The sequence below is a fragment of the Chaetodon trifascialis genome, chromosome 18 (genome assembly GCF_039877785.1).
Source record: "Chaetodon trifascialis isolate fChaTrf1 chromosome 18, fChaTrf1.hap1, whole genome shotgun sequence".
Lineage (NCBI taxonomy): Eukaryota > Metazoa > Chordata > Actinopteri > Chaetodontiformes > Chaetodontidae > Chaetodon > Chaetodon trifascialis.
In genome coordinates, this window is record NC_092073.1 from 300,170 (window position 1) to 422,065 (window position 121,896).

Sequence of the window (121,896 nt, forward strand, 5' to 3'; positions counted from 1 at the left end):
ATTTTTCTCGCTCTGAAGCGTCAATTTTGACGGTCTAATGCAGCGAAAGTCACGATTTAAGATTCAGCTGTAGTGATGTGTCAAACTATGTTAGAATAACAATTCCACTTTAGACACATTCAATTGTGCATAGTTTTGAAGGACAACATAGTTTATTTTGATTCCGTATGCATTTACCGTGAGAAAAAGAACATGTGTTCATATTGCTCTTTATGTGCATTTCTCCCCTTGAAAGCGTCAATTTTGACGGTCTAATGCAGCGAAAGTCACTATTTAAGATTCAGCTGTAGTGATGTATCAAGTTATGGCAGAATGACAATTCCACTTTAGAAACATTCAATTGTGCATAGTGTTGAAGGACAACATAGTTTATTTTGATTCCGTATGCATTTACTGTGAAAAAAGGAACATGTGTTCATATTACTGTTTATGTGCATTTCTCCCCCTGAAAGCGTCAATTTTGACGGTCTAATGTAACGAATGTCATTATTTAAGATTCAGCTGTAGTGATGTGTCAAACTATGTTAGAATAACAATTCCACTTTAGAAACATTCAATTGTGCATAGTGTTGAAGGACAACATAGTTTATTTTGATTCCGTATGCATTTACTGTGAAAAAAGGAACATGTGTTCATATTACTGTTTATGTGCTTTTCTTGCTCTGTAGCGTCAATTTTGAGGGTCTAATGCAGCGAAAGTCACTATTTAAGATTCAGCTGTAGTGATGTATCAAATTATGGCAGAATGACAATTCCACTTTAGAAACATTCAATTGTGCATAGTGTTGAAGGACAACATAGTTTATTTTGATTCCGTATGCATTTACTGTGAAAAAAGGAACATGTGTTCATATTATCTTATTATGTATTTTTCTCGCTCTGAAGCGTCAATTTTGACGGTCTAATGCAGCGAAAGTCACGATTTAAGATTCAGCTGTAGTGATGTGTCAAACTATGTTAGAATAACAATTCCAGTTTAGACACATTCAATTGTGCATAGTGTTGAAGGACAACATAGTTTATTTTGATTCCGTATGCATTTACTGTGAAAAAAGGAACATGTGTTCATATTATCTTATTATGTGTTTTTCTCGCTCTGAAGCGTCAATTTTGACGGTCTAATGCAGCGAAAGTCACGATTTAAGATTCAGCTGTAGTGATGTGTCAAACTATGTTAGAATAACAATTCCACTTTAGACACATTCAATTGTGCATAGTGTTGAAGGACAACATAGTTTATTTTGATTCCGAATGCATTTACTGTGAAAAAAGGAACATGTGTTCATATTACTGTTTATGTGCATTTCTCCCCCTGAAAGCGTCAATTTTGACGGTCTAATGTAACGAATGTCATTATTTAAGATTCAGCTGTAGTGATGTATCAAATTGTGGCAGAATGACAATTCCACTTTAGAAACATTCAATTGTGCATAGTGTTGAAGGACAACATGATTTATTTTGATTCCGTATGCATTTACTTTGAAAAAAGGAACATGTGTTCATATTATATTATTATGTGTTTTTCTCGCTCTGAAGCGTCAATTTTGACGGTCTAATGCAGCGAAAGTCACTATTTAAGATTCAGCTGTAGTGATGTATCAAACGATGTCAGAATGACAATTCCACTTTAGAAAAATTCAATTGTGCATAGTGTTGAAGGACAACATAATTTATTTTGATTCCGTATGCATTTACTGTGAAAAAAGGAACATGTGTTCATATTACTGTTTATGTGCTTTTCTCGCTCTGTAGCGTCAATTTTGACGGTCTAATGCAGCGAAAGTCACTATTTAAGATTCAGCTGTAGTGATGTATCAAACGATGTCAGAATGACAATTCCACTTTATAAACATTCAATTTTGCATAGTGTTGAAGGACAACAGAGTTTATTTTGATTCCGTATGCATTTACCGTGAAAAAAAGAACATGTGTTCATATTGCTCTTTATGTGCATTTCTCCCCTTGAAAGCGTCAATTTTGACGGTCTAATGCAGCGAAAGTCACTATTTAAGATTCAGCTGTAGTGATGTATCAAACGATGTCAGAATGACAATTCCACTTTAGAAACATTCATTTATGCATATTTTTGAAGGACAACATGATTTATTTTGATTCCGTATGCATTTACTGTGAAAAAAGGAACATGTGTTCATATTATCTTATTATGTATTTTTCTCGCTCTGAAGCGTCAATTTTGACGGTCTAATGCAGCGAAAGTCACGATTTAAGATTCAGCTGTAGTGATGTGTCAAACTATGTTAGAATAACAATTCCAGTTTAGACACATTCAATTGTGCATAGTGTTGAAGGACAACATAGTTTATTTTGATTCCGTATGCATTTACTGTGAAAAAAGGAACATGTGTTCATATTGCTCTTTATGTGCTTTTTTCGCGCTGTAGCGTCAATTTTGACGGTCTAATGCAGCGAAAGTCACTATTTAAGATTCAGCTGTAGTGATGTATCAAACTATGGCAGAATGACAATTCCACTTTAGAAACATTCAATTGTGCATAGTGTTGAAGGACAACATAGTTTATTGTGATTCCGTATGCATTTACTGTGAAAAAAGGAACATGTGTTCATATTATCTTATTATGTGTTTTTCTCGCTCTGAAGCGTCAATTTTGACGGTCTAATGCAGCGAAAGTCGCGACTTAAGATTCAGCTGTAGTGATGTATCAAACTATGTTAGAATGACAATTCCACTTTAGACACATTCAATTGTGCATAGTGTTGAAGGACAACATAGTTTATTTTGATTCCGTATGCATTTACTGTGAAAAAAGGAACATGTGTTCATATTGCTCTTTATGTGCTTTTTTCGCTCTGTAGCGTCAATTTTGACGGTCTAATGCAGCGAAAGTCACTATTTAAGATTCAGCTGTAGTGATGTGTCAAACTATGTTAGAATAACAATTCCACTTTAGACACATTCAATTGTGCATAGTGTTGAAGGACAACATAGTTTATTTTGATTCCGTATGCATTTACTGTGAAAAAAGGAACATGTGTTCATATTACTGTTTATGTGCTTTTCTTGCTCTGTAGCGTCAATTTTGACGGTCTAATGCAGCGAAAGTCACGATTTAAGATTCAGCTGTAGTGATGTGTCAAACTATGTTAGAATAACAATTCCAGTTTAGACACATTCAATTGTGCATAGTGTTGAAGGACAACATAGTTTATTTTGATTCCGTATGCATTTACTGTGAAAAAAGGAACATGTGTTCATATTGCTCTTTATGTGCTTTTTTCGCGCTGTAGCGTCAATTTTGACGGTCTAATGCAGCGAAAGTCACTATTTAAGATTCAGCTGTAGTGATGTATCAAACTATGTCAGAATGACAATTCCACTTTAGAAACATTCAATTGTGCATAGTGTTGAAGGACAACATAGTTTATTTTGATTCCGTATGCATTTACTGTGAAAAAAGGAACATGTGTTCATATTATCTTATTATGTGTTTTTCTCGCTCTGAAGCGTCAATTTTGACGGTCTAATGCAGCGAAAGTCACGACTTAAGATTCAGCTGTAGTGATGTATCAAACTATGTTAGAATGACAATTCCACTTTTGAAACATTCAATTGTGCATAGTGTTGAAGGACAACATAGTTTATTTTGATTCCGAATGCATTTACTGTGAAAAAAGGAACATGTGTTCATATTACTGTTTATGTGCATTTCTCCCCCTGAAAGCGTCAATTTTGACGGTGTAATGTAACGAATGTCATTATTTAAGATTCAGCTGTAGTGATGTGTCAAACTATGTTAGAATAACAATTCCACTTTAGAAACATTCAATTGTGCATATTTTTGAAGGACAACATAGTTTATTTTGATTCCGTATGCATTTACTGTGAAAAAAGGAACATGTGTTCATATTGCTCTTTATGTGCATTTCTTCTCCTGAAAGCGTCAATTTTGACGGTCTAATGTAACGAATGTCATTATTTAAGATTCAGCTGTAGTGATGTGTCAAACTATGTTAGAATAACAATTCCACTTTAGAAACATTCAATTGTGCATAGTGTTGAAGGACAACATAGTTTATTTTGATTCCGTATGCATTTACTGTGAAAAAAGGAACATGTGTTCATATTACTGTTTATGTGCTTTTCTTGCTCTGTAGCGTCAATTTTGAGGGTCTAATGCAGCGAAAGTCACTATTTAAGATTCAGCTGTAGTGATGTATCAAATTATGGCAGAATGACAATTCCACTTTAGAAACATTCAATTGTGCATAGTGTTGAAGGACAACATAGTTTATTTTGATTCCGTATGCATTTACTGTGAAAAAAGGAACATGTGTTCATATTATCTTATTATGTATTTTTCTCGCTCTGAAGCGTCAATTTTGACGGTCTAATGCAGCGAAAGTCACGATTTAAGATTCAGCTGTAGTGATGTGTCAAACTATGTTAGAATAACAATTCCAGTTTAGACACATTCAATTGTGCATAGTGTTGAAGGACAACATAGTTCATTTTGATTCCGTATGCATTTACTGTGAAAAAAGGAACATGTGTTCATATTACTGTTTATGTGTTTTTCTCGCTCTGAAGCGTCAATTTTGACGGTCTAATGCAGCGAAAGTCACGATTTAAGATTCAGCTGTAGTGATGTGTCAAACTATGTTAGAATAACAATTCCACTTTAGACACATTCAATTGTGCATAGTGTTGAAGGACAACATAGTTTATTTTGATTCCGAATGCATTTACTGTGAAAAAAGGAACATGTGTTCATATTACTGTTTATGTGCATTTCTCCCCCTGAAAGCGTCAATTTTGACGGTCTAATGTAACGAATGTCATTATTTAAGATTCAGCTGTAGTGATGTATCAAATTGTGGCAGAATGACAATTCCACTTTAGAAACATTCAATTGTGCATAGTGTTGAAGGACAACATGATTTATTTTGATTCCGTATGCATTTACTGTGAAAAAAGGAACATGTGTTCATATTATATTATTATGTGTTTTTCTCGCTCTGAAGCGTCAATTTTGACGGTCTAATGCAGCGAAAGTCACTATTTAAGATTCAGCTGTAGTGATGTATCAAACGATGTCAGAATGACAATTCCACTTTAGAAACATTCAATTGTGCATAGTGTTGAAGGACAACATGATTTATTTTGATTCCGTATGCATTTACTTTGAAAAAAGGAACATGTGTTCATATTATATTATTATGTGTTTTTCTCGCTCTGAAGCGTCAATTTTGACGGTCTAATGCAGCGAAAGTCACTATTTAAGATTCAGCTGTAGTGATGTATCAAACGATGTCAGAATGACAATTCCACTTTAGAAAAATTCAATTGTGCATAGTGTTGAAGGACAACATAATTTATTTTGATTCCGTATGCATTTACTGTGAAAAAAGGAACATGTGTTCATATTACTGTTTATGTGCTTTTCTCGCTCTGTAGCGTCAATTTTGACGGTCTAATGCAGCGAAAGTCACTATTTAAGATTCAGCTGTAGTGATGTATCAAACGATGTCAGAATGACAATTCCACTTTATAAACATTCAATTTTGCATAGTGTTGAAGGACAACAGAGTTTATTTTGATTCCGTATGCATTTACCGTGAAAAAAAGAACATGTGTTCATATTATCTTATTATGTGTTTTTCTCCCCCTGAAAGCGTCAATTTTGACGGTCTAATGTAACGAATGTCATTATTTAAGATTCAGCTGTAGTGATGTGTCAACCTATGTTAGAATGACAATTCCACTTTAGAAACATTCAATTGTGCATAGTGTTGAAGGACAAGATAGTTTATTTTGATTCCGAATGCATTTACTGTGAAAAAAGGAACATGTGTTCATATTGTCTCATTATGTGTTTTTCTGGCTCTCAAAGCGTCAATTTTGACGGTCTAATGCAGCGAATGTCACTATTTAAGATTCAGCTGTAGTGATGTATCAAACGATGTCAAAATGACAATTCCACTTTAGAAACATTCATTTATGCATATTTTTGAAGGACAACATAGTTTATTTTGATTCCGTATGCATTTACTGTGAAAAAAGGAACATGTGTTCATATTGTCTCATCATGTGCATTTCTCCCTCTGAAGGCGTCAATTTTGACGGTCTAATGCAGCGAATGTCACTATTTAAGATTCAGCTGTAGTGATGTATCAAACTATGGCAGAATGACAATTCCACTTTAGAAACATTCAATTGTGCATAGTGTTGAAGGACAACATAGTTTATTGTGATTCCGTATGCATTTACTGTGAAAAAAGGAACATGTGTTCATATTATCTTATTATGTGTTTTTCTCGCTCTGAAGCGTCAATTTTGACGGTCTAATGCAGCGAAAGTCACGACTTAAGATTCAGCTGTAGTGATGTATCAAACTATGTTAGAATGACAATTCCACTTTTGAAACATTCAATTGTGCATAGTGTTGAAGGACAACATAGTTTATTTTGATTCCGTATGCATTTACTGTGAAAAAAGGAACATGTGTTCATATTGCTCTTTATGTGCTTTTTTCGCTCTGTAGCGTCAATTTTGACGGTCTAATGCAGCGAAAGTCACTATTTAAGATTCAGCTGTAGTGATGTGTCAAACTATGTTAGAATAACAATTCCAGTTTAGACACATTCAATTGTGCATAGTGTTGAAGGACAACATAGTTTATTTTGATTCCGTATGCATTTACTGTGAAAAAAGGAACATGTGTTCATATTACTGTTTATGTGTTTTTCTCGCTCTGAAGCGTCAATTTTGACGGTCTAATGCAGCGAAAGTCACGATTTAAGATTCAGCTGTAGTGATGTGTCAAACTATGTTAGAATAACAATTCCACTTTAGACACATTCAATTGTGCATAGTGTTGAAGGACAACATAGTTTATTTTGATTCCGAATGCATTTACTGTGAAAAAAGGAACATGTGTTCATATTACTGTTTATGTGCATTTCTCCCCCTGAAAGCGTCAATTTTGACGGTCTAATGTAACGAATGTCATTATTTAAGATTCAGCTGTAGTGATGTATCAAATTGTGGCAGAATGACAATTCCACTTTAGAAACATTCAATTGTGCATAGTGTTGAAGGACAACATGATTTATTTTGATTCCGTATGCATTTACTGTGAAAAAAGGAACATGTGTTCATATTATATTATTATGTGTTTTTCTCGCTCTGAAGCGTCAATTTTGACGGTCTAATGCAGCGAAAGTCACTATTTAAGATTCAGCTGTAGTGATGTATCAAACGATGTCAGAATGACAATTCCACTTTAGAAACATTCAATTGTGCATAGTGTTGAAGGACAACATGATTTATTTTGATTCCGTATGCATTTACTTTGAAAAAAGGAACATGTGTTCATATTATATTATTATGTGTTTTTCTCGCTCTGAAGCGTCAATTTTGACGGTCTAATGCAGCGAAAGTCACTATTTAAGATTCAGCTGTAGTGATGTATCAAACGATGTCAGAATGACAATTCCACTTTAGAAAAATTCAATTGTGCATAGTGTTGAAGGACAACATAATTTATTTTGATTCCGTATGCATTTACTGTGAAAAAAGGAACATGTGTTCATATTACTGTTTATGTGCTTTTCTCGCTCTGTAGCGTCAATTTTGACGGTCTAATGCAGCGAAAGTCACTATTTAAGATTCAGCTGTAGTGATGTATCAAACGATGTCAGAATGACAATTCCACTTTATAAACATTCAATTTTGCATAGTGTTGAAGGACAACAGAGTTTATTTTGATTCCGTATGCATTTACCGTGAAAAAAAGAACATGTGTTCATATTGCTCTTTATGTGCATTTCTCCCCTTGAAAGCGTCAATTTTGACGGTCTAATGCAGCGAAAGTCACTATTTAAGATTCAGCTGTAGTGATGTATCAAACGATGTCAGAATGACAATTCCACTTTAGAAACATTCATTTATGCATATTTTTGAAGGACAACATGATTTATTTTGATTCCGTATGCATTTACTGTGAAAAAAGGAACATGTGTTCATATTATCTTATTATGTGTTTTTCTCCCCCTGAAAGCGTCAATTTTGACGGTCTAATGTAACGAATGTCATTATTTAAGATTCAGCTGTAGTGATGTGTCAACCTATGTTAGAATGACAATTCCACTTTAGAAACATTCAATTGTGCATAGTGTTGAAGGACAAGATAGTTTATTTTGATTCCGAATGCATTTACTGTGAAAAAAGGAACATGTGTTCATATTGTCTCATTATGTGTTTTTCTGGCTCTCAAAGCGTCAATTTTGACGGTCTAATGCAGCGAATGTCACTATTTAAGATTCAGCTGTAGTGATGTATCAAACGATGTCAAAATGACAATTCCACTTTAGAAACATTCATTTATGCATATTTTTGAAGGACAACATAGTTTATTTTGATTCCGTATGCATTTACTGTGAAAAAAGGAACATGTGTTCATATTGTCTCATCATGTGCATTTCTCCCTCTGAAGGCGTCAATTTTGACGGTCTAATGCAGCGAATGTCACTATTTAAGATTCAGCTGTAGTGATGTATCAAACTATGGCAGAATGACAATTCCACTTTAGAAACATTCAATTGTGCATAGTGTTGAAGGACAACATAGTTTATTGTGATTCCGTATGCATTTACTGTGAAAAAAGGAACATGTGTTCATATTATCTTATTATGTGTTTTTCTCGCTCTGAAGCGTCAATTTTGACGGTCTAATGCAGCGAAAGTCACGACTTAAGATTCAGCTGTAGTGATGTATCAAACTATGTTAGAATGACAATTCCACTTTTGAAACATTCAATTGTGCATAGTGTTGAAGGACAACATAGTTTATTTTGATTCCGTATGCATTTACTGTGAAAAAAGGAACATGTGTTCATATTGCTCTTTATGTGCTTTTTTCGCTCTGTAGCGTCAATTTTGACGGTCTAATGCAGCGAAAGTCACTATTTAAGATTCAGCTGTAGTGATGTGTCAAACTATGTTAGAATAACAATTCCACTTTAGACACATTCAATTGTGCATAGTGTTGAAGGACAACATAGTTTATTTTGATTCCGTATGCATTTACTGTGAAAAAAGGAACATGTGTTCATATTACTGTTTATGTGCTTTTCTTGCTCTGTAGCGTCAATTTTGACGGTCTAATGCAGCGAAAGTCACGATTTAAGATTCAGCTGTAGTGATGTGTCAAACTATGTTAGAATAACAATTCCAGTTTAGACACATTCAATTGTGCATAGTGTTGAAGGACAACATAGTTTATTTTGATTCCGTATGCATTTACTGTGAAAAAAGGAACATGTGTTCATATTGCTCTTTATGTGCTTTTTTCGCGCTGTAGCGTCAATTTTGACGGTCTAATGCAGCGAAAGTCACTATTTAAGATTCAGCTGTAGTGATGTATCAAACTATGTCAGAATGACAATTCCACTTTAGAAACATTCAATTGTGCATAGTGTTGAAGGACAACATAGTTTATTTTGATTCCGTATGCATTTACTGTGAAAAAAGGAACATGTGTTCATATTATCTTATTATGTGTTTTTCTCGCTCTGAAGCGTCAATTTTGACGGTCTAATGCAGCGAAAGTCACGACTTAAGATTCAGCTGTAGTGATGTATCAAACTATGTTAGAATGACAATTCCACTTTTGAAACATTCAATTGTGCATAGTGTTGAAGGACAACATAGTTTATTTTGATTCCGAATGCATTTACTGTGAAAAAAGGAACATGTGTTCATATTACTGTTTATGTGCATTTCTCCCCCTGAAAGCGTCAATTTTGACGGTGTAATGTAACGAATGTCATTATTTAAGATTCAGCTGTAGTGATGTATCAAATTGTGGCAGAATGACAATTCCACTTTAGAAACATTCAATTGTGCATAGTGTTGAAGGACAACATGATTTATTTTGATTCCGTATGCATTTACTGTGAAAAAAGGAACATGTGTTCTATTACTGTTTATGTGCTTTTCTCGCTCTGTAGCGTCAATTTTGACGGTCTAATGCAGCGAAAGTCACTATTTAAGATTCAGCTGTAGTGATGTATCAAACGATGTCAGAATGACAATTCCACTTTAGAAACATTCATTTATGCATATTTTTGAAGGACAACATGATTTATTTTGATTCCGTATGCATTTACTGTGAAAAAAGGAACATGTGTTCATATTACTGTTTATGTGCATTTCTCCCCCTGAAAGCGTCAATTTTGACGGTCTAATGTAAAGAATGTCATTATTTAAGATTCAGCTGTAGTGATGTGTCAAACTATGTTAGAATAACAATTCCACTTTAGAAACATTCAATTGTGCATAGTGTTGAAGGACAACATAGTTTATTTTGATTCCGTATGCATTTACTGTGAAAAAAGGAACATGTGTTCATATTACTGTTTATGTGCTTTTCTTGCTCTGTAGCGTCAATTTTGAGGGTCTAATGCAGCGAAAGTCACTATTTAAGATTCAGCTGTAGTGATGTATCAAATTATGGCAGAATGACAATTCCACTTTAGAAACATTCAATTGTGCATAGTGTTGAAGGACAACATAGTTTATTTTGATTCCGTATGCATTTACTGTGAAAAAAGGAACATGTGTTCATATTATCTTATTATGTATTTTTCTCGCTCTGAAGCGTCAATTTTGACGGTCTAATGCAGCGAAAGTCACGATTTAAGATTCAGCTGTGGTGATGTGTCAAACTATGTTAGAATAACAATTCCACTTTAGACACATTCAATTGTGCATAGTGTTGAAGGACAACATAGTTTATTTTGATTCCGAATGCATTTACTGTGAAAAAAGGAACATGTGTTCATATTACTGTTTATGTGCATTTCTCCCCCTGAAAGCGTCAATTTTGACGGTCTAATGTAACGAATGTCATTATTTAAGATTCAGCTGTAGTGATGTGTCAAACTATGTTAGAATGACAATTCCACTTTAGAAACATTCAATTGTGCATAGTGTTGAAGGACAACATGATTTATTTTGATTCCGTATGCATTTACTGTGAAAAAAGGAACATGTGTTCATATTATATTATTATGTGTTTTTCTCGCTCTGAAGCGTCAATTTTGACGGTCTAATGCAGCGAAAGTCACTATTTAAGATTCAGCTGTAGTGATGTATCAAACGATGTCAGAATGACAATTCCACTTTATAAACATTCAATTTTGCATAGTGTTGAAGGACAACAGAGTTTATTTTGATTCCGTATGCATTTACCGTGAAAAAAAGAACATGTGTTCATATTGCTCTTTATGTGCATTTCTCCCCTTGAAAGCGTCAATTTTGACGGTCTAATGCAGCGAAAGTCACTATTTAAGATTCAGCTGTAGTGATGTATCAAACGATGTCAGAATGACAATTCCACTTTAGAAACATTCATTTATGCATATTTTTGAAGGACAACATGATTTATTTTGATTCCGTATGCATTTACTGTGAAAAAAGGAACATGTGTTCATATTATCTTATTATGTGTTTTTCTCCCCCTGAAAGCGTCAATTTTGACGGTCTAATGTAACGAATGTCATTATTTAAGATTCAGCTGTAATGATGTGTCAACCTATGTTAGAATGACAATTCCACTTTAGAAACATTCAATTGTGCATAGTGTTGAAGGACAAGATAGTTTATTTTGATTCCGAATGCATTTACTGTGAAAAAAGGAACATGTGTTCATATTGTCTCATTATGTGTTTTTCTGGCTCTCAAAGCGTCAATTTTGACGGTCTAATGCAGCGAATGTCACTATTTAAGATTCAGCTGTAGTGATGTATCAAACGATGTCAAAATGACAATTCCACTTTAGAAACATTCATTTATGCATATTTTTGAAGGACAACATAGTTTATTTTGATTCCGTATGCATTTACTGTGAAAAAAGGAACATGTGTTCATATTGTCTCATCATGTGCATTTCTCCCTCTGAAGGCGTCAATTTTGACGGTCTAATGCAGCGAATGTCACTATTTAAGATTCAGCTGTAGTGATGTATCAAACTATGGCAGAATGACAATTCCACTTTAGAAACATTCAATTGTGCATAGTGTTGAAGGACAACATAGTTTATTGTGATTCCGTATGCATTTACTGTGAAAAAAGGAACATGTGTTCATATTATCTTATTATGTGTTTTTCTCGCTCTGAAGCGTCAATTTTGACGTTCTAATGCAGCGAAAGTCACGACTTAAGATTCAGCTGTAGTGATGTATCAAACTATGTTAGAATGACAATTCCACTTTTGAAACATTCAATTGTGCATAGTGTTGAAGGACAACATAGTTTATTTTGATTCCGTATGCATTTACTGTGAAAAAAGGAACATGTGTTCATATTGCTCTTTATGTGCTTTTTTCGCTCTGTAGCGTCAATTTTGACGGTCTAATGCAGCGAAAGTCACTATTTAAGATTCAGCTGTAGTGATGTGTCAAACTATGTTAGAATAACAATTCCACTTTAGACACATTCAATTGTGCATAGTGTTGAAGGACAACATAGTTTATTTTGATTCCGTATGCATTTACTGTGAAAAAAGGAACATGTGTTCATATTACTGTTTATGTGCTTTTCTTGCTCTGTAGCGTCAATTTTGACGGTCTAATGCAGCGAAAGTCACGATTTAAGATTCAGCTGTAGTGATGTGTCAAACTATGTTAGAATAACAATTCCAGTTTAGACACATTCAATTGTGCATAGTGTTGAAGGACAACATAGTTTATTTTGATTCCGTATGCATTTACTGTGAAAAAAGGAACATGTGTTCATATTGCTCTTTATGTGCTTTTTTCGCGCTGTAGCGTCAATTTTGACGGTCTAATGCAGCGAAAGTCACTATTTAAGATTCAGCTGTAGTGATGTATCAAACTATGGCAGAATGACAATTCCACTTTAGAAACATTCAATTGTGCATAGTGTTGAAGGACAACATAGTTTATTGTGATTCCGTATGCATTTACTGTGAAAAAAGGAACATGTGTTCATATTATCTTATTATGTGTTTTTCTCGCTCTGAAGCGTCAATTTTGACGGTCTAATGCAGCGAAAGTCACGACTTAAGATTCAGCTGTAGTGATGTATCAAACTATGTTAGAATGACAATTCCACTTTTGAAACATTCAATTGTGCATAGTGTTGAAGGACAACATAGTTTATTTTGATTCCGTATGCATTTACTGTGAAAAAAGGAACATGTGTTCATATTGCTCTTTATGTGCTTTTTTCGCTCTGTAGCGTCAATTTTGACGGTCTAATGCAGCGAAAGTCACTATTTAAGATTCAGCTGTAGTGATGTGTCAAACTATGTTAGAATAACAATTCCACTTTAGACACATTCAATTGTGCATAGTGTTGAAGGACAACATAGTTTATTTTGATTCCGTATGCATTTACTGTGAAAAAAGGAACATGTGTTCATATTACTGTTTATGTGCTTTTCTTGCTCTGTAGCGTCAATTTTGACGGTCTAATGCAGCGAAAGTCACGATTTAAGATTCAGCTGTAGTGATGTGTCAAACTATGTTAGAATAACAATTCCAGTTTAGACACATTCAATTGTGCATAGTGTTGAAGGACAACATAGTTTATTTTGATTCCGTATGCATTTACTGTGAAAAAAGGAACATGTGTTCATATTGCTCTTTATGTGCTTTTTTCGCGCTGTAGCGTCAATTTTGACGGTCTAATGCAGCGAAAGTCACTATTTAAGATTCAGCTGTAGTGATGTATCAAACTATGTCAGAATGACAATTCCACTTTAGAAACATTCAATTGTGCATAGTGTTGAAGGACAACATAGTTTATTTTGATTCCGTATGCATTTACTGTGAAAAAAGGAACATGTGTTCATATTATCTTATTATGTGTTTTTCTCGCTCTGAAGCGTCAATTTTGACGGTCTAATGCAGCGAAAGTCACGACTTAAGATTCAGCTGTAGTGATGTATCAAACTATGTTAGAATGACAATTCCACTTTTGAAACATTCAATTGTGCATAGTGTTGAAGGACAACATAGTTTATTTTGATTCCGAATGCATTTACTGTGAAAAAAGGAACATGTGTTCATATTACTGTTTATGTGCATTTCTCCCCCTGAAAGCGTCAATTTTGACGGTGTAATGTAACGAATGTCATTATTTAAGATTCAGCTGTAGTGATGTGTCAAACTATGTTAGAATAACAATTCCACTTTAGAAACATTCAATTGTGCATATTTTTGAAGGACAACATAGTTTATTTTGATTCCGTATGCATTTACTGTGAAAAAAGGAACATGTGTTCATATTGCTCTTTATGTGCATTTCTTCTCCTGAAAGCGTCAATTTTGACGGTCTAATGTAACGAATGTCATTATTTAAGATTCAGCTGTAGTGATGTGTCAAACTATGTTAGAATAACAATTCCACTTTAGAAACATTCAATTGTGCATAGTGTTGAAGGACAACATAGTTTATTTTGATTCCGTATGCATTTACTGTGAAAAAAGGAACATGTGTTCATATTACTGTTTATGTGCTTTTCTTGCTCTGTAGCGTCAATTTTGAGGGTCTAATGCAGCGAAAGTCACTATTTAAGATTCAGCTGTAGTGATGTATCAAATTATGGCAGAATGACAATTCCACTTTAGAAACATTCATTTATGCATATTTTTGAAGGACAACATAGTTTATTTTGATTCCGTATGCATTTACTGTGAAAAAAGGAACATGTGTTCATATTGTCTCATCATGTGCATTTCTCCCTCTGAAGGCGTCAATTTTGACGGTCTAATGCAGCGAATGTCACTATTTAAGATTCAGCTGTAGTGATGTATCAAACTATGGCAGAATGACAATTCCACTTTAGAAACATTCAATTGTGCATAGTGTTGAAGGACAACATAGTTTATTGTGATTCCGTATGCATTTACTGTGAAAAAAGGAACATGTGTTCATATTATCTTATTATGTGTTTTTCTCGCTCTGAAGCGTCAATTTTGACGGTCTAATGCAGCGAAAGTCACGACTTAAGATTCAGCTGTAGTGATGTATCAAACTATGTTAGAATGACAATTCCACTTTTGAAACATTCAATTGTGCATAGTGTTGAAGGACAACATAGTTTATTTTGATTCCGTATGCATTTACTGTGAAAAAAGGAACATGTGTTCATATTGCTCTTTATGTGCTTTTTTCGCTCTGTAGCGTCAATTTTGACGGTCTAATGCAGCGAAAGTCACTATTTAAGATTCAGCTGTAGTGATGTGTCAAACTATGTTAGAATAACAATTCCACTTTAGACACATTCAATTGTGCATAGTGTTGAAGGACAACATAGTTTATTTTGATTCCGTATGCATTTACTGTGAAAAAAGGAACATGTGTTCATATTACTGTTTATGTGCTTTTCTTGCTCTGTAGCGTCAATTTTGACGGTCTAATGCAGCGAAAGTCACGATTTAAGATTCAGCTGTAGTGATGTATCAAACTATGTTAGAATGACAATTCCACTTTTGAAACATTCAATTGTGCATAGTGTTGAAGGACAACATAGTTTATTTTGATTCCGTATGCATTTACTGTGAAAAAAGGAACATGTGTTCATATTGCTCTTTATGTGCTTTTTTCGCTCTGTAGCGTCAATTTTGACGGTCTAATGCAGCGAAAGTCACTATTTAAGATTCAGCTGTAGTGATGTGTCAAACTATGTTAGAATAACAATTCCACTTTAGACACATTCAATTGTGCATAGTGTTGAAGGACAACATAGTTTATTTTGATTCCGTATGCATTTACTGTGAAAAAAGGAACATGTGTTCATATTACTGTTTATGTGCTTTTCTTGCTCTGTAGCGTCAATTTTGACGGTCTAATGCAGCGAAAGTCACGATTTAAGATTCAGCTGTAGTGATGTGTCAAACTATGTTAGAATAACAATTCCAGTTTAGACACATTCAATTGTGCATAGTGTTGAAGGACAACATAGTTTATTTTGATTCCGTATGCATTTACTGTGAAAAAAGGAACATGTGTTCATATTGCTCTTTATGTGCTTTTTTCGCGCTGTAGCGTCAATTTTGACGGTCTAATGCAGCGAAAGTCACTATTTAAGATTCAGCTGTAGTGATGTATCAAACTATGGCAGAATGACAATTCCACTTTAGAAACATTCAATTGTGCATAGTGTTGAAGGACAACATAGTTTATTGTGATTCCGTATGCATTTACTGTGAAAAAAGGAACATGTGTTCATATTATCTTATTATGTGTTTTTCTCGCTCTGAAGCGTCAATTTTGACGGTCTAATGCAGCGAAAGTCACGACTTAAGATTCAGCTGTAGTGATGTATCAAACTATGTTAGAATGACAATTCCACTTTTGAAACATTCAATTGTGCATAGTGTTGAAGGACAACATAGTTTATTTTGATTCCGTATGCATTTACTGTGAAAAAAGGAACATGTGTTCATATTGCTCTTTATGTGCTTTTTTCGCTCTGTAGCGTCAATTTTGACGGTCTAATGCAGCGAAAGTCACTATTTAAGATTCAGCTGTAGTGATGTGTCAAACTATGTTAGAATAACAATTCCACTTTAGACACATTCAATTGTGCATAGTGTTGAAGGACAACATAGTTTATTTTGATTCCGTATGCATTTACTGTGAAAAAAGGAACATGTGTTCATATTACTGTTTATGTGCTTTTCTTGCTCTGTAGCGTCAATTTTGACGGTCTAATGCAGCGAAAGTCACGATTTAAGATTCAGCTGTAGTGATGTGTCAAACTATGTTAGAATAACAATTCCAGTTTAGACACATTCAATTGTGCATAGTGTTGAAGGACAACATAGTTTATTTTGATTCCGTATGCATTTACTGTGAAAAAAGGAACATGTGTTCATATTGCTCTTTATGTGCTTTTTTCGCGCTGTAGCGTCAATTTTGACGGTCTAATGCAGCGAAAGTCACTATTTAAGATTCAGCTGTAGTGATGTATCAAACTATGTCAGAATGACAATTCCACTTTAGAAACATTCAATTGTGCATAGTGTTGAAGGACAACATAGTTTATTTTGATTCCGTATGCATTTACTGTGAAAAAAGGAACATGTGTTCATATTATCTTATTATGTGTTTTTCTCGCTCTGAAGCGTCAATTTTGACGGTCTAATGCAGCGAAAGTCACGACTTAAGATTCAGCTGTAGTGATGTATCAAACTATGTTAGAATGACAATTCCACTTTTGAAACATTCAATTGTGCATAGTGTTGAAGGACAACATAGTTTATTTTGATTCCGAATGCATTTACTGTGAAAAAAGGAACATGTGTTCATATTACTGTTTATGTGCATTTCTCCCCCTGAAAGCGTCAATTTTGACGGTGTAATGTAACGAATGTCATTATTTAAGATTCAGCTGTAGTGATGTGTCAAACTATGTTAGAATAACAATTCCACTTTAGAAACATTCAATTGTGCATATTTTTGAAGGACAACATAGTTTATTTTGATTCCGTATGCATTTACTGTGAAAAAAGGAACATGTGTTCATATTGCTCTTTATGTGCATTTCTTCTCCTGAAAGCGTCAATTTTGACGGTCTAATGTAACGAATGTCATTATTTAAGATTCAGCTGTAGTGATGTGTCAAACTATGTTAGAATAACAATTCCACTTTAGAAACATTCAATTGTGCATAGTGTTGAAGGACAACATAGTTTATTTTGATTCCGTATGCATTTACTGTGAAAAAAGGAACATGTGTTCATATTACTGTTTATGTGCTTTTCTTGCTCTGTAGCGTCAATTTTGAGGGTCTAATGCAGCGAAAGTCACTATTTAAGATTCAGCTGTAGTGATGTATCAAATTATGGCAGAATGACAATTCCACTTTAGAAACATTCATTTATGCATATTTTTGAAGGACAACATAGTTTATTTTGATTCCGTATGCATTTACTGTGAAAAAAGGAACATGTGTTCATATTGTCTCATCATGTGCATTTCTCCCTCTGAAGGCGTCAATTTTGACGGTCTAATGCAGCGAATGTCACTATTTAAGATTCAGCTGTAGTGATGTATCAAACTATGTTAGAATGACAATTCCACTTTAGAAACATTCAATTGTGCATAGTGTTGAAGGACAACATAGTTTATTGTGATTCCGTATGCATTTACTGTGAAAAAAGGAACATGTGTTCATATTGCTCTTTATGTGCTTTTTTCGCTCTGTAGCGTCAATTTTGACGGTCTAATGCAGCGAAAGTCACTATTTAAGATTCAGCTGTAGTGATGTGTCAAACTATGTTAGAATAACAATTCCACTTTAGACACATTCAATTGTGCATAGTGTTGAAGGACAACATAGTTTATTTTGATTCCGTATGCATTTACTGTGAAAAAAGGAACATGTGTTCATATTACTGTTTATGTGCTTTTCTTGCTCTGTAGCGTCAATTTTGACGGTCTAATGCAGCGAAAGTCACGATTTAAGATTCAGCTGTAGTGATGTGTCAAACTATGTTAGAATAACAATTCCAGTTTAGACACATTCAATTGTGCATAGTGTTGAAGGACAACATAGTTTATTTTGATTCCGTATGCATTTACTGTGAAAAAAGGAACATGTGTTCATATTGCTCTTTATGTGCTTTTTTCGCGCTGTAGCGTCAATTTTGACGGTCTAATGCAGCGAAAGTCACTATTTAAGATTCAGCTGTAGTGATGTATCAAACTATGGCAGAATGACAATTCCACTTTAGAAACATTCAATTGTGCATAGTGTTGAAGGACAACATAGTTTATTGTGATTCCGTATGCATTTACTGTGAAAAAAGGAACATGTGTTCATATTATCTTATTATGTGTTTTTCTCGCTCTGAAGCGTCAATTTTGACGGTCTAATGCAGCGAAAGTCACGACTTAAGATTCAGCTGTAGTGATGTATCAAACTATGTTAGAATGACAATTCCACTTTTGAAACATTCAATTGTGCATAGTGTTGAAGGACAACATAGTTTATTTTGATTCCGTATGCATTTACTGTGAAAAAAGGAACATGTGTTCATATTGCTCTTTATGTGCTTTTTTCGCTCTGTAGCGTCAATTTTGACGGTCTAATGCAGCGAAAGTCACTATTTAAGATTCAGCTGTAGTGATGTGTCAAACTATGTTAGAATAACAATTCCACTTTAGACACATTCAATTGTGCATAGTGTTGAAGGACAACATAGTTTATTTTGATTCCGTATGCATTTACTGTGAAAAAAGGAACATGTGTTCATATTACTGTTTATGTGCTTTTCTTGCTCTGTAGCGTCAATTTTGACGGTCTAATGCAGCGAAAGTCACGATTTAAGATTCAGCTGTAGTGATGTGTCAAACTATGTTAGAATAACAATTCCAGTTTAGACACATTCAATTGTGCATAGTGTTGAAGGACAACATAGTTTATTTTGATTCCGTATGCATTTACTGTGAAAAAAGGAACATGTGTTCATATTGCTCTTTATGTGCTTTTTTCGCGCTGTAGCGTCAATTTTGACGGTCTAATGCAGCGAAAGTCACTATTTAAGATTCAGCTGTAGTGATGTATCAAACTATGTCAGAATGACAATTCCACTTTAGAAACATTCAATTGTGCATAGTGTTGAAGGACAACATAGTTTATTTTGATTCCGTATGCATTTACTGTGAAAAAAGGAACATGTGTTCATATTATCTTATTATGTGTTTTTCTCGCTCTGAAGCGTCAATTTTGACGGTCTAATGCAGCGAAAGTCACGACTTAAGATTCAGCTGTAGTGATGTATCAAACTATGTTAGAATGACAATTCCACTTTTGAAACATTCAATTGTGCATAGTGTTGAAGGACAACATAGTTTATTTTGATTCCGAATGCATTTACTGTGAAAAAAGGAACATGTGTTCATATTACTGTTTATGTGCATTTCTCCCCCTGAAAGCGTCAATTTTGACGGTGTAATGTAACGAATGTCATTATTTAAGATTCAGCTGTAGTGATGTGTCAAACTATGTTAGAATAACAATTCCACTTTAGAAACATTCAATTGTGCATATTTTTGAAGGACAACATAGTTTATTTTGATTCCGTATGCATTTACTGTGAAAAAAGGAACATGTGTTCATATTGCTCTTTATGTGCATTTCTTCTCCTGAAAGCGTCAATTTTGACGGTCTAATGTAACGAATGTCATTATTTAAGATTCAGCTGTAGTGATGTGTCAAACTATGTTAGAATAACAATTCCACTTTAGAAACATTCAATTGTGCATAGTGTTGAAGGACAACATAGTTTATTTTGATTCCGTATGCATTTACTGTGAAAAAAGGAACATGTGTTCATATTACTGTTTATGTGCTTTTCTTGCTCTGTAGCGTCAATTTTGAGGGTCTAATGCAGCGAAAGTCACTATTTAAGATTCAGCTGTAGTGATGTATCAAATTATGGCAGAATGACAATTCCACTTTAGAAACATTCAATTGTGCATAGTGTTGAAGGACAACATAGTTTATTTTGATTCCGTATGCATTTACTGTGAAAAAAGGAACATGTGTTCATATTATCTTATTATGTATTTTTCTCGCTCTGAAGCGTCAATTTTGACGGTCTAATGCAGCGAAAGTCACGATTTAAGATTCAGCTGTAGTGATGTATCAAACTATGTTAGAATAACAATTCCAGTTTAGACACATTCAATTGTGCATAGTGTTGAAGGACAACATAGTTTATTTTGATTCCGTATGCATTTACCGTGAGAAAAAGAACATGTGTTCATATTGCTCTTTATGTGCATTTCTCCCCTTGAAAGCGTCAATTTTGACGGTCTAATGCAGCGAAAGTCACTATTTAAGATTCAGCTGTAGTGATGTATCAAACGATGTCAGAATGACAATTCCACTTTAGAAACATTCATTTATGCATATTTTTGAAGGACAACATGATTTATTTTGATTCCGTATGCATTTACTGTGAAAAAAGGAACATGTGTTCATATTATCTTATTGTGTTTTTCTCCCCCTGAAAGCGTCAATTTTGACGGTCTAATGTAACGAATGTCATTATTTAAGATTCAGCTGTAGTGATGTGTCAACCTATGTTAGAATGACAATTCCACTTTAGAAACATTCAATTGTGCATAGTGTTGAAGGACAAGATAGTTTATTTTGATTCCGAATGCATTTACTGTGAAAAAAGGAACATGTGTTCATATTATCTTATTATGTGTTTTTCTCGCTCTGAAGCGTCAATTTTGACGGTCTAATGCAGCGAAAGTCACGACTTAAGATTCAGCTGTAGTGATGTATCAAACTATGTTAGAATGACAATTCCACTTTTGAAACATTCAATTGTGCATAGTGTTGAAGGACAAGATAGTTTATTTTGATTCCGAATGCATTTACTGTGAAAAAAGGAACATGTGTTCATATTACTGTTTATGTGCATTTCTCCCCCTGAAAGCGTCAATTTTGACGGTCTAATGTAACGAATGTCATTATTTAAGATTCAGCTGTAGTGATGTGTCAAACTATGTTAGAATAACAATTCCACTTTAGACACATTCAATTGTGCATAGTGTTGAAGGACAACATAGTTTATTTTGATTCCGTATGCATTTACTGTGAAAAAAGGAACATGTGTTCATATTGCTCTTTATGTGCTTTTTTCGCTCTGTAGCGTCAATTTTGACGGTCTAATGCAGCGAAAGTCACTATTTAAGATTCAGCTGTAGTGATGTGTCAAACTATGTTAGAATAACAATTCCACTTTAGACACATTCAATTGTGCATAGTGTTGAAGGACAACATAGTTTATTTTGATTCCGTATGCATTTACTGTGAAAAAAGGAACATGTGTTCATATTACTGTTTATGTGTTTTTCTCGCTCTGAAGCGTCAATTTTGACGGTCTAATGCAGCGAAAGTCACGATTTAAGATTCAGCTGTAGTGATGTGTCAAACTATGTTAGAATAACAATTCCACTTTAGACACATTCAATTGTGCATAGTGTTGAAGGACAACATAGTTTATTTTGATTCCGAATGCATTTACTGTGAAAAAAGGAACATGTGTTCATATTACTGTTTATGTGCATTTCTCCCCCTGAAAGCGTCAATTTTGACGGTCTAATGTAACGAATGTCATTATTTAAGATTCAGCTGTAGTGATGTATCAAATTGTGGCAGAATGACAATTCCACTTTAGAAACATTCAATTGTGCATAGTGTTGAAGGACAACATGATTTATTTTGATTCCGTATGCATTTACTGTGAAAAAAGGAACATGTGTTCATATTATATTATTATGTGTTTTTCTCGCTCTGAAGCGTCAATTTTGACGGTCTAATGCAGCGAAAGTCACTATTTAAGATTCAGCTGTAGTGATGTATCAAACGATGTCAGAATGACAATTCCACTTTAGAAAAATTCAATTGTGCATAGTGTTGAAGGACAACATAATTTATTTTGATTCCGTATGCATTTACTGTGAAAAAAGGAACATGTGTTCATATTACTGTTTATGTGCTTTTCTCGCTCTGTAGCGTCAATTTTGACGGTCTAATGCAGCGAAAGTCACTATTTAAGATTCAGCTGTAGTGATGTATCAAACGATGTCAGAATGACAATTCCACTTTATAAACATTCAATTTTGCATAGTGTTGAAGGACAACAGAGTTTATTTTGATTCCGTATGCATTTACCGTGAAAAAAAGAACATGTGTTCATATTGCTCTTTATGTGCATTTCTCCCCTTGAAAGCGTCAATTTTGACGGTCTAATGCAGCGAAAGTCACTATTTAAGATTCAGCTGTAGTGATGTATCAAACGATGTCAGAATGACAATTCCACTTTAGAAACATTCATTTATGCATATTTTTGAAGGACAACATGATTTATTTTGATTCCGTATGCATTTACTGTGAAAAAAGGAACATGTGTTCATATTATCTTATTATGTGTTTTTCTCCCCCTGAAAGCGTCAATTTTGACGGTCTAATGTAACGAATGTCATTATTTAAGATTCAGCTGTAGTGATGTGTCAACCTATGTTAGAATGACAATTCCACTTTAGAAACATTCAATTGTGCATAGTGTTGAAGGACAAGATAGTTTATTTTGATTCCGAATGCATTTACTGTGAAAAAAGGAACATGTGTTCATATTGTCTCATTATGTGTTTTTCTGGCTCTCAAAGCGTCAATTTTGACGGTCTAATGCAGCGAATGTCACTATTTAAGATTCAGCTGTAGTGATGTATCAAACGATGTCAAAATGACAATTCCACTTTAGAAACACGCAAATGTTAATGCTTTTGAAGGACAACATAGTTTCATTTGACTTCTTTTTCAGTTACTGTGAAATATATGTGTTCATCATGGGCTCTTGTTAGAAACATTTCAATGTTAATGTTTATAAAGGACAACATGTTTTAATTTGAAATCCTTCAAAGTTACTGTAAAGTAAGTGAAAAAGTGTTGATGTTGTGCTTGTCTCGCTCAAAGAATGTGATTTTGAAAGTAAAATCAGATGAATGTCACTATTGAAGATTCAGCACTTGTTACATGCCAAACTGTTACAGAATGACGATTTCGCTTTGGAAACATTCAATTGTGCATGTTTTTGAAGGACAACATGGTTTATTTTGATTCCGTATGCAGTTACTGTGAAAAAAGCAACAAGTGTTCATATTGTCTCAGATGCTTTTCACGCTCGGAAAGTGTCATATTGACAGTGGAATGCAGCGAATGTCACTATTTAAGATTCAGCTGTATTTATGTATCAAAATATGTTAGAATGACACTTCCACTTTAGAAACATTCACTTTTGCTTGAAGGACAACATAGTTTATTTTGATTCCGCATGTAGTTACTGTGGCAACAGCAATAAATGTTCATATTGTCTCATTATGTGCTTTTCTCGTTTAGAAAGTGTCATTTTGACAGTCAGAAGCAGTGAATGTCACTATTTAAGATTCAGCTGTATTTATATATCAAAATATGTTAGAATGACACTTCCAGTTTAGAAACATTCAATTGTGCATGTTTTTGAAGGACAACATGGTTTATTTTGATTACGTAAGCTGTTACTGTGAAAAAAGCAACAAGTATTCATATTGTCTCATTATGTGCTTTTCTCTCTCCGAAAGTCAATTCTACTTTAGAATCAATCAACTGTGAATATTTTTAAAGGACAACATGCCTTAATTTAATTTCTTTTCAATGATTGTGAGAAATACAAGTGTTGATGTTGTGCTTGTCTTCTTCATGTATTGTGATTTTGACAGTGAAACCAAAAGAGCATCCCCATTTAAGATTCGTTTGTTTTATTGTGTCAAACTGTCTTAGAATGACAATTCCACTGTAGAAACATTCATATGTGCATGTTTATGAAGGACAACATGTTTTAATTTGACTTCTTTTTCAATTATTTTGAGAAATTCAAGTGTTGATGTTGTGCTTGTCTCGTTCACACACTGTGATTTTGACAGTGTAATCAAATGGATGTCACTATTTAAGATTCATGTGTTTGTCTGTTTCGAACAGTCTTAGAATGATAATTCTACTTTAGAAACAATCAATTGTGAATGTTTTTAAAGGACAACATGCCTTAATTTGATTTCTTTTCAATGATTTTGAAAAATACAAGTGTTGATGTTGTGCTTGTCTTGCTCATATAATGTGATTTTGACAGTGAAACCAAATGAGCGTCACCATTTAACATTCATTTGTTTTATATGCCCAAGTGTCTCAGAATGACAATTCCATTTGAGACACACAAGTGTGAATGGTTTTGAAAGACAACATGTTTTGATTCTACTTCCCTCACAGTGACTGTGAAATATACAAGTGCTCATTTTGTGCTCCTGTCTCTCATGTGTCGTGATTTTGAGAGTGAAACCAAATGAGCATCATCATTCAAGATTAATTTGGTTTTTTTTGTCAAAATGTCTTAAAATGACAATTCCACTTCAGAAACATTCATCTGTGCATGTTTATGAAGGACAACATGTTTTAATTTGCCATCCTTCACAGTTGCTGTGAAAAATACAAGTGTTGATGTTGTGTTTGTCTCATTAATACACTGTGATTTTGACAGCAAAAAATTTAAATGAATGTCATCATTTAAGACTCACATGTTTTTACGTGACCAACTGTCTTAGAATGACAATTCCCATTTAGAAACATTCGTCTGTGCATGTTTATGAAGGATAGCATATTTTAATTTGACCTAATGAGCATCACGTTGTCAAGTGTTGTTCTTGTCTTTGTCTTGCTTTGTTGCTTTTCTCAAAGGAACTGCATATGGAATCAAAATAAACCATGTTGTCCTTCACAAACAAGCACAATTGAATGTTTCTAAAGTGGAATTGACATTCAATGACGTTTTGATACATAAATACAGCTGAATCTTAAATAGTGACATTTGCTGTTTTTGACTGTCAAAATCACACTTTCTGAGCAAGAAAAACACATAATGAGACAATATGAACACTTGTTGCTTTTTTACATAATACATAATGAGACAATGTGAACACTTGTTGCTTTTTTCACAGTAACTGCATACGGAATCAAAATAAACCATATTGTCCTTGACAAACATGCACAATTGAATGTTTCTCACAATTGAATGAGACAATATGAACACTTGTTGCTTTTTCCAAAGTAACTGCATACGGACTCAAACCATATTGTCCTTCACAAACATGCACAATTGAATGTTTCTAAGGTGGAATTGTCATTCTAACATATTTTGTTACATAAATACAGATGAATCTTTAATAGTGACATTCACTGCTTTTGACTATCAAAATCACACTTTCTGAGCGAGAGAAGCACATAATGAGACAATATGAACACTTGATGCTTTTTTCACAGTAACAGCATACGGAATCAAAATAAACTATGTTGTCCTTCAAAAATATGCACAATTGAATGTTTCTATTCAATTCAATTTTCAACTTTTTTTGTATAGTGCCAAATCACAACAGAAGTTGTCTCAGGACACTTTCCATATAGAGCTGGTACAAACCAAGCTCTTTTATCTACAGAAAACCAACAACAATTCCCCCATGAGCAAGCACTTGGCGACAGTGGTGAGGAAAAACTTCCTTTTAACAGGCAGAAACCTCGGGCAGAACCAGACTCTGGGTGGGTGGCCATCTGCCTCGACCGGTTGGGTGAGAGAGGGAGAGCAAGAGAGGGAGAGTGAGACAGACAGACAGACAGACAGACAGACAGACAGACAGACAGACAGACAGACAGACAGACAGACAGACAGACAGACAGACAGACAGAAATGCAGTCAGAGAGAGAGAGGGAGAGAGAGAGAGAGAGAGAGAGAGAGAGAGAGAGAGAGACAGAGAGAGACAGAGAGACAGAGAGACAGACATGCAATCACAGTAACAGTGACAGTGGATGTAATAATAGCAGTGGCAGTTGCAGTGGATGTCAGGCAGGGCCAAGGCGGGAAACGCAGCTGAAATCCACAATCTAGATTCAGCCACTGTGTAACCTGCAAGACGACAAAGCACAGAGACTCCGGGGAAGGAACTAAGTTAGTAACACGCTGTGGTAGGACATGAAAGCGTGCAGATGGAGAGGGACAGAAGGACAGAGGAGCTCGGTGTATCTTTGGAGGTCCCCCGACAGTCTAATCCTATAGCAGCATAATTAGGGGCTGGTCCAGGACCAGGCTGAGCCAGCCCTAACTATAAGCTTTATCAAAAAGGAAAGTTTTAAGCCTACTCTTAAATGTAGAGACAGTGTCTGCCTCCCGGACAAAGACTGGAAGATGGTTCCACAGGAGAGGAGCTTGATAGCTAAATGCTCTGACTCCTGTTTCTAAAGTGGAATTGTCATTCTAACATAGTTTGATACATCAATACAGCTGAATCTTAAATAGTGACATTTGCTGCATTTGACTGTCAATATGATGCTTTCAAAGCGAGAGAAGCACATAATGAGACAATATGAATATGTGTTGCTGTTTTCACAGTTACTGCATATGGAATCAAAATAAAATATGTTGTCCTTCAAAAATATGCACAATTGAATGTTTCTAAAGTGGAATTGTCATTCTAACATATTTTGAAACATAAATACAGCTGAATCTTAAATAGTGACATTCACTGCATTTGACTGTCAATATGACACTTTCAAAGCGATAAAAGCACATAATGAGACAATATGAATACGTGTTGCTGTTTTCACAGTAACTGCATACGGAATCAAAATAAACTATGTTGTCCTTCAAAAATATGCACAATTGAATGTTTCTAAAATGGAATTGTCATTCTAACATATTTTGAAACATAAATACAGCTGAATTTTAAATAGTGACATTCGCTGCATTTGACTGTCAATATGACACTTTCAAAGCGATAAAAGCACATAATGAGACAATATGAATACGTGTTGCTGTTTTCACAGTAACTGCATACGGAATCAATATAAACTATGTTGTCCTTCAAAAATATGCACAATTGAATGTTTCTAAAGTGGAATTGTCATTCAATGATGTTTTGATTCATCAATACAGCTAAATCTTAAATAATGACATTCGCTGAATTTGACTGTCAAAAATGACGCTTTCAGAGTGATAAAAGCACTTAATGAGACACAGGGGCGGACTGGGACAAGAAATCGGCCCTGGCATTTTGGACCAGACTGGCCGACCACATTTGATAACGTGCACCTTTTCGGTCTTTTGGGTCTCTTGAATGTGTATATCAACTGTGCAACTCTTTAAAACCACGTACCTTAAGCCATGCAATGAGTTAATGGAAATCAGTGGACAGTGGACACATTAAATATTTCCAAAAAGTCTTATTTATTAACACTACAAAAAAAAGTATACTCCACACTCCATCACAGTAACAGATGGAGAAGAATGCAGAATTCATCCTATTGGGTGTACCTTTGTGTTTCAAGGAGGAAGAAAAAAAGAAAGAATAGAGATGAGAAATGATGGATCACATGCTAACTCTTCCAAGAGTAGTACTCAATGAACTGTTAAGTGACCCAGACCAAAAGGATGAATGTAGCTGAACTCCTGAATGAACTTTGAACTCTGTGTGTGTATGTTTGAGAGAGAAAGAGAGAGAGAGATTTAATTATTGGTCAATCTTCAAGATAAAAATAGCAGTGTAGAAACTGAAAACTTAAGAGGGATGATAACACATGAATGAGGGAGAGGGCTACATACACAATGTCTTAAAAATACCTGCGTATACAGGTATTTCAAACTAACTAGAATACAAACTAACCTGGCCATAGAACATTAGCCAAAATATGTTATTGATGTTTTGTCATTGTCAGATTACCAAGGGGTTGGGTTGCTTTACTCAGTACAAGTGTTCTGAAAGCAGTCCAGCTTACCGCAGGTTTTACTGCATGTCCCTGTGCAATGTCGCCACCACATCACTGTCATGAGCCATGGGAGCTGATGAAGGCCCTGCTGTTGAAAACATAGCAGAATTTTTTGCGCATCTGCAGCGTTGGCTTGAAGAGCCAACTTCTTGTCTTGCAGTTTCTCTGCACCTCCTTTTCGTTTTCTCTTCATTCTCGCAGATCCTAACACATTACATTACCGACGAAAAAGAGGGGAAGTGTTTCATGATATGATTGGGCGAGATGAGTCCTGTCACGTGTCAGTGAAGAAAATAACCTATTGGCCGTAGAACTGCGTGTGTCGAGGGCCAGTCGGTGTTTACAAACAAACTCTTGTGCTGACTTTTTTTTTTTTTTTTTGGCTGTTGCATCATCAATATAAGAATCCAATGTCCACACATTGAACTTACGTTTCTGGTCTTTACTGAACCATTATTAAGCATGTTACATGTGCGTCAGACACTTCTTCAGCGTGCACGACAGAATTGACCTTCACAGCTCTAACACTCTCAGTCTGCCCTCTGCTAGACTCTTAGGACTGCAACCTAATGTACGTGGCTGTCAATTCAACTTATTAACATCCAAGGACTAATAATTACCAGAGCAGGGAGCATTGACTATAACCAGAATAAATGTATGTCCAATGCCGACTCCAATGCCGCAACGCCCATCCTGGCGCACCTCTGTACGCCTCGGTCTACCAAAATACCAAATGCACCGTGCGCCTGCCTGCACCGCTCGAAAAATACCACTGCGCCGGCAGCGCAGTCAAAAATAGACCCCTCTGGCTTTAACTTTGAAAAAGTTATGCGATTTAATGTGGCGAGTAAAAGTAGACAAAACTTATTACAATAATGCACCAATAGGTGGGAAAAAGACAAACAATAAAAGAAACATGAAGTTACACTCACTATGATCAATCACAGATAAATGATTCATTTTCAATCACACTTCAACATTGTTTACAGGATGTATGTTGGCACAAATATACATACATCCGGCACATTGATTAACGGCAGCATTCTTCAATACTAAAGCCAACCTATTTGATAACTAATGGTATAACTAACTAATAGAACAAAGAAACAAAGAAAGGCAGATTATATTTGGTGAACTAAGCAGTACTAATTATAACTGTGTCATGTCAGGTATCTAAAACCTAACCGCTACTACCTGGACAAAAATGCTTATGAGAATTAAGATCATAGTGTTACGGCCAGACAATGGAGAAGCAGGACCCAGGAGCAGAGTGTCAAAAGGAAACAGTTTATTCACAAAGTAACAACAAAAAATCAGTTCAGCAGAACGATGCAAAAACAAAGTAACAACTGAGATTATCACTAGAAAAGTAACAACTAAAACTCCAACACAAAATCACCAATAATTGGGAAAAAGCCGAGATACAAAGTACAACAAAATAATACTTAATCACACTGGAACTCGAGAACTGGAAAGCGAACAACTCGTGACGAGAGGCAGAAGAACTCGGGAGACGCTCCCTGTGCGGATCTGAGAGAATTCTCCGGCACTGGAGATTACCAGAGGGCAGCTTAAGAAGCCAGGTGAATTAGGCAGAACGAGCTGCAGGTGTGATGGGAGAGCAGCGCTCCAGGAGATCGCTCCGCCCCTCGTCACTTGCACTACCAGAGAGGGAGAGAGAAGGTCAGTGGAAGGAAAACAAAGAAAAACAGAAAACACAAAATCAGGACCACAACAGTACCCCCCCCTCAAGGGACGCCACCTGGCGTCCTACCTGGTTTACCCGGGAACCTGTGATAAAAAGTGGCGAACCGCACTGGGGTTAATGATTTCTTCCACTGGATATGGTCCGATGTACCTCGGGGAGAGTTTTCGGGATTCCGTCTGGAGGGGGAGGTCCCGGGAGGAAAGCCACACCTGCTGCCCCACTCGGTAACTGGGTGCGGGAACCCGGTGTCGGTCTGCAAGCCGTCAGTTCCGCTCCGCAGTCCTCCCTAGCGCCGCTCTGGTCTCACGCCACACCTGTCGCACCCGGCGAAACTGAGCTTGGACGGAAGGAACTGCAGCGTCGGACTCCTGGCTGGGGAACAAGGGGGGCTGGAAACCGTTATTAATCATGAATGGCGACAAACCGGTGGCTGAGCTGATGAGCGTGTTATGGGCGTATTCCACCCAAGGTAGGTGCGTGGCCCAGGAGGATGGGAGACAGGATGCCACGCAGCGCAGGGAAGACTCCAGGCTCTGATTGGCTCGCTCGGTCTGCCCGTTGGACTGTGGGTGCTATCCAGACGAGAGGCTGGAGGAGGTTCCGAGGGCTCGGCAGAAAGCCTTCCATACTTGTGAAGTGAATTGGGGTCCGCGATCTGAGACAATGTCCTGAGGAATTCCGTGTAGCCTGAAAACATGGGTGACTAACAGGTTAGCAGTTTCCAAGGCGGTAGGGAGTTTGGGGAGGGGAACAAAATGAACCACCTTGGAAAAGCGATCAACAACAGTCAGTATGGTATTATTACCTTCGGAGGGGGGCAGACCAGTAACAAAATCCACCGCTATGTGTGACCATGGGCGTGACGGGATGGGCAAAGGCTGCAGGAGACCAGCCGGGGGACGGTGTGAGGATTTGCTGCGCGCGCACACCGTACATGCTGCGATGAAAGTCCAAACGTCCGAAGACATGGATGGCCACCAGAAGCGCTGCCGAGTGCTTGCTCATGGGGGAATTGTTGGTTTCTTTGTAGATAAAAGAGCTTGGTCTGTACCAGCTCTGTATGGAAAGTGTCCTGAGACAACTTCTGTTGTGATTTGGCGCTATACAAATAAAATTGAATTGAATTGGATGAGATCGAGAGTGCGGTGAACCCCCGGATGGCAGGCTATTCTGGACGCATGGCCCCAAGACAACACTGATGACCTGGTGGACTGTGGAACAAACAAGCTGCCCGGTGGACATCCGTCTGGAATGGTTTCTCCCTGAAGAGCCTCTTCCACCTCCCGCTCCACTCGCCAGTGGACTGCTCCCAGGACACACTCGGGGTCCAAGATGGTACCATTGGAGGACTCCCCTCCCTCCAGGGCGAACTGACGGGAGAGCGCGTCCGGCTTGATGTTGCAAGACCCGGGGCGGTAAGTGATGGCAAACTGGAATCGGCCCAAGAACAGCGCCCAGCGGGCCTGCCGTGAGTTCATGCAGTGGGCGGAGCGGAGGTAAGCCAAATTCTTGTGGTCCGTCCAAACGATGAATGGATGAGCCGCCCCCTCCAGCCAGTGTCTCCACTCTTGCAGGGCCTGAACCACCGCCAGAAGTTCCCGGTTCCCCACATCGTAGTTGCGTTCAGCAGGGGTGAGGCGACGTGAGTAGAAAGCGCAGGGGTGGAGTTTGTTATCTGAGGACTGCCGCTGGGAGAGCCCGGAGTCCGAGGCGTCAACCTCGACCACGAACTGCTGCTCAGGATCTGGGTGTACAAGGACAGGAGCGTTAACAAACATGTTTTTTATCTTATCAAAAGCAGCCTGCTCAACAGGAGACCAGACAAAAGTTACTTTGGTGGATGTGAGGCGAGTGAGGGGTGCCGCCAGGCGGCTATAGTTTCTTACGAATCTCCTGTAGAAATTGGCGAACCCTAAGAAACGCTGTAACTGTTTTCGAGTGGTGGGGGCCGGCCAACTCTTCACAGCCTCCACCTTGGAGGGGTCCGCTCGCAGTTGTCCTTTTTCTACTATGAAACCTAGGAAACTCCCAGTAGACACGTGGAATTCACATTTTTCTGCTTTTACAAACAGTTTGTTCTCGAGAAGTCTTCTCAATACATCACGCACATGAGTCACATGTTCCTCTAGAGAACTAGAGAAAATCAAAATATCATCTAAGTAAACAAAAACAGTTTTGTCCAACAGGTCTCGTAACACATCATTAATCAAACATTGAAAAACGGCAGGAGCATTTGTAAGTCCGAATGGCATAACCAAATATTCAAAATGTCCTAAGTGGGTGTTGAACGCTGTCTTCCATTCGTCTCCGTCTTTGATTCTGATGAGGTGGTAGGCATTTCTGAGATCAAGTTTTGAGAAAACACAGGTGGAGTGTAGCGGGCTGAAGGCCGAGTCGATCAGGGGGAGTGGATACTTATTTTTCACCGTGATTTCGTTTAGTCCGGTGTAGTCTATGCAGGGTCGTAGTGTTTTGTCTTTTTTCTCTACGAAAAAGAAACCAGCTCCTACTGGAGAAGAGGAGGGACGGATGAGACCAGCCGCAACCGACTCGGTGATATATTTTTCCATAGCCTCTCGCTCAGGTCTGGACAGATTGAACAGTCGTTTAGTGGGGAGAGGAGCACTGGGAAGCAAATCAATGGCACAATCATAGGGTCTATGTGGAGGCAAGGAGGAGGCAGAAGTCTTACTGAACACTTGTTGTAGATCGTGATAGTCAGGGGGCACATTAGACAAGTCGATTACCTCTGGTGCGTGTGGCTGATCTGCTGGTCTGGCTGGCAGAGCGGAGCGGAGGCAGTGGGCGTGACAATGGTGACTCCAGTTACGTATAGTACCGGTGGACCAATCTATGTGCAGGTTATGGAATTCCTAGAATGACTGAATGAAGAGGTGATGAGATGACAAAAAGTTCAAGATACTCATGATGGTTGCTTGAAAGAACTAGTTTCTGTGGTTCAGTTTTATGAGTTATCAGTTCCAGTAGTTTCCCATCTATGGCGAGTACTTCCTTGGGTGAAGACAATTCATACGTGGGTATGTTATGTTTTTTCACAAAATCAATGTCTATGAAATTGTCGTCTGCCCCGGAGTCCACCAAGACCTGGACGGGAATCGAGTGTTCAAGTCTATGAATCGTACCTGGAATCTGTATTCTCGAGGCGGAGGCGGAGGAGATACGGCTCACCAAAGTCCTCCCTCCTATTGGCGAGCCCGGTCTTTTGGCGTATCGGGACAGTTGGAGAGAAAGTGACCTCCCTGGCCGCAGTAGAGGCATAACTTGTCTCGCATGCGCCGCTGTCTTTCCGCTGGGGTGAGGCGGGCCCGTCCCAGCTGCATGGGTTAGTCGGCAGGTGGAGGTCAAGACTCGTGAGCGTAGTCAGGAAAAGCCGGGGTGGATTCTGGAGAACTGGGTTGGATGTTGGGTAGAGGTGGTCTTCTTTTTGCCTCCTGTCGTTCCCTAAATCTTTCTCTCAATCTATTGTAAAGGCGAATGGCTAGTTCAATCAGGGAGTTTAGTGAGTTACACTCCTCCCGTACCGACAACTCGTCTTTAACATCCCCTGCCAACCCCTTAAGAAAAATGGCCTGGAGAGCCAAATCGTCCCACCCACTCTCAGCCGCTAGAATGCGGAAGTTCACCGTATATTGCGACACGGAGAGGCGACCCTGCTGCAAGTCAAGCAGGCGGCTCACTGCCTGTCTACCCCTAACAGGATGATCGAAAACCCGTCTCATTTCCTCGGTAAACTTGAGATAGTCCTGAATAAGTTCCTGCTGTTGGGAGGAAATGGCTAGGGACCAAGCTGCAGCCTGTCCGGAGAGTAAACTCATTATAAAAGCGACCTTAGATGGAGGGGTGGCATATGTGTGGGGTTGCTGGTGGAAAACCAAGCTGCACTGGTGTAAAAACTGAGAACATGTGCCTAAGTCTCTAGAATAACGAGCTGGTATGGGGATGTAGGGCTCACATGCTTGAGGCGCTGGGCTGGTCAGCTGGTCGTCCGCATGGTGGTGAGCAACGGGAACGGCAGGTGGAGTGAGCCGGTCTTTCAGAGCCGCCATCTGACCGCCCAGTTGAGCGACGCTGGCGGTAAGCTGCTGCAGGTGATCCATGACCTGCATCAGGGAAGACTCATGCTGGTTGACTTGGGCAGCTTGTGAGGAGAGTGCTCTTTTGAAACTCTCCGACTCTGCTGGGTCCATTCTGGCCGGAGAATTCTGTTACGGCCAGACAATGGAGAAGCAGGACCCAGGAGCAGAGTGTCAAAAGGAAACAGTTTATTCACAAAGTAACAACAAAAAATCAGTTCAGCAGAACGATGCAAAAACAAAGTAACAACTGAGATTATCACTAGAAAAGTAACAACTAAAACTCCAACACAAAATCACCAATAATTGGGAAAAAGCCAAGATACAAAGTACAACAAAATAATACTTAATCAAACTGGAACTCGAGAACTGGAAAGCGAACAACTCGTGACGAGAGGCAGAAGAACTCGGGAGACGCTCCCCGTGCGGATCTGAGAGAATTCTCCGGCACTGGAGATTACCAGAGGGCGGCTTAAGAAGCCAGGTGAATTAGGCAGAACGAGCTGCAGGTGTGCCGGGAGAGCAGCGCTCCAGGAGATCGCTCTGCCCCTCATCACTTGCGCTACCAGAGAGGGAGAGAGAAGGTCAGTGAAAGCAAAACAAAGAAAAACAGAAAACACAAAATCAGGACCACAGTTGAATCCAACATATGGTTTGCATTATCTTGATGTGGTAGAAAAGAAGGCACACAGACACACAAAACAGTTTGCTACAGGAATGTCTGATGTACAACTTGTCAGTGTTATCTGGTTTTTAATGTCATAGTCATTAATTGATTTCTGAAGAAATGCACAGACTCCACCAGTGAACATGCAGGTCAAAGTCAGGTCCGCTGCGCTGATGGGGCGTGGCGGCGCAGACTTTGGTATTTTCGTGAGCTGCGCTTTCTCATTTCAGTCCCACCCAGCGGCGCAACTCGGAAAAAGGGAGGGGAGAAGGCGTGGAGTGGGTTTGGCACAGCCGAGTCAAATCTTCACCAATCACAGCAGCTCCTCGCCTCACCTTTAAGAACGCCGCTGGCAAGGCGCATGGCAAGTTTCCAGGAGACTGACGTCACTCATGTCTCCTGACATCCCTTTGTATTACTTTGCACAACCGTTTGTATATGCTGTTTAATTTTTCTCAGTATATATACACACATACTCAATATAAATATTTTGTTTTTATATTTGCTTTTTATATATATAGTTCTCTCTCTTTTCTTTCTTCTCTAATTTTTTCTAATTCTATTCTTGTAAGGAGCACTGCAACAAAAACAATTTCCCCTCTGAGATAAACGAAGGATTTCTGATTCTGATGTCTAAATATGAGGTCCTTAGATGGTAAATCCTCGGTCTCCTCTTCATTCTCCTCAAAGCAATGATGTACTCCATCTTTGTAGATAACGTTAAGCATTACAATGATAACATTTGTATTTGGAATGAAATGACGTGGGTAATAGCGGACAACGATCATCACTTACGTTTTTTCCATGTGTCTGTCTCTCTGTGTCTCTCGAGTGCTCTGAGATAGATGCAGTATATATGCTCTGAAGGATGCCACGGCTGTTTCTGGTTGGCACAGCAACGTTAACCGATTAGTTCTCATCCCTGTTTCACCTGTGTACATTCAGTCAGGGTGAGTGACCATTACGCGTGCCGAACGCGCTTGCAATGTCGTCAGATGAGATACTGATCAAAATATATAAATTTAGGTCTGACTGTATGTGCTGACTCAGATAGCTGCATTGAATCGTGGCTGTTGCTAATTATTGATCGCAGTGTGCGTTCGATGACTGACTGAGCACTGCTGAAAACACCGTTAAAACCACGCTGCCGTCTTATTGACGGTGTGATATATGGCGTCATCACGTTTTCAATGGATAGCCGTTATCACCTAGCAGCCACACATCCAGAGGGGTGTCCCCCTGAAAGACTGTAGGGATGCTAGAATTCGCCGGATGAACGAGTCATATGCCGACCCGGGGAAAGTGGCATATACGTTTGTCACCAGACAATTTGAGTCACAGATCACCAGACATCTCTGTTTCACCTGTGTACATTCAGTCAGGTTGAGTGACCATTACGCGAGCCGAACGCGCTTTCGATGTGGTCATGTGAGATACTGATCAAAATATATAAATTTATGTCTGACTGTATGTGCTGACTCAGATAGTTGCATTGAATTGCGGCTGTTGCTAATTATTGATTGCAGTGAAATGCCAGACACTGTGGAAACCTGACTGTGAGGTGAGCGCACGACTCCGCCGGTTTACGAAAATCCACTTGCGCCGCTGGCGCACAGAATTGACCAGGTCTGAGGTGGCGAGCTTTCAGCGCACTTTTACGCCGCCGGCGCAGACCGAAATGGTCGAAAATTCCAATGCGCCGACTCATTATGCCGACACCTCCCCCCTACTGCGCCGCAACGCCCAACCCTGGCGCACCTCTGTACGCCTCGGTCTACCAAAATACCAAATGCGCCGTGCGCCTGCCTGCGCCGCTCGAAAAAGCCTGCGCCGCGCCACCGGCGGAGTCGAAAATAGAGCCCATGGATTTGGTGTATGGAGAATACTGCCTCTGGTCCACTGGGGGCAGATATGATCTGTTCTTAAGAAAACGAAGGGGAAGAAGAAATGGCGTGGGTATCCGTGTCGACTGACGGTAGGGGAACGTGGAGAGTTTGGCCCAATCCCAAACCAGTCCCTATCACCTAACCCTATCCACTACCCCTCCGTTTGCGCGTTCACGCGCAGTTCCGCCATATTAAGGGCCGTCCCAAACCAATTATCACCGAGTGGAAGTGGCTTGTCAAGCCCTTAAATAGCGAGTCTGCACAGGTGCATGCTCCCCGGTGTGTGCAGCGGAAATCACGTCCGGAAAATGGAAGAAACAACATTCAAATATAAGTTCCGTCTACTTCTTCCAAGTATTTTAGATCAAACACGCACATTTATCTCCTTGACACTGACTTTAGGCTACATCTCAAACTAAATAGAACATGTGAAAGATCACCAACAAATAACAGAAATTAAAAGGAGATTTGTCGTTTGATTAGTCTTTATTTCGAACATATTAAAAAGATGATCACATTATCCCTAAAGCCGCATGTAGCAAACGCACAAATGCCTGCGTGCATAAATAAACGTCATCTATCTCATATTTAATGTTTTGAAATATTATGTGTTTACAGGGACAGTGGAGCACAGGCAACGCGTCTGTCCATCTCCACGACAACTGTTCTTTCCTGTTTCCAGTAAGGTAGCGAGGGCATCCCACTCGTTTGGCTTCAATTTATACCCTCCCCCTCAATCAGGAGTGCCCTCTGCAGCTGCAAGTGTCACTCCATTCGAAGTGACACTCGGTAGTGAAGGGGCAGTGAGTAGGGACTGGTTTGGGATTGGGCCTTTGAGTTGGAGATCGATTGTGAGAGTTGGATGAGCGGAAGCAGGAAGTGTGGAGAGCAGCAGGCAGAGGAGATGGCGGCGGCGTCAGCCGGGCATGGACGGGGTAAAAATAATTGGGAGAGTGTAGGAAACCCCAGTCGAGATGAAAATAATTCCCTGGCGGTTGAGCACAACTGTTCCGTGAATGGATCAGAAGTAGGCAGTTGGGCAGATATGGATGAGGAGGAAGGGGGAGATTGGGAGTTTGAAAGGGGAATGAGTGGATGGAGTAATGGGAGGAATAAACGGAACAAGAACGGCAATGATGACAGTTATAGCAGTGAGGAGGAGGGAGCTGAGCATAATGAGAAGGAGAAACCTGAGAATTGTTTTGTCATCATACAATTCAATGAAAAGACACAAGAAAACACGAAGAAGCTTAACCCCCTTGTGCTAACAACAATTCTAGCAAATAAAATAGGAGAGATACAGTTTGCAAAGGTCCTGAGTGATGGCAATTTATTGGTAAAATGTGCTAATAAAGAGCAAGTTGAGAAGGCACTCACGCTGAAAGAGTTGGGGAAAAACAAGGTCGCAAGCACAGGGAGGGTGGGAACACGAAATGGTGGTGGATGTAAAGGAGTGATTACAGGGGTGTCACTGAGTGTGACTTTGGAGCAACTTAAGAGGAATATCAGAGGAGGAAAAATAATGAGTGTGCAAAGAATGAAGACAACAAAAGAAGGAGTGAAAAAAGATAATGAAACTGTATTGATTGAGTTTGAAGGAGAGTGTGTGCCTAAGAAAGTTTTCCTGGGTTTTATGAGCTACCCAGTGAGAGTTTATGTTCCAAAACCATTAAGGTGCTTTAACTGTCAAAGGTTTGGACACATAGCCAAGAACTGCAAGAAGAAGAGGAGATGTATGAGGTGTGGGGGAGACCATGAGTATGGAGAGTGTGGAACAGGGGTGCAACCAAAATGTTGTAACCGTGGAGGAGCCCATAACGCAGCATATGGAGGATGTGAGGTTATGAAAAGGGAGAACAATATCCAAAAAGTAAGATTGGAAAGAAAGATATCATATGCTGAAGCTGTAGGAGTGTCAAGGAGGTAGAATAATCGAACTATTGATCAAGGAGTAATGGGAAGTTGAGAGGGGCAACAAAGAACAAATGACAGGATGTATGTGGATAAAAAGGATTTGGTAACATTTATTGCAGGGGTGGTCAACAGCACGGCTGAAGTGAAATCAAAAAGTGAAAAAATCCAACTGATTGTTAAAGCAGCAGTGCATCATTTGGGATTAGTAGGACTGACATGGGAAGAAGTGTGGAACAACCTCACTAATCAGTCAAGTCAGGAAACACCATGGGTTGGTTAATACTAATTATGGTAATAATCCTACAGTGGAATGCCAGGAGCTTACTGGCTAATGGCCAGGAATTAAAGCATTTCATTAAAGAGGTGGGTGAAAAACCAGATGTAATGTGTGTGCAGGAAACGTGGTTAAAACCAAATCTAGACTTTGTGATACATGGGTATACAGTGAAAAGGAAAGACAGAAACCGAGGGGGAGGAGGGGGTTGCGCTACATTTATCAAACACGACATTCCATATAGGATACTGGAAAAGGGAGTGGACCAGGAATATGTCGTGGTGGAAGTATGGGAAAGAGGGGAGAAAGTGGTTATAATTAACTACTATAATCCAAGTAAGAGGTTGATTTTGGATAGCCTATTAAGGATAAAAGGACAAGACAGAAATAAGGTAATTTGGTGTGCAGATTTCAATGCTCACAACACAATGTGGGAGGGTTACAGACAGATACGAATGGACAGGTCATTGAAGATTTGATGGATGAAAGGGATTTGGTGTGTGTGAACGATGGCAGAGGAACAAGGGTAAACATAACAGCAGGTACTGAATCAGCACTGGATATAACTTTAGTGTCTAACACATTGGCTGGAATCAGTAGCTGGGAAGTTTGGACAGCATCAACAATAGGAAGTGATCATTACCCAGTCTTATGCATGGTGGGGGAGAGAGTAGAAGTGAGAAAAAGTGAGGGAATCGGAAAATGGGTATTTCAAAAAGCAGAGTGGGATGAGTTTCAGAGATTGAGTGAGGAATCAATGAACAGGATAGATATGCTTGGAGACATTGATGAGATAAATAAACAGGTAACCTCAGCAATTATAAGGGCAGCAGATGGCGCTATACCCAAGAGTGAAGGCAAGAGGAACAGGAAGATGGCACCATGGTGGACAGAAGAATGTCATCAGGCTATAAGAAATAGGAACAGAGCATTCAGACAATATGTAGCACTGATAAGGTCTCTGATTGATTATGGCAGTGTGGCTTATGGGTCAGCAGCTAAGTCTCTTTTAAACAAATTGGATGTGATTCAAGCACGGGCTCTGAGAGTGTGTAGTGGGGCAATAAAGACTTCACCAGTTCCTGCCCTACAGGTAGAACTGGGTGAAATGCCTCTAGAAATCAGAAGAAGGCAATTGATGACAAACTACTGGGCTAATTTGAAGGGGCACAATGATTCTCATCCCACAAAGGGAGTCTTAAAGGAGTGCTGGGAGGATGGGAGGAGCCAGAGACAAAACTTTGCTAGAGAAGCGAATGATATTGCAAAAGAATTTGGAGATGGTGGCAGTGCTGGTTGCGCTACGGTGGGTGGAGAAAGCTGGTCTGGATAAGGCATTGGTATGTTCAGATTCATCTTCAGTGCTAGCAATCTTAAGGTCATTTCATTTAAACAGCCGTCAAGACATACTGTATTCCGTCCTTCAGTCAGTTACAAGAATAGCTCATCAGGGAGGTCAGGTAAAGTTTCTGTGGGTTCCAGCGCATGTAGGGGTGAGGGGGAATGAGAGGGCAGATGAGTTGGCTAAGAGAGCTTTAATGAAAGGAAATGTAAATATGCAGCTCAGTATCAGCAAAGCAGAAGTTAAAAGTGTAGTCTGGGAAAAGACCAATGTAATGTGGCAAGAAAGGTGGGATGGAGAGGAGAAAGGGAGGCATCTTTATCAAAATCAAAAGAGTGTTAGAGGTGGGAGGATGAGTAGTGGATACAGAAGAGAGGAGATTGTGTTGACAAGGTTAAGGTTGGGGCATAGCGCACTAAATAAAACACTGAAACTGATAGGGAAGCACCAGACAGGCCTGTGTGAGGGGTGTCAGGAGGAGGAGGAGTCAGTGGAGCATGTAGTTCTGATGTGTAGGAGGTATGAGGTGGAGAGAGAGGAGATGATGAAGGACTTAGGGATACAGGAATTCACACTGAAAGGATTGCTAAGTATGGGAGAGCGGGCACAGATTAGGGCACTGATAGAATTCTTAAGGGGGACAGGGGTTTATGATAGAATTTGATGGATGAGCAGGTATGAAAGAATAGGGGGTTGTAGATGACATGGGTATGGAGAGTTTAAAGTAAGGTTTTTATTTATTTATTTTCCATATTATGTGTATAATATGGCTTTTGATTTAGTTAGATAAAGGTGTAAGACTGTAAGTCTACTGTTTGGTCCACACTCCGGAACAGATGGTGGCGGTAATGCAACAATAAGCTGGATGCCAACCGCCGTTAGACCAGAAGAAGAAGAAGAAGAAGAAGAAGAAGAAGAAGAAGAAGAAGAAGAAATGGCGTGATACTCCCAGAATGCAACTGGTGCAGTGAAGCAAACTGGAGCAAACCACACCGAACGTTGTGTAAGGGACATGGCGGCTCTCAGTAAATACTTGACGGCAAAAAACTCCTCTGTAGCAGGTGCCATTTTGTTGGTTTTGTACCTGCTGAAACACAGAGGACGGACGCCCAAACAGGACGGGTAAGTAGGCGGTAGTATGGAACGTTGAAGTTTACTTTTAGGTGCAGAAAACACGGCTTTCAGGTGAGTTTGCGACAGCTGTCCGGATGCTAATTAGCAGATGCTAGCTCCCCATTTGTGCAAGTGACAGCGACCTGGTGCTTGGACACTCCTGGACTTTTCGTTAGCAGGCAGTTTATTACTCTGCGTATCTGCTTACAGATCGGACCAGCTCAAATTCCAGTTAAGTCAAAAAGTAAAGAAAAGATTGCTTCATACACACCACTGAATGGCCGATTTATGTAACTTTGCCTAATCGTGTTGAGGTCTGTGTCAATTCGTGACTGTTTAATCTTACATTGGTCCAAGAAACGATTCTCTTGTTTGGAAATAAGAGAGGATATATAGTCCAAATATATTTAAAATGCCAGTTAAAGTGTATCTTTGTTGTCAGTAAAAACTCATATTACTTTAAAAATGCCATTCAGTCATTCACAATTCTTAAAAGTCACTCGTAAATTTGGTGTCGTGCCAAAAGTGATCCTCTACCAAAAACGTATGTATTTACAATGTAATTACTTTGCTTGGGAATATAGTTGGATAAGTAATGTGATTTACACTTAGGATGCTTGTGAAATGATCAGTAGACATAACAGAATGAAGAGTGGAACTTATTTAAAATTGAGTGAAAGCTCATTTCGAAAGGAGCTATAATTTTTTTTCTCAAGGCCTTGAAGCCTACCAGCCAAATGGTTCACAAAAAGGTTCATTTCTCGAGGCTTCATGTGCACACAAAACCCCCTGCTGGTCAAAGACTGTTAAACAGCCAGATATACAGTATTATAGGCAATTCATTCATATTAAAAAATTATTTTATTGTTTAGTGTATTATGTGTATGTAACATGACAATACAATGGAATCTAATAAAACTTGTCAACTGTTAATTAATTAATAATTCCATCGACATTTGAATAACTCATAATGACAGGGGAACAATTGTTTTCAAACTGTTGCAGTGTTTTAACAAGGTAAGGGGCAGTGGGCGTGCTCGTGAACATGAAGAGGACAGTGAATTTGATTGCGCAACTAAAGGACTCCATTTATTAATTTTTATTCATAAACGAAATACGGGCTTGGTCGCGCCAGATTCCCCTCATTATTTTCATGTAAAGCATGAAAATGCTTCAGCATGGATGATGTGTTGTACCCCAGTTCTTTTGCACACAACAAACACTTCACCTTGCATTAAAAGAAAAGCCCATGAAAAATATAGTGCATTGCATAACAAATATGAAACATATGTAATAATGTTACTGAAAGTGTACTGATTGGGAGAGATCAGATCAAAACCTTTCTCTCTCACACAGGCACCATCAAAATAAGCAGCAGTATAACAAAATGCACCTCTATGTCACACACAAACCAACAATTCCTCAACACTAAGCCACCTAGTGTGAGCTGTTCCATGGCGGCATATGTTCATAAATCGTGCCAATATTCGAACCACTTCTTGGACCGCGAGGCTTCGAACGTCATCAGTGATGTCACTCGCCCTCAACGACACAAGCGTCGATATGCGCTTCACTAAACACTTCTGGGATTTCTCGACACATGCTCTGAAGCGTCAGCACAGTATGTCCCATCACTAGTTTTTTGACAAAATCCTGTGTACTTGTGGATTAGGCTTCAGAGTGACCCTGTGGTCCTGGATGAAGACTGGAAACCCGCCTTATATTAAGTTCCTTCACTGCTGTATCATAATATAAAAGTCAGTGTTGACATTCGTGAAAATGAACCATGACTTAATCAGTTTCCAGCCTAAACTAAACTGCACAGCACTTACTTAAAGGGGCAATACTTATGATTTCAGTTGTCATTGATTTGATGACATTTGCAGTTACTGGTGGAAACAGTAAGTGTGGTTTAATACTACAGGGTTCAGGACAGCAAAACAAATTATTGTCATGTTTATAAAGAAGTCAGGCAGTAATTGGCCCTTTTCTATCATTCTGTGAGCAACTCTGATATTATGCTGTACATAGTGTGAGTCTGCAAACAGCAGGGCAGAGTAGTTAGTTACCTGGCTAAGAAGTTGGTGGTTTGAAGCACCATCTAAAAGCTAATTGTGGCTGCTCTTGTTCCATTACTTCTAGCAATATTTGAACTGATCTACTTACAATGACTGTCTTGTTTTTTAGACACATGTTGGATGAACAACAGTGGCCAGCGCTAATGTCACTGAGCAGCACACTGCATTTACCGTAAATACTTCATATTGAAAGTCAACTCTTGCTTCGCCAGTTAAATGGTTTTCATGTGAGTGATTAGCAGTAACTTAATACAGCACTTTTTCAGGGAATGTCGGCACCAACACTCAGTTGATAATAAAAAGTGTGAAGCTGAAACATGAAAATGTAATATAGCCTCTTGAAAACTTTGCAATTTGCAGTGTTAAACATTTGTCAAGTTTACTTAGTTCAGTTTTTCTTTGATTGTTGCTGCCTTTCATGGCAATTATTTAATAAATAACCAGGCAGGAATTTATGTTTGAAAATCAAACATCAAACACAAATCTAGGAACTTTATCACATTGATTCAAAAATCATGTTCACTGATTTTCAACATTGCAATCTTCCAATGCAGCCAGAGATATTAAAGGGAGAGCTCCCACATTCTAAAATTTTATCATGTTATCCCTGATTGATAAAGACTTAAAGATGATCAAGTATGATATTAAACTATTGAACTTACACAATTTCTCAAAGTTGCTATTTTATGAAAATGAACAAGTGTCTATTTAATAATGATAATAATAATCAGAAAATCGGTGGTTTGATACCCTGTCTCCTCCAGTCCATGTTTCTAAGTGTCCCTGGCCTATTGAACCCAAATGGCACTTGATGCTGCTTCATCGTGTGTAAGTGTGTGTGTGAATGGGTGAATGTGGAATATAAAATGCCTTGAATAGTCAGAGTAGACTAGAAAATATATATACTGTATATAAATGCAGTCTATTCACGTGAAAGAACAGATGATCTGGTGTATTAACTTCCTCACAGTCTGATGTCTTTAAAGCAATATAATCTGTCTAATTTAAGAATTGTTCTTTCTTTGCAGTAGAAAAGGAGGCTCAGATCTAGTGCTGAACACTGAGGTACGTCAGTCTTTCATGTTTGAGTCTCTGAAGCCTGTAAAGTTTTCATAGTTAGCTGTAGTTGTATTATGATACCTTTGTTACACCTCTTCATATAGAAAGATGCCAGGAAAGACCGTGCAGCAGTGGACAAGGTTTTCTTCTTCCGAATCCTCAGAATTGTGCGGATCATGGTGCCTCAATTTTTCTGCAAGGAGGTATGACATCAAACTGCTGTTAGACTGGTATTGTCTGTACCATGTTGTTTGTATTTCCAGCAGTCATCCAAAAGTTTAAAACAGTTCTTCAAAGGTAGGCAAACTGGAGAGATCTCAGGGCCACTAAAACATTTTGTATTGTTCCAGCATTTTTACGCACCATCAATAGTATATTTGCTTGCCAGCTGGCTAAGTAAATAGCTAAAGTCCCCATGTTATAAAAATAAGCTTGGGGTAATGTTTAAGTGCACATAGTGTGCATTACGCAAGTTGTTAAGTGGCCTGTTTAGACAGCTAGACTGATTAAAAAATGGTAGCCTATCTTTTCTGTCAGACACACAAGAAAAAGGAAAAACATGGCTGAGATGTCTCCTGTGTAGACATGCCATTAGTTTGCACAGCTCCAAATGAAAACTATGTCCATCATTTGCAGTGTTTTGTTTCCAAGTGTGCTTTGCCCTAGTGTATATATGTGTATAATATTGTGTAATAATAATATAATATTAACCCAGTCAGTGTATCGTGCTGCTTAAGATACAGTGGGGTTCTCATTTTGATAATGTAGAATAGTACCACACAGAGCCCTTTGACACAGATACATCAGCTCCATAAGCCAAGGTCACAGCCACATGGCTCCTCTGGTTCCATTGAGTCTTATCAGATCAGTTCAGTAGATATGAGCAGAGTGAGGGGCAGGACCATAAAGGACTATGATCTACAGTGTTTTACAACCTCTCCTAACTAACCTTTGTGGTTGTTGTCTTCAACATAGACTGGGTACCTTATCTTAATAGCTGCCATGTTGGTGGCCAGGACCTACTGTGACGTATGGATGATCCAGAATGGCACCATGATTGAAAGGTCAGAGTTTGGCTTCATGCTTGGATTATTATTTAAAGTTTGAAATAAAAAGTGTCTGTGTCACTTTAAAAATAATATTGTGGGTTTCATGTTGTCACCATGTAGCTGCTTTTACAACCCTATCATTCCTTATTGTCCACACTTCAGTAAATCTGGAAATAACTGACAAGAGAGCTACAGTATACTGTATACAATACAATGCAATGCAGTCCGTGAATATTACAACAGTGACATCTTTGTTGTTGTTGTTTTGGCTTGATACTCCAGCATGTTGGATTTTAAAGTATGAGTTGAGCCCCCAAAAAACCCTCACAAAACCAGTGGTTTGTAGCCATGCAAATACTGCTTTTGTGTGCAGTTTTTGAATTTTCCACCTCTGAAAGTTGTGACCCCTCTGTAATACGATGGAATTGAGTAGATTTTTCGGTGCAAAAATGACAGCTCACTGCCAACTGTTTTCATTGCAAAAACACACCATTTGTCTGGTCATTCCAGGCCTATACTAAACAAAAGACGTTCCATCAACAGCAGGTCAGACAGACACATTTTTGTAAGAAAAATGTTGCAATCAGTCCTGAAACTCACAGGAAGCAGATGCAAAGATCTTAGAGCAGGTGTAATATGATCAAATGGGTTCTTGTTAGGTCTCTGGAGGTGTTACTTTGTATTAGCTGTGACCTAGTCTTTTTAGATAAATGAGAAGGACATTGCAATAATTTACCCGACAGGAGATAAATGCTTGTTCAGGTTTTTCTGCATAACCCTTAGTCAGCAAGCCTCTTGCTCTGGCTATATTTCCATGATAATAAAAGGCAGTTTTTGTTGTATTGGTTATTTACATCTCGAATATGAAATGTTTATGTGGTAGTAAAGTTTCTCCAATGAAAATGTTCCAAATCCCATATTGGTAATGTTTTATTGCCCAGCCCAATGTCATTCATTGCTGTTTGATTTTTTTCCAGGAACTGATGACTTTGTTTTGATTCTCCACAGTGGTATTATAAGCAGAGACATCAGTCTATTCAAGAGGCACTTTTATTCCTACATATCAGTCATACCAGGGGTAACTGTCAAAGACATGGCTGTCATAGAAATGGAAACCAAGCTTTAAATCACTAACACAGCTCTGCACATCTTGCTTTGTAATAGTGTTGTGTTAGTGTGTTAGTGTGCTTTTTCATCACTTACTGTCTGAGGTATGCATTTCCTCCCAAGCCATAACTAACCTGTGGATTTTTTCCAGGTGGTAAAATTACTATTGTCCTACATTAACTGGAAAACATTTTCACATGGACTTCAATATATATCTTCATGATTTCACTGAAATTTCTGCTACTGTAACAACAAAATTCCTGTTGATGTTAGTGAGATACCTGTTTCGTGAATGACCATTTTGCTAGCTTCAGGGCATTCAATCAATCACAACTGGACTTGTCAGTTTGTCTTGGAAGACGTTTCGCCTCTCATCCGAGCAGGCTTCATCAGTTCATGCGCACCGGACTAGATAGGACAGCTCTAGTCCAATGAAATGGTGTTAGGTTCAAGTATTTATCCTCTGAGTGAGGCCAACCCCCCAAACCAAGGATGGTATCAGGAGTGTGCTTCCTCCTTGAGATGCAGGTAAATACCCGCATCTCCTGCAGGTAAATACCTGCATCTCAGGTAAACAGCTGAAGCACACTCCTTTGAGGATAAAAATGTGCATATTCTGGACAGAGAAGGCAGATGGTTTGAAAGAGGAGTGAGAGAAGCCATCCATGTCAAGGTTGAAAAACCATCTCTGAACAGAAGGGGAGGCCTGAGACACCACCTGTCTCCCACATACAATGCTGTCCTTTCATCTCTTCCAAAGAGATTCAAAAACTTAGCCTCTGAAAATAAACAACAAAGCCATTCACACATGGCTCAAGGAGCCTCCCAATGACAAGAATGGGACACTAACGAGGCAGACGACTGTCGTTGACACCCTACCCCGCCTTAATGGGGGATCGTTTGCCTCACAATAGAGTGATACCATCCTTGGTTTTGGGGGTTGGCCTCACTCAGAGGATAAATACTTGAACCTAACACCATTTCATTGGACTAGAGCTGTCCTGTCTAGTCCGGTGCGCATGAACTGATGAAGCCTGCTCGGATGAGAGGCGAAACGTCTTCCAAGACAAACTGACAAGTCCAGTTGCGATCGATTGAACGCCCTGAAGCTTACAATGACCTGGATGAATGAGAATATTCACAGGCACGACCATTTTGTTGTGTTGTTTTGAGTGGTTGGTAAGACTAGAAAAGTTATTTAAGTACAGCCCAATTACCATTTACCAGTGTCACTATTTAATAGAATACACATAAAACAGCTTGAAATAAACTTACATGATGCTTGAAAGGTGCTGGAAACCCATATACTCTCCGTCAGTGAAAGGTTTAAATCATGTATGCTGGTTTAATTTTGTCAAGAGGATAATGTTTTATACTTGCCACCTTGTGAGAAAAGTGCGTGTAGACACCTGGAAAAAATGGCATTTGGTAGGTTGAACTTTTCAGAAATTCAGAGTCAAGTAAAGAAGGTTGGAAAGAGATGGAATCCAAAGTTTGCTCTGAACTGAGCCCATACTCTCATGGTGTGCTTAAATGTCTATGAGAAAGGGTAAGCTTCAGCTTGTATATAATCAACACAGATCACGAAAATGATGTTATCAGATGTGTTTCTACTTGAAATGGACATACTGTAAAGACAGAGTCTGAGAACACAACCTCTTCAACACAAAGTGTCTGCCACTACAATGTGGTAAATTGTAAAGTTGTAAAGTAAAAGTAAAGCACCCAGTGTAAATTAATCTTGAAATTAAGTTATATATGAAGCATTTTCATCAGTACACACTCAGTACTTTGTTGCTCTGAGTTTATCTTTGAAATGTAATAGAAAAGCTGCTCTCGCTCACTGATGAATTCAGACGGTTGTGCATTGCAGTTTCATTCTCTCTTAAGCTGCTGTTAATGAAACTCATCACCTCCTGCAGAAGTTTCACAGTAAAGGTCTCAGGTATCAGCAAATGGTCAGGTAAATTTGAGCAGGTGAGAGAACGGAGAGGATTCTTCATAAAATACTAGAAAACAGACCTTTGAAACAACTGAAATTAAAAGTAAAGACCTGTCACCCATACCTAGATGAGAGGTTGTGGTAAATGAAGGCCTGGTCCCTACCACTGTATCAGAAACAATATTCGAAGGCACAATCCTGTATGATATCATTATATCATATAAATATCATTATACACAATGAAAATTACATGGTAATACAAAAATTGAAAGGTATTATGTGCGTATCAGGACTTCACTGTCTGTTTTATGTCAGTGAAATGCAATTCATACTTTCTTCAAGTTCAAGCTGAAGCTGTACTTTTAGTAGTTAAGCAAAGCTGCATTGGTTCCACAGCAAAAGGAAATTATGTTTCATCAACCTCAGTATTTGTCCCTCTGACTCTCTTGGCAATGTTTGCTCATCTTTGTACATATTGTGGTTTGCAGTGCAATTATCGGTCGCTCAACAAAAGATTTCAAGACCGTCTTGTTCAGCTTTATCAAATTCATGCCACTTGTAAGTGTATTTATTTGTTAACTTTTTATTGTGTCACACTGATTGGTGATGTTAATTATCTGCTATTTCTATTATGATGTAACTCGTTCAGTGTCAGTTCAGTCAGTTCAGTTTCATTTTCTGAAAAGTGCACAGAGGAGACCTGATTTGAAAAACACTGATATTTCTGTTTTCTGTTGTCAATTACTAATTTCATTGAATCCTTTAATGAACTAATAAACAAACTACCATTTAACATGATCATTCTTTTGAGCTAAGATAAGTGGTCTGCCTGTCACCTCAATGTGCCTTTGCATTCCTCAATGTTATATAAGAGGGCTGGCAATATTCTTTTTTTTACTGTCAACAAATCCCATATAGGTCTTAAAGTTATTTGTAAATGCTTATTAATTTTGGAAAACACCATAAACAAATGTTTCTCACACATGAGAGTTCTCTTGGGGACTATATTCAGCAGCAGATTAATCCACATTTAGTATTTAAATAAACTAGTGTGTGTGATCATGCTCATAAAAGAACATGTAACCCAGTGCTACAGTGTGGCTCAGATATATACACACTAGGATACTTTCATTGTTGTTTTGTTGACAGTAAGAAACCATTGATTATCTCGAGCCTCATTCTTGAAGTTGTGAGTTTGATACTAACTATTCTGTTTTGCATGTTTTCTTCTTTTCATAGTTTATGCTTTTAATTAAGCAAAATGAACAAAAGTCAATAAGCTTGAATACTATAAGGATTCTAAAACTCTGTCAGGTGTACAAAGATAATGAAGCAAAGAGCTCACAGTGAAAGATGGATACATATATTTTATCTGTGACTGGTTTATTCCAGATAGCTTTGGTGAACAACTTTCTGAAGTTGGGTCTAAACGAGCTGAAGCTGAGGTTCCGTGTGAGGCTCACAAAGAACTTGTACGACCAGTACCTGCAGTAAGTACTACAGCAGCACGAAAGCTTCTTTCCCATAATATGGGGTTTTCTGATTAACATTTAATCTTTTACACCATTTATCAAACAAAACTACTGAATATTATGTGGATCCAGCTTTTCAAATGTAATGAATTGTTCCTTTTCTCAGTTTTATATCAGTGAATTGAGTATTTTTGGTTGGACCAAATGAGACAGTTAAAAGACATGACCTTGGGTTCTGGGAAAAAATGGTTTTTTTAACCTACTTTATGATTAAATCATTTTAAGTGTAATTCAAATAATCATCAGTTACAGCTAGACTTACAGTTGGGGTCAACTGACAGAAAAGAGGGGTGGCAGTAATGCACAACATAAAATGTACAGTGACACACAAACAGGACATAAAAAACAAAACTTTGAAACATCTAAAGTGAATCTGCCAATAAAATTCAGAACAGATCAGGGTTACAGAAAATGTATTTTGACGGCAGTATTTAACTCATTGTAACCTTGTGGATATTATACAGGCTGTTTTTTTCTTTAGCACTGGTAGAGAAATCATATCCATGCTGAATCATAATCTTTCAGGTTCACTGTGTTAGTTCAAGTAGTCACCATGGACATCTATGTTCTCTTAGGAGTTGACAATATAATATGACCTCTTTTATGAAGCCTACACGATTTTTTTGTCTTTCATGATGATCACTGTGTCGGATTTAACGATCGTACTGCCAGAAACTCTTGCAATGTCTTGGTTTAGTGACTGGCAAGACCCCAATCGATCACAGCATGTCTTATTCTATGATCATGCTTGAGTTCAGATGGCATTGGAGAGGTGGGGGAACCCACAGTCAAAGTGACAAGCATTGTGTGTGATGCTGGTGATCTTGAAATAGTTTTTTCTTACAGGTGCTCTTTACAAGAATAAGATTAGAAGAGAAAAAATATTACATCTAAAAACAAAATATATATACCGAGAACTATAAGTATACACCTAGACAAAAGCAAAAAGAGATATTAAGAGTATACATAGTAAAGGAAGAGTATGTACAGTAAAGAATGTACTTTGTTTTGAACAATAGTAACATGATTATTGTATCAAGTCAACAGTGAACTGCAGTATGAATATGAATGATCTGACAGGGAGTGAAAAAGTCCAAGGGCCATTCAGAGGGAGAAGTTGTACAATTTGATGGCCATAGGCAGGAATGATTTCCTGTGACGTTCAGTTATGCATTTTGGTGGGATGAGTCTCTCACTGAAAGTACCCTTGTGCCTGACCAGCACATCATGAAGTAAATGTGAGACGTTGTTCAAGATAGTCTGGAGCTTAGTCAGCATCCTCCTCTCTGACACCACCATCAGAGAGTCACACTCCATTCCCACAACGTCACTGGCCTTGTGGATCAGTTTGTTGAGTCTGTTGGCATCGACCATCTTCAGCCTGCTGCCCCAGCACGCAACAGTATAGAGAATAGCACTAGCCACCACAGACTCATAGAAAATCTTGAGCATAGTCTGGCAGATGTTGAAGGACTTCAGTTGCCTTAGAAAATAGAGACGACTCTGGCCCACCTGTAGAGAGTGTCACTGTTCTGTGCCCAGTCCAGTTTATTGTCAAAATGTACCCCCAGGTACTTGTAATCCTCTGCAATGTCCACACTGACCCCCTGGATGCGAACAGGGGTCACCGGTGCCATGGTTCTCCTCAGGTCCACTACCAGTTCCTTAGTCTTTGCCATGTTTAGTTGCAGATGGTTCTGCTCATACCATATGACAAAGTTGTCCACAGCAGCTTTGTACTCATCCTCATCGCCCTTACTGATACATCCATCTACCACAGCGTCATCAGAAAACTTATGAAGATGCCAGGCCTCTGTGCAATAGTTGAAGTCTGTGGTGTAAAGGGTGAAGAGGAAGGAAGAGAGGACAGTCCCCTGCGTGGCCCCAGTGTTGCTGACCACTCTGTCTGACACACAGTGTTGCAGGCACACATACTGTGGTCTGCCAGTCAGGTAGTCCATAATCCAGGACACTAGGGGGGTGTCCACCTGCATTGCTGTCAGTTTTTCACCCAGTAGAGCTGGACGAATGGTGTTAAATGCACTGGATGCCCGCTGGCTTGTCCAGATGGGCGTAGACACGGTTGAGCAGGTAGATGATGGTGTCCTCAACTCCAAGTTGGGGCTGATAGGCGAACTGGAGGGTGTCAACAAGTGGGGTGGGGGGGGGTTGATAGTGGTCGTCCAGGACAGACAGCAGAGGAGTCAGATGGGGGATGAGCCAGGCCTACAGTGTCAAATCTATCAAAAAGAAGATTCAGTTCTTTGGCCCTGTCAATGCTGCCTTCAACTCCTCTGTTGTTGGTCGTTCTGAAGCCAGTGATGGTCCTCATTCCACTCCAGACCTCTCAAGTTGTTCTGCTGGAGTTTCTCCTCCTGTATTTCTCCTTACCCTCCTTGATTTTCATCTTCAGTTCCCCCTGTATTGTTCTCACCTCCTCCCTGTTAACAGCTCTGAAAGCCCTCTTCTTCTCATTGAGGATGACTTTGATGTCCTTTGTTACCCACGGCTTGTTATTTGGATAACAATGGGCAGTCCTGGCTGGGGCAGTGGAGTCCACACAGAAAGTGATATAGTCCGTGATGCACACTGTCCCTGTCAGTGTCCTCCCCATTTGGCTCACAAAGAGCCTGCCAGTCTGTTAGCTCAAAACAGCCCTGCAGTCTCTCATATGTCCCCTCTGACCATCTCCTCACTCTTCTTGTAGTGGTAGCAGGCTGACTCTTCACCAGAGGCACATAACAGGAATTGAGGTGCACAAGGTTATGGTCTGACCTACCCGGAGGGGGAAGGGGAGAGCAGCTGTATGCATCCTTAGCTTTAGCATACAGCAAGTCCAGGGCTCTCTCCTCTCTTGTAGGACAGCTCACATACTGAGTGAAGCTGGGCAGTGTTGTTGCCATGGTTATGTGGTTGAAGTCACTCGAGATAGTGTTGAATGCACTCGGGTGTTGAGTTTGCAGACGGGCTACAGTGGAGTGAATGCTGTCACATGCCGACATTGGGTTGGCAGAGGGAGCAGTGTAAACAGCTGCAATAATGGCATGTGAAAACTCCCTGGGCAAATAATATGGCCTGAACCCAACAGCCAACAGTTCAGTGTCTGGGCAACAGATGCATTCCTTGATGGTAACGTGACCAGGATTTAACCATCGGTTGTTGACTAGAACGGCAAGCCCCCCCCCCCAGTAGTAGGCGCATGTGCTTTAATTTTTTTTTATCATTATCATCCCTCCTCCTCCACTCTACCATGGTTATGTGTTTGCACTGTGGAGAGTGCACCTGATTGGTCAACGCTCAGTAACATGTCGGGGGAAATGCCTTTCTAGATGAGTCAAGACAAAATTTCTGGCACGCTAATCTATGCGTTGTGGTGTTGTGGGGCGTCCCAGACACTGCATGACAGGTCCGATTGTTGTTCACGACAGCAATGCCGGTAATTTGTTGGCCATGACAAAATTGTCTCAAAGTCAGGCTAGAATCATGTACTCTGTAGTCAGACATTAGATGCACTTTAACAATTTGTTACCACTACACTTTGATGACCTTAGTGATATAACATCAAAGGTCATGTTTAGAGGAAATTCCAAATTGCAGTGTTAGCTACAAAAATCTGCTAAGTACGACACCATTAATCCCAGATTTCAACCCAGGGACCAAAACCTCAGTGTTCCATTGTCCAATGCAATTTAGCAGCAGATTACAACAAAATGACCTAGTCTGTGGGTGGGAAAAGAAGGAACAAGTAGTCATTCTAAGAAATATTGACCTCATGTTTTTGACCTATTCAGAACCTGTGATACACACCTGGAGATAATCTGATTCTCTTGCTCTTCAGTGACAAGTAGAAGCATTATTTGTGTTCCTGGTCTCTTTGGGTCTTCACCTTGTGTTCTGGCTCTTCAGAGGTTTCACCTACTACAAAATGGGAAACCTGGATAACCGGATAGCCAATGCAGACCAGCTGCTGACACAGGATGTGGAAAAATTCTGCAACAGTGTGGTGGACCTTTACTCCAACCTCAGCAAGGTACTAAACTTTGTTGGCGCTCATCTGAGTAATGTTGTATCTTCTAGCATACAAAATGAATGAGAAATTTAGGATTGATAAACTTGAATGCTGCATGGCTGCAGGCCCACTGTACAGAGCAGATAAAAAAACTTTATATACCCTACTTACACAGTGCAGTCTCAGAGTGTGTTATATTTGAACATTGGATATGTACACATCCTCACTTGAATCAAAGGTTACATGGGCCAATCACTGCACATACATCATGATGATCTAAGTGCTTGTGTCTCTTGTTGCTTTGGGATAGTTGCAGTGCAGCCATATTGAGTGCAGAGCAAAGCAAAATCTTCCTTTTAAAAAAAACTTTGTTTGAACCTTATGAATATCAAGTTTTGCACATTATGTCCATAAGAGGGCAGACCACTACACTGACAGACATACAGCTTGTTCTAGGTATATATATTCCAAAATCAAGATTTAAAATATCTACATACCTGCATTGTAAAATTGTCCGCTTGTTTCAATTTGACCTGAATTACATTTCCAATCAATGAAAGTGGCATTGTGTGCAGATTTTCCAATTGAACCATGTGTCCTATTTTTAAGTCTTCCTGTCCTCTGTCTGTCTTACAGCCTCTGTTGGATATTGGTCTGTACATCTTCAAGCTGACAAGTGCCATTGGTGCTCAGGTAAGAAAGTTATCTTCTGTGTGTTTTTTTTTCAGTCTGTGGAACTACATTGCTCTATCAAATGAAAACTATCTGTCCACACAGTTACATTTTCCATATGTATGGGGACTGACCCCATTGGTGCAGTTTTCATGGATTCTCTTTAAGACACACCACTACATGGCCCATGCTTCAGTTTAAAAGGCCCAGGAATGCATGAATTCATTAAGTCACTGAGGGGGAACTAAAATTAGACGTGAAAAGTTGGCAGGGAAGATTGGCTTACCGGTATGTCAGAGAGGTGGTCTCTGGCTCCCTCTTAGGTTAGAGTGTTTGCCTTTCTTCATCTGTGGTAGAAGACTTGAGTGGTACTGTGCAGTGTATTGCATGATTAGCTCTGCCAAGGTATAGCCCACTATCGAAGCTGGCCTTGTTGGGAGGGGTGGTGTGATGTCCCTCTCTGCTCGGGGGAGCATGGGAGTGTTGCACGGTGAATTGCTGGGATCGTCTGTCTTATACAGTCATGGAAAAAATTATTAGACCACCCTTGTTTTCTTCAATTTCTTGTTCATTTCAATGCCTGATACCACTAAAGTTATATTACCTGAAGAATACAATGAACACAACAAAAACGGCAACTCCATAATACTTTATGTCCTATTTGACATGCTTAAGCTTAATTGTATTCCCAGGGTATATAAAAGGCCATTTCACGTCATAAGCAGCACTGCACATGCAAAGGCCTAGAGTGGTTTCCTGCTTACATTCAAGCTGTAGCATAACTCAGAAGTTGTCAGCTCTCACAAAATGCCTAAAACAAAAGAATTATGTGAAGCCACAAAGGCAGCCATCTTGGCGCTACTGGAAATTGGCATGAGTTAGAGACAGGCAGCCAAAAAACTGAAGGTCTCCAAGACAGCTGTTCATTACACCAAGAAAAAGCAAGCGAAACATGGTACTACCAAAGTGCTAGCTAGTCGAGGCAGGAAACGTCTTTCTACCCCACAAGAGGACTGTGCACTCATCCGTTCCTGTGTCAGGAATCGTCTTCAGACCTCCAGGGACCTTAAAAATGAATGGGCACTGTCATGAAATGGAACTTGTTTAGCAAGGACAGTCGAAACCGACTTCTTGAAGCTGGTCTGAAGTCACACGGGGCATGGAAGAAGCCCTTCATCAATGAAAGGCATAGGAAGGCCCGGTTACTCTTTGCTAGGGATCACAAGGATTGGACTGTTGATGATTGGGCTAAGGTTCTCTTCAGTGATGAATCCAATTTTGAGTTGATCCCCACTCCAGCCAACTTACTGGTTGGCCTACAAACCAGACTTTCTTGCCCCTACAGTAACACATGGAGGTGGATCGGTGATGATCTGAGGTTTTTTCAGTATGGGTGGAACAGGGCAAATGCATATGTGTGAAGGGCGAATGAACCAGGTCATGTACAGGGCTACTCTTGAAAACAGTCTTCTTCCATCAGCTGATAAACTCTTTCCTGCCTCAAATGACTGGATTTTCCAACAAGACAATGCCCCTTGCCACACAGGAACGTCAGTTAAAGCCTGGATGGAGAACCAGAACATTCAAACCATGCCTTGGCCTGCTCAATCACCAGATCTAAATCCAATTGAAAACCTGGGGAACATCATCAAACTCCAAATGGAGAACCACAAGCCCAAAAACAAAGCAAATTTGTTTGAATTTTTGCAACAGGAATGGGCTGCTGTGACAGCAAAACAATGTCAGAAGCTGGTGGAGAGCATGCCAAGATGCATGGCTGCAGTCATCAAAAACAATGCTTATGCAATCAAGTACTAACTCCTGTGTGTATCATGTGACTAACAGACAGAAAAGAAAACATTGAATGTCTAAAATACAATGAACACAACAAAAACTGCAACTCCATATATTAGCCACAACTGCTGTAAACATAAGCATGGCATGTAAGCTCACTTTCTGCTCATGTGGGTGACTACAGTATTGGAAACCGTAAGGGACCTCCCTGCATGGGCTGTGGTGTAAAAATGTCTGTGGAAAATATACATGATTATAACATGCTCATTTTGGGATTGAGCATGCATTGTCACCTAGGGGTAACCCATCTTCATGCATGAGTTGTTTCTGCATGTCAGCAAGACAAAGAAACCTGTTGCCAGTTCTTTATTAAATGGCCACCCCCTCCTGCTCAAGGAGTGCAATCGGCCAAGTGCCCCATAATGTGACATACCACCCACCACTATTGTAATAAACTCCATGGGGGATAAATGATTTGTATCTGGGCTTCATGCAACTACTAGTAGGCCTCCTGCTTCTGGGCGGAGTAATGTAAGCAGCACTCACCTCTCCATCAAGAGATTGTTAGTGACGTGGCTGCAGCTTTGAATATTTTTCTGCCATCATGGCACAGTGGAACAAGTGGTAACACTGTCGCCTCACAGCTAGAAGGTCCTGGTTCAAATCCCGCTGTGGGCGCTGGTGGTGTGTCCTCCACCATGCCTTCAGTGCCTGCTGCTCGAGGAAAAATGGCCTTTCTGTGTGGAGTTTGCATGTTCTACCTGTGTTCACCTGGGGTATTCTTCATTAAAAAAATTACCCCCCACTAAAACATGCAGGAAGATCACCACCTGACCAATGGTGACAAAAGAACTGGGTCCCTGGGCGCCACTGTCGGCAGGCAGCCCACCGCTCCTGGTCTGCCGTGGTCTGCATGCTTCCAGGTGCCTCTTTCTGACTTCTGATCTGGGCTCTGTAGTACAGGCTGTGGACCAGGCTTTAGCAGCCTTGGTGTTTCCAAAATTATGGATTCTTTCACTAGAATGCATGATGCTATGGTGGTCCAGACCCAGCTGGCTAACACAGGGGCCATATTGTTTTTTTTTTTTAACAATGCCATCTGATTCAGCAGCTGAAGGAGGAATGTGGTATAGAACTACTAACAGTTGCCACAGATCTCCTTATTTCTGTCTTTAAGAGAACAGGCAGCTGCAGCTGGCAGGGCTATGTCAGGGCTTAAGTCGGCACCATCAGTGGCTGTCCATGCTGCAGCCACCTAAAAGGGTGTTTGTACTGTAGAACCATCTGCCATGTTTGGGCCTGGTGCTACTGATATGCCTCAGCAGGCACAGGAAGCTTGTTGATTTGCTTGTAAGGGGTCAGATACTCTAAAGTAGAGCTGGGAATGATGCTGGCCTCAGCTAGCCATCTGCCCAAGAGCCCACAGCCTACCTGCAGTCAGGGGGAATTGAGGGGCCAACTGAATGCATCATGTTAGGGCAAGTCTAAATGTGGTAGATGAGGCAACAGTAGCCAGAGACCTCTCCAGTCCTCGCTCAGTCCTCATACAACATCACCCTAAGCCTGCCCCTGCCCTCTGGAGTTTTGTGCATCATGGGAAGCCCTGAGGGCAGAACCTGTGTGATAAGGTTGTCTGCATTTTCCATCATTGAAGACCTGCAACACAAAGAAGCTTTGTGTTTGGAGATGGAGATGGGGTGAGAAAATTGGCTAGCCAGGTTTTATTCTTGATATTTCCAAATGTGAAGACACTCACAGGCCAGGTTTAGACCTCTGGACTAAACAGGTTCCTCAGGCTTCAGGCTGAAAATGTTGACCCTTCCAATGGTGGAGCAGGCTATCTTTGTTGGCAGCTGGCTTGCTGGTCCCCTGCGGCAGCAGGATCTCAGGATATTGAACTACTTCGACAATAGGTTGAAATGTGCTCAGGCAGAGGATCAGTGTCATTGTCATGTATTGGTGTTGTGGGCACATATCCGCAGTCTGGCACTGAAACCTCAAACTTAAAAAAGTGCTGACTGCAGCCTGCACAGTTGCATACCACCCAGTTTCTAGGCATGTGCTTGGGTGTCAGGGCTGTTAACATTGAGGATAACATTGATAACATACAGGAGAGATTCTCAGTTTAGGCAAGGAACCAAGGTTACTTGGAGGCTTTGTTTAAGCCTCTTGGGCCTTATGGCAGCATCAGTACTAGTGCCATTGGCTCTTCTTCTCGGCACATCAATGGCCTCAGGGGTTGTTGCATGCTTTTCCTTCATTCAGTCTTCTTTCCACCCTGCTGCAGAGAGTCTGAGAAGAGGAAGGGGGGAGGCAGTTCCTGGTGGCCCCAAACTGGTCTCAGAGATGTGGCTCTTAGGGGTAACACATGTCTCGGACGGGAGGCTATTGGAACTTCTGGTTCACTAGGACCAGGAGGCCTTGTTCTATCCCTTTCCTCAGGGGCTCAAACTCTGGTCCTGGTCCCTGAGAGGGCCAGTGTGTTAAGAATGGGGCTTGCACAATCAATGGTTCAGACCATGCAGAGTGCTCGGCACCATCAACTAGAGCGGTATACTCATATTGCAGAACGAACTAAGTTGTTTAAATTTCGTGACATGCGCATATAATTTCTTGGGGTATGAATCATGTTTCGTGTGGGTGGCAATGCTTGGTAGAGGCTTTTAGCTGAAGGCTCTTCCAACACATGAGAGCTGCTGTTGATTCCTCTCACATGATGCAGGAGTAATTTGTTTTAGAATTTGGCATTCCTGCCAAAGGAACTTTCATCTAAATAAATCAGTGGAGTTGCGAGTTGCCTCTGTCTGACACGTGCAGAAGGTGACATGGATCAGGAAAGGTTATGCCCAGTCAGTGCCCTGAAGGCCTATATCCATTGAACATAGGAATTTAGTATTGTAGGCCGGTCAGTTGTTTGTTTTAAGTCCCAGTGCCTGGACCAGCCAGCCCTTGGCTTGTGGAAACAATTCAGATGAACTGGTGCTCCAGCACTCAATGGGAGTGAGTCCTCTTGGGGTTTGTTCCTCATAGGTTTTGTTGCATGAAAGTGGCTGTGAGTACCTCCTTTGGGTTAGGGGTTTCACCTGGGGCTATGACCACCGTCCCAGGGTTATTGTGCAATAGATGCATATTCACTGTGCTCTGGTCTTGGTCCAGCCAGGGAGATAGACGCCAATTATTTAGTACTTTTCTAGTATTCATCTATCTTTTGCAAGGCTAATCTAGGATTACCAGCACTCACCAATAACACAGCCATTGGTAGCTATTTGGAGTTAATTATCTTGCCCTCTTGCACCAAACCACCGACTTTTTGATCTACCGCGGGAGCCACAGCTGCCTCAATGTCCTTTGAGATTCAAAAAATGAGTGCTTCAGAAAATAAAATATGGGCTGTGCATTTTCAGAATAGGTGTGGTGCAAATCCAACCAGATTCCACCAAAATGTGGCCTAACTGAATGAGTATGTACATGGTCATATCTAATTCTTGTCTGACAAATCATGCCTGTGCGCTCTGAAATCTTGACTTGCAGACTGTATAGTGCTCAACAGTATAGTAGTTTTCAACTGTATACCACCATGTGCATGCACCCCAAAAACTGTGACTTCTTGGGATTGTCAAGCACAAGTACAGTGCGCATGTGCTAGCAAAGTAAAGTGGGCCCTTGTTTTGTGCACTCAATGTACTATATGCCCCATCCTAGTCTTGATAAGTGCTTGCGCACATTGTTAATAAAATTGAATGCTCTGTCTATACATAGTGAATTATGTCTTTTTTAAAAAATAGGATTTATTGGTTTACTCAGTAAAAACAAACCAAATATTACATGCATCTCTCATATTGATACAGAGAGTAGAGCAGAGTTGTGCTCTAAGAAATCTGATATGTGCACACTCTCGTAGCACAACTAGCTGCGTCGAACTGGATCACATCATATCAAAACGAATCTCTTTGTAAGCAAGTCATATCGTTATCAAATCATTTTTTAATCGCATCGTATCATGAACAGGAGCGAATCGCATCGCATTGCATCGCATCGACAGAGGCTTCAGTGTGCTGCGTATTGAGATGCATATCGAATCGGCCTCAGTGGTGGAGATATACATCCCTAATCTGCTCACGCAGACCCCCGATTGTAATATGTATAGAAGCACGTATGCATCTGCTTGCAAGTCTCCAACTGTGTGGTACTGACTTAGACTGATCCCAATTTGGGAAATTCTTTTGTGGCAGCAGCAGGTTAAACATACACAAACATAAAATATATACCATAGAGAAGAAAAAGAATGAGAATAAAACTAAAAGAAAAAGAACGTTCTCAGCAATTCTTAAAACATAATATATTCAGTATAACTAAATATATAGTGATCGAATCTGTTATATATTATAATATGTCTTATAATATATTCTACAGTTTCTAATAATATAATAAAAATACTAGTGCTAGTTTAATCGCGATTGATCTCATGAATGTCATAGTTAACTCGCGATTAATCGCAAATTAATCGCACATCTTTATCTATTCTAAATGTCCCATTAATTATTATTTTAATGCTCTTATCAACATGGAAAAGTGGATGGGCTTGCCGTTTTTTATTGAAAACAACAGCCTGTAGTGATATATTTCACACAAACATTCTCACTTTGAGCAGTCCTTCACATTTGAATGAATCAAATCTCAGACAATTTAACACTGTCAATAAACAGATGACAAAAAAATAAATACTTGGTTACAAAAAACCCCCTTCAACAACCCTTTCTAAGGGATCAAACCAGGGTGATCCAAAATAAAGTTACAAAGTGCATATCATTGTAAACTAGGACTCAGGCTATAGTGCAGTTAAACCATGGCTTAAACTTTCCTTTCTTAAGTTTCCTTTGAAAATACAAGCAGTCAGACTATAATGCTCTTCTATTTAGTCACCAGAGGCTTATCAACCCAGCCTCTTATTTCTCTCCAGAAAGAATGAACATTATTTGTCTATGGCTGCAGTAAGCTTGTTCTTAGTTGCGGTATCCATATGCCTCTGTCAAAAACCATCCATTGTAGCCTGGTTTTGACAAGGAGGCGGTGGAGAATTCGCATTCGCCGTGTGTTTGGCCATCAAGTGGTATTTCAGACTGGATGTGCTACGGTGATAACTCAGTTCACACCAACAATACACACAGATAACTTTGGTCTTGTCAGTAAACCCATCTGGCAACTTTTTGAAACTAAACTTTCCATTCGGAATCTTGTTTGCATCCATTTCGGCGTTTTGCGCTTGACATCCACACAAACCGGTAGCCTACTTAGCCTTTACAGCTAGCGAGCAGGCAAGACCAAACACGTGTGCGGGGTGTGCCTATTGTTATGTTTCCGGTTTACAAACAGATCCTGTAGTTTTTGTAACGTTACTAGCAGTGGCCACAGTTTCTAAAAACTACAAGATCACTAGGTCGCAAAGAGCGTTAATCTCGCGATAAAAAAAATGACACCGTTAAAATTGATTTGCGTTAACGTTTTAATAACACAATATTTTTGACAGCACTAAAAAATACATTATATTTAAGTACATAAACAAGTATTAACAGCAGTTTGAGAGAGAGAGAGAGAGAGAGAGAGAGAGAGAGAGAGAGAGAGAGAGAGAGAGAGAGAGAGAGAGAGAGAGAGAGAGAGAGAGAGAGAGAGAGAGAGAGAGAGAGAGACTATTTACCAGAAAAATATATGCAAGCTGCAGATGATAAATAAATGTTAACAATAAACAGTATTGTGCAGTGTTGCAGTAGTGCAAATAATATGTAACATTGAAGTATTGGGGTTTGTGAGGTTGGTAGAGATGACAAAGGTGTTTAATTTACAGCTAATAAGGGAGCCGGCCTTCCTGATCAATTTGTTCAGTCTGTTGGTGTCACTGGCTCTGATGCTGCTCCCACTGGCAACAACAGACTGTTAGAAGATCAGCATCTTGCTGCACACATTGAATGATATGAGCCTCCTCAGGGAATAGAGTCTAGTCATCCCCTTCTTGTAAACAGCGTTGATGATAGTTTTCCAGTTCAGTCTGTTGTCGAGGTGCACTCCGAGGTATTTGTAGTCCTCCACCACAGTGACATTCTCCCCCAGAATACACAGTGGTCGAGTCGTCGTCCTCTTCCTTCTGAAATCAACCATCATCTCCTTGGTCTTGGCCACGCTAAGCAGCAGGTGATTTCAACCAGACCATTCTACAAAATCGTCCACCACTGCTCTGCATTCCTCCTCTCATCCATCCTTAATACACCCCACCACCATTGAGTCGTCTGAGAACTTCTGTGGGTGGCACAATGAGAAGTTGTACTGGAAGTCTGAGGTGTACAAGGTGAAGAGAAAAGTAGACAAAACATTCCCCTGTGTTGCTCCTGTACTGCTTTTCACTGTCTCGCACAGAACATTGCCCAGTTGAACAAACTGTGGTCTGTTTGTTAAGTAGTTGGTGAACCAGGAGATAGTGGGCGCATCGACCTGAGTCCACCTCCTTACTGTCCTTGTGGACACAGGCCGCCTCTGGACAAGAGGGACATACTGAGGTGTTAACCACACCAGGCTGCGATCAGCTCTGCCTAGTGAGGGAAGGGCTGTGGCACTGTATGCATCCTCTGCGTTAGCATACAGCAGGTGCAGTGTGGTGTTGTCTCTGGTGGAGCAGTTAATAAATTGGTAGAATGTTGGCAGAGTTTTCCCAAAGTGTTGTGTTTAAAGTCTCCAGTAATGACTACAAATGCATTTGGCTGCTGCGTTTGCAGCTCAGCCACAGTGGAGTTGATGACATTACGTGCTGCTTCCCTGTCAGCCTTCGGAGGGATGTAAACAGTCATCACGATGGTGGACATGAACTCCCAAGGCAAGTAATAAAGCCGCATCCCCACAACTAGCAGCTCAATGTCCGGGCTACAGAAACCTTCCTTAACGGTAACATGTCTGGGATTACCACTTCTCATTCACAAACAGCACAATCCCTTCTCTCTTCTTCTTACCGCTCCAAGCCATGTCTCTGTCCGCCTGCACACAGCCTGAGTGAAGCCACGACTCAGTAAAGGCCATTAGGCTGCATCGTTGGTTTTCCCACTGAGCCCTGATTAGTGCGAATAGCTTGTCCGTCTTATTTGCCAAGGACTTCACGTTCCCCGTGATGATCACCGGAACACATGGTCTCTATCTCTGTGCCGTGGATCTGGCTCTGCAGCCCCGATGTCGCCTCTTCAGCCCATACAGGACTACAATTCTCTGGCAGCAGCGTGGGTTTACACAACGCAATCAGCTGCTCGCGTGTGCCCCCACTCCTCTCTATACGGCCCTGCGTTACAAAGACTACTAAAAGTAACTGGGCCACCAATTTGCTAAAGTTGACATTCTTGCTTCTTTGTTTTGCCTGTAAAGGTTTAAAATTTGTTATTCAACTTTGGCGGGGAGAAATTGCTTCAAATGTATATTGGGTATGGTTAAGAGAATTGGATAATAATGAATGGAACACTGGGATCAAAACAATGAATAGGAGCCCAGTTGTTTGTGAGTCAATCACTTGCTCAATACTAGCTAACAGTACTTTTTATTTTGCTAGCTTTGTCTCTTCAAATGCAGTGCTGCACTGGAAGGTAAAATGGACCATAACATGGTGCAAAATGTTTAACTTTTGTAGTGGTTGCTCACAATGATTGTGATTAGCCCCAGCCTCAACTTAATATTACTAGTATAGGGGCTAAAGTATGATGTGATAAACTGATGAGTCGGTTGATAATCCTACCAAACTCATCTTAACTTTGAATTATATGTAGATTGAGCTCATTGTAGATTTGTCTGTTGGTAAAATTATAGGCTACTGTTTGTGTTGTTGGTGTTCAGGCTATTCCCAGGTGTACCCAGGTGGCAATGGTTAATATAATAATACAAATGAATTTAATAAAACAAGAAAAAGGGGATTCGTGTTATGAATTAAGAATGATGGTAAAGATACATTTTATTTATGTAGCACTTGCCAAGCATAGAGCACAAAGGGTTTTCCAAATAAATACACTATACTATAAAAAATAAAATAATATTAAAACAAAACCAGAAATAAAAATAAATAAAAACCCAACAGTAAGAGGAGATGGTAATAAAAGTAGTGTCATGAAAATAGATCTAGTGGGAAACCTGATTTTCCTGATGGTGATAGGTACAGTTTGGTTACAGCATAAACAGCTCTTCCAGTTGATGTTTTAACAGTCAACAGTTCAGAGCCAAAACATTGATTGAACCTTCAAGATAAACTGTATCTTCTAGAAGGATGACCAAATATATATTTGGTATAACAAGGTTCTTCCAATTAAAAAAAAAAACAGTAGTTTTAAGTGTCGCTGTGGTCTCTACCCATACATCCTATAGTATGAGTGCGAAACAGTGACTTCATTGTGTCCTATGGAACTGAGATCTGAACATCTCTCATCTCCCCTAAAAAGATCTTCTGACTTAAAGACTGGAGATACTGTGTTAATCTGCGAGGATAAGCTGCCTAAGTATCTTTGGAAAACTGGTCGCATCATAGAAGTTTACTTGGGAAGGGATGGAAAAGTTCGCAATGCTCTGAGAAGACCTGTACAACTGCTTTACCCTCTTGAACTTGATTAGTGATGAGCTGACTGGAGTCACTCTCATCGGCTGGGAGTGTGGTGCAGCTATTCAGGTGCACAAATCTAATACAATACATTGTATTGGGGGGGGGGGGGGGGGGGGGGGGGGGGGGGGGGGCATGGTGTGGTGTGGTTATCTTACAAATGTTTGTTCATTGATTTTTTTGTGTGTGATTTAACAGAATATAAAAGAAATGCAGCAGCCAGAACTCAACTCTCTATCTTCCTTAAAAATGAATAACGTCATGCAACAACCTCCCCTCCCTTCCCCTTTTCTCCCCTTCCCTCCTCTACCCAGGGCCCAGCCATCATGATGGCTTACCTGCTGATCTCAGGTCTCTTCCTGACCAGGCTGAGGAGGCCCATTAGTAAGATGACAGTCACCGAGCAGCGCTACGAGGGAGAGTACCGCTACATCAATTCTCGTCTCATCACTAATAGGTTAACACACCAGCAACTCCTCCAACCCTATTTTTGTACAGCTGTTTATTACAACACTACACTAACATTTTTTCTTTCTCTTTAGTGAGGAGATTGCCTTCTACAATGGGAACATGAGGGAAAAGCAGACCATTCATGCCACATTCAAGAAACTGGTGTGTAAAACTTTAGTACTGTGGACAAAGGAACTGCAATATTGTGTTAAGTCGAATGACTAGGTCCTGTGTCACCTCTAATGGCAACTAGCATCCCTTATTGGAGTGGTTGGGTGGGATCAGTCAATGTGCACAACTTTGAAAACAGCAGAAAACATTATGTTGTCCAGTAGTTCTGGCTACATCAGCTGCATGAGAAAAGACAGCAGTGTGTTGTACTGCGAAAACACAACTTTTTCTTTTTGAAAGGAACAGATTTATGGGCTCAGATATAATCGGAAGAGTTGGCCAAATTCATGCTACACAGGGGAAAAAAAGTTTTACGCAGAACCTCATTAGTGTGTGCTTTCCCAACTTCAAAAAGTGAACATATTTATTTTGTTTTTCAGGTGGACCACTTGCATAACTTCATCTTCTTTCGCTTTTCAATGGGATTTGTGGACAGCATAATTGCCAAGTGTAAGTGAATATATTACTTTAATAGACAATATTTTGACCATATTTATTTGACGTGCTGTACAGTGTTAATGGTAAGAAAAAACCGAGCAAAAAGAGACTACAGAAATGCAATATGAGAGCATGAAGCGATTATACAACTTTTTTATTAATGCTAATAAAATACCATTGTTGAATGACCTCTATGTTGGTATTAGGGAGGGCTTACTATACAATGAACAGTAGATGGCAGTATGGTCACATGGTAGACTATACAAAAAGAGTCTGCAAATCAGGCCTAGTACGTGTAATAAAGATGCATATAATTTTCCCTTTAATAAGATCCTTGGCGTGGTATTACCTTTTGTTGCAGAGAAAGGAAAACTGTCTTAATTACAACGTGTATTGATAGGTTAGTTACTAGTTTTCAAGTAGCAAGATTCAGAGTGTGAATGTCTGTAATGAGTCTGAGAGAATGAGTTCACACCTTGGTGAGACTTCCAGTTCTTTTGATGCTACCTTCTCTCAGGAAGCAAACAGTCAGAATCAATCAAATGCATGGTTTTATTGCTCTCCCATTGTAGCATGAAACTAATTTTCACTCTGGCGAGTTTTTGATTACCATGTGCCATGCTCCCTTTTGGGCCCTGTTAATTCCACCAGTACTCTGTTGTAAATCTCTGTCTTGCTAAAAGCTGGTCGGTCTGGGGAATGGATGACCCCTTCGTTCCAGTGTGATAGTTTTGTTGTAAGGGGGTTGAAAGAGATTCTTGAGTCCATAAGAAGAAAAAAAAAAAATAAAAATTAACATAGCCACCATGACCTCCTCAGCGGCATGCCAACGATGCTGAGTGGTGTATGCTACACTGTTCATGTGATAGGGGGAATTCTGTGGAATTTGTATAAATGCAAACAGTAGAATGTTTGTGTGAACCGTATCAATGAAATGAGGTCCACTCAAAAACACTTTATTTTGTATGCTTATTCTCCTCCTTTTATGTCCACATGCTGTTCCTTGGCAGACTTTGCCACTGTGGTGGGCTACCTGGTTGTTAGCCGGCCATTCCTAAACCTGTCCCACCCCCGGCACCTGTATAGTTCACACTCTGAGTTGCTGGAGGTCAGTGAACACAAACACACACAAACACAAACCCCATTTACACTGGTATCAAAATGCAATCTGTATCCAGATATGTTTTCCGCATAATAAACAATCTGATCTTGCCTCTAAGTTTAGATCTGGTATTTTTAATCCGTTCTTGTTGTTTTTATTAGATCAGATATCTGTCCTTCAGATCCAGATACCGTAAAAATCTGAGATTTGTGAGTTGTTGAGTAATGGCAAACCTAATAAACTTTAAGAAATGCTGTCAACAAAAAATCTTAATTATTTGTCCCCTCTTGTAAATTTGCCAAATTTAATACATTAAGGTTTTCTTTTCTTCAGATCAAAAGTATCGTGTCAATTCGTACCATTGTGTGGGCTACTCTGTAACTAGATTAATTATATACCTTATTAACTGCAGATCAGCTGCACAGATCAGTGCAATGTGTCGCACGCAGCTATTTTTTTTCATATTTATCATATAACAGCAGTTCTGTTGAATAGTGCTTTTGATACTTTCATGGCCATGAATAGACCTATAATCAGTAATTAGAGGCCACCCTGCTTCCTTGCTCTCTAAATTTGAACAACAACCTATATTTTGTAGGGTTACAACAATACAGGCCTCACTTGACCACGCAGATGGCTGGCATGGCCTACATTGAAATCCACTTGTGAAGCTTCTGTCTCTTGGTACAGAGCTGGTATCACTGTGTGACTAAAGTGTGAGCTTGGTGGAATTGTACACTTTTGACTCTGACGCGGTTACTAACCTCCAAAAATCCATTGTTGTCAACTATAGAAAATGGCCTTAAGTCTTTGGCTATATATTCACCAGTGCATCGTTATTTCTTCAGCTCTTGGACTGTTACGGGGAAGCAGCGCTCCAAATGCTTCTTTCACGCTCCTTTGGCCTGGCTGAAGTATTGTTGTTGTTGTTATTTGAGCTTTTCTAGATGGCGATGTGCCAACTGGCTTCTCATGTTTGATGTGTTTCCTGAAGTGTAGTTGACCGTCGTCCAGCAGTACTTGCAAGTTGCTCTGAGTTCAGTTACTTTTTTGCCATTGTTAATTCTTGAAATGGGAAAACCAACATATTACAACATATCAGCTCTAAAAGTCAATGGGAACAGCTTAAATCTTTTTCATTATCAGCACGTTCATCCATAATTTCTTGTTGGGTCAATTTTTAGCAGTGCTTGGCTTGCGCACAAAGGATTACAGGAGTCTTCCAGTATTTTTGACTGCTATGATTGTGGCCTCTGCTGTGCAGACAAAGACAATACAGTTTTTGACAAGATAACCATGTAACGTCACTGTAGATGGCACCACAGTCCCATGACAGCATCGATATTGCGAGATTCGACATATTGTTACATCCCTAATATTTTGTCTTGACTAAAAACAAGTATCTGCATGTTGTGTAGTCTAAGGATGTCAGCAAATTGTAAGGACTCCATGTACAGCTACTGAAGATCCAAACACAATGCAAGCCAGACTATCTTCAGATGTGGTCAGGCAGATGCAATCATATTGTGATCACGATGCATTTACACCTTGCATTACATGCAGTTACCCTCATCTGGATAACGTGTCCAGATACAGATTGCATTTTAGGACTGGTTTAAATGGGGCCATAGAGCTTGTTCACCCAAGTAAAATAGATTCACTTTCTTTGTCACGTGGTTATTGGTGGCAAATTACAACTTGAAACTTAAATAGAAATACAATGATAATATTATAATAATTTGTGGAGAACATTACAGTTTTGTCCCTTTGGAGTTTTAAAAGAGACAGAGACAAGTTGATTTTCATACTGTATAAAAATGAATATATGAAATGAAATGTATGGAAACCTGAGCACACACCAACAAGGTTATTTTGACAATAATAACTGTAGCTTATTCCAGTGACGCCACCTTAAAATGATTAGACCTGTGTGGCCTGCAGGATTACTACCAGAGTGGAAGGATGCTCCTGAGAATGTCCCAGGCCCTGGGCAGGATTGTACTAGCTGGCCGAGAGATGGCCCGCCTCTCTGGGTGAGTGTTACAGAATATTACAAACTGATGAACATATTAAAAAACTGGAAAAAGAATGTGTTAGTCCAGAGTCTGAATGTCCTGATGGCATTCAGTGGCCACTTCAGTGGGGATCAATAATTTATTTATTTTACCTCTATTTGAAGCTTTTTACAAAGGTTTTGGTGGGTCACTTCCTTCAGTGAGCAAAGATGCCTCCAAAAGTTTTAACGTCTTTTTTGACCATTCAAAAGAAATCTACTGAGGAACCAGAGTAAGTTTTTGCAACGTCCTATATAAACATCCTGTTAATGTTCACTATTGATGTCATTTGGTTGTCAGAAGTGAAGGTTAAGGTGTTCCTAAACATCTATTTTAAAACAACTTTTAAATCTTCACAATTGAAATCCAAGTGTAGTATCCTTACAGGGTTCAAAATGAATTTTTTTACATCATTTCAGGCATCTTTTCAAGGTTAATTACAAACATCTATGAACAGTTTTGTATAGTTCAAAATAAAAGTTTTAATGACATCTTTCTTTGACCAACTTCAGACATCTCATTTCAGATGTCTGTCAAACCTTCATTGGATTGGCTATTGTTCTAAGGTTGGGTGACCCAAACATGTTATTCAATAAAACAGATTCTAGCGAAGGCAGTGTGCAGGACTGCCACTTTAAAATTGTTAATAAAAAATGTATACCCACCTCCCTCAAATGCCAAGACAGGTGTACCAAGACCTTTTAGTAGTCTTATTTACAGTTTGAATTGCATGGCATCTGATCTATTAAAAATAACACATTGTTTGAAATGACCAGATAATATTTTTCATCTTTTATGAGGTTTTCTGCAAAATATTAACATTTTTAAAAAAAATAACAAAATTATTTTAACTGCCAAGTGAAAAAAGATGCAACCATGGAAAAACTAGAATATTTGGTTTGAATTGTAGGGATGAGTCCGCTAAAGGCCCCTGCACTGGAAATACTCAACACAAACATTCAAGTTGTACAGGGTTCATGCAAAAGTACTTAATTACTCCCCCCCCCCATACCCTCCACCTCCATTTTCTGGATGTTTAAGATATTCTGCTGAATGATGCTTGTCACTTGTGTCGTGTCTTTATCCCATTTCATGATTGCCGCTGCATGAGTTGAACAAAACAGTTGTAACAATTGTGCAATATTTTAGGACATAAAAGTCTGTAAATACTATTCCCGGTACACCCTTTTGTATATACTTTGTGTTAACTGCATGCACTTTGTCTTTTAATATTCTATTCTGTTATTGATGCTGCTGTGAAATTCGGAATTTCCCCTCGAGGGACGAATAAAGGAATATTGAATTGAATTGAAGGATCTGCGATAGCGTTCCTTCGCACACTTTGGGTGAAGCAGTCGGTCGCTGAAGGAGCTCTCCAGTGCTGTTAAAGTGTCCTGCAGAGGGTGGGAGTCATTCTCAATCATGGATGACAGCTTAGCCATCATCCTCCTCTCTCCTACCACCTCCACTGAGTCCAGGGGGCATCCCAGGACAGAGCTGGCCTTCTTGATCAGTTTGTCAAGTCTCTTCCTGTCAGCTGTCGAGATGCTGCTCCCCCAGCAGACCACTCCATAGAAGATGGCTGATGCCACCACAGTGTCATAAAAGGTCTTCAGGAGTGCCCCCTGCACTCCAAATGACCTCAGCCTCCTGAGCAGATAAAGTCTCCTCTGGCCTTTCTTGTAAAGTGCAGAGTGGAGGACAGAGAGGCATGATTAAAATCCCCAGAGATCAGTAAGAGGGCCTGTGGTTTCTGAGTCTGCAGCCTGCTGATTGAGTTGATGACATCACAGGCTGCTTCGGCGTTAGCGGAGGCAGGAATATACACAGCCACCACTATGGCGTGTGAGAACTCCCGCGGCAGATAATATGGCCTCAGACTAACAGCCAACAGCTCAATGTCCAGGCAGCAGTGCTGCTCTTTGATAGTGATGTGCCTTGAGTTACACCATCTATCGTTCACAAACACTGCCAGCCCTCCTCCTTTCCTCTTACCGCTCTTCTCTGTCCGGTCCGCCCGTACGAGTGAAAATCCATCCAGCGCTAGAGTCGAGTCTGTGTGCTGCGTTTCCAGCCAAGTCTCTGTGAACAGTAGCAAACTGCACCGTCGGTAATCCTGTTCATGTCGTGTCAGCGCTGCCAGCTCATTCATCTTGTTGGGGAGAGATCTTACGTTCACCATGATGATGTCCACCCCTGGTGCTTTGCCACTGAGGAGCTTGCGAACTACCTCAGTGACTTCAGCCCCGGTGATGGATGAATCGACCTCCAAGTCTGTCCCGCTTCCTCCCCTGCCAGCGAATCCAACTCACCACCAGGTGGTGATCAGTTGACAGCTCAGCCCCTCTCTTTACCCGAGTGTCCAAGACATACCGCCGAAGGTCAGATGATACGACTACAAAGTCGATCATTGACCTCCGGCCTAGGGTGTCCTGGTGCCACGTGCACTGATGGACACCCTTATGCTTGAACATGGTGTTTGTTATGGACAAACTGTGACTAGCACAGAAATCCAATAACAGAACACCACTCGGGTTCAGATCGGGGAGGCCGTTCCTCCCAACCCACGTGAGCATTGAAGTCCCCCAGCAGAACAATGGAGTCCCCGGTTGTCCAGGGTGGGGCCCCGGTGACGCCAATCCGGGCAACATACGCTTGCACCTTGTCCAATAGTTGCCCATTCTCACATATTTGTGACCAGCCACGAGAAAAACAGCAACAAGTCTCCCAAGTAGTTTGAACAATGGTTATCAAATGGAAATGGAAATTCTTTTGTTACAAAAAGCCCCTGAATAAAGATGAAAAACGAGAAAGGTAATATACTTAAGAGTTAGAAGGAGCAAATGTAGATTATTTCTAATATTAAATAAAATTCTGTCACTCTGTGGTGCAGTGGGATGGATCAGTCTGCTCCTGAATGAGCTCCTGTGACTGATCAGCACATTGATATCTTACTCTCCAGCTCCTCTGCTGCGAGGCTGAGGGATTCTCAAGGCAAGTCAAGTCAACTTAATTGTCAATGCTGCTATATGTACAGGCAGTGGCGAACCATGGCCCCAGCCACTGGGCCTTCAGTAGGACCATGGGACCACATGTGGCAATAAACAATCAAACAAAGAAATAAAAACAATAGCCAGAATCATGTGACATGGAAGTTCAGTATATTGATAGTTTTGCAGGATTACAAATTTATCATGTGCCTGAACACTGCAATACTAACATAACTTCAAACAATTAAAAAAAAAATTAAGATATAAAATTGAAAAAAATCAACTTAAAATCAGTCACTATGCTCACAATGAGACCAACAAAGTCAACACCAGCAACTTGTGCCCATGAAGCAGTTAACAAAGACAATTCTGTTTCCTCATCATGGCAGGTGAAGCAAAGATGTAGAGCAGGAGTGGCCAACCAGTCAGAGACAAAGAGCCACAGTTTTTACTGTGTTACTGCAAAGAGCCACATCATACATATAGGCACACATGAACTGGCCCATTTCTTCCTCTCTCTCTCTCTCTCTCTCTCTCTCTCTCTCTCTCTCTCTCTCTCTCTCTCTCTCTCTCTCTCTCTCTCTCTCTCACACACACAGACCTCTACTCAGCCAGATACTGTAAATGTCACAAATCAACATGATAATGACAAAAACTGACTTGACTCCTACAGTACACAGGCCATTCATTTTAAACAGTGAACATTGTGTGTACTGTCTTATGAACACAAACTCTCAGTTCAACCAAGCCTACAAACAAAAAAATAAATATTTGTGTCTTTATTCTGAGGGAGTAACGTCAGATTTTGAGCACAGAAAAATATATTTTGCAAGCACATAAATGATATTTTGAAAAGAAATTAAACTCAAGCCAAAAATAAATTAATTTTGGGCTCAATAAATGTGTTTGCATGTTTGCTATTATACATATTAACGTGCAATAATAACTGCTTTCATCTCACAAACTGATGCTCGGTGCGCCAGCAGACCGCTGCGCTCTCTCCCTCTCTCTCTCCTCCCCCTCTCTCTCAGCCTCTGCACTCTTGCTAGCTTGCACTAATCCTGGCAAACTGGGTGATGGTCGACCTTTTTGGATAATTTCAAGTTTTTCTTGAAAAGACAGCCTTGAAAACGGAGTTTCAATTAATCCAGCAACCACACAGTCTTCTCCATTAATTTCCGCCATTTCTCTTCACATTCTACCAACTCGATCTTCTCTTTTCTCCTCACTCACTCACAACTACAACTAGGCGCTTATCCATTAAGTATTCGTGAATCCCCGGAAGATGATAGGAAATTATCCCGCCCACAACTTAACAAAATATGATTGGCTAAGACAGCTGTCATTGTCAAATTGTGTCCACATTCGCTTGAGGTACACAGGCATTTGTTGCAGTTACTGAAGGCCCTGCCTGCCAGAAGGTGTCACTGATTTACCCAGATACCATTGAAAGGAAAATTGTGATTGGTCCATTGCTATGATTTCAGTGAGTAAAATAAATAAATAAAAATAAAATAAAATAAAATAAAATAAAATAAAATAAAATAAAATAAAATAAAATAAAATAAAATAATTATTTAGGAGTACAAAAATTCTTTCAATATTTTTTATTAGGCCTTCACTGAATACCTTGAAGGCCCAGAGGGTTCCCCTCTGTGTACAGGACATTAACAGAGGCCAGCACTTGATGATCATAAACTCCATGAGGGGTGAACAGTGTCTACAAATGACCACAGCACCGCGGGTCTTATCTCCCTCAATGAGGGCTCTGTCTGCTTGGTAGCATGTTAGCCAGTCCAGCTGGATGGCAGAGTCCGGTATGCTGTTTTTGAGCCATGTTTCCGTAAAGACGAAAACACAGCACTCTCTCACGGTCTGCTGGGTCGATCTCAGAAGGTGTATATAGTCTGGTTTGTTGTCCAAGGAATGTACATTACCAAGTACGATAGATGATATAGCCGGCTTGTGTTGATTCGCCGCTAGCCTGTCCCGGATACCCCTGCGCTTTCCCCGCTTCTGCCTCCTCTCGCACCGCCTGCGGCACTTCCTTTGAGGGTGCGCTGCTGTAGTTGGGGTCAGTGTTGACGACGAAAACCTAAAATCACTCAAACGCACCGACAAAGACAAACACATAGACATCACATTACCGGCATGGAGTGGCTTCTTCATGATTTCAACTTACATATTCTGCAAAAAAACGAAAATCAGAAATTAAAAAAAAAACAAAAAACGTTTTTTCGTTGTTTAGTCAACTTGCACTGGGCCGACTTGTTGCTGGTTTTATCGTGGTGGGTCACATTTGATGCTGTGTTTCAGTTTGCTTTTCAAGCTGAGGGCAATTCTCTCAGTGACCAGAGCTAATAGATGAAGAAGTTTTAAAAGTAAAAAAAAAACAAACAAAAAAAAAAAACGTGGCGGTATCCTTCTGTGTCTTTCTTAAATTAAGGTCCCAGTGATTTATAAGTTTTCAGGATCCACTTTTTGTAGCACAAAAAACAGTATCATTAAAAGTCATAGTTAAATATAATTTTTAGAATATTGATTTTTGATCATTTTAGCTTTTTCAATACAGAATAAAATAGCAATCAATACTGTTCTCTGAGCTTTTCCTGTTTTTCCTCTACTGTTTTGTTTCTTATTTAAGAAGGTGACCAGGTAAATAAAGTGTATAGCCAAGGTATAGTTATGTCACATCCTGTCTGTAACAGGAAGCCTAACACTAACGTGAGGATGAGTGTCGTGGGAGTCAGACATCTGCTGGAGCCCTACTGTTGAGAGACACAGAAACAGCTAAATCAAAGTGCATTTTAAGGAATAAAATCGAACTACTGGATCACAGCCATGGGATGTGATTTGATCTTTTGGTATAAATGCGCACGCACACACACACACACACACACAGTCATGGAAACAATTGTTAGACCATCCTTGTTTTCTTCAATTTCTTCATTTTAATGCCTGGTACAACTAAAGGTACATTTGTTTGGGCAAATATAATGATAACAACAAAAATAGCTCATAAGAGTTTAATTAAGAGCTGATATCTAGCCATTTTCCATGGTTTTCTTGATAATAACCAAAATCACTTAAGTTCTTACATCAATAGCTATAGCTAGCCAAAAACAGTGCTTTTAGGCATTCCATGTTTTCCTTTCTGTCTGTTAGTCACATGATACACACAGGAGTTAGTACTTGATTGCATAACCATTGTTTTTGATAACTGCAGCCATGCGTCTTCAGTGTAGTGCCTGAATGCGTTCATTGAACGATAGTTCTTGAACTTATTCATATTTTGGGCAAAAGTGAACTGAACGTACTGTATTACTTGCCTGATGAACGTTACTGTGAACTTGTTCATTCTGGTGTCTGTGAACGGCATGCTCTCTCAGTTTAAACTTTGTTTAATAGGGTGCCAGATTTCTATAGAAATCCGAAAACCTGGCTAAAACACACCGTAAACGGGCCTTAATATGTAGTGGAAAAAAACACCCAATCTGGCAACACCAGCCACCAGTGTTGTACCGCTGCATGCGTCATCAAAACAAAAAGCAGCATGGAGGTGACAAAGCAGCAAGGAGGCATCGTAGAATCATTTAAACGAGTGTTATGACAAGGTCGGTGAGGATGGGAAAAATCTTACATTTCTTTGCAAACTTTGCCCGTCGGCTTTTAAAAAGAAAATCCGCACTTCAGTCACATGGGGTGGAAGCTGCAGCTGCTACCAGTGTGGACTGAATGGACAGCAACAAAGTGTTAAAGCAACAATGGGGAAATGCTGTCCCCTCAATGCTAATGTAAACCATGGTTGGATAAGATTGATGATTCCGATAAAGATTATTCAACATTGGATATGAAGATGAACTCTGACGCATAGTTACAGTGTTAAAACTAATAAAATAATTGCTGTTTGTGGTTCTATATGGGATGTGGCAATAATTTTGAAAAATAATAGCTCGTAGCAGCATATGGAAAAAAGAACTATGAACTAGCTCATTTTTGGAACGGGGAACTTAGTTCAGAATTTTGAGTCATGAACTATGAACTGAAATAGTTCATTTTAAAATTTGTGAATTGAACTTTGAACTAGTTCATGTAGAAAGTGAACTTTCCCAACACTGTGCGTCTTGGCATGCTCTCCACCCATCCATGCATTGTCTTGTTGGAAAATCCAGTCATTCGAGGCAGGAAAGAGTTTAACAGCTGATGGAAGAAGACTTTTTTCAAGAGTACCCCTGTATGTGACCTGGTTCATTCGCCCTTCACACAATTGAATTTGCCCTGTTCCACCCATACTGAAACAACCTCAGGTCATCACGGATCCACCACCAACTGTAGAGGCAAAACAGTCTGGTTTGTAGGTTTCTCCAGGCTTCCTCCTAACCAGTACGTTGGCTGGAGTGGGCATCAACTCAAAATTAGATTCATTACCAAAGAGAACCTTAGCCCAATCATCAACAGTCCAATCCTTGTGATCCCTAGCAAGAGTAACTGGGCCTTCCTCTGCCTTTCGTTGATGAAGTGCAGGGGCCTTCCAGCAGCATTTCCTAAAACTCACTCAAATGAATAAATAAACAAAAATAGCACTCACTGAATTTTTGAAACAAAATAAACTGAACTGTTCTGAAATTTGGGTCTGAGTTAGTACTCCCAATTCAGTAGCAGGAGACATGCCAGGACCACAGTTTTCATATCTTCTAGCTTGGAAAAACGTTTCATTACACACGTGAGTTGTAGATGCGACAGTAAATTTATTGATTGAAAATAAAACACACTGAGAATAATCTCCTCGACGTGTGCTCTCTGCCTGACTCATATCCCTGGACTTTACAAGTAACAGGCAAAAAGACTCTGAGGGAGAGGCGAGTAAACAAACAAGGACACGTTAGCGTGCAGTACTTTTACCCTGCGTTCCCACCAAAAGCCATGAAAATTATTTAATCGCGCCTCAAATGAAATCGCATCGCACCAGACGCTCCAGTTTTGCCGCTGGTACAAAAACCCCTTGACGCGGCATCGCGTCGTGTGTCGAGCCCGTCCAACAGCAACATTTCTTTCTCTCGTCGACCGGAATGTGGTTTGAAGATTATTTTATGTGAGAAAGTGGATGTTAAAACTTAAAATCTGTGGTCGATTCATCACGATAGCGCGTAATTAAAATTTGCTCCAAAGTTTTCGGAGATGTGTCGTCCTGCTAACGGACAAGCTGAGGTGGTGACGTCATCAAGTACGCTGCCATCCCAATTGCATGCAATGACAGTCCTGCGCTCTCCCGTCCTGGAGAGACTGTACTCCCAAGTCAAACTTGCTCAGTCCGAACTGCAAAGTTCGTAAGTCCGAACTTGGTGTACTTGGTATTGAGAAATGGCTCATGGCTGAAATAACCACCATCACTGCACTGTACCTGTACTGTACAAAGTAGTGCAGCTATTGTTGAATGAACCAGACAAGTATGCTAGTAAAGCAAGCTATGCTAACTGGGGCTATGCTACGCTGAACTGTCATAAAGCTCTGGGTGAACGGTGACAGCAACGATGAGCGGCTCCTCCACTGTTTCTGGCAGTTTCATTTTGCGAGGGAACACCAAGACGTCCGTACGTCAGCATGTCGATGACGATCTCAACGCTGATAGGCTGTCGCGGCGCGTCTTCACGCGAATCCGCCGCAAAAGTTCATTTATTTCAACTTGAGCGATGAAGCGATGATGCGATGGGGCGCGATTTTTGCGGCCAACGCGTCCATCGCCCCGCGCAATCACGTCCATCGCGTCGCCCGGCAAAATGACGCTTCAAATCGCGTCTTTGCATTGACTTTGTATGTAATCTTGCAGTGCGATCTTGTGTCATCGCGTTTGGTGGGAACACAGCCTTAAACTTATAGGCTAGAATCACCTCCGCTGTTGTTTATTGACAAACCAAGAGCCGCCCCACGAGCTGAGACACATTAGGAGATTTATTATTCCCACAAAGTAACGGTAACCCAAAGGGCCTATATTATTATTGTGCATCTGGCCACAGCTATAAAGTGGTTGCGGCAGGTATAATGTAGTGGTGGGTCATCATGAAATGTGCCTTGTTGAAGTTGTGAACAGTTTTATCTCCAGAGCCAAACAGCGGAATTCCGCAGGTTTTCCTCCCTTATACTTGCCATAGTCTACCTACTGGTATGTTGTTATGTCTTTTTTTTATTAAGTAAGGAACTTCAGGTCATGTTCACTTGGTTACGTTTTTTTTTTTTTTTTGTCTTCTTTTCGTCGTATGCTTGATGTGAGTAGGTCGTTGAAATTTCAACTCTTGGCTTGCATGTTGTCACTGAAATTGACCCTCTGCATAAACTGACAGAGATGGGAGTAGGCTCACACCTGGTGGTCTGGATTGCAGACTATCTGACAGGCAGACCTCAGTATGTGAGACTGAGGGATGCAGGTCTGACACCATGGTTTGCAGCACAGCACACTTTTAATCCTATTTGCACTGGACATGGACATTAATGGGGTTTCCTATTTTTTTCACATGATCTATCTATCTATCTATCTATCTATCTATCTATCTATCTATCTATCTATCTATCTATCTATCTATCTATCTATCTATCTATCTATCTATCTATCTGATAGATACATATACACAAAAGATCCATTTCTCTCAAATATTGTTCACGAATCTGTCTAAATCTGTGTTAGTGAGCACTTCTCCTTTGCCGAGATAGTCCATCTAAAACAATATAAACAGATCCTCAGAAAAAAGAAATTCCACTACACTGACCAAACGCTTCAGGACATTGAAAACACAGTAGACCAGGGTCAGTTCTGGGACATGCTGAACAGTTTAAAAACTGCAAACCACAACAGTTAGCAATGCAAGATGGAGACATCTGGAGAAATTATTTTAATGACCTCTATAAAAATATCCCACCTGAAGATCTAAACCTAAATCAAACTGAAATTAAAACAAAGTTAGACAACTTTGAATCAGCCATCAAGAATAACCAAAACCCATTAGATTACGCAGTAACACAAAAATAGTTAACAAACTGAAAACTCATTCATTCAAAAAAAAAGTCTGTGGCATGGATTGCATCAAAAATGAAAGGCAGAAGAACAGTACCCCTGAGCTACAAACTGCGATTGTTAAACTTTTCAACATGGTGCTGAATACTGGCTGCTTTCCTGATATCTGGTACCAGGGGTCTAATCACCCCTATCTACAAAAATGGAAATAAACTTGATCCTAACAACTACAGAGGGGTCTGCATCTGCAGCAACTTTGGAAAAATATTCTGCAGTATCCTCAATTCCAGAATACTAACTTTTATTCAAGAAAAAAACGTTCTTAGTAAATGTCAAATGGCACAAACACCCAATAGAGGCCCTCCATACTGAATTCTGACAAAAGAACTCTAAACGTCCAAAGGAAAACAGCAAATAACTCCTGGCGAGCAGAACTGGGGCGTTTCCCATTACTGCTAAATATACAAAAACGGGCAATCACAGTAACAGTGACAGTGGATGTAATAATAGCAGTAGCAGTTGCAGTGGATGTCAGGCAGGGCCAAGGCAGGAGACGCAGCTGAAATCCACAATCCAGATTCAGCCACTGTGTAACCTGCAAGACGACCAAGCACAGAGACTCCGGGGAAGGAGCTAAGTTATTAACACGCCGTGGAAGGACATGAAAGCATGCGGATGGAGAGGGACAGAAGGACAGAGGAGCTCATTGTATCTTTGGAGGTCCCCCGACAGTCTAATCCTATAGCAGCATAGCTAGGGGCTGGTCCAGGACAAGCCTGAGCCAGCCCCAACTATAAGCTTTATCAAAAAGGAAAGTTTTAAGCCTACTCTTAAATGTGGAGACAGTGTCTGCTTCCCGGACAAAGACTGGAAGATGGTTCCACAGGAGAGGAGCTTGATAGCTAGATGCTCTGACTCATGTTCTGCTTTTTGAGACTTTAGGAACCATAAGTAGACCTGCATTCTGGGAACGCAGTGTTCGAGTGGGGCAATAAGGTACTATGAGCTCTTTAAGATAAGAAGGTGCCTGGCCATTTATGGCTTTGTAAGTAAGGAGGAGGATTTTAAACTCTATTCTAAACTTTAAAAGTACAAATCTTATCTTAATCTTTACAGGGAGTCAGTGCAGAGTGGCTAGTATTGGAGAAATATGATCTCTCTTCCTGGTTTTTGTCAGAACACGTGCTGCAGCGTTCTGGAGCAACTGGAGAATATTCAGCAACGAATTTGGGCAGCCTGATAGTAAAGAATTGCAATAATCCAGCCTGGAAGTTATGAATGCATGGACTAGTTTTTCTGCATCATTTTGAGACAAAATATGCATGATTTTTGCGATATTACATAGGTGAAAAAAGGCAGTCCTTGAAATTTGTTTTACATGGGAGTGAAAGGACATGTCGTGGTCAAAAATGACTCCCAGATTCTTTACAGTGGTGCTGGAGGCCAGCGCAATGCCATCCATAGCTGCTATGTCATCAGAAAGTGACTTTCTAAGATGTTTAGGGCCTACTACTATAACTTCAGTTTTGTCTGAGTTTAGCACCAGAAAATTGCAGGTCATCCAGGTCTTTATGTCATAAAGATATGCTTGTAGTCTAGTTAACTGACTGGTTTCTTCCGGCTTCATTGATAAATATAGCTGGGTATCCTCTGCATAGCAATGAAAATTTATTGAGTGTTTCCTGATAATCTTACCTAAAGGAAGCATATATAAGGTGAATAGAATTGGTCCAAGCACAGAACCCTGCGGAACTCCATAGCTGACTTTAGTAGCTGAAGTGTTCCAGTGTCTGCAATAGGATGCCATGGTCAATGGTGTCAAATGCAGCACTAAGATCCAATAAGACTAGTACAGAGACAAATCCTTTATCAGATGCAATTAGAAGGTCATTTGTAACTTGAACCAGTGCTGTCTCTGTGCTATGATGTACTCTAAATCCTGACTGGAAATCCTCAAATAAACTATTATTGTTTAGAAAGTCGCACAGCTGATTGGCAACTGCTTTCTCAAGAGTTTTTGAGAGAAAGGGAAGGTTGGATATCGGTCTATAGTTGGCTAAAATCCCTGGATCAAGAGTAGGCTTTTTAAGTAGCGGTTTTATCACAGCTACTTTGTCTGTCTGTCTGTCTGTCTGTCTGTCTGTCTGTCTGTCTGTCTGTCTGTCTGTCTATCTATCTATCTATCTATCTATCTATCTATCTATCTATCTATCTATCTATCTATCTATCTATCTATCTATCTATCTATCTATCTATCTATCTATCTCTACGTCTATCTACGTACGTACGTACGTGTGTGTGTGTGTGTGTGTGTGTGTGTATGTGTATACACTAGATGCCTTTGAGGAATACTAATTAAACTCAGTGGAGACATCCTGTGCACAACACACAGAGTTTTGTTTAAACTTTGAATGCACAATTATTGAAACACTGCAGGCTTTATGATGATGAAAGTGTGTGATTGGGCTCACTATGATTAGCAACACGCTTGTTGCTAATCATGGCTTTCATTTTAGCCCATTGACCTGCTCCTTTTGTTGAATGCAAAAATCGCTCAAACTTGGAATTGCCGCTTGAAGCCATATTTCTAGTGGGTTATTTCTTATTTCATTCTGTTAATTCAGCTTAGTTCTTCACATTTTTCTTGTGTTTTTTAACAAAGTGCTTTAATCTACTAACTTTGTTTTCCCCCACTCCAGTAAAGTTTATGTGTGCGAGATGCACAGCACCAAATCAACATGTGGCGGGCAATGCTCATTTTGTAACGTGCTACCACAAAAATTGAATATATCTGAAACCCTGCAGTGGCCTCAAGTATATTTTGATACCAGTATGTGTCACGTTTGCGTGTATCTGGAATCTTGTCACCATAATTTGTTCATACTTTGATTTTCATTTATTTATATGTCTGTTCTGTTGGATGTGTGTCTGTCCAGGTAGAGGGATCCCTCCTCTATTTCCTCTTCCCCACTAAAGGGGGTTTTGAGTAGTTTTTCCTTGTCCAAATTGAGAGGCTAAGGACAGAGGGTGTCGTATGCTGTACAGATTGTAAAGCCCCTTGAGGCAAATTACTTTTTTTTACTGTATTGGACTATATAATTAAAATTGTTTTCACTCAGAAGCTGGAGAATGCCTGCTGGTTTAACATGGTTTTTATTAGCTGTGGTCATGGTTCATTTTTTATCAGTTTTTAGAATACTGATCAGCATTTTTTTTTAACATGTCTCCAGTGGAACTAGTGACAAGGAACTGAGAGCAAACATTTGTATTAACTCAAAACTACTAAAAAAGAAATTGTAACTTTCCAGCCCATAAAAGAAATACAGTAAAGTGAAATAACACTGGAAAATAATGTGTTGTGCATCCCCCACTGTGAATTTCACCGATCAATAATTCAATAGTGTCTCTGATTTTGAAATGAATGTGTATGTCCCTCACAGATTCACAGCTCGCATCACAGAACTGATGAAAGTCCTAAAGGAGCTGAATTCTGGCAAATATGAACGCACAATGGTCTCCCACCAGGAGAAGGGTAAGCATGACTTCAAATCACCAAAGATATGTCACAGACATGAGTTTTCATCTCAGATTTTGGAGCTGTGCATCTTAACAGCTTAACTGATTTTTGGTTTATTCCATTCATCTTAGAATCATATGCTGCAGAGAAACTCATATTGGTGCCTGGAAGTGGTCAAATTATAAACAGAGATAACATCATCAAGTAGGTCTCTTATTCTGCACTTGAAAATACACAGTATATTTTTTTTGTTTTTCCTGTTCTTTGCATGAGCTCAGCTTTAAATCAATAATTTGTTTTTTGCAGATTTGACCATACCCCACTAGCAACACCTAATGGAGACATCTTGATCAGTGACCTTACATTTGAGGTAAAGTCTTTCATTGCCATATCTCAGCCAGACAGGCAAACTATTATTGGCCGAATTAATGATTGGAGTGAATAGGTTTCTGTTTAGATTTCTTTTTACCATATGGACATGTGCTTGATTTTGAAAATGAATTGCATTTATATAGAGTTGTTCTAGTATATCACTCAAAGCATTTTACAGCGCATGCCAGCATTCATCCATTCATGTATTCATTATATGTTCAAGATGGCGCCGCTTGAGTTGCACCTTGTTGCACCTTGTTGCACCGTGTTGCACCGTGTTGCACCTTGTTGCACCTTGTTGCAGCAGCTTTGCCAGCTCTGGCCTTTTTTCTTAGTGTGTGTTTGTGTCTTCCTCGTGTTTTTTCAATCACAAGTCTCAGTCGATCGTGTATATGCATGGATGTACAACTGATAAGACTAGTGATTTGTGTTTTTTCTACTGTGTGGATTACTTTCATTGACTTGAGATCACCAAGGAAATAAGGAGGAGGAGAAGGGGATGCAGAGTTGAGGAGAAGTGCTGGGACAAGAAAATACAGTACAAACCACCCACACGATCTCTTACTCTGGGAAATGTGAAATTTCTCTTAGCTAACGACGCTAACTGCAGAGGGAGTACCGGTAGTGTAGCCTCATGTGTTTCACTGAAACTTTGCTAATGGAGATCACACTGGACTGTTATGCTGGACAATTTTCAACTGCTGAGAACGGACAGGAGAGCAAAGGAGACCAGAAGGGGAAAGCGACGGTTGTAAACAACAGATGGTGTAACTAAGGGCGCATCAGGGTAAAAAAGCAGCACTGCACCAAAGACATTGAGCTGTTAGCTGTTAACATTCGGCCATATAACCTCCCAAGGGAGTTCTTACATGTTATTGTTAGCCCGGTTCTTTTATTAGAAGCCCAAGAATAGACCGAAGAAATCTTCGGTTCACAGCCAAAGTATTTATTGAGGTCACAGGTGAAGTATAGCATCGTGGGCTCGGAATGACAGAGTTCTCATAAGATCTCCGTCAGTGACTGAGCCCAGATCTCTGAAAAAAGTTCACATGTATCTTCTCGGGCTGAGCCAGCCCCATACAGAAGTTGGACTTACGTGACCGAATGTAATTAGCCAGTTACCAAGACATGGACACATCAACCACTGTCCACACCTTATCCTTGTGAGTGTTGTTATGGAGTGTATCTAATGCAACTGACAGAAAAGAGAAGCATCATCTGCCTCGTTATCAAAACTGGCTTTCACCAGTCATGCTATTTCACAGCTCTGAACAGTACAAAGACCTTCATTAGATTACACAAGTGCAGTAAGAAAGTACAGAATACGAACGCATAATATCACTAGACAGAGCCAATTGTAACTAGGACACTTTCCAGATAGAGCTGGTACAGACCAAACTGTGACACTGCTACAGTGGCGAGGAAAAGCTTCCTTTTAACAGGCAGAACCAGGCTCTGGGTGGGGTCACAAGTCACAGTAGCAACAGCCAGGGGGGACCTGAATGTGGAGACTGGGAATTGGCAAATGAACTGAACCTGCTATTCAACAGATTTGATTCTACCCCCCTTCCTTCCCCCCACCTGAAGCCGCTGCTACTCCACACCCCCTCCCTCCCCCTGGCAGCACCCCTGACACCAGCCGCACCCTCTTCACACCACTTAACCCCCTACCTAGTTGTCTCAACTGTGCAATAACACTATTTATTATCCATAATGACAACAGTACTTTTCTAAACTGTGCATATACATAGACTTAGTATTTCTCAAGTGCAATACAACATGTCATTAGTTGTTTTCTCATAAGAATATTGGCAGTAATATTTTTCTACGGCAGTAGGATTTTTATAGCATTTACTTTTTTTTATAATCTGTACAAATGTACATATACATAGTTATTTTTCTATTCTGTACCCTGTACACTTTTTATTTTGACATCTTTATGCCAATGTGCTTGCTCTTTTTAATCCTTGCTGTAGCAACTAGATTTCCCCGGTGTGGGATCAATAAAATTTTATTGTGTACAGTCAAACACCAATGGCAGAGGATGTCATGCAAGGTGTCAACCTGCTCATCAGGAGCTATATAAAGCCTTTTCTCTAAGGCACTTTACAAAATTTTCCAATGCTGACTCATCCATTCACACACACACACACACACACACACACACACACACACACACACACACACACACACACACACACACACATTCACATTAATGTACATACAATTAGAACCTTGGCCAAGGATGCTTCAGCATGCAGACTGGAGGGGCCAGGGATCAAACCATCGACCTGATTCGCTGTTGACCTGTATACCTTCTCAGCTACAGTCATCCAAATGAATGAAGAATGAGACAAGTGTTTCTTGTATTCCAACATCTCATTGTTTCTGTCTTCTGAAGGTGAGGTCTGGCACTAATGTTCTTGTGTGTGGACCAAATGGCTGTGGAAAGAGTTCTCTTTTCAGAGTGCTTGGAGAGGTGAGAAACTTTTCTCTGGGTAAATGGAATGCACAGTTAATCAATTTGGTCTGTCAAGTAATGTAAATATCTTCCAAGTTTTTTCCTGTGGTATGTAAAGCAATTATACATGTTTTTTAAGCTGTGGCCTCTGTTTGGTGGACACTTGACAAAACCTGAGAGAGGGAAGCTCTTCTATGTTCCACAGGTAAAAATCCTCTGAAGGTGATGTTTTCTGTTCTACCACTAAAAACAAAAAAAAAAAAACTCCCGCAACACCAGCTATGTTCCAGTTGTAACTTTTAGCAGCAGCTTAGTTTACACCAAGGCAAATTTAACTACACAAAGCCAATTTTGTCCTGTGCAGAGTGATCCAGGAGTTATAAAGCCTAGACAGATGTCAGCTTTTGAGGTTTAGGCATCAATATACCGAATCAATAATAAGTTGACAAAGAACACTTACTCATAGATTGTAAACAAAATTTTTAGTGTTGAATTTTTCAGGGTGACACTATCAAAATTGTGTTCAATGACTTCAAACAAAATTAAAAAACAATATTAAAATTGGAGGAATTCATGCAATTCTGTTGTGGCTGTCCAGAGACCATACATGACTCTGGGTTCTCTGAGGGACCAAGTCATTTACCCTGACACCCATGATGAACAGAGGAGGAAAGGCATCTCTGATCAGGTGGGACAAAACACACACCAACACACTTCCCTTTCACTTCCATTCTCTTTATGTGTATCTAATTATACTGTGTGCTATACCTTATCTTGTCTTGCTGTGCCTTTTTCCAGGTGCTGAAGGAATATCTGGACAATGTTCAGCTTGGTCACATCCTAGACAGGGAGGGCAGCTGGGACTCAGTCCAGGACTGGATGGATGTCCTCAGTGGAGGAGAAAAGCAGAGAATGGCTGTAAGGACTCACTCCCTGTGAACAGGCTGTACAGAAAACTTGACTCAATGATGGATTTATATAGCTGAAAACACAAGACAGATCATCCATTCATCCATTTTGTAAACTGACTGTCCTGTTCTGGGTGGTAGGGGCATATCCCAGGTCATTGTTGGTCCACAGTTGAGAGGACCCCGGATGCCTGCAAAAACACTCAAAAGCTCTCTATCTCAGCTCTATCTATGCTCATCTATTTTCTCTGATCTTTTCTAGCTCTTTAGACTTTAGACTGCTTCTTTATTGATCCCAATTTGGGAAATTATTTTGTTGCAGTAGCAATTAAACATTAAGGCAAACACAGGATGTATACACAATTATTTAGAAAAAAGTAACAAAAAATATAAACAGGACTAAAAATAAAATGTTAACTAAGTAAAACTAAATATATAGTTATATAATATGTATTATAATGTTTAATACATATATAATATGTGTAAGAGTTTGTGAGGTTGGTAGTTCAGCTGTTGAAGTTACTGTTGTACAGTGTGGCACACGTCGAATTATCTGAGCCTCCTCAGGAAATAGAGTCTGCTCATCCCCTTCTTATACACAGCATTGATGTTAGTTTTCAGGGCCAGCAGCCTTGCCCAGATGCAGCATCTCCAGCTGTCGTCTTACCTGGCCCGCAGACAGGCAGGGGATGGTGCTAGTGGAGGGGGTGCTGTGGGGGATGTGGGAGTTGAGTCCAAGGAAGGGATAACCAGTGAGGGTTGAGGGTTGGAGGCAGAAAGCTTGGGCAGAGGGGGGTTGTGGAGGCTGTTGTGGATAGTGGGGAGGTGTGAAGGAGCGGGGGGCTGTAGGGCCACTCCTGGTTGTGAGCTAAACCTGTTGAAAAGGTGGTTTAGCTCAGTGGCCTGCTCCAAAAGTTACAGACTCAGCATTCTCCTATTCTGAGAAACCTCGACCCATTTTTTACACTTACCAGACGCAGTTGTGCCACCATTAGAATCTTATCTCTGGCAGTCAAGGCCGTTTCAGTTCTACCTGTGGCGGATAGCTTCTAGCTTGCATTTTCAGGATGGCCAGTGAAGCTCTCCAGACTACCAGTGGTAGGGAGAGGGATAGTGGAACTCTCCTAGCCACCTGTGGATAATCATAGCAAACTGCAGCTGCTTTGCTTTTTTAAAAGGCCAGGTATGCCGAGGCATACCTAGGGTTTGTCTTTATTTTCTGTTTTTGCATTTTACAACCTTTCTGGCTTCATGGGCTGTGATTACTCAACTTATGCATGATTTAAAGTTACACATCATATTTCCAGTATAATGACATCATAGTTTCAGTGTAATAAGACATTTATAGTTCCAGTGTAATTTCCTTTAACATAATGCCTTAATATAAAATCCTGCAACATGATCCTCATACCTACAGCTGACGATGTGTTGCAGATTTACTTAACCTTCATGTTTTAAGACTGTGTGAGGAAAGTGAGACGGTCATGCAGAACATGCAACTTCACACAGAAAGTTAAAATTCAGTGCAGCTGGCTGGACGTTCTTGGTGTGACAATGTGAACTACTGAATCACTGTTCCGCTCCCAACAATGGTATCAAGTTACAGACAATACAAAATATTGTACTATAATGAAATGAAAGGAAAGGAAATGGTTTTGTGTATTGGAAACAATTCTTAAATATGAAAGTGAGAGACTTGTAGAGCTTAAGTCTAACATTTTTTTTTACAATGTATTAATGTTTTTTTAATGAAGAGGTGAGGGGGGTCAGCTGACGTGGGTCACGCCCTCTGTGTTGCTTTGCTGTGGAAATCCTGAAGAGGTGGGATTTTCACTAAAAACTCTTAAAAAGAGAGACTGAGCTAAGCTATTAAACAGAACAAGCTTGGCTGTGGAATGTAGGAGTTGGCAATCGGTCAGTGAGTGTTTTCTTTCGTTATTTCTGGCTTATAGTTGGATCTAGGCTGTTAACAGGCCAAGCACTTGGCGTCAGTGGCAAGGAAAAACTTCCTTTTCTTGGTAGGTGGCCATCTGCCTCGACCAGTTGGGTGAGAGAGTGAGACAGACAGAGACAGACAGACAGAAATGCAATCAGAGAGAGAGAGAGAGACAGACAGAAATGCAATCATAATGACAGTGGATGTAATAATAGTAGTAGCAGTTGCAGTGGCTGTCAGGCAGGGCCATGACAGGAGACGTAGCTGTAATCCACAATCCAGATTCAGCTACTTTCCATGGGAACCTGAGAGACAACAAAGCACAGAGACTCCGGGGAAGAAGCCAAGTTAGTAACACACCATGGTAGGACATGGAAGCATGCAGATGGAGAGGGAGAGAAGAACAGAGAAACTTGGTGTATCTTTGAAGGTCCCCGGACAGTCAACTGCTAAAGCAGCATAACTAGGGGCTGATCTAGGGCAAGCCTCAGCCAGCCCTAGCTATAATCTTTATCAAAAAGGAAAGTTTTAAGCCTACTCTTAAATGTAGAGACAGTGTCTGCCTCCTGGACAAAGAATGGAAGATGGTTCCACAGGAGAGGAGCTTAATAGCTAAATGCTCTGGCTCCTGTTCTGCTTTTGGAGACGTTAGGAACCATAAGTAAGCCTGCATTCTGGGAATGCAGTGTTCTAGTGGGGTAATAAGGTACTATGAGCTCTTTAAGATAAGATGGTGCCTGACCATTTATGGGTTTGTAAGTAAGGAGGAGGATTTTAAATTCCATTCAAAAGTTTACAGGGAGCCAGTGCAGAGTGGCCAATATCGGAGAAATATGATCTCTCTTCCACGTGTTTTTTCAGAACACGTGCTGCAGCATTCTGGAGCAACTGGAGAATATTCAGCAAAGAATTTAGGCATCCTGATTGTAAAGAATTGCACTAATCCAACCTGGAAGTTACGAATGCATGGACTAGTTTTTTTGCATCATTTTGAGACCAGATGTGCCTGATTTTCGCAATGTTACGTAGGGAAAAAAGGTCCTTGAAATTTGTTTTACATGGGAGTGAAAGGACATGTCTTGATCAAAGATAACTCCCACTGCTAAAGAAACCTACTCTCAACCCATTTCAACTTACAGGCCGGTTTCACTCCTCACTATTGGGTCCACAGTCTTCAATCAAGTCCCTGAATTCCTTTCTGAGAATAACCTGCATGATCCTAACCAATCCAGTTTCACACGCAGACAGTGTACGGAGACTGCGCTCTTATCTGTAGTGGAAACACTATGATCAGCTAGAGCTACTGGTCAGTCCTCTGTTCTACTACTGCTCGACCTTGGCTGCCTTTGACACTGTTAACCACCAAATCCTCCTCTCCAGACTCACTGAGCTTGGCTTCTCAGGATCTGCTCTCTGCTGCTTTGAGTCCTAGCTCTCAGGGAGATCCTGTCCCACTGCTTGCCCACAGGGGTACCTCAAGGGTCAGTGCTTGGACCCCTTCTCTTTTCAGTATACAGTACACTACTGCACTTGGTGCAGTCATCCGCTCACATGGCTTTTCATACCATTCATATGCTGACGATACCCAGCTCCTCCTTTCATTCCCGCCAGATGACCCCACAGTCTCGGCACAGATATCATCACGCCTTGTCAAATTCTCGGCATGGATGAAGGAACTTCATCTTAACCTGTCAAACAAGTATTATGTTTAACTTTGTTTTCTTACTGGTGGGTAGGTGGGTGGGAAGGACTCCTGTTGAGATGGTACATTGTAATGTACATGTGACTGGATCAGTGTTACAACCCAGCTCGCTAGGGAAAGGAAGTGACCAAAAACCAACCGGTGGAAATGGTTGAAATTAGTTATTTATTTAAATCAAAGTGTTTTAAACTGTTTTTATACACAAAAAGCAAAAGGCCAAGACAACGAAAAGAGCGGGTGGGTGGGTTAAGATTAATAGATATACATAGTAATAAAAGATATGAATAATAGCTTGTATTTAGTTTTTACTGGATTATTTATTTAGTTTGTACTAGATATACAAGTATATTTACATTTATAGAGACATTTACATCACTAGTGGTTGCAAAGTTTGCACTCTTTATCTGAGCAACCAATTCTTCTGGGTTTCCTAAAGAAATACTCCAAGGCCTTATCGTAAGGGAAGTCCTCAGGGTCAGGTCCATTGATGGAAATTCTCAGGCAGGCAGCCAGGTGTTCACCTCCCAAGTGGTTTCTGAGGTCAGTTTTTACCTAAGGATTAATGTGTAAAAAATAAAGTCATAAAATGTGAAAATATCTCCACCCTAGCTGGAACCACTGCCTGCTGCCTGCTTCCTCCCCTACATCTCCCTGCGTAACGTTACCCGCTACTACTATCCCTTCCTCCTCCTCCTCCTCTCTCCCTCTCTCTGCCGCATCTCTCTCTCTCTCTGCCGCAGCTGCATCTGCTGCCACAGCTGCGGTGCTAGTTGAAGCCTGGAAATATTGAAAGCAAATACATTTCACACTGATGGAAGACTTGTCACTACTCCATGCGTTCCTTAAGCGTCTTATACCGTTTTGATAATACCCCGTGAGGTCCGGAACCTACCTCCTCTTCAAGACGAGGTCTTTTCTTCTTTAGAAAATATTTTTCTATACTCATCTGTGTAAAGGAGTGAACATCCAAGTTAATTACTAATGAGCAGAGATTAAGATTACGGCAGCAGCTCTGATGCCTGTCGGCTAACATACACTAACAGTTAATGTCTCTGCACATGTCTCAGCTTCCAGGTATGATACAGACACAGGCTGATATAACATAATGAGTTAGAGTTGTTCGGACCACTTTTGGGCTTATCTGACCACTTTGTACTGGCTCGTCTTACCTTCGTCGTTCGAGCCAGGAGTCTTCCACCACGACCTTTTCTTCTGCGTCTTATTAATTTATAGGCGGCGTTACAATGCATACCGCCACCCAGTGCGCCAGAATTGTAACGACACGCGACATTCTCAAAGCAAACAGTCCGGAGGCGAGGTCAAGTCAAAAGCCGAAAAATGTATTTGTGGCGGCTAAAATTTATTCGTGGCGGGCCGCCACAAATAAATGAACGTGTGGGAAACACTGCATTGAAAATGAAATGTTTAATTACGTTTTCATTTTAAGGTTGTTAGAAAGTTGCATTGTCTTATTCAATTTGTCCACTTAAGAGAAGTGATGACATGTAAATGTGAATACAATACACTGGGGGTGCGGCTTTGCTTATTGCATTTGAATATTGTTCACTTTAGAGCAGATTAAGTCTTGAAAAATAAAATGAAATGGTCATTTCAATTCAGTTTTATTTATATAGTGCTAAATCATAACAGAAATTGTCTCAGAACACTTAACATGTGGAACAGGTCATGACCATACTTGTAATCTGCAGAGACCCAACAATCCCCCCATGAGCTGGCACTTGGCAACAGTGGTGAGGAAAAATGTTGAGCAGACCCTGGCACTGTGGGTCATGTGTCAGTCTGTGAAAATGAAATTAAAATTATTTTTTATATATATATATATATATATACACACACACACACACACACACACACACACACACACACATATTATTTTATTTTTTTTCTCAATCATATATGGGAAATCGTCAATCGTGTCAAAATAACAATCTAGGGTTGGTCATTTTAAATGTCAATCAGATGTAAATTTGGGGGGTGGGGGCCAGTGATTCACTGGAATGGAATGTATGGATGTACCAATGCATCAAATCTTGCAATATCACCATAGAAACTAGGGTCTATGCCAGGGGTCGGCAACCTTTAACACTCAAAGAGCCATTTCAACCCGGTTTCCACGGAAAAGACAACACTGGGAGCCGCAAACACTTTTTGGCATCTGAAATGAAGATGTTAGCCTATACATATATATCTTTACACTTGTAAAATAGTGTTGCTTATGAAATCCATGCAGTCCATCCATGTTTCAGAAAATTAAATTTTATTTATTAAATGAACACATTTTGAACTCTTACAAAAAAAATAAAAATCGCAGAGTTGAAGGTCTCTTTCAAATGAATTAAAAAGCTGAACTTAAATTATCCATCTAGCAAACAAAAATTCCGTGAGCCGTCATCCTTTGGGCTTTCGGAGCGTGTAGCGGAGCCTTGACCTGAATTTAAAAATACAATGGAAAAAAGAGCACTATTTCACTGAACAATGAAAATAAATATTTGCAAAATAACTGCCTGAATATTTATTTTACCTGGTTAATGGGACTTCTGCTCCTGAACCTCTGCGCACAGCGTCTGCAAATCAGGGCTGTAGGAAGTCACTTTCATCTTTACGCAGGACTGTAAGCTGCCATCTGTGAGGCGTGAGCGGTGTTTGTTTTTAACATAGTTCAAGGTGGAGAATAGCTGCTCACATGAATATGTGGATCCAAAGATCGACAGGACTCCGAATGCATATTTCTTCATGTTTTTGTAGGTGTCGGGGATGGCATTCCATGTTTCAAATACAAGTTTGTCCGGTCTTTGAAGGTTCTCAATATCACTCCATTTGTGATTCTGAGCAAGAGTGGCCTTCTGACGGGAAACATCTTCAAGATCATCTCTCAGGCGTTTAAACTTAGACACCCATATATCTCTGTCGGCTATGTCAGCCAGGTTTATTTTAATATTTCGAGATCACAATAATCTAACAATTTACAACTACAATTAAACAAACAAACAAATACAAATAAGATACTTTGTTCTGATATTGTGCAGTTTTGGTGTCGCTGGGCTTTCCGCGCATGCCGGCTGTCAAATCTGCCTGCTGACACGTTAAGTGCTGTCAACGTCTCCTGAAGAACGCGAATGCTGATCACCAAAATTGCACAAGGTCTGAAGGAAGAAGTTAAAAACTTTGACTTAATAAGAAGACATGATACACGTTTTTGAGACAAATAACATACACTTCAATCGGACACATTTATTTTCCCAAGCCACGCAGAGCCGCAACATAAGGATGAAAGAGCCGCATGCGGCTCCGGAGCCGCGGGTTCCCGACCCCTGGTCTATGCTGTCATGGGACTGTGACGCTATCTACTGTGACATTACATGGTCTCTCTCTCTCTCTGTCGAAAAATTGTATTGTTTTTGTTTGAACAGCAGAGGGCCAATCATAGTAGCCATGAAAACAGACTCCCATCACCTTTGTGTGCAAACCAAGCACTGCTAAAATTACAAGATGAATTGGTGAATATAAAGACTTAAGGCCTTATTCTGTGGTCGACAACGATACATGTCAGGGATTTATCAACACATTGGAGCTAAAGTGTACAATTCCATCAAGATCACACTTAAGTCGCACAGTGACATCAGCTCTGTACCAAGAGACAGAAACTTAAGTGACACAGAGCCTCAGAGAAGCAGAGTGCATCTCAATAACCACATGGGTGGACTTGACAAGCTACTCAGAGCCATATTAGAGTCACAGATCATGTTATGACCAGCGAAAGTGAAATGAAAAGTTTTGTCCTACAGATGCAGCCTCTTTTCCAATCACACATGGGACTCAACATAGATTAAACAATGACAATGTATGAAATATGGATATAGCGGTGAGAGAGAGGCTAGACTGTCCCCACACATAAATTTGAAATGTTTTGCACACTTTAAACCTCGCTTCACAAATGGGTTTGAATGTAGGCCATGCCAGCCTTGGTTGAGTGAGGCCTGTAGCAGTGTTTTTTTTTTTCTGAGCACCAAAGAGAAACTGTTAAACGTGCAAATACATGAACTGATCATTCAGGTCACCTGATGCAACAGCTTTTCAAATTATTTCAAGGACTGCTACTGACTGCTGCATTGCATTGGTATTGATTCTGGTTGTCAATGATGAATAAGTCATCGTGAGTTTGTCTGTCTGTTCATGTATGTAGATGGCCAGACTGTTCTACCACAAGCCCCAGTTTGCCATTCTGGATGAGTGCACCAGTGCAGTGAGTGTAGATGTGGAGGATTACATCTACAGCCACTGCAGGACGGTACGATTCAATCACACATCATACACACAAACATAGTACATCTCTGCAAAAACATGGTTTACGCCTGGTCTCAGCTGGGAAAAGTACCTTAACACATCGTCTTCAAAAATACCATCCTTGTCAGTGAGCAATAAGAAATGACTGACATGTTAAGTGCAAGCAGATTACCTCCTGTTGTGTTAGATATTCTCTGCCATTGCACGAGGAATGGCTGTCTGTTATTGTTCAGTGACTCTGGCAGAACAAGTCATACAGTGAAACAAAAATTAAAACAGTCAACAAAGACTTTTTCCACCAGCTTCTCAAGTAGAAGTAACTAGTAATATTTTGTCAATGAAAACTGCTCTAAGGACAACTGGTAAATACTTCATAATGGAAGCCCTATTAGACAATCCACAGTGTTCTAAAACATTTTTACTGTTCTCTAAAATGTTTTTCCTTAAAGCTGCAGTAGGTAAAAGATCGAGAAGAGAGCAGGCTTAGCCTGAAAATTTGAACCAACACAAGTTCCACGTTGGGATCCTGTTCACGAGTGAGGGAAGGATGGAGCGTGAGATTGACAGGCGGATCGGTGCAGCGGCTGCAGTAATGCGGTCGCTGTATCGGTCTGTCGTGGTAAAGAAGGAGCTGAGCCGAAAGGCGAAGCTCTCGATTTACCGGTCAATCTACGTTCCTACCCTCACCTATGGTCATGAACTTTGGGTCATGACCGAAAGAACGAGGTCCCGGATACAAGCGGCTGAAATGAGTTTCCTCCGCAGGGTGGCGGAGCGCTCCCTTAGAGATAGGGTGAGGAGCTCTGTCACCCGGGAGGAGCTCAGAGTAGAGTCGCTGCTCCTCCGCATCGAGAGGAGTCAGCTGAGGTGGCTCGGGCATCTCTATCGGATGCCCCCTGGACGCCTCCCTAGGGAGGTGTTCCAGGCATGTCCCACCGGGAGGAGGCCCCGGGGAAGACCCAGGACACGCTGGGGTGACTACGTCACTCGGCTGGCCTGGGAACGCCTCGGGATCCCCCCGGAAGAGTTGGAGGAAGTGTCCGGGGAGAGGGAAGTCTGGGCGTCCCTGCTCAGACTGCTCCCCCCGCAACCCGGCCCCGGATAAGCGGAAGATAATGGATGGATGGATGGACAAGTTCCACGTCACTCCCCCTCCCTCTCTGCTGCACTCATAGACATAATAAACATAGACGCCTCATTACGTGCTGGAGCGTAATCCAGCGTCGCCGCCATATTGGGTGGGTCTCCGCTAACACCAAAGCCAACTGAAGTCAACGTAAAGAGTGCAACAATGCCCCTATTTTATTTATTTATTTTATTTTATTTAGTTTCCCAGCCCCAGTTACAAGCTTAACAGGGTAGTGTAAGACGCTGGAATGACCTGGACTTTTAAAGCTAACTTTTCCAGGCCTTAAAAAAAAAGAAAGAAGGAAAAACTGTACTGAGCAGGAATATATGGGAGCTTTGTATGTATGTATGTGTTAAAATCAGTATATATCACAAACATCAGCAGTTTCAGTCCAGGCTATTATGGAATCTTTGTCATCCTAAAGCTGTGAACAGTTGTTTAAATTTAGACACGCCAGACGGTGTGTGTGTGTGTGTGTGTGTGTGTGTGTGTGTGTGTGTGTGTGTGTGTGTGTGTGTGTGTGTGTGTGTGTGTGTGTGTGTGTGTGTGTGTGTGTGTGTGTGTGTGTGTTTGAAAGCAGCAGTGGACTGTGGGCCGACACACATGATGATCCTCGTTTCGACAGTTTGTTTTGGTGAAGTTTTATTCCAACACAAATGAGTATAAAAACTTACTCAAAGTTTAATACGCATGTCAACAGGTTATGCGAGATGTCTGGTTTTTGTGCGTGTGTTGTATGCGCACGCACGCGTGCATGTGCCTGTGCTTAACTTTACATTAAATAAACTCAGCGCACAAAAACAAAAATGAAGAAATTCTTGTGTTATTGGTGTGTACAGAAGGGCCATGATTGTGTGTGTGTGCGCGTGTGTGTGTGTGAGAGAGAGAGAGAAATCAAATGAACAATCAAACTGTTTCTTTATTAAAATCTAAAATTAATTCATTTATACATTTATTAATGGGCCATACCATATGTCTGTATTATGCTCTTTAACAAAGACAGTATTTCGGCATGAAAGCATTTGTTTTTAATGTGTGACACCGTCCTGTATCATAACTACATCTCTGACGTTTGTAACAAACCAAACCGTGTGAAAATCGGGTTAAAATTAGAGGAGTTATGATGATAATTGTAGCTGGATATACACCTTCCTTCATAGAAATAAATGCACTGGGGACGCATGGGAGACCCATCCAAGATGGCAGCCGCGCTGAACGTCAGCTCCAATAGGAAGCGTCAGTCAATGAGGCGTCTACGTATATTATGTCTATGATTTCGGGACGGTCACGTGCAAGTATCAAACCTGTGCACAGCTGATCGCAGCGTCACTCAACAACATGGCGGACTATTATGTCTATGGCTGCACTCCTGTCATGCCTCCAAGCCCCTCCTCCCTGCGGTGTCTGTGCGGCTGCTGTTTCCAAGCCCCTCCTCCCTGCAGTGTCTGTGCGGCTGCCGTTTGTCTTTAGTGACGTTAGCCGTAGTGTCAGAAACAAGCTAACTCTGCCCAGCCACTGCATCACAGTCGCTAACATACCGTACGTACTGCGGGGTGTTACTGTAACAATCACCATATTAGCTTTATGGTTGTCTTAGCCATATATACTGTTGTTCGCAGCGGCGGTATGAGCTGTTTCTCCTTTGCAGTTGGCTGTTGCTCTGCCATAGCTTTCACTAGCCTTCTGACGCCGCTCACAGAGCGGTTTGACTGAGCAGCAGCCGGCAGCATGAGCGGAGGGAGGGGGTGGTTCGCATCGTGTGAGTAGTGTTGTTTTTGGCGGCCTGTGTAGTCTTTGTGTCAAGCTGTCATTTTAGTTTTTATCAGTTTTAGTCACGTTCATACTCTTTTTAGTCTACTCAAGTTTCAGTCGACTAAAAGTCTGAGCATTTTAGTCTTATTTTAGTCAGAATTATCCGTGACTATTTTCGTCTAGTTTTAGTCGAGGAAAACTGATGACATTTTAGTCTAGTTTTAGTCAAAGAAAATTGAAGTCTCTTTTTAGTAATGCAATTCTATTTAACCCAGTCAATAAAGTATCTAGTATTATAGACGAAACCAAAATTTTCCTTTGGTCAAACCCGTTTCACAATTCAAAGGAGGTTGTCTTATTATCATATTGTTACCTTATAGACTCAAGAATACATCCATTCCAGACACAAAGACACTCTGAGTGTACAACATATCTATTTTACCAACCAAAGCCGGCTGACCGGCCGACCATCGGTCCCGTGTCGGTTGTCTGTTGTTAACGTTAACCTACCGCAGCTGCATCTTATACATAATGCCGCGAGTAGGAACTAATGCCGTGACGTCCCCTGTGACTGCGCAGTGCGACCTGATGCAGCCCCTGACATAGATATGTATAGAAAGGCTAGATAGCTTACCGGCGCTGTGAGCCAATGGGGACTGACGTCGTCACACGGCGGCCATCTTGGGACAGGACCGCTGGTCCAGTCATAACATTAAAGTCAATTGTGCATGTAGTGCTGAAATAACCATATTTTGCTCAATTTTCAACCGATTTTTAAATGGCTTGGTTTGTCATAAACGTCAGAGATGTGGCTATTTAACTGCATACTTGTGAATAATTATAACCACAGAGTTTATTATGAAAATAGTATAATATTAAGTAGACTAGACAGGTAAAGTAATAGGTATACCCATACACACACAGTAATGATGTTGTCAATATTTATAAGATACATAAAACATGAAATAGTGCAATTTAGTTTATTACTAATATTTACATTATTAAATACATGTGTAAATTTATTTATTGTAGAAATCTGTCTCAAGTTGCCATTCTGTAAAATAAGAGATAAGAGATAGGTCTTTGTTTTTTTTGTTTGTTTTTTACTTAGGTCCAGATGCACTCAATTAGAAAACAGTTCAAAATGTGCAATCAAGCAAATACAAAAAAAACCAAACATTAAGACACAATTGGACACAAAACAAAAAAACATTAAGACACAATTGGACACAAAACTATCTTTCCATCAGTATCAAAGCTCTTCATTGATGAGGTTCTTGGCTTTCAGCTCCTCCAGAAGAGCCTTCATGTTCTTCTTGGCCCTCCTCACCCTTGCCAAGGCATTGCTCTTCTCCCGCTGAAGTTTACGCACTGTTGCCATGGCTGCATCAAGTTTGGCCTTAAGAGCCTTTGGAGAGGAAGGGAATGCATACTGGTGGTCAGGGGCCTTCCTCTTCCGACTCCTTTGCCTCTCTCCAGTGGCTGCCTGTGGCTTTAAAAAAAAAAAAAATACAATAAATAATAAATAATTATATAATGAAGTTAATTAGGGTTAGGGTTAGTTCATTAGTTAGTGACATTCCTCATGTGTACAAATACTCACAATATCAGGCGGAGGTTGATCCTGCTGGGGGTCCATGGGCAGGTTTTCTCCTGCTCTTCTAGAAGCGGTTGTGCTTCTTGGTGCTACCGGCTGAAAAAAATAGTTAAATATTCAATTGATCTGTAATACACATTATGTATTGCTAAACTTGCAGAGAGTGTGACATTAAATCACATTTAAATATGGATGTATCCATCTTTAACACCTTGTATTCTAGTTGGCCAATTATACACATACCCTCTGAAGATGAACAGGGAAGTTGAAGATAGTTGGAACAGCTCCAGCTTTGAGTCTGACAGTCTGCCCTGTCCTGTCAAAATCTTCATTGCTGAAGTGTTCACTGCAGAGCAGTGATCTATCGTTAGCCACGAAACCATCCCTTCTCAGGGCACGCTTTCACTGTCTCCTGTGCTCGCTGCATTTGGGAAACCTTACAAATGGGAGAAATAGTAGTCAGATATAAATGATTGTTAACCTTCCACCTTTATTTCCTTCAACATTGAGGGTATGGACAAAAATACAGTATAAAATATATTATCATTTTGATTCTATGTACTGCATGTATGCAAATATATGTAGCCAATGTAGATATTGAGAATTAGACATAAGAAAATGATAAGTTGCTTGGTGACTCACTTACGACCTCTTCACTGCTAGCCAGCAAATAAATACAACCACGTCCACAAAATGACATTTAGACAAAAGATTAGGTTGTCAAGAAACGTTATTGGTCTTAGGAAACCTGTTAATAATTGAAAATGTCGACTTTGGTATCACTTTTGAGTTGAGGGCAGCCATGAAACACACAGCTACGGTGCAATATGAAGCATTTCTCAAAACGTGAAGCTACAATTTAAACATCAGCAGCAGCATAAATCATAGCCACGTTAATAAGGTTTGTAATAAACCAAACCGTTTGTAAATCCGTCAAGAATTCAGCGAGTTACGAGCATTTAAGTTTGCGTATATCACTCACCTTACGTCCACAGCAACAGGGTGCAGCAGCGCAGTCTCCTGTCCTAAGATGGCCGCCAGTGACGACGACGCCAACTCCGCCTTGAGACATCTAGCCTTTCTATACATATCTATGGGCCCTGAAGTGAGACACAGGAAACAGAAATACTGCAAAATAATAATAACGCGACTAAGCGAGACAAAATAACGCTAGAACATTTCGTCTCTTTTCGTTTTAGTCAATGAAAATGAAGAGACATTTTAGTAGAGTTTTTATTTTGTAAGCCACATTTAGTCTCATTTTTACTTGTCAACGATATTGCATTATATATTTAGTTATAGTTATCGCACCTGACCAGCATTTACGTTGGGCCTCGTCTCGTGTTAGTAGTGATTGACAGATGTCAGACACTCTTATTGGTTGGCGCAGTAGATTGCAAATGGCAGTAGGAGCAGTAGGTGGGACCAATGGAGCCGCTTTTTTTCCACAGATTACATGTTTCACTTTTATACAAGTTACTTACTGCAGCTTTGAACCCCTGTTGCCCTACTTGAGCACTTAATCACCTTTCTCTCCTTTACCATTTGTAATTGCCAGACTTTCCTCTTGAGTTTATGACAATTGAGCAGTAGATCAAATATTACTGTGCACAGTACAACTTGGCAGTACACTATGTTAGAGGGCAGTTGAGGTTGCCACCATTTATAGAATCTTTTTGCTGATTCAAATGTCTCAGGATTAAGGCATTAATAACTGCTTAATATTGCAGTAACTCACATCCTGTGGGTAGAGTTTTTGAAGGTTTTTAATTTGTTGAACTGGTATTGAGTTTAGTACTACATGTGTTTTCTTTATTCCACAGGTGGGCATCACCTTGTTCACAGTGTCTCACAGAAAGTCTCTTTGGAAGCACCACAAGGTAATGGCTGAATGTCATATCTGCTCTGGTAACTTCAAATGAAATCCTCAGATTTCCACAGCCATATTTACTGTTATTTCACTGCAGTCTGTTTTATTTGTCACAAAAGTTTCCTTCTGAGCAGTTTTTTGAAGTGTAGTTTTACCTGTTATATACAACACAGGATAATGGCATGGAAAGCTACAAGCTTTTATAATCCTAGCCTTGTGTCAAAATAACACATCTGTCAGCGCTCTGCATGCTTGTTATTTAAAGTTCATCCAGTGTGTCATTGATCATGTCTAAAGTCAAAAGTGAAAAGCTTGCTATCTTGCACCTAGTTCAACACATGAAAAGTGATGGAATATATAGAAAAAAAAGAATGAAAATGAAAGCTTTTGCACCTCCACACACCTGACCAATCTCTGAGTGTGTTTCAGAAAGATATTGAAATTGTTGGACAAGCTCTTGAAGCATACTGAGGCCCAAACTGCAATGGGAGGGGCAAATAAAAATCTAAAATATTTTGTAGATAGCAGGGCCAAGCAGCACAATGCCTTCCTTGTTTCTTCATTCTCATTTCTGTGCATTTTAATGTTCTCAGCCCCATTGCTGACAGGTTGTGAGATTGGCTAAGCCATTCTTTTAATGTTTCTGTATGTGTTATTCGTTTCTCTGTAAAGTTCTTTTATATTGAACATTTTTATCTATGTGCTCTAGACACACTATATGGAGACTGTGACTAAGCATTTCACTCTATAGTATGATTGCGTATATAACAAATACAGGTTGCACAAATTGTTTGCCTGACAGATATGCATCGACAGATTTCAGTGTCTGTTTCAGCTGTTTTGGACTCGATGTCATCTTTATTTCTATCTTTCTTACTGACTTAGTATTTGTCTTTTTAATTTCTGTCATGAAGTATTATCTCCACATGGATGGGAGGGGGAACTACGAGTTCAAGCCCATCACAGAAGAAACTGTGGAGTTTGGCTCATAACTGACTGCTGATGTTGGCCACAAATGCACTGCTCTGATTTAACTAGTCCATTAATTCTTTGCACTCAAGACAGAAGTTATAGCTAAAACTAGAAAATATTTTTAATGATTTGTTTTCTCTTATTTAAAGCATCACTAGTGTAATCATTAATTTGTCCAACGTGATTATAAAAAAATTCTTTATATTGCCATGTTCTAGGTTGTGTTAACACATGTAAGAGATGTTTGAATGAAGGTGACAGTATACTATACTGTTTTAATCATCTCTACACATGCTTGTGAGGTTAGCCTTTAGATCTGAGCTACAGTGGTCTTTGGGGCATAATATCTCACAGTGAACTGTGTCCTGCACAGAATACTACTGTATGCATGCATTACGTCATGCTTCCAAGATGCTCCTGGCTGAATTGTAGGTTTCTCATTAAAGTTAAAACTTTCCACAGCTGACAGAAGTTGACAGCAGCTGAGGTTGGCAATCACTGAAAGCTTAAAAAAGCAATAGTAATGCAGTAAAACAGTAAGACTTTTTTATTGTGATTGTTATTTCCAATGAAACCAACCTCCAGGTATCAAGTTGTTAGCAGATGATTGTAACATACTTGTCTGAGGGTAAATGGAGTTGAAAATTGTCACGTGAGTCTACTTACTTCCTCCTCTGTCATTGGCTCTTTTTCTTGATGCAGATGATGGTAGAAGCCACAAAAACTGTTATCCTGAGATAAAAAGACATCGAAATCATTGTGATGAGAAAACAAGTTTGATTATTTTCAGAAATAGTTTAAATCAGTATCTTTGGAAAACTGGCTTTAAAGTAAAGACTATAAATGAGCACCAGTTGTTATCTAGATCATGTAAAAATTAAGATGTGATCACATGATAAAAGGCCTAAAAATAGGCAACCACAGCTGCTCTCTGCATCTGTAGCTACAGTATAAACAGTGCTCACTAGAACTGAATTAACTTTTTCAGAACCAGCTGCTTGAAATGGAGGTTTTGAAGTGCTTACAGTTCAACATAGCACCAAGCCTCTTGTGTAAAATCTGAATATTCTGCTGGAAGGACAGCTGTTGTGAGTGTTACTGAGGGTTCTGCAAGGTAGCCCAAATCCACCATCACCCTACGTACATATCACAGTCTTCTGCGGCTGTCAGAGGGAACAGGAACATATCAGTCACTCATTCAGGCGTTCAGAATAGTGTTGAAAACATGAACTCACCAGAAGATTGTCTCCTAAGAGACACATAATTTTTTTTTTTTTTTTTTTTTTTTTTTTTTTTTATAATTTGCCCAAAAGATGACTTAGGCTGATACTACTGGTGATGAACCTACATATAATGTTCAGCAGTGCTGGTGTAGGGACACAGGCTGATGCAAGGAAGACATCTGTCACTACTGGCAGCATTCAGCTCCAGTGATTTTGTATTTTGAACATTCGTCATTTAACAAATTTTCTGAATGCCAGAATGCCTAAAATGTTTGTGTGATTTCCAGCAAGGACCCTCAAGTATGATGGTTCCGCATAAGGTCTAGCTACCAGGGTGCTATGGACTTGAGGCCCACATTGAAATGGTCACATTTTGGAACAAAATTGGTTCATTGCTCAACTTCAGCAGACTTGTTTACCAAGTTGTTGTGGAAGTGCACAGCTTTGTGGGGAACCAAATGGAGAGCATACAAAAAAGTAGGAAGCCATAAGATATTAACCATGTTGCTTCATCAAGTTTTATATAACCTTCTTCCACAATATACGTACTACGTGGTCAGCAGCTGAAAAAACTGCCCTTGTTTTTGGGAGAAATCTTGAATTAATTTTGCAGTGCCACTCTCTGTTCTGAGCAGGCTTTAAGCTACAAGGTCATGGACTGACTAATGACTAAACATTTCACTAACAAAAAGCACTAATAAAGAGGAATCACTTCAGAATTTATCTTCAGCTACAACAGTAAATGAATTTGTTTGCTAAGCATCAGCTTTTGCCTTTCTAGCCCCTGTTGTTATTTTAGATGATAGTTGTGAAATCATCTCTATTTGCTCTTGGTCGAGCTGTAGTTCATGAGACATAACTCAATAAGGACACAGAACACAATGAAATTTAATTTGCTGTTTAAGTTAAAAAGCTTCAGCTCCAGTCACATTCTTGTTGTCCATCCATGTATAATATTCCCTGGTATTCCCCCCGTTTCCATTGGCCTGTGGACCCATGTTACCTGAATTATTGAAGACATGGGGTCTGCACAGAACATCAAGAATTAGACATTTCTCTTCTGATTAAAATGTCATTATAAACCATGCTATTTCTGAAATTCTGTTAACATGTAATACATATTTCGTTGGTGGTGGCTTTTGAAATTTTGAATGATTAAGTTGATAAAACATTTTATGTGAGCTCTATGATGCAGGGGTTTAGATCTAACTTGCAATGATGACTTGTCATTTGATGACTTGTACACAAATATGCAGCTCCTTCCCCAGGCCCTCTGCCATTATTCAACTCTGTTTATTTTGAAAATACAAGAACTAGCCTCACCAATACCCCTGATTTTATATGTATAATGATGCTGTTATGATCTCAGTCTGGATTAAAAAAAACTGTGTGAGTAATTCATTTTCATTGTTTTTCTTTTGTGAGTGAGTGTGTGAATGGGATAACTGTGTAGACGGTGTGGTCAAGAGGAGGCTTCCCCTGTGTGAGGGAATTTTCTATCACAGGCATTCTGTACAGTTAGGCGCCCAAAGGTCTCAAGGTTGGACAACACAGACAGAGAAACGTTAACATAATATTTAGAGAATATTAGAGTTGTCTAATATTTAGAGACCATTCTAGCAGACAGCAGAATGGTCTCTCCCCTGTTCTTACTACGGAGGTAGCCAAGGTCTTATAGAAAAACTGTAGAGACATAGACGAGACCAATTCTAAGAGGATTGCTGGAGTTCACATTTTAATAAGGGATTAGGTCAAAGTGTCCTCAGTTAAACGGTTGGTGGTCAGTGCATACATAAGTACTGTAGGGGCTGTTGTTTGGTTTTGACTATCCAATAGAGTACCACAAATGTAGAAGGTAAGTAGAGGTTATCCGTAATATGGAATAGTTCAGGAGTAGAAAGGAAAATGTGATATTGAGGGTATTAATACACCCCATTAGAAAGGGCATTTTCAGAATTTGGTGTAGCACTACCTTGGTTCACTTGTGGACATTGTGTTGCTCATCAGCTTCTCCTTGATGCATCAAGCCTGCAATAAATACTTCTGCATAAGACATCTGAAGTCTCCTGGTGAACTCCTTCCTTCAGCTCACAAGTTAATATTAGTATTGAAGAATGTTGTCATTAATCAACCAAATGTGTCCGTTGCATGTATATCAGCGTCAACATACATGTTGTGAACAATGGGTATGTTTACATGCAGTCAAGTAACCCTTTTATAACCAGAATATCCGCAAAAGTATCAGCACGTCTATGTAAACACCAATAACCCGTTTGAAAAACCTGAATATAACCCCTGGAATATAACCCTTGGGTCATGTATACACCTATCGGAATATCTCCATCGAACGGAACATTAATTTGTGTTCTGCGCGTGTTCTATTTGCAAGGAATCTTGGTCTTTTGAGTGCAGGTAGCATGGATATGGATGGCACAGCTCTGTATGAGGGGCCGTCAGGGATGTAGCAGAACTAGCCTCTAACTGACCTTCTCTTACCCTCTCTTACTTCTCATGAGAAACGGAGTTGGAAACCAGTCTAACTGATTGAACTATAGACCATCTAGAATGCTCATAATGAAGTGTGATTTTGAAGAGAAACAGGATGTCCCATGTCAATGCTAATGGTCCCCCAATAGCCCTAAGGAAGCAAAGCCGGCTGGGAAGAACAAAAGCCAGGCTTCAACTGAATCCCCAAACCGAGTCTGCTGATGGGTTGCAAAGTAGCCAACCTTAAAATGAACTGTTTGTAAGCCAGAGGACTTTGTTTCTTGGTATACCTGACAATTGCATCTCTGTACAACTCAACAATGGACATATTCACATGGCTAAACCCATGACCTATATGATGCCCATGTTCTCTCATGTTCCATGACAAGCTGTGAATCTAACTTTGTTTCAAGATTTGCCTGAGGCTCTGCAATGGAGCCTTCCTATTATCTAAGGGTTCGTAGGGTTTGAAGTTGACTGTGCTTTATAAGACCTTTATTAAGGAACAATCATAAGGATGATAATCATTTTGGCAAATATCGTCTGCATTTCTTTATTTCGTAATTTCTTTATCTTTATTTCATTCTTTATCTCTTTCTATTTCTTTCATTGTTGTATTAGTTATACATTGAATCATTATTCATGTTGGGATGAAACTGTACCAGGATTATCATTTAATGTTGTCACCCAACCATAGGAAGTGCCTGATGCATGCTGTGAACAATGTTGAAATGTCATTGAAAATTTGTTATTGAAATTATATGTGATTGACCATAGTGAGAAGCAGATGAGCCCCTCGTGTGACTCATGGATTAATTCAGCTCCTTGAGGCTATTGCGCGTCACAGAGCGTCTCACATGTTCGACGGCCGGTCCATTAGACAGGCCTCTGGAGCGAGGTTTAAATGTCTGCAGCCGCAGCATGAATTCAGTGCGTGCGCTCATTACTCACAGTGCGCGTTACTCCGTCTTGTCTTAGGTTATGTTTAGTTTTGTCTTTTAGTTTTGCACAGTCGTTTTTGCTCTTTAAGTTTTTCCCGTCTTCGAGCTACTCAAAAGCCACACCGAGTAGCGTGATTCATTTTTCAGAAGACGTGTTTCTATAATTTGCTACAAGTTTTCAAGTTAACTATAAAAACTTGAATTCTGTGCGGTGGTTGCAGGATTACTATTACATGCTTCTGCACTGGCACACCTGTTAAAGCATGAGGACCAGAGATGAGAGCTGTTCAACAGTTTATTGTCTTCATTTACCACAGGCAGTTAACTGATCGATGATTGAATGACTAGAAACAAAACAAACAGTATAAAGTTTCTGAATAGATCCAATCAAACATAACTGAGCAAATCAATAAAGTAACAGTAAAGTAACAATAACTATGACAAATCATAACTTACTCAGATAATGCATCGACTATTCAGTCAGCTGGAGAGGAGATGAGAGGCAGCACCATGTGGTGGCCCTGCTGCAGCAAACAAAGGAAGAGGCTGAGCAGGCCTGACTCAGGCCTTTTAACAGTTCGGTTGTGGCCTGATAGGTGGAGGCCAGGGCCCGCCCCCTCAGAAACCCAGGCAGGTAGGGGGATTTGCTACATTAACCTTTTTGTTTAGCCAAACGTTTTGTTTTAACTTCAGTAAATTTAGGCAAGTAATACTAATTTTGTAGTTTTTTTTTCGCCCGACATCGAAGAGACTCTTAATTTGTACTATCAGTCTAAAATAATCCGTCACGGACTCAACCGAACCAAACCCTGCAGCCAGCTGTTGATCCTTGGTCCGGATAACAACCGTCCGGAGCAGTCCCTCATCTGTAACCGACACTCTAGAACCAGTTCCAGAGACGTCACCGTCCAATATCAGCTCTCCACCTTGGTGCGTTTGGCCTTCACCAGACCACTGAGTAGATCGAGTCAAGGACGACCATCTGGGCATCTTCGAGTTAGTTCGGAGCAGAGCACAACGGGACGCCATCAGTCAAGTAGGCATGCTAAGTGGGTTTGAATAAGAGTTGGTCCGTGAGGTTAAGATACTGCTAATTTATCCAAGTTCTCTCAACTACTCGTTAATTCCCTAACTTTACGTCGTGTCCTTATTATCCCCTTACAACTACTTCTCACTATCGCCAAACTTGTTTTACCATTGTGTTGCCATACGTTTCTTGTGTGTTCTGTCATATCATCTCCCATCTTCTGTCTTATTATTCATGATACATCACTCATTATCCATAATTCTGCTTAATAAATGATATTTTGATATAAGTCCTGGTTAGACGGTGTCCTTTTGAACTGAATATCTACGATCCCTGTATCCAGAATTTACACTTCAGATTATCAGACTGGTTTATCGTTAAGTTCATTCGTTAGTATTTTATCAGCGTTATAGCAGATAATTTCTGCAGTCCCTCTTAGCTGAGGAAGGTGGTGCCCTGTTATTTTATCAACGAATACAACATCAAATTAAGGTAGTCCCCTAGTAACACTACAGGGACATTATTCAGAATTACCTCTCACACACATATGTGAAATGATCTTACACACACTACTGAAACACTCTCACACAAACAACTGAAAAATTATTTGCTCGCATACACTACTGAAACGCTCTCACACACTACTGAAATGCTCTCATACGTACAAGTGAAACGCTCTCACACACACTACTGAAATACTCTCATACATACAAGTGAAATGCTCTCACACACTACTAAAATGCTCTCATATACACTACTGAAACGCTCTCACACATACAAGTGAAATGCTGTCTCACACACTACTGAAATGCTGTCTCACACACTACTGAAATGCTCTCATATAAACAATTGAAATGCTGTCGGAAAAGCAGTCTGGAAAGCAGACGAGATCGGGGGCAGCAGCAGGGGGCGGAGAAAAAAAGCTGTGGTCAAGTCAGTCAGTCAGTCAGTCAGTCAGTCAGTCTTCTTTGCGTTTTTGTTTAATTGTGGGTAACAGTTTGCATTTGATGTGTATTATTGCGGCAACTATGTTAGAGTGTGGACCAGCCTTACAGCAAGTCACAGAAACACTCACATCCCACTAGATCTAATTCAGATTTCTTAAAATGTTCTCAGATTCATACATCAGTTAGTACACAGTTTCTCCAGTTGTTTTAATAATGGCATTAAAGTGTTCTATATGTGATTTGTGATTTCTATTCATGGTTAAACCTCAATGTGGCATGAATTTTCATGTAAATCAGTATGTTATCAGTCTGCTGCTGTATATAAATGAGCTAAGCATACCTGTCCTTCTAAACCACCTCAATACATTAAAAACATTAATAGTCAAAGAGACAAAGAGGACAAAAGCTATATCATATTATTGATCTGTCAGATACTCAGACTGTCAGGGCTTCATGTCTGTACACGTTTTTAACATCACATCACTTACCACAAGTTTTTGTGTTGATAAAGACTTCAATATTAAAATCAGTGCAATGTTAACATATATTAGACAACAACTATTGCAGGCAGTTTATGATCTGTAAAAGGTGAGAGCCAGGTGTTTCCCATCATGCCCTGGGTCTTGCAGTTGGTGGAGAGCAACGCAAGTTCAGAAAACTATGTACATATAGGCATTGGGCCGAAATTTTCACACAGACCAAAAGGAGCGTGTGACACTGTTCAGCTGCTCCTCAGAGTTGTGTTGTATCTCAGTGTTGTAACTGCTTTTATGCAGTAATGCATAAATCACAATGTACAATAGTAAGAATTTCTAACTAGACTGTTATAACTAGTGTTACAATTTATGTTATTATATGACAACTGTAAGTGCAATAAAACCTCAATGAGTAAAATGCCAATAAGTCACTTGTTCAACAAGCACAACTGAGTTTGCTATGAATTTTAAAATTCTGCAGGTTGTTGTAAACACCCTCTCCTCTCTCTACCTGCTGCAACAGACAGTGACAGTCAGGGGAGGACACATTAATGTCAGAAATATTATTTATTTTAATGACATACGACTTTTAAAAAAATATGTAAAATAAGGCAGTTTTTTCATGTCCTCAGGAATCACTCTGAAATTTTAATGTTTATTGTCTCCCGTAACAATGAAATATAGCTGGTTTATGCCTGTGAAAAACATTAACTTTGTATAAAAACAAGAAAAGATTTATTATACCAGGTTTTAGCAAAATTGCTATTTTACACCCGTAGCCCCTGGGCAGGTAGACAGACCAACAAAGAGAGTAAGAAAAGAGACAGTAAAAGAGAACAGAAATATTAAGGTAATAGACAAAAATATATACAAGCACAATCATCCCTGCATCACAAAAACCTTAAACAAAGTCCCAAACATAATTTGTCAGTCTGAAATTTGTTTGCTCTTTGCCTAGTCCCAAGTCAAATCTGAAGTGCCTGGGAAGGTATTTCAGTCAAAACGGAAGGTGTTTCAGTAAAACCGGAAAAGCTGCGGTTCAACAAAAATGCGCGCGATTCCCGTGTTGGTCGTCAGCCACGTTGTTCGCTACACTAATGTCTGCCCAACAGCCTGCAAGTAGCCTAACCGAGGCAGCAGCGTTACTTCACACTGTACTGGCGTCAGCAGAGACCATCAGAACCTTGTCAAATGCGACAACAGTCGGGCAGCAACCGACCGTTGCAACGCCAAGCCGCGACACGCTGGACAGTCACATAGCGTCGCTTTTCCCCTCCGGACAACACGGCAGCATGACACCGCCAGCTGCAGCTCCAGTCCGGAGAGAGTGTGCGCCGCGCTATCAAGCGCAACGCTTCAGCTCCTGGACATCAGGCACAAGGAGGAAAAGGTAATTATACATAGTTTTTTTTTTCTAAATTATTGTTTAATCTAACCAACGTAACGCAACGCAACATGGCATGGTAGTGAGCTTGTGCCTCCACTACAAACGTACTGGGGATTGAACCTTCACTACCACCCTAATACAGGGTTTCCGCGGGTCCTAAGAGTCTCAGATCTTCTGCAAACTTGGCGTATGTCTTGCAGGGGGCCCAGATAGGTACACTGTCAAATTAGTTGCATGTAGGTGCCAGCTAGTATTTTTTGTAGTGTTTTAGCGTTGTTGTTATGGTAACATATGGGAATGTGAGACACGTGGTGGTACTTCAGCAGGTAAATCCTCTTATTTTCTGCCCCACACTACATTTACCAGTGATGATCTTCACTGCACATTACTGCTGTGATTAAATAAATCCTTTATCAGCATTTGAAGTTTTAAGTCAAGTACTTAAGTAAAACAATACTGATTATACATTAAAAAACTTTTTATGTATGCCCCCTTTTTGTCTTTGCTTATTTCTCAAGTATGTCTCAGCATAAAGGAATGACTATTATATATCCCCTTTTTACATTACATTTATATCACTCAGAAACACCAGTCCTATTTCAAGGTGGCTGCTGAACTCTGACCTTTCGATTGACACCTCAGTTGACGAATTATGACCTTTCATGCCCTGTCCACAGCCTACAATAGCTAATGAGTCTGTGTGAAAGGGAAGGGCAGATATATGGTTTTTCATGGTAGATTAATGGCTCAGAGAGAAATCACATAAATAAGAGTGTTTAGGGCTTGAAGTGTCAAAAATGGGTTAAAATGAATATATTTCACCTAAATATGAATATTAATGGGTTAAATATAACTGATATTGATAACCACTACCCATTATTGATATAATATTGATAGGGGGTGGTGGTGGTTAGTATTTTGTATTGTATTTCCTATAGCAGTATGACATATATTGGACTGGCTGTTTTCATGTGGTCTGATTGTTACATTCTTATTTCAGAGTCAGGACACAGCAGCATGACCATTTCAACAAGGACGTAATACTACTCCCTAATCAATCATGGGGAGTAGTTTGCAAACAAGGTCCAAAATCATGGTTGCACAAACATGGACACATCCTCAGTGCCTTTGAATTCCAGAAGGACTGGGACCACCAGACTGTTTTAGAACGCATCAGGGATGGCTTTGGTGAGCACATTCCAGACGATGTCAGGTAAATGCCTCTTTTTTCTTCTTACTTTGTAATATATATTAATTATGGTTTTTTTTTTATAGAACACTTAAAAAACTTTTTAAAAATGGTAAACACAGGTTTACAAAGTGCAATCATGATTATTACAAACATTTGCTCAGCATTTGTTTTAAAAGTTAATTGGAGCAAGAAACCAAAGTGCCACCCATAGTTACAGAGTAACACAGTAACAATAACAATGACTAACAAAGAGTGTACAACACACTGTTGTGCTACACAGCTTAAAGCTTTTGTTGTTGTTCTAATATCCCCATCTTCTTTCTAGCCTCCAGTTTCTCATGGCTTGTGGCAATAAGCTGGTGTCCCCTAAACTCCAGGGTGGTCAGGAGCTGAATGGGATGCTAATTCACAAGGTCTTTAAAACCAAAGCCCTATATGTGAGACCATCAAGGACCCTTTTAGTACGTTTGTTGTTGCTTTTTTACCACTTAATAAAATTGTTCTAAATCTAATAATTTAAAAAAAAAAATATATATATATATTTTTTTCTTTCTCTGTTTAAGATTGACTCTGAAGAAGAAAATGACTGTTCTCACATTACTACCAGATCAACATTAAGCATGCATGCAACTAAGGGCAGCGATGATGATTGTGTTGAAGTTGATGGTCCTCAGATTTGCACAGACATGAGCAATAGTGGCACCACCAGGGCTGCTACCAGGTTTAGAGTAATGCGTATCCCAGTACTAGCAGTCATGATGGAGATGGTAAACTTGGCACTAGTGCTGGTCATGAAGACAGCTGTGGCTCCAATCACACCGTCAGTAGTAGTGATCATGATGGAGGCTGCCTTGCAAGAGGTGATGGGAACCCTGGCACCAGTGGTAATGATGGAGGCTACCTTGCAAAAGGTGATGGGGACCCTGGCACCAGTGGTGATGATGGAGGCTGCCTCACAAAAGGTGGAAGGAACCCTGGCACAACTGATCATGATGGTGACTACGCTTCATATTTGACACTCGTGGCTACTCTTTCGCCTGACTCTTCAGATGATGAGGAATTAAACCAAGCCATAATTGCCAGTATGGAGAGTCAAATGTGAGTAGCACACACCTAGTATGTGAGCTTGAGAGATCAGGATAACTCGAGAAGAATGACGTGATCTCATAATTGATATGAATCCTTTATCCCTTACATTATCACATCCACATTTTGGATTAAATGGTTGCTTACAACCAACAATTTCACAAAATACAAGTTGTTGTAAATTATGTCACATCAGTGTCTGATCATTCATTTTTGACTTTGTGTTTATAGTGCAGAAAAGGTCCCAGTCCAAGAGATACTGCTGGAACTGTCAAGCAAAATTAGCACAAAACGGCAGTGCAAATTTAATATAAATCGCTCTGCTGTCTGGGAGGGAGCCATGCGGGGCTTCCGAAGGGTATCCTACGACCCCAACTTGATGATCTGTGTAAAATTCTCCGATGACATGGGGAGAAATGAAGAAGGAGTTGATTTAGGAGGACCAAGAAGGGAATTCTTGAGGCTGCTGATGGAGACTATTGCCAGGTCGCCCATGTTTGAGGGAAAAGAAAACAGCAAGAACTTTGCTCTTGACAGTACTGGTAATGTCTGGCTTTTCTAAAAATTCATATTGTGAGCCATTTTAATTGATACTGATTCTGACATGCAACTTGTAACTTTTGAACTGATTTACAGTTTATTTAATATTATACTGGAAATCCCATGGTTTCATGTAGTAGCACGTCTTAATGTAATGTTAATTTCCTCAAATAATGACGGGGGCCTTTACTTACCTCAACTGCAGAAGATACTAGGCTTTTGTAAAGTGGGCTTGTTTTAGAGGCAGGGCTTTAAGCATAATTGGACATATTTTAGTATGAAGCCCTGTTTTAATCTGCCCCTGTTTGCCCTGTTACAGTTCGAGACCCAGCCTTTAATTGACAGCCAGTTTTTGTTAGCCGAAATGTGGCATCAATATTATATTTCCTTTTATGCCATTGTTTTGCAGCTCTAAGAGAGGACTGGTACTACGTTGCTGGCAAAGCCATTGCAGTGAGCTTGGTACATGGCGGTCCACCACCAAACTTCCTCTCGCCAACAGTATTATGTCTTCTGGTCAGTGGTTCAGCAAATCCAAAACTAGAAGACATAGCTGACACGAAACTCTTGGAAAAAGTCAAAAAGGTCAGTTGATAGCTTTTAAATGTTATACTGCATTAGAATTAGTTTACATTAAAAGATTCTCTTCTTGTTTTCCATTTTGAAAAGGAGTATCAGCCCACTTTTTCCATATGTTGTAGTTTAAATGCCACCACTATTCAATGGACAAGTGTTGACAGCAAGGCATATTTTCCTTGTTATTTATCACATTGTAGCAATGTGTGGAAAAAAAACCTGTACTGCCATGAACTGTTAGGGACCTCTAGGCTTTCTGCAGTATGCAGACCACTTGTGTCTGCGTTCTTACTAATAAGTTAAAAGACTAATAACTTCCATAACAAGCCATCTTGGTGCTTCTTGTGATGCTAGGTATCTGAAAGTACAACCCTTGAGGACCTTGAGAAGTCACATGCACCTTTGCTTAACTACTTGGCCAATGCAGGATGTCTGAGGCCTATGCGGTCGATAAGAGACAGGGATCTGCTGGTACAAGACATTGTCATGTTTCAGGTCATCCACAGGGTTCAAGGTCCATTTCAAAGGTATTCAGTGTTAGTTGTTGTACAGTCAGATCAATCTCAAAAGGAGTAATAATTTTAAACATTGACCAGCAAGGTGTAAGACTAGCTTCACAAAATCTGTTATGTTTGTATAAAACCAAGTGACAGATTGACAATGTACAAGTGAATAATGGATCATACAATTTTTTAATGTTTATACAGATTCTGTGAAGGACTGAAAACTCTTGGGGTTCTGGACCAAATACGACGACATCCAGACAGCTTTCGACCCCTGTTCTGCTATGAGCCGAACATACTGACTGCTGACCTGGTGGATGATCTTTTCATCATTCATCTCTCTCCAGAAGGAAGCAACAAGAGAGCTGCTGAGGAGATGGTTTTTACTTTCTGGAGGGACTATCTCCAAGATGCAGAAGGTAATTAATGGCTTAATGGTCAAATAAACTGATGCATCTGTTTTTTTAGTATCATTCTTTTTATTTTATTTTATTTTTTGCAAAATATTCCTGTACAACAAACATGACAGATTAAATGCATTTTCTTGGTAGTTGTAACATTATCACAAAGCAAACTGCAAATGTTGAAAGAGCTGTTATAAATTCATTGCTATGTAGGGGAACTACCTTAATTTGATTTTGCGTTTGTTGATAAAATGACAGGGCACCACCTTCCTCCAATTTATTAAGCAGAATTATGGATAATGGGTGATATATCATGAATAATACAACAGAAGATATGAGGTGATATGACAGAACACACAAGAAACTTATGGCAGCACAATGGTAAATAAGTTGGCGATAGTGAGAAGTAGTTGTAAGGGGATAATAGGGACGTGAACGTAAAGTTAAGGGATTAAACGAGCAGTTGAGAGAATTTGGATAAATTAGCAGTATCTTAACCTCACGGACCAACTCTTATTCAAACCCGCTGAGCATGCCTACTGGATTGATGGCGTCCCGGTGAGTTCTGCTCCGAACTAACTCGAAGATGCCCAGGTGCTCGTCCGTGGCTCGATCTGCTCGGTGGTCCGGTGGAAGGCCCAGGCACACCAAGGTGAAGAGCTGATGTTGGACGGTGATGTCTCTCGAACTGGGTTCTACGGTGTCGGTTACAGATGAGGGACGGCTCCGGATGGTTGTTAACCCAGACCAAGGATCAACAGCTGGCTGCAGGGTTTTGGTTCGGTTGAGTCCGTGAAGGATTATTTTAGACTGATAGTAACAACATTGATAGTCTCTTCGATGGCCGATTGAAAAGGGTCTACAAAATTATTATTATTTGACTAAAATTTACAGACTAAAATAAAACGTGTGGCTTAGAAAAATGAAAGTTTACGGCAAAACTATAGAAACACATCTTCGGAAAATTAAATCACGCTACTCGGTATGGCTTTTGCATAGCTCGAAGACGGGAAAAACTTAAAGGGCAAAACGACTGTACAAAACTAAGACAACTAAGAAGTAACAAACAAAACTAAACATAACGTAACATAACTTAAGACAAGACTGAGTAACGCGCACTGAATTCATGCTGCGGCTGCAGACATTTAAATCTCGCTCCGGGGCGTGTCTAATGGGCAGGCCGTCACACACGTGAGATGGTTTGCGACGCGCAATGTAATCCCGCCTCATGGAGCTGGAATTAATTAATGATTCATACGAGGGGCTCATCTGCTTCTCACTATGGTCAATCACATATATTTTGAATGGACGATTTTCAATGACATTTCAACATTGTTCACAGCATGCATTAGGCACTTCCTATGCTTGGGTGACAACATTAAATGATAATCCTGGTACAGTTTCATCCCAACATGTATAATGACTCAATGTATAACTAATACAAAAATAAAGATAAAGAAATAAAGGCAGACTATATTTGCCAAAATGATTATCATCCTTATGATTATTCCTTAATAAAAGTCTCATAAAGCACAATCAACTTCAAACCCTTAGATGGTAGGAAGGCTCCATGGCAGAGCCTCGGGCAAATCTTAAAACAAGGTTAGATTCACAGCTTTGTCATGGGACATGAGAGAACATGGGCATCATACAGATCATGGGTTTAGTCATGTGAACATATCCAGCGTGGAGTCAGACAGAGAGAGATGCAATTGTCCAGGTATACCAAGAAACAAAGTCCTCCGACTTACAAACAGTTCATTTCAAGGTTGGCTAATTTGCAACCCATCAGCAGACTCGGTTTGTGGATTCAGTTGAAACCTGGCCTTTGTTCTTCCCAGCCGGTTTTACTGTATTGAGTCCTTAGGGCTATGGGGGGAGTAATCAGCATTGAGTGGGACATCCTGCGTAGGAGATAGGCGTTGACCTTTTGGCTCTCTTTTTTTTTCAACATGTGAGAAGAGTAGTATACTGAGCCAGACATCCTGTCTCTCTTCGAAATCAGATTGCATTATAGGTAAACCAGATGGTCTACAATTCAATCGGTTGGCGGGTTTACACCTCCATTTCTCTTGAGTATCGCCAGAAAAGGAGGGAAAGAAGGGGTCAGTTGGAGGCTAGTTCTGCTACAGCTATAAGAGGCATTCAGATTTTAGATGCTTTGGTTTTTAGAAATTAAATACTCTTACTGGACAGTTTATTCAGTATCAGCTGATGTTAATTGCTTTAGAGATGATTCACATACACATTAATTGGACCAACTACCACTGATAATATTTTTGTTTTTACAGAAGACGAGGGGCCATCCAAACTAGAGAAGATATTGGCTTTCGCAACTGGAGCATCTGTGGTACCACCTATCGGCTTTTCCCCAACTCCTTCTGTCCAGTTCATTCACAAAGGAGATGATGGCTTCTCTACTGTTACGGCCCTGCTGGCCGTTTGCTTTGAGAAAGGGGGTGTGTGGTTTGATATAAACTAATCATTGTTTTTTCCGAGGTAATCAGCTGATCCAGCCTTTCAATTAGACTGATGGTGAACACCTGGGCCGGTGCATGGAACGAGTTAAATGCCGTGGCTGATTGGCGTCTGGTCTCTTGGGGCTTCTCTCTTCTCTTCGCTGCTTGGCGCTGCTTTGGCTTGGCTTGGCTTGGCGTGGATCGGCTCGGCTCTTCTCTTTGCGACTTTGCTTGGCTCTGCTCTGCTCGACTCGTTTCTCCCGACCAGCGCCTGTTGTTCTGTTTATATCTTTAGTTGTTAAGTTTCTTTTGTGTAAATAAATATATTTTGTATTTTGCTTCGCTCGGCGTTTTTTTTTGTATAGCAAGACGTCGTCGAAATGATCGCCCGATAGGATCCACTTGATGCAGGCTCTGTCTGACCCGCCAGCGCTGAATCCTCAAGCCACATGATCTCAGGCTTCCAATTATGTATGCTTCGCCTGCATTTGGAGTGTTCTGTAGTATACTAGTTACAACTCGGTCCAGGTCTTGATTTGACATTACAGAATACCTTAATGGCTCAACTCCCAGTCTTTGTCTGTGTCTGTATAGTGTTCTTCAACTAATTCCAAAGCATAATGCAATTCTCTGCCATGACATACCGATGAACACACAGTGAGAAATCTGTTCAGTGGCTATGCTATATCTGGGCCGTCCTGGATGGCCAGTCAAGGTTGTTGGAGGTGTCAAATTTGTGGTCACTTCAGTGGACCTCTGTCTGGCCTCATGTTCATGCAGCAAGTTGTGAAAGCATCTATACAGTGATCCTAGAAGGTTACTGACATCCCTATCATCACACACAGCAAGAAATGCAGATAGCGTTCAGGTATGCTCATTAAGCTCTCTATAAAGCCTCTCCTGATGGAAATTGTCAGACTCCTCTCTTTGTAGCCTCTCAATACATTGCAGAGCACTAGTAAAAAAAACGACAACGTCCTCCTCATTGCCTCTCACTTCAAAAAATAAAGCTTGGACTTGAAAAATGAAGAATATCAGATGAACATACATCGTGGTTGAAGCAAGGGTTGAAGTACTTCAAACTCAGCAAAAGCACATGCACTTCCCTGTGTGGAGTCTTCCTGTTTCCGTCAGATGACAGGAAGGCCTTCCTGTTTAGCTGTAATTTTCGTATTCACTACTTACCTGTTATAGTTTCCAATTCTATATCAGAGCAATTCAGCTGTGTATATAAGCACATTTTACTAGTATGTGGTAAAGCTTTTTAGTAGTTTATACAAAATGTTGTGCGTATAAGAGAGCATTTCACTTGTATGTATGAGAGCATTACAGTAGTGTGTGTGAGAGCGTTTCACTTGTATGTATAAAGGCATTTCAGTTGTGTGTGAGGGCGTTTCAGTAGTGTATATGAGAGCATTTCAGTAGTGTGTGAGAGCGTTTCACTTGTACGTATGAGAACATTTCAGTAGTGTGTGAGAGCGTTTCAGTAGTGTATGCGAGCAAATAATTTTTCAGTTGTTTGTGTGAGAGCATTTCACGTGTGTGTGAGAGGTAATTCTGAATAATGTCCCTGACGGCCCCTCATAGCTCCGGCTCCAGTTCCTATTTCTTCACGTTCTCGCCTTCCATTCTTTCTTCATTGTTTCTTCCATCTCGCCTGGTGGTGGGTCAGTACCAGCACCAAAGCGCAAATGAAGGCGACTGCTTACGGCCCCGGGCTGTTCATTATCCACCGTGCTGCTGTTCTTGTTGTTATTGGATACAGGAAGAAGAGGCAGAAATGACGTGCATTGCGTTATGACGTTCTCCGTGCGTCGACACGTTGTCCGTGCGTCGCTGTTTTGATCGGGATATCCCAATTGATTACAATTACCATGTATACAGGAATAACCCTGTTTGCTCACGCATGTAAACAGGTTATTCCGAATGTTTCAGAAACCGGAATATTGATCATAACCCGAATATTGACTGCATGTAAACGTAGTCATTGTTGAAATGTCATTGAAAAAAACTGACCATTTAGATTATGTGATTGACCATAGTGAGGAGCAGTATAGTATAGTGTTATTGTTGTATAATAATCGTAGTATATTTTTTTCTAACAGATATGTGATGATATGTGATAACTGGAGACAATATTATAACCAATGCTAGCTGAGAGTAGTTGATTTGTTGAGCATGATATTGTTGTAGAAATGATCTGTTAGGATGTGATATTGTGATAGCAGCTGACTAGCTGAGAGTGATATCGTAAAGTAACAGCTGATGCGCCGAGCATGACACTGTAGCAGAGGTAGAGAGATCATGAAATCCTAGAGCATCCTCATCAGGGCTTTCTGGGACTTTCCACGAGGTTGTGCAGGTGTCTTTGCAGCTGTCTTGGCAGCTACTTCTTTGTGTGGTGAACAGTATAAAAGACAGAGCGCAGACCATTGTAAGTTGGAATCCTTCAGGCTGTGCTGTGCATTTCTGAACATATTCCCCTTTGTTGCCAGCAATAAAGTACTTAGCTCCTCAGACTTCTGACTCCTGCAGATCTTTATTGGACATTTTTAAGAAGATTTTTTGAAACAATTGGACAGCCGAATTTGAATGTTTATGGCATTCTTTGGTTTGTGCATTCGGCCTTCACATTCCACGACAGTATTATTCATTATTCATATCCATTCTCATTATTTTGTCAAATAAATAATACTTTTCATTGAAGTTGTTGTCAGACAGTCATTTTGAGCTGGAAATAGACAATCAGTGTATCAAGAGCTTACGCTTCAGATTATGAGACTGATCTATCATTTATTCATTAATTATTATTAAATCAGCATTAAAAGAAAAGAATAAATGAAATCCTTCTGAGCTGAGGAAGGTTGGTGCCCCTTTTTATATTAATGAGTGCAAACATTATTATCCCAAAGGTTAAATGACTTTATTCCCCTACATCTTGACTCTCTTTTGAAGAGTGGCAACATGAGGGCCTCAAAACAACTCTCAAATGACCTGAAAACAAAGATTGTTGAGCAGTATGGGTTAGGGGGAAGGCTACAAAAAACTATCAGAAATTTCAATTCTCAGCTTCCACTGTGAGGAACATAGTGGAAAATGGAAGGCTACAGGCACAGTTCTTGTTAAGGCCAGAAGTGGCAGACCAAGAAAAATATCGGATAGGCAAAGGTGAAGGATGGTGAGAATGGTCAAAAACAATACACAGATAATATCTAAAGACCTACAAGATCATCTTTCAGCAGATGGTGTCACTGTGCAACCTTCAACAATTCCGCCCACTTTGCACAAGAAAAAGCTGTATGGGAGAGTGATGCAGAAGAAGCCTTTTCTGAGCACACGCCACAAACAGAGTTGCTTGAGGTATTGTTACGACCCAGCTCACTAGGGGTAAGGAAGTAACAAAAAAACAACCAGATGTAAATGGCTAAAATAGTTATTTATTTAAACCCAAATGATTTTAAATTGTTTGTGTACAAAGGCTAACTTCCCAGACAACGAAAAGAGCAGTTGGGTGCTTTTCAAACAAATTAAATAATCATAACCAAAGGAGGCCTACAGTTCAGATGGATAACGAGAACCAAAATACAACGGAAAAAGCAGCCCTAAGCCTATTGAGGCTAACAAACGATATACCTGAAGGTGAGTGGAGAATCAGTCCCTGTCCTAAACCTAGCCCAGTTCGTGTCTGGTTACAGCAAACCCACAATGAGCACGAGCCCGGACAAATCTATCACAAAACAATCTAATCTCTCCTGTGCCGAGGACTGGTCATGAGATATGCCAGCTGCACACTGCCAGGCTGAGGCAACTCTTGTAGCCAGCAGGAGATAATCGCAGTGGATTGGACACCGGCTGGCTCCTCACCCATTGCCGTCCTTCTCCAGAGGAGGAGTCCTGTTTCCACACCCACTTACCTGCAACCACTCACACACGTGCCGGGCACGAGAACACAAACACAAGAATGGTGGCGACCATAGCAGGTATGCAAAAGCACATTTGGACAAGCCAGCTTCATTTTGGAATAAGGTGCAGTGGACTGATGAAACAAAGATTGAGTTATTTAGGCATAACAAGCAGCGTTATGGATGGAGGCGAAATAACACAGCATTCCAAGAAAAACACTTGCTACCCACAGTAAAATTTGGTGGAGGTTCCATCATGCTGTGTGGCTGTGCCAGTGCCAGTACTGGGAACTTGTTAAAGTTGAGGGTCACATGAATTCCATGCAATATCAGCGAATTCTTGAGAATAATGTTCAAGAATCTGTCACAAAGTTGAAGTTACACTAGGGCTGGATATTACAACAAGACAATGACCCAAAACACTGCTCAAAACCTACTCAGGCATTCATGCTGAGGAACAAGTACAATGTTCTGGAATGGCCTATCCCAGTCCCCAGATTTGAATATCATTAAAAATATGTGGGATGATTTGAAGCAGGCTGTCCATGGTCAGAAACCATCAGACCTAACTAAACGGGAGATGTTTTGTAAGGAAGAATGGTCCAAAATACCTTCATCCAGAATCCAGACACTCGTTAGAGGCTATAGGAAGCATCGAGTGGCTGTTATTTTTGCAAAAGCAAACTCTACTAAATATTGATGTAATTTTTCCCTTGGGATGCCCAAATTTATGCACTTGTCTAATTTTGTTTTGATGCATATTGCACATTTTCTGTTACTCCAAT

At 40.2% G+C, this 121,896-nt stretch overlaps 2 protein-coding genes across 4 annotated transcripts; both read left to right on the forward strand.

Moving 5' to 3' along the window:
• The first annotated feature begins 41,160 nt into the window (after nucleotides 1-41,160).
• Nucleotides 41,161-103,225, forward strand: LOC139346953 (ATP-binding cassette sub-family D member 3-like). 3 transcript variants are annotated; one of them, XM_070986338.1, is made up of 24 exons: nucleotides 41,161-41,385; nucleotides 44,483-44,519; nucleotides 44,618-44,716; nucleotides 45,489-45,577; nucleotides 49,100-49,169; nucleotides 50,004-50,101; nucleotides 54,050-54,173; nucleotides 54,789-54,845; nucleotides 65,544-65,686; nucleotides 65,772-65,841; nucleotides 66,231-66,300; nucleotides 67,299-67,396; nucleotides 69,332-69,423; nucleotides 82,881-82,972; nucleotides 83,089-83,161; nucleotides 83,264-83,327; nucleotides 85,731-85,808; nucleotides 85,930-85,995; nucleotides 86,389-86,478; nucleotides 86,589-86,708; nucleotides 94,541-94,645; nucleotides 100,943-100,999; nucleotides 101,904-102,570; nucleotides 102,707-103,225. In XM_070986338.1, the coding sequence occupies exons 1-23, from the start codon at nucleotides 41,276-41,278 to the stop codon at nucleotides 101,979-101,981; spliced, it is 1,980 nt and encodes a 659-aa protein (XP_070842439.1). In that variant the 5' UTR covers nucleotides 41,161-41,275; the 3' UTR covers nucleotides 101,982-102,570; nucleotides 102,707-103,225. The 3 variants fall into 3 exon arrangements, with proteins under 3 accessions (XP_070842439.1, XP_070842441.1, XP_070842440.1); XM_070986339.1 differs by having other exon boundaries at nucleotides 41,267-41,385; nucleotides 44,486-44,519; XM_070986340.1 differs by lacking the exon at nucleotides 86,389-86,478 and having other exon boundaries at nucleotides 41,170-41,385.
• Nucleotides 103,226-113,067: 9,842 nt separating this feature from the next.
• Nucleotides 113,068-117,232, forward strand: LOC139346711 (G2/M phase-specific E3 ubiquitin-protein ligase-like). The gene is made up of 5 exons (XM_070985948.1): nucleotides 113,068-113,269; nucleotides 113,677-113,852; nucleotides 114,198-114,370; nucleotides 114,551-114,765; nucleotides 117,042-117,232. Exons 1-5 carry the CDS (start codon nucleotides 113,068-113,070, stop codon nucleotides 117,230-117,232), a joined length of 957 nt encoding a protein of 318 aa, XP_070842049.1.
• Nucleotides 117,233-121,896: the final 4,664 nt, after the last annotated feature.

Bases quoted from the DNA above. Each gene is read 5' to 3' on its own strand.
- LOC139346953 (XM_070986338.1), top strand. From the start codon at position 41,276: ATGGCGGCTCTCAGTAAATACTTGACGGCAAAAAACTCCTCTGTAGCA. The intron at 66,301-67,298 runs GTAAGTGAATAT...GTTCCTTGGCAG, and splicing joins GGACAGCATAATTGCCAAGT to ACTTTGCCACTGTGGTGGGC. The intron at 85,996-86,388 runs GTAAAAATCCTC...GTGGCTGTCCAG, and splicing joins AGCTCTTCTATGTTCCACAG to AGACCATACATGACTCTGGG.
- LOC139346711 (XM_070985948.1), top strand. From the start codon at position 113,068: ATGCGGGGCTTCCGAAGGGTATCCTACGACCCCAACTTGATGATCTGT. The intron at 113,270-113,676 runs GTAATGTCTGGC...ATTGTTTTGCAG, and splicing joins CTTTGCTCTTGACAGTACTG to CTCTAAGAGAGGACTGGTAC. The intron at 114,371-114,550 runs GTATTCAGTGTT...ATGTTTATACAG, and splicing joins GTTCAAGGTCCATTTCAAAG to ATTCTGTGAAGGACTGAAAA.